The sequence below is a fragment of the Lynx rufus genome, unplaced genomic scaffold (genome assembly GCF_022079265.1).
Source record: "Lynx rufus isolate CCGP_SWC_20201006 ecotype Redwood Valley unplaced genomic scaffold, mLynRuf1.p SCAF_9, whole genome shotgun sequence".
NCBI lineage: Eukaryota > Metazoa > Chordata > Mammalia > Carnivora > Felidae > Lynx > Lynx rufus.
Genome location: NW_025814897.1, coordinates 63,746,045 through 63,882,141, shown reverse-complemented (window position 1 = coordinate 63,882,141; position 136,097 = coordinate 63,746,045). Strand labels below are relative to the sequence as shown.

The 136,097-nt window shown below is 38.2% G+C and overlaps 1 protein-coding gene and 1 pseudogene across 3 annotated transcripts; both read left to right on the top strand.

Moving 5' to 3' along the window:
* Window positions 1-18,242: 18,242 nt before the first annotated feature.
* LOC124504674 (proline-rich protein 3-like) lies at window positions 18,243-18,983 on the top strand (annotated as a pseudogene).
* A 32,281-nt stretch (window positions 18,984-51,264) lies between these two features.
* Window positions 51,265-110,862, top strand: LOC124506393 (interferon-induced very large GTPase 1-like). 3 transcript variants are annotated; one of them, XM_047072445.1, is made up of 2 exons: window positions 51,265-51,300; window positions 102,692-110,862. In XM_047072445.1, the coding sequence occupies exon 2, from the start codon at window positions 102,694-102,696 to the stop codon at window positions 109,996-109,998; it is 7,305 nt and encodes a 2,434-aa protein (XP_046928401.1). In that variant the 5' UTR covers window positions 51,265-51,300; window positions 102,692-102,693; the 3' UTR covers window positions 109,999-110,862. The 3 variants fall into 3 exon arrangements, with proteins under 3 accessions (XP_046928401.1, XP_046928402.1, XP_046928400.1); XM_047072446.1 differs by lacking the exon at window positions 51,265-51,300 and adding an exon at window positions 101,099-101,382; XM_047072444.1 differs by lacking the exon at window positions 51,265-51,300 and adding an exon at window positions 101,468-101,669.
* The last annotated feature ends 25,235 nt before the right edge of the window (window positions 110,863-136,097 follow it).

Here is a 136,097-nt window from a genome sequence, read left to right as displayed (position 1 = left end):
CAAGGAATGGATAATTCTTAATATTTAAATTATACCAGGGGATAAAAAATAGGATGTTGAAAGTTTCAAGAAACAAAAACCCTTCTCAACCTTTTTGAAAATAAATCTATTGCTCTTATAACTGATGAGAGCTGGATATAGAATAGGATTTATCCAAAGGTTTAACATGACAGGAAGACTGAGTTTTCATTTCTTTTTTTTTTTTATTTTAAATTCTATCATTCTAGGTGTCACCATTTTCTTAAGAAAATCTCCCTTTATGATCTTAACATAATTACGAAAAGCTCCCAGTGTTACCCCTTGTTCAAATATAAAAGGAGAGATAGAACATATTTGACCAAGATTTCTGCCAAAAGTTCTGAGAGTCAGCCTGATTGGAACATATCATTTTAGCAGTGGATGTGAGAGAGAAATTAACTCAGTCTAGGTCAAGTGCTGGAAAAACTAGTATGGAGTTATGTGTATAACTACCATGGCTGATCACATGGCTATGCTCATGATGTGAAAATTCATTGAACTATATACACCTGTAATTTCTGTGTTTCTCTGCAGATATGTTATGCTTTAATATAAAAGTTTACTTTAAAATAGAACATTTGGCAGGTATAATTAGCTGTCTCAGAAAAGAGCACTCTTGTAAGATAATTGATCCACAATAAATTGTCTAAATGAATAAACTATGGTTTATTTACGGTTTCATATCATAGCATATTATTTCTTAAAATTTTCTGGATTCAAAATCTCGAAATTATAGAAAGAGGAAGAGGAAGAAGAAGAAGGAGGAGGAGGAGGAGGAGGAGGAGAAACAGAAGCAGAAGAAGAAGTAGCAGCAGCAGCAGCAGCTGGAGGAGGAGGAGGAGGAGAGGGAGGGGGAGGGGAGGAGAAGGAAAAGGAGAAGCAGGAGGGGGAGGATAGAAAGGGAGTGGAGACGGAGGGGAGGAGAAAAAAGAAAAGAAGGTCATCATGAAAATTATAAAATGTTACCAACACAACTCAACACAGTGGGTTTTTTCTAACCTTTCCCATAACTAAGTAGCCTCAGAAAGTAGACTCAGAAAAGAATTCCCAGATACATGAGGCAAAGTGGTTATGTCAACAGCTAATCTAACAAGGGTTTTCCTAACTTTACAATAAGAGTGAGTTCTTTGTTTCCTCCACTCCACATACTGGACTTAGTTAATTCTATATTTTACTGCTACTCTCAACACCTCACTTCTGATACCAAATTGTTATTATTAAAATGTGTGGTTTGTAAGTAAAAGGAAACGCAAATGCTTATCCCCAAAAAGTGTTTATACAGAGTGCTTATAAAAACAATGAGAATTTATAGATTTTAATTACCGAAAATCCATAGCAGTATTGGCCACGGGTGAGGTTCTATCCAGACACTCAACATATTTCTTTATAGCTTTTCACATAGTTCTCACCATTGTCACCCTTATCCTAACAGTTATTAGGGATCCATGATTTCTTGCCCACATCGAAAAATAAAAATAAAGTTTCTTTGCAATAGGCATTCCCACCAAAGGTACTGGGATAAAGTCTGATGTGGCATAGAATCATATTCCCTACAAAAATATGGATCCACAAAACATCAGCAAATTTTGAGCAAAGGAAAAATGTTATTGAAAACGCAATTATCAAATATCTAATTCAGCTGTATATTTGTCTATTTTATTTTATTGACAAATTCTAATGCAAAAATCTGATAAAGAGAACACACAGAGTGATAGAAATTTACCCTTCAATTATAGATGCAAAAATTGCAAATAAAATAATAGCAAATGATAAATGGAAGTATATTAATGAGGAATATATAATACCTTTGTAGAGTTTTACCAAGCAATATAAGTATTTTTGAACATTAAGGAATAAGAAGCACATGATAACATCAACTGAGAAATATAAAAATACAAATACAGATTTCCAATTCTAGTAATTGTTTGATACCTGTTATAGACCAACCTTTCCACCAAAAGCAGTTTAAATCCATAAGACCTCAAGAGACAAAGATCTTGGAGAAAGAAGATGAACAATATCGTGGGCCTCACAGGCAGAATTATTTTTTCTCCTGTCTGTGGATTGTAAAGAAGCAGCTGAGAATCTGATAAACTCAATATAAAGTAGGGTCTGAGAAGCTGAAAAGTTGAGAAAATTTTTTCTACAGTTTTAAAATAGTGGGGGTGAGGGAGATACAAATAGGGGCTTAAGACTTACCACATGTGATACTAATAAATACTCCCAGTCTTTACTTGGGCTACTTGAAGAGCTATAACTTTAGAATGGGGAGTGAAATGGAAATATATAAATCATCTCCTTTAATCAATTCAATCTCTAACTTGCATAAGACAATCTTCCCTTTCCCTAAATCCCTGATGAAAGCAAATTAAGTTGTCTTTTAGAGAAGGTAACATATTCAGGACCTCAAATTAGCTTTACAATATTCCCTGCACAATGTCACAGACTCAGCAAAATAAAATTATAAGGCATACCATAACAAAAGAACCAGAACTACTTCTTAAAATAAAGGAAGAAGATAGAGGGAGAGGAGAAAGTAAGGAAGAGAGGAGGAGAGTGAGGGACAAGGAGAGAAAGAGAGAGACCACACAATAAATAAAATGAGCCAAGATGGGAAATCCAAATAGTTGTGTTATCAGATATAATCTTCCAAATACTGTCAGTTAAAAAATATTTATATTAGGGCACCTGGGTGGCTCAATCGGTTAAGCGTCTGACTTTGGCTCAGGTCATGATCTCAGAGTTTGTGGGTTCAGGCTCCCATTGGACTCTCTGCTATCAGCGCAGAGCTGGCTTTGGAGCCTCTGTCTCCCTCTCTTTCTGCCCTTCCACCTTTTGCACTCTCCCTCTCAGAATAAATAAACATATAAAAATATATTTATATTAGATGACAGACTAGATAATTTAATCAGAGGATTAAAACATTAGGAAAAAATAAAGAATTTTTAGGTATAAAAAATAAAATTATTAAAATAACACAAAAGATGGTTTAACAGCATATTAGACATAGACAAAGACAGGTCCATTGAACAAGAAGACAGATAAGAAGAAAATATCAGGGAGTGCTTGGGTGGCTAAGTGTCCAACTTCGGCTCAGGTCTTGATCTCACAGTTTGTGGGTTTAAGCCCTGTATGGGGCTGTGTGCTGACAGCTCAGAGCCTGGAGCCTGCTTCAGATTCTGTGTCCCTTACTCTCTGCCCCTTCCCCACTCACACCCTGTCTCTCTCTCTCTGTATCTCTCTCTCTCTCAAAAATACATAACCATTAAAACAAATTTTTTTTAAAGAAGAAAATATCTGGATTGAAGGACAAAAAGACAAAAAAAAAGAAATAAAAATGAGACAAGTGAAATATATGAAAAATAGGCTAACAAGTATAACTGAAGTCTCAGAGAAAAGAGAAAATAGGTTGAAAAATATTTAAAGAGGTAAATGTTGAGAATTTTTCAAAACTGATAAAAAATATCAAGCTTTTTTAATAAATATATATACATATATATTTAATAAATGTGACAGTGTGAAAATAAATGATGTCTGTGTAAATTTAAATCTCATAGTGTATCTTACAATGGCAATAAATAAAAAAATAATAAACTACAAAAATCATGTGCTTATTTTAACTAAAACACAGAGAATGCCTGAGTTTTAAATTACTCAAATTAGGGAGAAAAAAATCCCACCAAATCCAAGAAAACTACCTCTTATACTCCTGATGTAAATCTTTTCAGAATGCTGTAACAGTCCAATGAAAACTGGGTGGAAAAAAAAGAAAAGAAATGCTAATAGAAAGCTCAAGACTGATCTATAATCATCGCCTAAAAGAGAAAGTCCTTCTTTACTAAGGAAACACTAAAAACAGAACAAAACAAGCAAGCAAACAAACAAACAAACAAAAAACTTCCTGAAAGATCAGAGAACTGACCATAGGGAAGAGTTTAAGAATGTGTGTGATTGAAAGTAGCAGCCTTGGGGGCGCCTGGGTGGCACAGTCGGTTAAGCCTCCGACTTCAGCCAGGTCACGATCTCGCGGTCTGTGAGTTCGAGCCCCGCGTCAGGCTCTGGGCTGATGGCTCAGAGCCTGGAGCCTGCTTCCGATTCTGTGTCTCCCTCTCTCTCTGCCCCTCCCCCGTTCATGCTCTGTCTCTCTCTGTCCCAAAAATAAATAAACGTTGAAAAAAAAAATTAAAAAAAAAAAAAAAAGAAAGTAGCAGTTTTGGAAAGGCATAATTTCTAGGAGAGAAGCAACCTTAGGGATTAGGGAGTGAAAGAATAAAGAAGCAAAAGGAGAAAAATCAGGATCTCTGTAAGAAAAAAGAGAACTAAAAATCAAATGGCATACAATCTCTCTCCACTTCACCCAAACAAAAACAGAACGATCCACTACAGAAATTTTACTTAATTACCCTTGTGTATTTTTGAATAGGGAAACCATCCCAAATCCATAAATAAAGACTGAATTTATAGAAAATAATTATTTTTATACATATAATTTATTGTCAAATTGGCTTACATACAGCACTCAGTGCTCATCCCAACAGAAAATAATTATAAATATTGTTGAAAAATATTAATGAACAGAATCAATACCACCTTAAGAAAATAATACATCATTAAAGAGTGGGTTATATTTCAGGAATGTAAGGTTACTTCTATATCAAGAAGCTCATTAAGGTAAGCCATATTAATGGATATGAGAACACAATAAATAATTATGTTGGCATTTCAATTCAGTTAAGAAAAGAAAGATATTAAATACATAGCTATATTTATTTTACTGTTTTTATAAAAATAAAATTATATCACTACATCATAATATAAAACAAAATATATTACAGATGGAGTAATAATCTATATGTCAAAGCCATAATATAAAAATTTAAGAGAAAATACAAAGAATTCTGTTTTGGTCTTGGAATAAGAAAAAACTAATCATGACACCAAATCCACTAGCCATAATGAAAATAGGCATCTGACTACATAGTCATTGCTCTATTTATCCAACACATAATCAAGGGCCATATTCTAGAATCAAATTCCTCAAGAAGTCCACATTACTTTAATTTTTTAAGTTTTTATTTAAATTCCACTTAGTTAACATACAGTGTAATATTAGTTTCAGGGGTACAACTTAGTGATTCAACACTTCCATACAATACCAGGTGCTCATAACAAGTGTATTCCATAATCCCATCACCTATTTTAACCATCCTCCCACCCACCTTCCCTCTGGTAATCATCAGTTTGTTCTTTATAGTTAAGAGTCTACTTCTTGGTTTGCCTCTCTCTCTCTTTTTTTCCCTACGCTCATTTGTTTTGCTTCTTAAATTCCACATGAGTGAAATCATATGGTATTTGTCTTTCTCTGACTTATTTCCCTAGGCATAATACTCTCTAGCTCCAACCATATCACTGCAAATGGCAAAATTTCATTCTTTTTATGGTTGAGTACACACACACACACACACACACACACACACACACACATACACACCCCACATCTTCTTTATCCATTCATCACTCTATGGACACTTGGGCTGTTTCCATACTTTGGCTATTGTAGGCAATGCTGCTACAAACATAGAGGTACATGTATCACTTTGATTTAGTATTTTTGTATTCTTTGGATAAATACCTAATAATGCAATTGCTAGGTCATAGGGTCGTTCTATTTTTAACTTTTTGAGTAACCTCATACGTGTTCCAGAGCGGTTGCACCAGTTTGCATTCCCACCAACAGTGCATGAGTGTCCCTGTTTCTCCACATCCTTGCCAACACCTATTTTCTGCATTATTGATTTTAGCCATTCTGATAGGTGTGAGGTCATATCTGATTGGAATTATGATATGTATTTCCCTGATGATCAATCATGTTGAGCATTTTTTCATGTGTCTGTTGGTCATCTGCATGTCTCCTTTGAAAAAAATGGTTATTCATGACTTCTGCCCATTTTTAAACTGGATTATTCATTTTTGAGATGCTGAGTTTGATAAGATCTTTATATATTTTGGATGCCAACCCTTTATCAGATATGCCATTTCCATATGTTGCCTTTTACTCTTGTTGATTGTTTCCTTCACTGTACTGAAGCTTTTTATTTTAATGAAGTCCTAAGAGTTCAGTTTTGCTTTTGTTTCCTTTGTCTCAGGAGACATATCTAGTAAGAAGTTGCTACAGCCAATGTCAAAGAGGTTACTGTTTGTGTTCTCCTCTAGGGTTTTCATAACTTCTGTTCTCAATTTAGGTCTTTAACTAATTTTGAATTTGCTTTTTGTGGATGGTATAAGAAAGTGGTTCAGTTTCATTCTTTTGTATGTTGCTGTCCAGTTTTCCCAATACCATTTGTCGAAGAGACTTTCTTTTTTTTCCATTGGATATTCTTTCCTTCTTTGTTTAAGATTAATTGACCATATAGTTGTGGGAGAAAGCCACATTAGTTTTAAAGAATTAATAGCAAAAGCAGGAAGCTTCTTTTTTTGTTCTTCAGAAATATCAATACAAGTTGATGTTCTTTTAGTTGTGTTTGATTTTGTTTTCCCTCTATTTATTATCCCTTCAAATATGTCATAATATCCTCTATGTTAAAATGCATACAGGAGGAGGAGTTAAGATGTCAGAGAAGTAGGGGTACCCTGGGCTATCCTACTCCCTCAAACACAGCTATATTGAGGTCAGATCACTTGGAACACCCAGGAAATTGATCTGTGGATTGTCATAATGATCTCCATGGTTGGAGGCAGACAACATGGTAGGTGTGAGGGGTGTAGAAGTGAATTGGGGGAGAGGAAAAATGGTGGTGCTGTGGAGGGGAAGGGAACCCTTTCTGTGGAGAGACAAAAAAAGAGAGGAAGAGAGAGGGGTTGAGACAGTGCAGCATCAGGTTCACATAAGAGGAAAGCTTCTCTGGACCATGGACTGGGGAGCAAGAGGTACTAAATGTTGCAGGGTTTTTGTTTTTGTTGTTTTTTTATTTTTTGTTTGTTTTTTGTTTTTATAAACAGTGTTTAGAGCTCAAACTCTGAGATATTGGAAGTTCACAGTGACTTTCTCTGGAGCAGAGTTGTTGCTGTGCCCTCCTGGGGAGGAGGGAGCTGGCCCCAGAATACATAGCGTCAACCAGAGATCTCCAAGGTGAATTGGGAGAGAACATCCCCCCCAGAGTACTTTTGGAAGAGGGTATATGGCCTCCCCAAGGCCAAAAGACCCTGCAGGTGCCAGCAAAAGGCCTTTCATCAATAGCGGACAGAGGACCAGAGGACCCAGAGGAAATAAAACTTTTGCTGCTTTTAGTGGTGCTACACCATAGATTCTGCACATGTGTAAGTGTGGGACTGTTTTTCAGAGACAAAGGACGTCAGACACAGCATAGAGGGGCTCTACTCTGAGGAAGGGGATGGATATGTGTGGTGCTGTATACTTTAAGACTTTGAGTTTTGGATTCCAGCCACATGCCAAAGAAAAAATGCAGGGGAGTTGTGGTACACAGCAAGCTAACTGCCCTTACTATACTGTAAGGGCTGCCTGAACAGCAGGGGATGTGAGATCCCCTGTCTGTGGATGAAAGATTGGGGTGGCACCATTTTCCCCCAACACCGACATGGTTGGTCTTCAGAAAGCAGCACACCAACCCCCAGTGGAGGTAGGAACCACTTACATCAAACCTAACCTCCCTGTGCCTGGCAACTGCTTATTTACGGGGGCAAGACTGACTCTGAGCCAATACAGCAGGCCTCTCCTCCAGAAGACAGGCACAGACAGCACCCAGAAAGCACCAAGTGTACTGAAAATCAAGTGCTTCAAAACAACACTTGCAGTTCTGGTGGAAATAGGGCCAGGCTTACTTTTTTTTTCTTTCTTTCTTCTTTTTTTCTTCTGGAATCAGGTTCATAGTTTCCAATTTTTTTTTTCATTTCCTTCTCTCTCTCTCTCTCTCTCTCTCTCTCTCGACAAGCTTTTTTATTTTTTGTTTTTTCTTCCTTTTTTCTTTTTTTTCCCTTTTTTTTTTTTTGCCTTTAGAATCAGCATTATTGTTTTTTGATTCTCTGGGGGTTTTTTTATTCCCTTTCCTTTTCTCTTTTTTTTTGGGGGGGGGGAGAATCAGGTTTTTAATTTTTTTTCCATTTAACTAGGCTTATTTTAACAAACAAATCAAAGCACACCTAGTTAAAGTTCCAAACACTCCCCACTGCAAGCAAGGAGGAGCTCTGCGAGGCCTGACCGGGGGAAAGAGCAGTCAAAATGCAATAGCAGCGTGCATACAGCATACACCAGAAACATTTCCTGAAGAGCCAGGCCCTGGACAGTGTATGACCTCTTTTTAATATAGCATTACTCTTAGGTGCAGTAATATAACAAGATTTTAAAACACCCAAAAGACAGAAACTTAGCCAAAATGACAAGTCAGGGGAATTCTCCCCAAAAGAAAGGTCAAGAAGAAATCACAGCCAGGGACTTGTTCAGAACAGATATAACCAATACATCTGAACAAGAAGATAGAACCACAGTCATAAGACTACTAGCTGGGCTTCAAAAAGCATAGAAGAAACCAGAGAAACCACTGCTGTAGAGATCAAAGACCTATCAACTAGTCAGGCTGAAATAAAAACTTCTGTAACTGAGAAGCAAAACTAACTGAAGACAGTCACAGCAAGGACTAAGAAGCAGAGAAGAGAATAGGTGATATGAAAGAAAAAATTATGGAAAATAATGAAGCTGAAAAGAAGAGGGAAAGGAAGCTATTAGATCATGAGGGGAAACTTAGAGAACTTAGAGAGTCCATAAACTGAAACAATATCCATATCACAGGAGTCCCAGAAGTAGAAGAGCAGGGGAAAAAGGCAGGAGGTTTATTTGAACAAATTATAGCTGGGAACTTTCCTAATCTGGGGAAGGAAAGAGGCATCAAAATCCAAGAAGAACAGAGAACTCCCATTAAATTCAACAAAAGCTGATCATCACCAAAGCATATCAGAGTCAAATTCACAAAATACACAGACAAGGAAAGAATCCTGAAAGCAATAAGGGAAAAAAGTCCTTAACTTACAAGGAAAGATAGATCAGTTCACAGCAGATTTTTCCACAGAAACTTGGCAGGCCAGAAAGGAGTGGCAGGAAATATTCAGTGTGCTTGAATGGGAAAAATATTCAGCCAATAATTCTTTATCTAGCAAGGCTATCAATTAGAATAGGAGAGATAAAGAGTTTCCCAGACAAACAGAAATTAAAGGAGTTCGTGACCACTAAACCAACACTGCAAGAAATTTTAAGGGGGAGTCTTTGAGTGGAGAAAAAAAATAGTAAAAGACCAAAGCAACAAAGACTATAAAGGACCAGAAAACATCACCAGGAACACCAGTTCTATACAGGACACGATGGCACCAAATACATATCTTTCAATAATCACTCTTTAAATGATTAAAAGCTCCAATCAAAAGACATAAGGTATCAGAATAGATTTAAAACAAAAAAAAACCAAGATCCATCTACATGCTGCTTACAAAAGACTTACTTTAGACCTAAAAACATCTGCAGATTGAAAGTGACAGGATGGAGAACCATCTGTCATGCTAATGGAGGTTAAAAGAAAGTCAGAGTAGCCATGCTTATATCAGACAAACTATATTTTAAAAAAGAGACTGTAACAAAAGATGAAGAAGGCATTATATCATAATTAAGGGGTCTATCCACCAAGGAGATCTAACAATGGTAAACATTTATGCCCCCAACTTGGAGAACCCAAATATATAAATCAATTAATAACAAACATAAAGAAATTCACTGATAAAAGATTTCAATAATAGTAGGGGACTTTAATATCCCACTGACAACAATGAATTGATCATCTAAGCAGAAAATCAACAGGAAACAATAGCTTTGAATGACACACTGGACTGGATGGACTTAACAGATATATTCAGATTAGTACCCCCTAAAACAGCACAATACACATTCTTCTCAAGTGCACATGAAACATTCTACAGAACAGTTCATATACTTGGTCACAAATCAGAAGACTGAAGAACATACTACTAAAGAATGAATAGGTTAACCAGAGAATTAAAGAAGAAATTTAAAAATACATGGAAGTCAATGAAAATGAAAACATGACAGTCCACACCCTGTGGGATGCAGCAAAGGCAGTTCTAAGAGGAAAGTATATTGCAATTCAGGCCCACCTCAAGAAGCAAGAAAGGTCCCAAATACACAAACTAACCTTACACCTAAAGGAGCTAGCAAAGGAACAAGAAATAAAGCCTAAATCCAGAACAAGAATGGAGATATAAATATTAGAGCAGAAATAAACGATATAGAAACAAAAAGAAAAACCAGTAAAACAGATCAGTGAAACTACGACCTGGTTCTTTGAAGAATTAAAAAATTGATAAACCTCTAGCCAAACATATCAACAACAAAAAAGAGAGAGAAAGGATCCAAATAGATAAAATCATGAATGAAAAAGGAGAGATCACAACCAACACCACAGAAATACAAACAATTATGAAAATACTATGAAAAATTACAAGCCAACAAATTGGGCAATCTAGAAGAAATAGAAAATTTCCTAGAAACCCATGAGCTACTAAAACTGAAAGAAATAGAAAATTTGAACAGTCCCATAACCAGCAAAGAAACTGGATGAGTAATCAAAAATCCTCCAACAAACAAGAGTCCTGGGCCAGATAGTTTCTCAAGGGAATTCTACCAGATATTTAAAGAACACTTAATACCTATTCTTCTCACACTGCTCCAAAAAATAAAATGGAAAGAAAGCTTCCAAACTTATTCTATGAAGCCAGCATTACCTTGATTCCAAAAACCAGACCAAGACCCCACTAAAAAGGAGAATTACAGGACGATATCCCTGATGAACCTGGATGTAAAGATTCTCAACAAGATACTAGCAAATCGAATTCAAGAGTATATTCAAAGAATTATTCACCATGATCAAGTGGGATTTATTCCTGGCCTGCAAGGGTAGGTCAATATCTGCAAATCAATGAACATGATACACCGCATAAATAAAAGAAAGGATAAGAAGCATATGATCATTTCAATAGATGCAGAAAAAGCTTTTAACAAAATACAACATCCTTTCTTGATAAAAGTCCTGAAGAAAATAGAGATAGAAGGAACATATCTCAATATCATAAATGCCATATACAAAAGACCCACAGCTAATATTACCCTCAGTGGGGAAAAACTGAGAGTTTTCCCCCTGAGATCAGGAACACGACAGGGATGTCCACTCTCACCACTGCTGTTCAACATATTATTGCAAGTCCTAGCCTCAGCAATGAGACAACAAAAAGAAATAAAAGGCATCCAAACTGTCAAGGAAGAGGTCAAACTTTTACTCTTCTCAGATGACATGATACTCTAACATGGAAAACCTGGAAGGCTCCACCAAAAAAACTGCTAGAATTGATACACAAATTCAGCAAAGTTGCAGGATATAAAACCAACATACAGAAATTTGTTGCATTTCTATACACCAATAATAAAACAACAGAAGGAGATATCGAAGATCAATCCCATTTACAATTGCACCACAAACGATAAGATACCTAGGAATAAACCTAATGAAAAAGGTAAGAGATCTGTACACTGAAAACTACAGAAAGCTTATGAAACAGCTGAAGAAGACACAAAGAAATGGAAAAACTTTCCATATTCATGGATTAGAAGAACAAATATTGTTAAAATGTCTACACTACCCAAAGCAATCTACACATTCAATGCAATCTGTATCAAAATAACACCAGCATTTTTCACAGAGCAAGAACAAACAATGCTAAAATTTTTAAGGAACTAGAAAAGACCCCGAATAGTCAAAGCAATGTTGAAAAGAAAACCAGAGCTGGAGGCATCACAATTCCAGACTCCAAGCAGTTACACAAAGCCATAATCATCAAGATAGTATGGTAGTGGCACAAAAACAGACACATAGACCCATGGAACAGAATAGGGAACCCGGAAATGGACCCACAAATGTATGGCCAACTCACTTTCAACAAAGCAGGAAAGAATATCCAATGGAATAAAGACAGTCTCTTCAGCAAATAGTGCTGGGAAAACTGGTCAGCAATATGCAGAAGAATACAACTGGACCACTTTCTTACACCATACACAAAAATAAATTCAAAATGGATGAAAGAACTAAATGTGAGGCAGGAAACCTTCAAAATCCTAGGGGAGAAAACAGGCAGCAACCTCTTTGACTTTGGCCACAGCAACTTCTTACTAGACATGTCTCCAGAGGCAAGGGAAACAAAAGCAAAAACAAACTATTGGGACCTCGTCAAGACACAAACTTCTGTACAGTGAAGGAAACAATCAACAAATAAAAGGCAACCAAGAGAATGGGAGAAAATATTTGCAAATGACATATCAGATGAATGGCTAGTATCCAAAATCTATAAAGAATTTATCAAACTCAAAGCCCAAAAAACAAATAATCCAGTGAAGAAATGGGCAGAAAACATGAATAGACACTTTTCCAAAGAAGACATCCAGATGGCCAATAGACCCATGAAAAGATGCTCAACATTACTCATCGTCAGGGAAATACAAATCAAAACTACAATGAGATACCACCTCACACCTGTCAGAATGGCTGAAATGAACAACTCAGCAAATGACAGATGTTGGTGAGGATATGGAGAAGGGGAACACTTTTGCACTGTTGGTGGGAATGCAAACTGGTGCAGCCACTCTGGAAAACAGTATGGAGTTCCTCAAAAAGTTAAAAATAGAACTACCCTTCAACCCAGTAACTGCACTACTAGGTATTTATAAAGGATACAAAAATGCTATTTCGAAGGGGCACATGCACCCCAATGTTTATAATAGTGCTATCAACAATAGCCAAAGTATGGAAAGACCCCAAATATCCATTGACTGATGAACGATAAATAAGATGTGGTATACATACATACAATGAAATTTTATTGGTGATCAAAAAGAATGAAATTTTTCCATTTGCAACAATGTGGATGAAACTAGAGTGTATTAGGCTAAGTGAAATAAGTCAGAAAAAGACAAATATCGTATGATTTCACTCACAGGAAACTTAAGAAACAAAACAGATGAACACAGTGGAAGGGAAGGAAAAATAAGATAAAAACAGAGGGAGGTAAACCATAACAGACTCTTAATACAAAAGAAAAACTGAGGGTTGCTGGAGGGGAGGTGGGTGGGGAGATGGACTAGATGGGCTACAAGCATTAAGGAGGGCACTTGTTGGGACGAGCACTGGGTGTTGTATGTAAGAGATGAATCACTGGGTTCTACTCCTGAAACCAATACTACACTGTATGTTAACTAACTTGAATTTAAACAATAATAAGGATTAGATAATACTTTAATGATGTTGGGATATTGGCTAGCAATTTTGTTTAATGATGGATGTATTCCTCATACATTTATTGAAATACACTATATATGGATCAAAAAAAATCCAAACATGCACACACACACACACACACACACACAAACACACAGCCTTTCTTTGGTCCTGTTACCTTTTCTAACCACTGCCTAATTTTTTTTTTAATTTTGTTCCCAAACTTTCCACTCACTCTGTTTTCTTTCATTGCCAAATAGATTCATGACTGAAATTTTTCATCCATTTTCCCCTTTTTACCACTTTACCATTTTTCTTTTTTTTTAAGTTTTTAACGTTTATTTATTATTTAGAGAGAGAAAGAGAGCACGAGCGTGGGAGGGGCAGAGAGTGGGGAGACAGAATCTGAAGCAGGCTCCAGGCTCTGAGCTATCAGCACAGAGCCTGATGCAGGGCTCAAACTCACAAACCATGAGATCATGACCTGAGCTGAAGTCGAATGCTTAACTGACTGAGCCACCCAGGCACCCCCAACTGTATCCTCATTAGTTAGTTAGTTGGTTAGTTAGTTTGTTCATTAGTTAGACATTTTGGCAATTTGACACTACTCTTTATCACAACTCTTCTCCATTTGATTCTTTTAAGTCTAATTTCCTGAACCTAAAGTCAGTTAATATTTGATTTTGTCTCACCTATATGCCAGTCACTAGGTTAAACTACAGAATAATCACAACAAATGCAAAAGTTTCTTATTACAGCCAGTGTTTCCACAAACCTTGGCACCCTTCTTTACTATTTCCTTGTGTCTTTCCAATACCCCTTCCATAGCTGGGGGAACAGAATTCTTTCCTAGTCCCCACCCTAACCCAACCGGTTCCATCTCATCACTCTCAGGATTCTGTCTTTCTGACCATACCACAGAGAAATTAAAAGCCTCAACATAAATAAATTAAACCACTCACCTCTCTGACCACACATACCTACAAACCTGTAGCAATCCATCCTTTCCTCACAGGTAAAGGTTGTCTTTTAAAAAAAATTGCCTTAGTTACAATAAGGGTATTCCCTGTGCTCAAAACTTCACATACTTCTTCTCAGGTTATTTCTCTAACAATTATAACCTCTTTTCTCCCTTTATCTTCCCTATTTCCTATGCTATTGGTTTTCCTTCTAATAAAAGAATAAATATATTTATCATCTTACCCTTCACTCTAAGCTTCTCCACGTAGGGTGTTTTTCACCTCTTTAATGAATCTGTTCTGCACAATTCAAAGACACCTTTCAATGGCCAAACATACTGATTTTGCTTTTTGTTATCTTGCTTGGTCTCTCAGTCATAACTAAAACTATGGATACTCTTGAAGATGTATTCTCCCTTGCTTTCTCTTATTCCTTTTTTTCTCTAATGACATCCTTTCCTTTATCATCTTTTTCCTTCTGCTCATCATTTAATATTGACATTTCCCTCATTTCTTCACTTTCTGAGTCTATGCTCTCTGAATGACCTCATTTCTTCTGACTTTGGCTATCATTTAATTGTTAATGACTTCTAAATCTCCATAAGCAACTGAGGCTTTTTTTTTTCAGAGTTCTGATTTACACATCAAACATCTCACAGGACCTCACTGACAATTTCTTTACATATATAATAGAAATAATGATAATGATGATGATAGTATAAGTTTTGAGAACAGACAACTTGGTTTCATTCTGAGTTCTATGAATTAATATATAGATCATCTTGAGTAAGTAATTTCAGTTACACAAACCTTAGTTTCCACATTTATAAAATGAGGATATTAGTATCTAATTTCTCCATTTGCTGTAAGAATTAAATGTAATAACTTATATAAACACAGTTATTATTTGCTATATGACAAGTATTAATTATCTGTAATAATAACAAATATATATTACTTAATGCACAAATATGAACCAGTCACTCTACACACATTTTCTCATTTAACTTTCAATTTAGGACAACAAAAATTGAAACTATTATACTCCTCTGTCTTTTCCATAATTTATTTTCTACATAAATTCTCCCTTTCTTTTTTATATTGACACAAATACTGAGACAGTCTCTCCGGCTGAAAAGGGGAGACATTTCTCTCCCTTCCTTTCCTTTCTACCTACTAGACAGGTGAAATAGTCACTAGATTGTATCTCAGATCTCAAATTTCTCTCCTCCTCTCTATTCCCAGTTATCATCATCCTATTTTCTGACCCCATACTTTCTGTTATACTTCTATGATCTCTCTGCCTCCTGTATTGCTCTTTCAAAAAATAGAATAGAAGAGGGGCGCCTGCGTGGCTCCATTGGTTAAGTGCCCAACTCTTGATTTTGTCTCAGGTCATGATCTCACAGTTCATTAGTTTGGATTCTGTGCTGGCAGTGCAGAGGCTGTTTGGGATTCTCTCTCTCTTCCTCTTTCTCAGCCCCTCCCCTGCTCATGCTCTCTCTCTCATTCTCTCTCATTCTCTCTCTCTCTCTCTCTCTCTCTCTCTCTATCTTTCCCTCTCAAGATAAATTTTTAAAAAGAGAATAGAATAATCTTTAGAAAGTGACAGTCGTATCATTTTCAATTCCCCCATTAAATCAATTCAGTGATTCTCCGTTGCTTATCGACTGAAGTCCAAATGCCTGATCAAATCCTACAGCATCTCTACCTGACTGCGGCTGTCTGAAAGGCCATCCTTCCATCCTTCCTTCCTTCCTAACTGCTAATTCATGCCCCTGCTATACCCAAAGGTACAGGAATCTGTGTCTTTGCCTGTGCCATTTCCTCTATCGAAGTTCACTTCTGCCTTATCAACTAGATGAACTCCTAGTCATCCTTCAGTATTCTCCTCTGACACTTCTTCACCCAATCTTTCGAGAAGTCTACTAAGCTGAGCTGTTATTTTCCATCTCTCTGTTTCTCTAGGTTTTATACCTACCACTATTAACACATATTTTCTGTCATACAATATATATTTACTTTCAAGTCGCTGTTTTTTTTCTAGTTTATGAATTCTAAAGACAAAGATTCTCAGTGACTTTATCCCCATCTCTTGACACAGATAACATTTCCAATAAATATCTATTTAAGAAATCAATAAGTGTATATCCCATGCACATATTACCACACATTTTATACATATTTTTACTTATATTCCCAAACACAAACACTTATACAACCAGGAACAATAAAGCATGAAAGTAGGAAAAATAAGGCATGTTCACCTAGGCTTGGAGTAGGTAAAGTTGCACAAATAATGGGTTTTTTTCTTCCTACCTTGAACTCAAGAAGAAAATTACAAATTGGCCACTTTACCTTCTGCATGAGATCAGGGTAAAGTATGTACACTGTGACAGAGATGATAGAGCAAACTATTGGGTCTTTTGGTAACAAAAGTCCTCAAAAGCTGTCATATTCATCTCAGTTTCTAGATCCAGGGATTTTCAAAATCAAAATACCAGGTTTCCATGTAGGCTTCTGCCTGTGGCAATGGGAACAGTACAAGGGGATGGAAGCGAGTCAGCAAAGGGCAGAGAAGTATCGGCCAGGGTCCAGTTGTTACAAAATGAGGTCAATGTGGAAAGCTATTACCCTAGAGATTTTAGTGTAAAAGTCCTATTTTTTTCCTACTGTACAGAATCTGATCCCTGCAGGTACCTTGGAACAGAATCTCTGTACCAAGTTCTTGCAAAGAGAGTTAAAGATAAGTGCCCCCACACATCAAAAAAGGAAAGTTGGTGTTGAGGAGGAAAGGCCAATTCTTCACAAATCTTGCAGAAGCTCCTAAAGAGATGTAGTCCCCTGGACAATTCCCTACTGTTACCTGCTGGGCTGGGCTAAGCACAGAGCAGTGGAGTCGCTGGTGAGGGGCCAAGGGCTGAGTATAGGATGGTGAAATCTGCAGTCTGAAGATCCAAATCCCACTTGGCAGTTCTTCCCAGATTTTTATTCCTAGACACTCAGAACATTTCTCTATCCTAAACTGTTGCCAACCACTTGTCAAAGACAAAAACCTAAATTCTCTAAGGGCCTGAACAGTGGTTTTCCTAAGAGGAAGTTATTAAAAATGAAGTCCTGAGAGCTGAGATAAACAGTATATTCCCATGAGTCTGGCTTCATAAAATTCTCTGAAGCTCTTTGTATTATGCTTGTAGACACAGATTACAATCTCTGGGTCTCCCTTGATTTTAAACTCTACTAAAAAGGGACAAAATTTTAAAGAGCGATATGGAATCCAATGTATATTTGTTATTCAACAGAGCAATTCTATTTCTAGGTTCCTAAGAGAAATTAAATATTTTGTTCACAAAAAATTACAATTGTTCTTATCAGCTTTATTCAAACTATCCAAAAACTCGAAAAAAACCCCAAATGTGTGTCAATAGATGAATACACAAATAAACTAGTGTATCCTTATGGTGCATCCATTTAACAGAATACTACTCAGATTTTTAAAAATATTTATTAATTTTTGGGATAGCACCAGTAGGGGAGCGACAGAGAGAGGGGGACAGAAGATCCAACGCAGGTTCTGCACAGAGAGGCTCACAGAAGCAAGCCCGATGTGGGGCTTGAACTCACAAATGACAAGATCATGACCTGAGCCAAAGTCAGACACTCAACCGACTGAGCCACCCAGGTGACCCAACTCAGTATTTTTTTTAATGAACTGCTGAAAAATGTAACATCATAATTGAATCCAAAAAACCCTGTGCTGAACAAAAGAACTAATCACAAAAAGGTTCATACCGTATGATTCCATTTTTATGAAATTCGAGAGTCAGTAGCTACTTGGGGACCAGTGTATAAGAACTGACAGCAACCCAGCATGCCCCTTCCTCACTGCCCTCCAAATCCTGCCGCGGCCATTGCTGCAACCACGATGCCGGAACGAAAGAAGCAGAGTCAGTAGCAGCTGCCGCCACCACAGCAGCCCCCGCAGCCAGAGCAGGAAGAGACTAGAGTCGAGGAGGGTGGGAGCGCCATAGGACCACCCAGGCTTCTGGGTGCCCCCCCATGGCCAAATGGAAAGCCGGGTGACCCAAGTCAGTCCCAAACTGGAATCCTCCCACATGTCCACCATCAGTAGAATAGATAAATAAGTTGTTGGGTGTGCGTGCAATGGGAGACTACACTGCAAGAAAATGAATGAACTCCTGCTATAGGCAACCTGGATTAAATCTCACAAACACGATGTTGAGTGAAAGGAGCCAGACAGGAAAGAATGCAGATTCTCTTCACAGAAGTCCTCCAGGATCAAGGGGACCAATGATTTCACCACTAGTGAGTCTCAAACCTCCTCCCTGGGGCAGAGGCCCAATTCGGGGGGCCTAGGCCCCAGATGTGGCCCATATGGTCGTGGTTGGTGGGGGGCCAATACTGAACCTCCTTTTCCTGGACCACGCCGTGGGGGTCCTTCCAGGGGAGGCTTTCACAAAGTGCAGAGAAAAATCCTCAAAAGCTCATAAGTTGGTCTCTATCTGCCCACCCAAGGATGGCCCCCAAGTTATGGAAGACAAATCCAACCACCCTGTCTGCCGACACTTTGCAAAAAAAGGGCCACTGTCGATATGAGGACCTCTGTGCCTTCGACCACGCAGGCATCAATGGACCTCCTCTGTGAGACTATGCCTTCCCATCGGGGCTGGAAGGAGCCATCTGGGACCTAGCAGTCATATATTTCCCTGTGGCCCTGTGATGGCTACTGTGAGGCTGTTCCACCCACCACCCTCAATCAGTGACACCCACCCCCATCCATCACCTCCCCATTTGGGGTCCAGAGTTGTGTTTCCTCACTGGTGCCCAGTGTGTGGTCTTTCTTCTGATCCAGCCTCTAGAGACTCGCCTTCAAGACCCCATCTTTGCTCCCTTCAACTGCCTTCTGGATCCTCTTCCCCCTCACCAACTGACTGAACAGGAAACCTCTTTGGTGCTGTTTCTTGTGCATCTGTTCACCCAGTCCCCAGTACTGCCCTTGATTCCTGAGAGCCCTAGGGCAGTTTCCTAGCATTCCCTTCTAGCTGCTTAAGTCCTTTTTAAAATGTAACAACCCTTACCTCCAAAGTTGCCCGTTGTCCTGTGAAACTCACCAGGTTGACCTGGGGTCAAGTATGGATGACTGGTTCAGAGTTACTCCCTGAAAGGACGCTCTCCCTGCTTTTGGATTTTGTAATTTCTGCATCAGTAGCATGATCTCCACCACTCTGGTCTGTGATCACTGTGCTTTGTGAAACTGCCCATCCCCTTGTATGCAGCCTCTCTCAATGTCCGTGGCCTCTTTGTGACGTCCCGACACTACAGTAAGTTTTTCTGCCAAAACAAATGAGACTTGGTGCCCTCTAGACTTTGCATACCTCCCAACATGGGAGAATTGTGAACCTTTCTGCAAGACTGCCTCCCTGGTCTCCCCATCCTGGCGTTGGTTTTTCTGGGTTTGACACAAGTCCATGAGATGTCCTCTAAAGCTTCTGACAAGTAACCTTATCTCCTCTCCAGCCCACGTTAGTTACACTATGTCATTGTGAGGCCACCAGCCCTTTCATCTAAATTCTGTGAATCTCCACCCGGCCTACCTTTGGGTGGAACCTGGGCAGTAGGGTTGCCTTCATCTAACCTTCTTCCCTGCATCCCTGGCACTGGTTGCTTTCTATAAAAATAGCAGTGAACAGGCTCAGTTTTGAACTGGCCCTGAGGAAATGGGTCAGGAGTTGTGTGGGCAAGAGGGAAGGATGAGAGCCGTTGGAAAACTGAGAATTATTTTTTTCTTTTAAACATTTTTTATATTAGTAATAAATGCAGTGGAAACAATAACAAAAAAAAAAAAAAGAACTGACAGCAAAAGGCCATAAGGAAATTTTCTGATGAAAAATTTAAGAAGATGTATTATATATCTGATATATTATATTATAATAGATGTCTTATATTATATTGAAGTTATAAATCCATTAACTGTAAACTTGTACAGACACTGTGGAAAACAGCATAAAGTTTCCCCCCAAAATTACAAATAGAAATACCTTATGATCCAATAATTCCAGTACTGGGTATTGACCCAAAGAAATTAAAACACTAATTTGAAAAGATATATGCTCTCTTATGCTTATTTCAGAATTATTTATAATAATCAAGATAAGGAAGCAACCTAAGTGTCTATTAATAGACAAGTGGATAATGAAGATGTGGTATATATATACAATGGAATATTACTCAGCCTTTAAAAAGGATGAGATCATGCCATTTGTGACAACATGTATGGACCTAGAGACTATTATGCTAAGTGAAATAAGCCAGTCAAAGAAAGGAAAATACCATATCATGTCACTCATATGTGGAATCTTTCAAAAACCAAAAAAATAAAACCCACAAAAAAACAAAGGATTTATTCAAACAGAAAGCAAAATCAGACCTATAAATACAAACAACAAACTTATGGTTACAAAGGGGAAGGGATGGGAGGATGGGCAAAATGGGTGAAAGGGAGTGGAAGATACAGGCTTCCAGTTATAGAATAAATAAGTCATAGGAATAAAAGGCAGAGCATAGGGAATATATAGTCACTGATATTGTAATAGTGCTGTATGGTGACCAATGGCAACTACACTTGTGGGGAGCATAGCATAGTATATAGAAAAGTTGAATCACTATGTTGTACACCTGAAACTAATGTAACATTGTGTGTCAACTGTACTCATTTAAAAAAAAATTTAAGTTGTACATCTTTAAAACTTATTTTTATAAAATCTCATCTGCATGCCAATTTAAAAATAGGGAGAGTTCAGGAATACGTTATGGAAATAGCAACTCATATGAAATCCATTCAGTGAATGATTCATAACAAAGTTATTGAAGCAAACGTGTTGAAGCCAGAGGATACAGATTTCCATGGTATGTCATAAATGTGAACAGTTTTAGAAACGGAAGCCATTAGCATACTGTAGAACCTTTACAAGTATTTAGAATGTAATGGTAAGCAACCTTAAAAATATTTGCACAACACAAAAAGTAATTGGTAACTTAGTTACAAAGTATGAAAAACAAAAATCCAAATTTGATGACTTTTGCTTTGTTGATAAGTGGATACCACTAAAACGGCATAAGAGATATTTACACAAAATAAATAATTGTGATATCTCCTCTCAAGGAAAAGATGATATTGGTTTTTGCCATTTTCCTTCTTACACTGAAACATTCTATACCCTTCTATGCTCTGATAGTCTAAGAGGTGATCACTAAAGAATCTATAACTGGGTTCTTTTGCTGGCTAGCTTCTGGTTGGACATAGACAGTGAGAAAGAAGTGCCAGCAGGGAACAAGAGAGCAGGAGTAAAACAGAGGTAGAGTATTTCTTCCCTGCTTACTCTCTGGTATGGGCCCTGTTTTCTGATAGTATTGATGTCCCAACCCTTGCGGGAGGATCCTCCACCACGCTGCTTCTCTCCCTAGAATACAGTACTACATTATTTCCTCCATTCCCCCTTCAAGCTTAGGGTAGTAATGGTATGTTTGTGGTATCTTTGGGTATCTCAATATCCCTTGGTAGTTTCTTTAATTCTGTCCTGACCTCTATATTAATCATTTCATTAACACTTCTAGAAGCATCTAAGTTTCCTGCCAGGTTGAAAATGTTACAAGAACGTTTTAATACTAAGAAAAAATGAAAGTAATCATCTAACTAAAGTCACAGTAAAAAAATCATTTTTGAAACTGGATGCTTAAACATGCTTCTGTTTGCGTGATCTCGTGGCTAAAAATCACACAAAGTATGATCTTTAATCAAAATGGAATTAAACTAGAAATCCATATCAGAGAGATATCTGAAAAAAACTCAAATATTTGAAAAGTAAACAACATAATTCTAAATGACCCACATTTCCACAGGGAAATACAAGGTACTGAAGTGAAATAAAAATAAAAACACAATACACAAAATTTTGTGGGATGCTACGAAGGCAGTATTTACGTATAAATTTATAGCACCAAATGCCTATACCAGAAAAGAGGTAAAATCTCCAATCAGTAATCTCAGCTCCCAACTTAAAAAAAACACAGAAAAAGAACAAATTAAACCCAAATAAGAGTAAGAAAAGAAATAATGAAGATCAATTATAAACATCCGTCCAGAAAGATCAAAGAAAAGAAAGAAAGAAAGAACACTTATGGAAAACATGCTAGTAAGTTCAACAACTAAGATGATATGAGCAAATTCATTAAAAGACCCAAACTACCACAACTTTGTAAAGAAGAAAAGATAGCTTAAATAGCCATACACTGCTGCTTTTGAAGATGGAAGAAAAGACTAAGAGCCAAAGAATGTAGGTGACCTCTGGAAGCTGGAAAAGGCAAGGAAACGTATTGTCCTCTGGAGTCTCCAGAAGGAACAAATCCTACTAACACATTGATTTTAGGTCAGCAAAACTGATTTTGGACTTACGCCTGCAGAACTGTAACAGAATACGTTTGTGTTGTTTTAAACCATCAAGTTTGCAGTAATTTGTTACAGCAGCCATAGGAAACTAAAAGATGTGGACATTCTAACATTCATTGTAACTATGGTACTATTTTATTTGCTCCATTATCCTTAGTACACATAACAGTGTTTGGCATGTGGAGGAATTTCAGTAATAATTTATTAAACGAATGGATAAATAAATGAATTTGATTAATAATTGTTAAAATGCTGGAGATATAGCAATGAAGAAACAGAGCAAAGGGACTGGATTCTAATAGGTTTAGTCAGCCTAAACTCATCAGGAAATAAGCAACATGAGGCAGAGAGGACATCTCTGGACAGGCTTAGAGACTGGGTAGGATCCATGGCTCAGCCACTAACACATTGTGTGAAACAGGCTGATCACAGCCTACTCCGAGTCCTAGGCTTAGAAAATGGAGGGGTGGGCTAGAAAATCCCTAAGGTAATTTCCCATGAAAGTGGGAATTTTCTAAATGTTGTGTAAAAACTCATCTGCCTACTAACTAACTGGAGCCTGGGCACATTTTTGGCCTTCACTGTCACTGGAACTGGGCAAAACTGGCTACCATTCCCACTATGCTCCACTATGTCTTCTACTTGTATCTTTATCCTCAAACACATATGCAAATCAGGTCTGTGCCCATGTCCTCCACCACACACTTGAGGATTGGGATTTTGTCTTCTTAGTCTTTGAATAACAACATACAGTGCCTGGCATATACCAGATGCTTTAAGAGAGCTTTTGATACACGTTGAATGAATGAACTGAATGAGTGAATCAACGAGTGGATGACAATATTTTCTGTTTCCTCTGGACTGCTATGCCACACTATAAAATAATTTCATTGAAGCTTAATCACATTTTTCCATGGTTGTGTCTGCCATTCTTCATAAATCTCTTAAGGGAATTTCTCTTTTATTCATCATAATCTGCCACAACACCGTAAGATAAGTTCAATAAATGCTTATTTAAAAAATAAAAGTGAATATCCCTCCTTGGCAGAGCCCACCCAGGCTTCCTTGGTGCCTGGGAAGCTAGGATGGTGGTAGGACATATGGGAGTCAGAGAAGAATCTATTTGTCACCAGTATGAAAGCACTGTATTTCAATATTTAATAGCTGATAAGGACATCCCACAGCTTAATAGCTGCATATCATCTCCATATTACTAGGGCACTGGGACCACTAATCCTCTCTTAACATATTTTCCCTGAGTTACTGCATTTTTTTAATGGTTTTGACTGTGATCTATATGCTGATGATACCTTAATCTAAATTTTCAACCCCAGATAGGTTTCTGGAACTCAGGACTTGTGTAACCAGCTTAGTAGGTACTTCCACCCGGATGTTAATGTGGTAGTTAATGGCACTGGTTTTAGAACCAGGCTGTCATAGAACCTTGAACAAGTCACATCTCTGATTCATGTGTAAAAGATGGTACTTATATTACCTCCTAGTGTTGTTATAAGTCTTAAATTAAAAAACACATAAAGTACTTAGAAGAGTGTCTGGAAAATACAAAGCACCATACAATGGTGTTAACCATTATATTAATCTCAAACTCAGTGTATCAAAACTGAATCAGTCATCTTCCTCTAGCCTCAGAGCTGCCCTGTACCTTGTAGTCTCCCATCTCACTAAATTACCCATTTAGGTACACACCTAGGAATCACCTTCAAGACCTATACTTCCATTTCCACACACAATTAAAAAAGAAAAAAAAAGTCTTGCAATTTTAAACCCTTAAATTGATCTTATTCTATACCTTTTTCCTCCTGATAGAGCTCTACCCCTAACCCTCATCATGTTCTACTTATATCAAAACATTATTCTCCTCTCTCCTCTTTCTTCCCCTTTCTTCCTCTCTGTTTCTCTCCTCCTGTTTCCCTCACTCTGTGTATCCCTCCCTTCCTCTACCTCTGTCTCACAATCTTTTTTAATCTCTGTAGTAGGCTAAATAATGACTCTCCCCCAAAGATACCCATCACCAAATGCCTGGAATCTACAAACTTTACCTAATATTGCAAAAGAGACTTTATAGATGTGATTAAGTAGAGGATCTTGGGGTGGAAAGATTAGCCTGAATTATCCAAGAAGGCCCTAAAAGTAATCACAGAATAGGGAAGCAGATGGAAATTTTACTACAAAGGAGGAGAGAGCAATGTGATCACAGAAATAAGTACTGGAATGATGAAGCCACAAGCCAAGGAATGCAACAGAAGCTAGAAGAGTAAGGAATGGATTAGCCCTGGAGCTGGTTCAACCCTGCTAACACCATGATTTTGGCTCCATAAAACTAAGTTTAAACTTCTGACTTCCAGAACTGTAAGGTAATATGTTTCTGCTCCTTTAAACTACTTATTTTATGCTCATTTTTCATAGCAGCAATGGGAAACTAATACAATCTCCATCAAAACTTTCTCCGTCCTCATAAAATACCTTGGAATTACCAATATCTAAAACAAACACATAAACAAAACTTTATTATGTGTACCATTCTTGTGATAGTCCCTTTCCTCTGCTTATATTAAGAGCAAGAAATATTGATCTTTAACTCCACCTCCTCATCTCAAATTTTATTTCTACTCAGTTTTACTTGGCTTTCCCCCCACCCATGGAAATGGCTTTTATCAAGTTCATCTATGACTTTCATCTTAGAATACATAATGATCAACTCTCTACCCTTATCCTCTTGACCTCTCAGAAGCATTTAATATGGTTGAACACACTTTTGCCATTCTTCCTTCTCCAGGTTTTAAGGATCCCAAATGTGTCCCAGTCCCCACCTCCTCCTCTCTGGATGCCTCTTCTTAGTGTCCTTTACCTCTCTTGTAAATGTTAGAATGTTGCCCACCTCCTGCCTCCTTCTTTCTCCTCTATCTACACTTTCTTTCTAGCCAAGCTTACCACTACCATTCCTTGGTATGGATGGCATCCCTTAAAAGGCATGGCCTACTTTAGTCTGCTTTCCATCTCCACTTATCTGCCTATTTGGTATCACAAATTAAATATGACCCCCAATCTGCTCATGGGGGTCATAAACTTTGACCATATCAGAGAATAACACCATCATCAACCTATTTGCTCAGGTCAAAATTCTAGAAATCATCTGTATTAATTTTCAATCTCTGCATAACAAATTATCAAAAACTGTAACAACTTAAATAGTTGTAAGACTGTGGATGTAAGGGGCGCCTGGGTGGCGCAGTCGGTTAAGCGTCCGACTTCAGCCAGGTCACGATCTCGCGGTCCGGGAGTTTGAGCCCCGCGTCAGGCTCTGGGCTGATGGCTCAGAGCCTGGAGCCTGCTTCCGATTCTGTGTCTCCCTCTCTCTCTGCCCCTCCCCCGTTCATGCTCTGTCTCTCTCTGTCCCAAAAATAAATAAACGTTGAAAAAAAAAATTAAAAAAAAATAAATAAATAAAAATAAAAAAAAAAGACTGTGGATGTAAGACTGAAGTCCCCAATTTCTTGCTGGCTATCAGTCCAGAATCACTCTCAGCTCCCAGGCACATGGCCCACACAGGCAGTTCACCACATGCTCTCTTCAGATCATCAGGAGCACACTTGTTGCTGTTTCTTGTGTCTTTTAAAAGCTGGTCTGGGGGCGCCTGGGTGGCGCAGTCGGTTAAGCGTCCGACTTCAGCCAGGTCACAATCTCACGCTCTGTGAGTTCGAGCCCCGCGTCAGGCTCTGGGCTGATGGCTCGGAGCCTGGAGCCTGTTTCCGATTCTGTGTCTCCCTCTCTCTCTGCCCCTCCCCCGTTCATGCTCTGTCTCTCTCTGTCCCAAAAATAAATAAAAAACGTTGAAAAAAAAAATTAAAAAAAAAAAAATAAAAGCTGGTCTGATTAAGTCGAGCCCATGCAGTATAACCATCCTTTTGCCATTTAAAGTAACATAATCACAAAGTGATATCCCATCATACCCATAGGTACTGCCCACAGTCTCTTAACTATTACGACTGCCTTCTTCCTTGTAACCCCCCTATTCTATATATGCAACCAGGAGACAAAGTAATCTTCCTAAAGCTCAACCAGATAATGTCATTCCCATGCTTAAAATGTTAAAATGATCCAAACGCTTTCCATGACATGGAATAAAAGCCAAAATTCTTATCATGACCGAAAAGGCAGAAAATGAATCAAACTTTCAGACTTTTATCTTCTTCCCTCGCCTGTTTTTCAATTTTGCTCCAGTCACAGTGGGCTTTTCCTGTCCCCTATAACACCAAACTAGCTTCTGTTTGAGTCCTTTGAATTTGCTCTTCCTCATTCTTGGAAGGTTCTTCTCCAAGTTCTTCACATATCAGCTTTCTTATCTTCCTTCAGGTTTAAATTTAATTATTACATCTCCAGAGTATTCTTTCCCAAAAGTCCCTATCTTCCAACCCCAGGAATATTTTACATTACCTTATTCCATCATCTTCACAGCAGAAATAATCATACTAATATTTTTATGGTTTGTCTCTTGTTTTTCTCACACACTCCAACATCTACCCTGCCCTGCTATGAAAGTTCTCTGTGGAAAGGAATCTCTGTCTCTTGTCCAGGATTGAATAACTAGCAATGGATCATTGCATGGTGCATGATGAGCGCTAATCAGTCAATGTGCTTTTGGGCACTAAAAATTAAAAAGTGATAAGTGAATTTTAGATGAGATTTTTCAGAAATGTTGGAAAAAATAAGCAAAAGTTAAAGTTCTTTTGACAATGATTACGTTTAAAAAAGTATTCTGATATGTACTGAGATGTACACAATGATGAATAATATATTATCTGTTGATAATATTGTTAAGATTGTAGATTTGGAATTGCAAAGACTTGTGCTTGAATTCTTACACTCACACACTAAATTACCTTGGAAATCTTACTCTGTCTCACTCTTGATTTTCTTACCTATGATATGAACATAATACCTATTTCTTTGTTTAAAATAAATGAGATAAATTGTGCAAAGTACCTGCCATGGTACCCAGGATGCAAATGATGCCCAATACCTATCAGTTGTACATTTAAATAACAGTTTTTTTCAATCTAACAGAGGTAAATGGTTGAAGTAAGCAGATAACTGTAATAACAAGACCACATAGAAGTATCATAAGAATTGTGAGAGTTAAAAGTAGATAGCACAACATCTTTGGAGAAAAATCAAAACAGATGGGGAAGATGACATTCTATAGTAACTTCAACAATAGGCAGGGTTTTGATGAAGAGAGACAAGACAGATTACAGAAGACAGGAGTATTTTGGTGATAAAATAGAGTGTAGTGATAATGGCATTAGCCTCAAATGCTTGCTTGGAATAGGATTTTATCAGGCCAAGAGTAAGTGGGTAGGCATTCTAAATAGAACAGAAAAGCCAAGGCAAAAATGTGTGAAAGCAGGTTACGTTTGGGAAACAAAGTAATCTCGTGTATATGGGCAGCAGAAAATGAGGAGAGTGAGGAAATAAAAGCTAATGTGTTTCTGCCATCTTGTGGTCATGATCAGCCTTGAATTCCCTCAAACCTCCCACACTAGGGCATACCTGTTTAATTCAAGGGCTGTTTGAAACGAAAAAATAAATATTACTGACAACAAATTATAAGATTTCCTATCACTTTAGTAATAAAAGAAAGGTATGGAAACACAGAGGACAGAAGGCTTTGCTTAGTCTACATTGGTAGAACCATCAGGTAATGCTTGTAAGTTAAGGAAGATGAAGCCTGAGCCAAATTTAGAAGAATAAAAACTGTCAAGCAAAGAGAAAAAACTCAGGCAGGGGGAAGAGCTTAGATACTGAAGAAGTAAAGTTCACTATATGGTTAGAGCACAAGTTGTATGTGGGGAATGACAGGAAATTTAAGTTAGATAGAAAGCCAGGTCCATGTTACATAGGTCTTGTTGACCCTCATAAGAATATTTGTCTATCCTGGGTGGGACTTTTTAAAAGACACGTAGCTGTGCTGAACAATTTCCCTTTATCTCTTCAGGACCCCTGTCACCTCTCTACACTTTGCAGTGTATACCATGAAGCTAATTTCAGTGCTTTGAATCAACCAGGCTTCCTTGCCTTCTGACGACACTTTGAGTTTGGCCAAGGAGAGGCTCCTGCAGGTGACTGAGAAGTAGAGGGGGTTGGAGCAGATCAGAGTTTTTGTCCCTATGGTTCTCACTTTGGCAGACTCAGGTTGGCAGTGGCCTTTTCCTACAAAGATACATATTTTAGAATTTCTTTCCTGCTGTTGCTAGCCCCTGGTATTTCACTATCTCTTAAACCCCTTTATAAGTAAACCCTTCATTAAATTTTTTTAATTACCTCCTTTGAATGTGCCATATTTTTGCAACTAGCTCAAATACATTTCATTTCCCAACTGTAAACTATTTTTTTGAAGTTAAGCCACTCTGTGGGAAGCACTATTGGCAACTCTTCTGAACACTTTTTGAAATGGATTTTGCACATGGGAGATCAAGTTGCTATATCCCTTGCATTAGATGCTGGTTGAATAGAATGCACATTTGTTCTTACTCATAACCTTAAGTTAGCTGAAGATTTTACACAAGTACGGATAAAAGAGAAATTCTGAATCTATTAATTTGGTTAAAGACGGGGGTACATAACATGTACTCTGAAAAAAGAATAGTTAATGGAATAATCCTAAGCCTAAAACTATGATAATACTAAAGTTTTTCCTAATTCTATTAATTTCTGCAATTAATGATTTGTGATATAAAGGCATTCCAGAGACTGGTGGTAAGACGGAGGAGTAGGGTGACCCTAAGCTTGCTTCTTCCCTCCAACACTGCTAAATAAGTATCAAATCTTTCTGAACACCCAAGAGATCCATCAGAAGCCTTAGAGAACAAGGCTGCACATCTGCAAACTAGAAAAAGGACCGGTGGAAGGTGGTAACTTTGTAGGATGAGTGGGAGAAAAGAGCCTTGGGCGGTCCCCAGGGGAGGGAGCATTGAATGTGGTGGTAATAGTGAGAAAAGAGAGAGAAAAGGCACGGAATGAAAAACAAAAAACAAAAACAGAGTGAAAATATGTACAGAGGACTACGCAAGAAAACTATTCCCCAAAACCTTTTGTGGGGTTACAAAGAGAGGGTTATAATACTGCCAGTTTTCTAGAAATAGTGGAGCAGATTCTGAAGTTTCAGAGGTCTGCAACATTGCCAGGTTCATGCTTAGGAAGGTGAGCGGTGTTCCTATGGGACAGCAGAGCTGAGTCCCAGTAGCAGGCAGCCTGAGGATCCCCAGGGTCACAAGGAGAGAAGTGGTTCCCCTGCTTGGAGTGGATTGGTAGAGGTAATAAGACCTGTCCAAGGGCAAAGGACCCTGGGAGAGCCATCAAACTCTCCCACTCACCAAGACAGGAACAAAGATACTGGTGGAGGTCTGCAAACCCTGATGCAGACTGTGTTACAGTGATTTACCATACACTCTGATCCGCTGGCTGGCACCGGCCACAGTGCAGGGAGACCCTCCCCCAGAAGATCAATGCAAGTAAGGCCAGGGGTGGGATGGTCTCTGAAGTGTGGAGTTTTGAAACACAGAGGCACCTGACTTAAAACACGAGTGCTGTGCTATTTGGCAGGTGGACAGCTTGGACACAGACAGGGTAAAGGCAGAGATCAAAAGGAAATCAGGGACACAGGTAAGGTCACTCTTTGCAGGTCTGTGAGGGCCTGCTGCTGTGGAGCTGAGAGAACACTGTGAAGCCATTGTCTTCCCACACCCACCAGCCTGATCCAACTCAGTTAACTAAACAGTGCCACCAAGTGGAAAATGGATCTGCTACACCAAGCCCCACCCCCCTGCACCTTGCAGGCACATCTTCACTAGGGAAATTGCACCTGCGAGTCACAGCAGCAGGCCCCTTTCCCAGAAGAATAGCACAAACCCCTAGCATACACCAGGTCTGTTGATCATAGAATGCTCTCACCTTCAGCTCTAGGGGGAAAGGGATGTGGTGTACTTTAAGGGGTTTTGGGGGGGGATTTGTTTGTTTCTTATTTTTGTTTTTTCTTTTGTCTTTGCTTTTGTTTGTTTTGTTTGTTTGATAAAGACCAATTTTTTATTTTTATTTTATTTTTTAAATTTATTTTAGTTTATGTATATTTTTTAATTTTCCAATTTTTCTTTCTTCTTTTATCTTTTCTCTCTTTCTACCTTTTTTCTATCAAGCTTCTAGTACCAAGAAGACCAAATCACACCCATGATCGGGCTTCCTTTATTTTATTTTACTTACAAAAGTTCTTCTTTGATTTTTAAAAATCTTTATTTTGTTTTATTTTGCTTTTTTTCCTTCTCTCCAAAATACAAGACAGAGGAATTCGCCCCAAAAGAAAGAACAGGAATAAATGATGGCCAGAGATTTAATCAATGCAAATATAAGTAAGACGTCTGAACTGGAATTTAAAACAACAGTTATAAGGATATTATCTGGGCTTGAAAAAAGTACATGAGAGAATCCCTTACTACAGAGATAAAAGAACTAGAATCTAGTCAGGCCGAAATAAAAAATGCTATAACTGAGATGCAATCGCAAACGGAAGCCATAAAAATGAGGAAGGACAAGTACAGGAGGGAATCAGTGACACAGAAGATAAAATTGTGGCAAATAATGAAACCAAAAAGAAGCGAGAAAAAAGGTCATGGACCATGAAGGCAGATTTAGAAAACTCAGCAACTTATTAAAACAGAATAACATTTGTATCATAGGAGTCCCAGAAGGTGAAGAGACAGTGAAAAGGGCAGAGGATTTATTCAAACAAATTATAGCTGAAAATTTCCCTAATCTGAGGAAGAACACAGATATCAAAAGCCAAAAAGCACAGAGAACTCCCATTAAATTCAATAAAAGCTGATCATCGTGTTATATCATAGTCAAATTCACAAAATACACAGACAAGGAAAGAATCTTGAAAGCAGCAAGTGAAAAAAAAAAGTCCTTAACCTACAAGGGAAGACAAATCAGTGTGCAGGAGATTTTTCCACAGAAACCTGGCAGGCCAGAAAGGAAGAAATATTCAGTGTGCTGAATGGGAAAAATGCAGATAATTATTTATCCAGCAAGGCTATCATTCAGAATAGGAGAGATAAAGAGTTTCCCAAACAAAAACTAAAGGAGGTCATGACCACTAAACCAACCTTGCAAGAAATTTTAAGGGAGACTCTTTGAGTGGAGAAAAAAATAAATAAAAGACCAAAGCAACAAAGACTACAAAGGGCCAGAAAACATCACCAGAAACACCTATACATGTTTCTCTATATGTGACACAATGGCACTAAATACCTATCTTTCAATAATCACTCTGAAAGTAAACGGATTAAAAGTTCCAATCAAAAGACCTAACGTGTCAGGATGGATTAAAAAAAAAAAAAAAAAAAGATCCATCTACATGCTGCCTACAAGAGATTGATTTTAGACCTAAAGACCCCTGCAGATTGAAAGTAATAAAGAACCATCTATCATGCTAATGGACATCAAAAGAAAGCCAGAGTTCCCATACGTATAACAGACAAATTAGATTTTAAAAGAAAAACTGTAACAAAAGATGAAGAAGGGCATTATACCATAATTAAGGGGTCTATCCACCAAGGAGACCTAACATTTGTAAACATCTATGCTCCCAACTTGGAAGAACCCATATAAATCAATTATTAACAAACAAAGAAACACATTGATAAAAGAATATACTAATACTATGGAACTTTAACACCCCACTTAGTAATGAACGAATCATCTAAGCAGAAAAAACAAGGAAACAATCGCTTTGAATGACACACTGGACTGGATGGACTTAACAGATATGGTCAGAATATTACCCCTAAAACAGCAGAATACACATTCTTTTCGAGTGCACATGGAACATTCTCCAGAACAGATCACATACTGGGTCACAAGTCAGCCCTCAACAAGTACAAAAAAATCAAGATCATACCATGTATATTTACAGATTACAACCCTATGAAACTTGAAGTCAACCACAAGAAAAAATTTGAAAAGCACTCAAATACATGGTTAAATACATCCTACTAAAGAATGAATGAGTTAACCAGAAAATTGAAGAAGAAATTTAAAAATACATGGAAGTCAATGAAAATGAAAACATGAGAGTCCAAACCCTTTGGGATGCAGCAAAAGGCAGTCCTAAGAGGAAAGTTCATTGCAACTCAGGCCCTTCTCAAGAAGCAAGGGTCCCAAGTACACAACCTACATTTACACCTACACGCAATTCCTTTACATCTAAAGGAGCTAGAAAAGGAACAACAAATAAAGTCTAAAGCCAGCAGAAAAAGGGAAATAATAAACTTTGAGCAGAAATAAATTATATAGAAACAACAATAACAAAAGTCCAGCAGAACACATCAATGAAACTAAGAGCTGCTTCTTTGAAAGAATTAACAAAATTGATAAACCCCTAGCCGGATATATCAAAAAGAAAAGAGAAAGGACCCAAATAGATAAAATCACGAGTGAAATGAGAGAGATCACAATGAACAACACAGAAATACAAGCAATTATGAGAATACAATGAAAAATCATACACCAACAAATTGGGCAATTTGTAAGAAATGGGCAAATTCTGAGAAACTCATGAACTACCAAAACTGAAACAGAAAGAAACAGAAAACAGGAAGAACAGTCCCATAACCCACAAAGAAACTGAATGAGTAATCAAAAATCCCACAACAGATAAGAATCCTAGGCCTTCCCAGGGGAATTCTACCACACATTCTTCTCAAACTGTTCTAAAAAATAGAACTGGAAACAAAGCTTCCAAACTCATTCTATGAAGCCAGGATTACTTTGATTCCAGAAACAGATAAAGACCCCACTAAAAAGGAGAACTACAGGCCAATATCCCTTATGAAACTGGATGCAAAAATTCTCAACAAGATACTAGCAAATAGAATTCAAGAGTACATTAAAAGAATCATTCACCATGATCAAGTGGGATTTAATCCTGACCTGCAAGTTTGGTTCAATATCTGCAAATCAATCAACATGATACACCACATTAATAAAATAAAGGATAAGAACCATATGACCCTTCAATAGATGCAGAAAGAGCATCTGACAAAATACAGCATCCTTTCTTGATAAAAACCCTTAAGAAAGTAGAGATAGAAGGAACATATCTCAACATCATAAAGGACGTATACAGAAGACCCACAGCTAATATCATCCTCAATGGGGAAAAACTGAGAGCTTTCCCTCTAAGGTCAGGAATATGACAGGGATGCCCACTCTCACCACTGTTGTTCAACATATTACCAGAAGCCCGGCCTTAGCAATGAGACAACAAAAAGAAATAAAAGGCATCCAAATCAGCAAGGAAGAAGTCAAACTTTCCCTCTTGGCAGATGACATGATACTCTATGTAGAAAAACCAAAAGACTCCACCAAAAAATTCCTGAAGTAATACATGAATTCAACAAAGTCACAGGATATAAAATCAACGTACAGAAATTGGCATTTCTATACACCAATAATGAAGCAGCAGAAAAAGAAATCATGTAATTGATCCCATTTGCAATTGCACCAAAAGCAATAAGATACCTAAGAATAAAGCTAACTAAAGAGGTAAAAGATGTATACTCTGAAAACTATAAAACACTTATGAAAGAAATTAAAGAGGATACAAAGAAAGGGAAAAACATTCCGTGCTCATGGATTGGAAGAACAAACATTATTAAAATATCTACACTACTCTGGGGCGCCTGGGTGGCGCAGTCGGTTAAGCGTCCGACTTCAGCCAGGTCATGATCTCGCGGTCCGTGAGTTCGAGCCCTGCGTCGGGCTCTGGGCTGATGGCTCAGAGCCTGGAGCCTGTTTCTGATTCTGTGTCTCCCTCTCTCTCTGCCCCTCCCCCATTCATGCTCTGTCTCTCTCTGTCCCAAAAATAAATAAACGTTGAAAAAAAAATTTTTAAATATCTACACTACTCAAAGCAATCTACACATTTAATGCAATCTCTATCAAAATACCATTGGCATTTTTCACAGAGCTGGAACAATCCTAAAATTTGTATGGAACCACAAAAGACCCTGAATAGCCAAAGCAATCCTGAAAAAGAAAAACAAAACTGGAGGCATCACGATTTCAGATTTCAAGCTATATTACAAAGCTGTAGTCATCAAGACAGTATGGCACTAGCAGAAAAAACAGACACATAGGTCAATGAGCAGATTAGAAACCTCAGAAATGGATCCACTACTATTTAGTCAACTAATCTTCAACAAAGCAGGAAAGTATATCCAATGGAAAAAACTCTTCAACAAATGATGTTGAGAAAACTGGACAGTAACATGCAGAAGAATGAAACTGGACACCATACACAAGTATTAATTCAAAATGGATAAAGACCTACACAGGATGCAGGAAACCATCAAAATCCTAGAGGAGAACACAGGCAGCGACCTCTTTGACCTCAGCCATAACAACTTCTTACTACATGTTGCCAAGGCAAGGGAAACAAAAGCAAACATGAAGGATTGGGACATCAAGATAAACAGCTCCTTGTTTCAAAGGGACACATGCACCCCAATGTTTACAGAAGCACTGACCACAATAGCCAAAGTACGGAAAGAGCCCAAATGTCCATCAATGGATGAATGGATAAAGAAGATGTGGTATATATATATACAATGGAGTATTACTCGGCAATCAAAAAGAATGAAATCTTGCCATTTGCAACTATGTGGATGGAACTAGAGGGTATTATGCTAAGCAAAATTAGTCAGGGAAAGACAAATATCATACGACTTCACTCATATGAGGACTTTAAGACACAGAACAGATGAACACAAGGGAAGGGAAGCAAAAATAATATAAAAACAGGGAGGGGGACAAAACATAAGAGACTCTTAAATATGGAGACCAAACAGAGGGTTACTGGAGGGTTTGTGGGAGGGGGGATGGGCTAAATGGGTAAGGGGCATTAAGGAATCTACTCCTGAAATCATTGTTGCACTCTATGCTAACTAATTTGGATGGAAATTAAAAAAATAAAATTAAAATTAAAAAAAATATGAACAGCTTCTACAGAGTGAAGCAAACAATAAACAAAACTAAAAGGTAGCCTGCAAGTGGGAGATGTTTGCAAATGACATATCTGATAAAGGGCTAGTATCCAAAATCTATAAAGAACTTACAAAGTTAATACCCAAAAGGAAATAACCCAGTTAAGAAATAGGCAGAAGACATGAATAGACATTTTTCCAAAGAAGACATCCAGATGGCTAACAGACTCATGAAAAGATGCTCAACATCCTTATCATCAGGGAAATATAAATCAAAACTACAATGAGATACCACCTCACACATATCAGAATGGCTAAAATGAGCAACACAAGAAACAAAGGTGTTGGCAAGGATACAGAGAAAGACGAGCCTTCACCATCCTGGTGAGGATGAAGAGTGGTGCAGACACTGGGAAACAGTATCGAGGTTCATCAAAAAACTGACAATAGAACTATCCTGTAATTCAGTGATTACACATTAGGTATTTACCCAAGGAATATAAAAATACAGATTCAAAGGGGTATGCCCCCAGTGTTTACAGCAGCATTGTCAACAATAGCCAAACTATGGAAAAAGCCCAAATGTCCATCAACTGATGAATGGATAAAGAAGAAATGGTGTATTTATACCACAGAATGTTACTCACAGAAAGAAAGAAATCTTGTCATTTAAAACAACGTAAATGGAGCTAGAATGTATTATGCGAAGTCAACGAAGTCAATCAAAGACAAACACTACATGATTTCACTAATATGTGGAATTTAAGACACAAAACAGATGAACATATGGAAAGGGGATACCACAAGAGACTCTTAATGATAAAGAACAAACAGTGTTGATGGAGAGACGTGGGTGGGAGATGGGATAGATACGTGATGGATATTAAGGAGGGCACTTCTTGCGATGAGTCCCGGCTGTTGTATGTAAGTGATGAACCTCTGAATTCTACTCCTGAAACCAATATTGCACTGTATGTTGACTAAATAACATTTAAATAAAATTTAAAAATTTTTAAAGTCACTCTAACTGCTTATGCTCTTTTAAGTAACTTTATTGTTGGATGACGAGATAACCTGAAGGAAATTATTGTGGATCTCCTTTCTCAGATTTCCCAAATGGGGCTGAATGATGGTGAAAGTGGAAGTGTTGACCAGGTGCCAACAAGATACATGGTGCCTTTGGCAAAGGGCTATGACTTCCATCCAGTAGCAACCACTGGAATTCTGGACTAGAAAACTACCCATGTGTTTAAGGTATTTCCCCACTTGAAAGGCCTGTTGGCCTATTATTAGGTTTTAAAAGAAACCTCTTAAATTATGAAAGAACATAAAATATCTTGAGATCTGAAATACCCATTTTGTCCTAGGTTATAACATATCATCATTCTAAGAGGGAAGGAAATGCATGAAGGAGTTCTGTCATTAAACAGTAATACTACATTCAAGAACATATAACAGTGGGGACCACTGGGAATACCAATTGCACACATAAACAGGTGGCTTTCATGACGTTGGTCCCCACATTATATCCCCTGAGGACTTCCTAACCCCCCCAAAATAGATCACAGTCGATAATGTTTTCAGACAACATCAACAAGAAGTATAGTTTACATACAGCAACTCAATGTTGGAGGGCCAAACATTCAACTTCTAAAGTAGCTGCACTCAAGTTTGTTGATGATTGTATTATAACTTAGGAGGAAAGAGGAAAATACACTTAATGGGCAGAATTAATAATAATTTCCCCATGGCATCAGAGGAACTAATAATAATGATGGGGTATGGATTTTTATCAATGCTTGGGCTTAGCCAAGAACTGGCAGTGTAGTCCAGAAAATGGGCTTCAAGTGACTGAAGGATAAAAGCAGCACTATATCATAGAAAATTGTATGCATTTTGAGGGCAAAATCAAAGTTGGGTATCTCAATGTTCACTAAAAACTCTCTTCCCTGATATTATGTACCCTCTGATATTATATTTATGAGAAGGGCACATTGTCTCTGTGGTATTTTTACCAACAACTCATAACCACAATATAAACATCAAAGGAATCCAAATTGAGGGAAATTATATAAAATACTTGGCCATTATTCTTTGAAACTGTTAATTAAGGCCATGATAAATAAAGGCCAGACTGAGAAACTATCACAGACCCAAAGAAAATAGGATGTGACAACTAGATGGAGTGTTATCGTGGAACAGAAAAAGATAATAGTGGAAAAACTGGTGAAATTCAAATCAACTCTGGAGTTCAATTAATAGTAATGTACTAATGTCAATCTCTTAGTTTGATAAATGTTTCATAGTTATGGAAGATGTTAACATTAGGGAAAAGTGGCTAGAAGGTAGGCAGAAACTAAACACACACACACACTTGATACCATGGATACAACTAGAGAACACTCACATCCGCATACATAACCCAGAAAACGATCTGAACACTAGAGGAAATAACTGCACATCTAAAGGTAGAGAAGCCACATCAAAGAAGGTAGTAAGGGTAAAGATGTGGCCTGGGAGCAAATGGATCATGGTCATCCACAGTGGAGAGGGAACTGGTGGCACAGAGAAGGGCAGGAAACAGACTTTTACACCAGGGAGCCCATAAAAAAATCCCCATAATATTTGCCTTTGAAAGCAAATTTCATGAGTTCTTAAAACCAGTGGGACTTAAAACTTGGAGTTTTTATCAATTGGTGGGCTTGGCTCTAGGAGAGCCAGGAGGGCATTAGCAGAGTCCCTCCCCTTAAAGGGACAGAATGGAAAACAGACTGTGCAGATACAGCATAAAACCAACAGTTTGGTTTGTTTGCTTTCTAAAATATAATTTATTGTCAGATTGGCTAATATACAGTGTGTACAGTGTGCTCTTGGGCTTGGGGGTAGAAGAACCAGCAGTTTGAAAACACCAGGGGCAGATGGGAAGAAGAGTAATTTGCTCATTTCAGAGTATGGCCCAGAGACACAAGGATCACAGGGAGACCCTTCCAGGAACAAAGGACTGGCAGGCACCATTTCCCTCCCAACCCCCAGCATAAACAACAGCCACAGCTGACACTCATCGCCTAACTTCCTTACACCAACGCACCCTCCCCACCCCAGAACGCTGTTGTGCTTTGGGTGGTTCTGCCTTTCTTACACATACTCACCTTAATCCCAGCACTGTGGGCCCTGTCCCCGCAAGAAGATTGGCACAAACCCTACCAACACCACATCTCCCGACCCACATGTTGGGTGGGTCAGTTCCAGTGGTGGCAGGGGAAGGTCCCATTTCCCAAGCAGACCACCACACACCTTGTTAAAACATGCCCCACCCCTCCCTGGTGGGGGCCAAACACTACCCAAAAGAGGCAAACAGAGCCTCTGCAGACAATCAGAGTAAGGAAAAAGAGGCCAAGACTCAACAGTAGTACTCTTCCTAGAGTGCCAGCCTTCCTAGAGTGCCAGGGGAACAAGAGACCCTGCAGTTCAGGGCACTACAAGACCTCTTCTTCATAATGCTACTATCATTAAGAACAAGAGAAGTAGGGGTGCCTGGGTGGCTCAGTCAGTTAAGCGTCCGCCTTCAGCTCAGGACATGATCTCACAGTCCATGGGTTCAAGCCCCACTTCAGGCTCTGTGCTGACAGCCCCTCCCCTGTTCATGCTCTCTCTCTGTCTCAAAAATAAATAAAAACGTTAAAAAAAATAATAACAAGAGAAGTAACTGACTTTCCTAACACACAGAAACAGACACAGAGAGTTACAAAAATAAGGAGACACAAAATATGTCGCAAATGAAAGAACACAACCACACCAAAACAAGACACCTAAGTGAAATGGATATACATTAATATGTCTGAGAGAGAATTACAAGTAATGATCATTAAAGACACTCATCGGACTTGAGAAATGGGTGGAGGACATCAGTGAGACCCTTAGCCTTTTATTCAGCGAGATAAAAAAAAAAGTGGTGGCAGGGGAAGATTATGAACATAATAAATGAAATTAAAAATACCTTTGATGGAATTAATAGCAGAAAATATGAAGAAAGGGAATGAATTAATGACTTGGAAGACAGAGTAATGGAAAGTAACCAGGCTGAACAAAGGCGATGAAAGAAAAGTAAGCAAATTCAGAATAGTCTTAAGGAACTCAGTGACTCCATCAAGTATAATAACATTCGGATTATAGGGATATCAGAAGAGGGAGAAAAGGGGGCCGAAAATTTGTTTAAGGAAATAATAGCTGAAAACTTCCTGAATCTGTGGAAGGAAACAAATATTCAGATGTAGGAGGCAGAGATCCCCCTCCCAAATTCAACCCAAGGAGGTCCACACCAAGACACATAGTAATTAAAATGTCAGAAAGTAGTGGTAAAAAAAGTTTAAAGCAGCAAGAGAAAAGAAAGGAAATCCCATCAGACTATCAGTGGATTTTCCAGCAGAAACTTGATGACCAGAAGGGAGTGGCATGATATATTCAAAGTGCTGAATGGAAAAAATCTGCAGTCAAGAATACTTTATCCAACAAGGCTATCATACAGAATAGAAAGACAGATAAAGATTTTCTCAGACAAACAAAATCTAAAAGAGTTCTTGACCACAAAACCAAAAAATGCTACATGAAATAAGGCAGTCAGAGAAAGACAAATACCATATGATCTCACTCATATGTAGAATTTAAGCAACAAAACAAACAGAGAGAGAGAGAGAGAGAGAGAGAGAGAGAGAAATCAAGAAACAGATCTTAACTGTAAGGAAAAAACTGATGGTTACCAGAGGAAGGGTAATTGGGAAGATGGCTGAAATAAGTTATAAAGATTAAAGAGTACACTTATCATGATAAAAATAAATAAAATAAACACTAAAATTATATTCTTCATTATTGTAGTTTTACAGTGAGTCTTGAATTCAAATAATTAAATTTCTCTAATTTTATTTTCCTTTTTCAAATCATTTTGCCTATTCTAAGTCCTTTGCATTTCCATACAAATTTTAAAATCTGCTTGTCAATTTCTTAAAAAAAAAAAAAAAACTTTTAGGATTTCTCCCATTAACGAAAAGTACACTTGACGGGAAGACAGTGGAGTAGGAGGATCCTAAACTCAACTCCTCCCACAGATGAAACTAGATAATACCCACATCAGTGTGAATGAGCCAAAACACAATCCAAACACTGGTAGGCCAGACTTGCCACATTTAAATGTACAGAATAATCCACATTGAAGAGGGGAGAAAGGGCAAAGACACAGTACAGAGCTAAATCAGACTGTCCACAAGCTGGAGGGACACCACAGCCACGGAGAAGGGAAAAAAACCAAACCCTCACTCCAAGCACTCGGGCACAGGCAAACTGGATGAGGAGGATGAACCCACATAACATCTAGCTTTGAAAACCAGAGACGCATAATTTTATAAATTCCTACAATGAGTTGGACTTAACACCTGAAACTCGTTTCTCTCTCTTTTTTCCCCCAAATTTTTATTTAAATTCCACCTAGTTAACAAACAGTGCAATATTAGTTTCAAGTGTAAAAATTAGTGATTCATCACTTACATGCAACACGCAGTGCTTTTCTAAAGTGCACTTAATACTCATAACTGGTTTAACCCATCCTCCCACCCAACTCCCCTCCAGTAACCATCTGTTTGTTCTCTATAGTTAAGACTCTGTTTCCTGGTTTGCTTCCCTTTTTTTCCATGTTCATCTCTTTTGTTTCTTAAAGTCAACATATCATTGAAATCATAGGGTTTTTGTCTTTCTCTGACCTAGTTTCCTTAGCATAATACTCTCTAGCTCCATCCACATTGTTTCAAATGGCAAGATTTCACTCTTTTTCAAGGCTGAGTAATATTCCATGATATATATTCAATTTTGGATGTTGAGTTTATGTATATACACACACTCCATCTTCATTACCCACTCATTAGTCAATGGACATTTGGGCTCTTTCCATATTTGGCTACAGTTGATAATGTAGCTATAAACATCAGGGTGTGTGTATCCCTTTGAATCAGTATTTTTTTTTATCCTTTGGGTAAATTACCTAGTAGTGCAATTGCTAGAATGTAGGGTAATTCTATTTTTAATATTTTGAGGAACCTCAACACTGTTCTCCAGAGTGGCTGCACCAGTTTGCATTCCCACCAACATTACAAAAATGTTCCCCTTTCACCACATCCTCACCAACACCTGTTGTTTCTTGTGTTGTTGATTTTAGCCACTGTGACAGACATGAGGTGATATTGTAATTTGGATTTGTAATTCCCTGATGATGAGTGATGTTGAGCACCTTTCCATGTGTCTGTTGGTTATCTGTGTGCCTTCTTTGGAAAAATGTCAATTCATGTCTTCTGCCCATTTCTTAAGTGGATTATTCAATATTGGGTGTGAATTTGATAAACTCTATAGATTTTGGATATTAATATTTTATCAGATACGTCATTTGTAAATATCTTCTTCCATTCTGTAGACTGAGTGTTTTCTTCACTATGCAGAAGAGGCTTTTTATTTTATGTAGTCTTCCAACAGTTTATTTGATATTTTGTTCCCTTTGTCTCAGGAGAAACATCTAGAAAGAACTTGCTACTGATGATGTCAAAAAGATTACTGCCTATGTTCTCTTCTAGAACTTTTATTGTTTCAGGTCTCACATTTAGGTCTTCAATCAATTTGAAATTGATTTTTGCGTATGGTGTAAGAAAGCGGTCTAGTTCTTTCTTTTGCATGTTGCTGTCCAGTTTTCCCAATACCATTTGTTGAAGAGACTATCCTTTTCCCATTGCATATTCTTTCCTGCTTAATGAAAGATTAGTTGACCATATACTTGTGTGTTCATTTCTGGGGTTTCTATTCCGTTCTATTGATTTATGTGTCTATTTTGTGCCAGTACCACACTATTTTGATTACTACAGATTTGTAATATAACTTAAAGTCTATAATTGTGATGCTCCCAGCTTTGCTTTTATTTTTCAAGGTTTCTTTGGCTATTTTCAGTACCATACCAATTTTAGGATTGTTTGTTCTACCTCTGTGAAGAATGCCTGTGGTATTTTGATAAGGGTTGCATTAAATGTGTAGATTGCTTTGGGTAGTATAGACATTTTAACAACATTTGTTCTTTCAGTACATGAGCATAAAATATCTTTCCATTTCTTTGTGTACACTTCAATTTCTTTCATCAGTATTTTATAGTTTTCAGAGTACAGGCCTTTCACCTCTTTGGTTAGGTTTATTCCTAACTATCTTACGGATTTTAGTGCCACTGTAAAATGGGATTGATTCCTTGATTTCTCTTTCTGCTTCATCATTATTGGTGTATAGAAATGCAACAGATTTATGTACACTGACTTTGTATCCTGTGACTTTACTAAATCCGTGTATCAGTTCTAGCAATTTTTTGGTGGAGTCTCTGGGGTTTTCTACATAGAGTGTCATGTCATCGCAAATAGTGAAAGTGTGACTTCTACCTTGCTTGTTTGGATGTCTTTTACTTCTTTATGTTTCTTTATTGCTGTGATTAGAATGTCTAGTACTATGTTGAATAAAAGTGGTAAGAGTGGACACCCTGTCTTGTTCCTGATGGTAGAGGAAAATTCTCAGTTTTTGTCAATTAAGGATGATATTCGCTGTGGGTTTTTCACATATGGCCTTTATTATGTTGAGGTATGCTTCCCCTAAACCTACTGTATTGAGGGTTTTTATCATGAATGGATGTTCCACTTTGTCAAATGCTTTTTTAGCATCTACTGAAATGATTACATGGTTCTTATCCTTTCTCTTATTAATTCTTTTATTGATTGATTTGAGAATATTAAACCACCCTGGTAACCCAGGAATAAATCCCAGTTGATCATGGTGAATGGTTTTTTTAAACATATTTTTGGATTTGGTTTGCTAGTATTTTATTGAGAATGTTTGCATCTATGTTCATCAGGAGTATTAACCTGTAGTTCTCTCTTTTAGTGAGGTCTTTATCTGGTTTTGGTATCAGGGTAATGCTGGCCTCATAGAATGAATCTGGAAATTTTCCCTCATTTTCTGTTTTTTGGAATAGTTTCGGAAGAATAGGTATTACCTCTTTCTTAAGCATTTGGTAGAATTCCCCTGTAAAGCCATCTGGTTCTGGAGTCTTGTTTGTTGGGAGATATTTGGTTTGGTTACTGTTTCAGTTTCTGTCCTATTATCAGTCTGCTCAAATCTTCTTCTTCCTGTTTCAGTTTTGGTAGTTTATCTGTTCCTAGGAATTTATCCATGTCTTCTAGTTTTTCATAATATGCTCTTATAACTATTTGTATTTCTGTGGTGTTGATTGTTATTTCTCCTCTCTCATTTGTGATTTGTTTATTTGAGTCCTTTCTCCTTTCTTTTTGATAAGACTGGCTAGACATTTGTCAATTTTATTAATTTTTTTTAATTTTCTCAAAGAACCATCTCCTGGTTTCATTAATTTGTTTTATTGTTTGTTTAGTTTCTGTATCATTTATTTCTCTCTAATCTTTATTATTTCTTTCCTTCTGCTGGAAAGAATTCCTTCTTTTCTTTTTCTAGCTCCATTAAGTGTAAGGTTATGCTGTTTATTTGGGATTTTACTTGCGTCTTGACATAGGAATGTATTGTTATGTACTTCCTTCTTAGACCACTTTTGCTGCTTCCCAAAAGTTTTGGGCTGTTGTGTTTTCATTTTCATTTCTCTCCATGTAATTTTTCATATCTTATTCAATTTCCTGGTTGACCCGTTCATTGTTTAGTAGCATGTTGTTTCACCCCCATGTATGTCTGATCTTTCCAGATTTTTTCTTATAGTTGACTTCTAGCTTCATAGTGCTGTAGTCAGAAAACATGCATGGTATGACTTTAAAGTTTTGTATTTGTTGAGGCCTGTTTTATGACCCAATATGTGATCTATTCTGGAGAATGTCCTATTCTCACTTGAAAAAATTGTGTATTCTGCTGATTTGGGATGGAATGTTCTGAATATATCTGTTAAGTCCATCTGGTCCAGTGTGGCATTCAAAGCCATTACTTCCTTATTGATTTTCTGTTTAGATGATATGTCCATTGATATAAGTGAGATGTTAAAGTCCCTTACTATTATGGCATTATTATGGATTAGTTCCTTTATGTTTATTATTATTTTATATATTTGGGTGCTTCCATGCTGGAGGCATAAATACAATTGTTATAATAAATATAATATAATAATATAATATTAGTATAATATAATATATAATACAATTATTATATCTTCTTCTTGGATTGTCCCCTTAATTATAATATAGTGCCTTTCTCTGTCTCTTATAATGGGCTTTGTTTTAAAGTTTAGTTTGTCCAGTATAAGTATTGCTGCTCCAGCTTACTTTCGACACCCATTTGCAAGTTAAATGGTTCTGCATCCCCCTCACCTTCAGTCTGCAGGTGACTTTAGCTATAAATGAGTTTCTTCTAGATAGCATATAGATGGTTCTTGCTTTTTTTATCCATTGTGACACCCTATGTCTTTTTATTGGAGCATTTAGTCCAATTACATTCAGAGTAATTATTGATATATATATATATATTTATTTCCATTTTATTACTTCTTTGGTGGTGGTGTCTGGAGATTTTCTCTGAACCTTACGGTCTTTCATGTTTTGCTGATTTTCTTTAGTGATATATTTGGATTTCTTTCTCTATTCTTTGTAAGTTTATTTTTGGTTTTTACCACATAGTTACCATTAGGTCTATATAAAATCTCCTCTGCAAATTAACAGTCTATATTAAGTTGATGGTCACTGAAGTTTGAGTCCATTCTTTTTCCTCTCCCTCTCCATGGCCCCACATTTTAGGTACACATTCTATTTTATACCTCTCTTTTTGTGTGAGTTCCTTGACTCATTTTTACAGAAAGATTCATTTTTACTGCTTTTGTGTTTCCTGCCTTTACATTGTCCCTTTTGGTCTCTCTTTTTGACTCAAAGAGTATCCTCTAATATTTCTTACAGAGCCGATTTGTGGTCACAACTCCTTTAGTTTTTGTTTCATTCTGAATGATAGCGTTCCTGGATGCAATATTCTCGCTGCAGAATTTTCTTATTCAGCACTTTGAATATACCATACCACTGCCTTCTGGCTTGCCACATTTCTGTTGAGAAATCTCCAGCTAGCTTTATTGGCCTTCCCTTCTAAGTCAATGACTTCTTTTGTGTTGCTGCCTTTAAGATACATTTTTGTACTCTTTTTTGAAAATTTAATTATAATATGCCTTGGTGTTGCTCTGCATTTGTTGATTTTGATGGGAGTCTCTGTGCCTCCTGGATCTGGATGTCTGTTTCCTTCCCCAGATTAGGGAAGTTTTCAGCTATTATTTTTTCAAATAAATTTTCTGCCCTTTTTCCTCTCTCTTCTTCTGCTGTATAACACTAATGTTATTACATTTCATGCAGTCACTGAGTTCCATAGGTCTATTCTCACTCTGCATAATTCTTCTTTCTCTCTTTTTTTCACCTTCCTTGCTTTCTATTGCTTTGTGTTCTAGGTCATTAATTCATTTCTCTGTTTCTGCTGTTGATTGCATCAAACACGCTTCCAATCTTGTTTATTGCACTCTTCATTTCTGATTATTTCTTTTTCAATTCTTTATCTCTGTGGTAAGGGTCTCACTGATGTCTTCCATTCTTTTTTCAGGTCCAGTGAGTATCCTTATGATCATTGCTTTAAATTCTCCATCAGGTATGTTACTTATATCTGTTTAGCTTAGATCTCTGGCCATGGCCTTATCTTTTTCTTTCATTTGGAATAGATTCCTGTGTCTTCTCATATGCCTAAGTATCTGGCTGCTTCTGTTATTAGAAAAGCCAGTTGTGTCTTTTGCTCCTGAAAGTAATGGCCTTATGAAGAAGAGATCATGGAATGCCTAGGGCCTGGCAGTTCAGGGACTGTCTTCAGTGTGTGCTCCATGCACTGTGCTTTTCTTTTCTGGCTGTTCTATCCTTCAGGCCAGTCCTCTGCAGAGGTTCTCCTATCCTGCTGTTGGCAGTGTTTCATCCCTAGTCTGAAAGTGGTGAATTTTAACTAGGCGTGCTGCTTATAAAATGAGACCTGTCACCACCTCTTCTAGAACTGGGGCCCTGCAGAACTCTCTGGTCAGGAAATGGACTGTGGGCAGGGGCCTGTGCTGGTCTTCTGGGGAGGCACCCACATACACACACACACTGGGACTGAGGCAAGCATGACTAGGTAGTGGGTTTCTACCGGAGTACACGGGGGTGGGACTCGGTGTATGCAAGTTAGGCAGCCATTGTCCTCCTACTGTGTGCTCCTTCCTGCAGGTGGCTCTGTGTTTATGCTGAGGGGAAGGAGAGGAGAATGGTGCAGGCCAGCTCCTTTTTTTCCCAGAGAAGTGTCTCCATAAACACTGCCTCTCAGGGACAAGCTCCAAGAAAAGAAAATATTCTCCTCACTGTGTGTCCAGGTGCTATTCATCACACTGTTTCCATGCTATCCACTGACGGGTTGTTTGCCTGCCTTCTCTCTAGAAGCAGGGCAGTACCCTCCAGGCTCTATCACAGCCAAACCCTCTGACCCTTAAAACTCCAGGCTTTAAGTCCCGCTGGTTTCAAGAACTCAGGAAATTCGGCATCTGCTTTCCAAGTCAATGGCTATGGGGAAATGTTCCTCTTGTGCCTTCCACCCCACCCCGCACCCCGCCCCCCCCACACACACACACAACATGTTCTCCTCTCTCTCTCACCCTCAGCTGCACCTAAGGCTCCCTCACCTCCAAGCTGCCAATATTTATTTCTGCCCTAAACCTCATCTCTACACTTCCTACCTTGTTTGATAGGATCTCTTCTCTCCCTTCAGTTCTGGAGTTTGTTCCATCAGTCTTCATGTTATTTCTGGGGTATTTAGGATGATTTGACAGTCATCTAGTTTATATTCATGGGACAAGGTGAACCTAGGGTCCTCCTACTCCTCCCCCATCTTCCCAATCAATGAACATTTTATATGTCTTCATTTATTCTTCAATTTCTTTGGAATTTTTTTATAATAGAAGAGAGAGTTCATAAATACACTAACACTTACATAATCAGTTTTTTTTTAAGTTACCCACTGAATTAACATGGAAAAGATGTTTTCAAGAAATCATGCCAGAACAACTAGATATTTGTATAGTGGGGGCAATGAACCTTCATCCTTGTTTCCCACCATTAACAAATGTTAACAGAAAATGGATCACAGAAGTCAATATAAGAGCTAAAACAATTAATTTTGGGGAAGGAAACAAGAAAGAAAATCTTCATAACATTGGGTTAGGCTAGGCAAGACTTCCTGAAACAGGACACACAAAACACAATACAAGAAAAATTGATAAAAGAACATTCATTGAGGTTAAAATAGTTTTACCCTCTGAAAGACATAGTTAACAAAAGAAAATATCAGAGGCACATGGGTAGCTCAGTCAGTTAAGTATCCAACTCTTGATATCAGTTCAGGCCGTGATCTCACAGTGGTGAGATCAAGCCCCACATCAGGTTGTGTGCTGAGCGTAGAGTCAACTTAGGATTCTCTCTCTCCCTCTCCCTGCCCTCCCCCACTCTTGCTTTCTCTCTCTCTCTCTCAAAATAAATATATAAACATTTAAAAAAATATCAAGCCACAGAATGGGAGAAAACTTTGCAAGACATATTGGACAAAAGACTTGTATCCAGAATATACAAAGAACATTTAAGAGTCAAAAAGAAAAAAAAAAAAACGACAAAACTGGGAGAATATTTGAACAGACATTTCACAAAAGAAGATATACAAATGATCAGTAAGTACATAAAAATGTTCACAAGAATTCATTACTAGTGAAATGCAAATTAAAACCATAATGAGATAGCACTGCACACCCACTCAAATGACTAACAATACTAGTGTTGACAAAAATATGGCCAACTGGAATTCACAAACACTGCCGGTAAGAATGCAAATGTAAAATTATACAGTCACTTTAGAAAATGTAGTTAACCAGGGGCACCTGGGTGGCTCACTCATTAAGGATCTGACTTTGGCTGGGGTCTTGATCTCACAGTTTGTGAGTTCGAGCCCCACTTCGGGCTCTGTGGTGACACCTAGGAGAATGAAGCCTGCTTCAGATTCTGTGTCTCCCTCTATCTCTGTCCCTCCACTGTTTTTGCTCTGTCTCTCTCTCTCTCAAATATAAATAAACATTAAAAAATTTTTTTAAAAAAAGAAAATGTAGCTAACTGGAACCAAGTTTGTTTTCCAATTCTCCATCCCTGAAAGACTCCAGACTCATTTTTATAGCGCAACTATATACTCAAAAACAAATGCCTATCTCATAAAATAGTTTGGAGAAGGGAGAAAAGAGAGAGCAATCAATTTCCTTTATAAGGGTATTTCATCGAGCCACCAAGTTGGACAAGGACCCTGCAAGGAAAGAAAAGTATAACCCAGACTTATTCATGAAGATGCAAAAATTCTTTATGATAATGTTTGCAAATCACATCCAACTATGCCTAAAATGGAACGGACACAGCTCTTGTTCACAAGCAGCTCACAATCCAGGAGGGAGCAAAAATACAATGAGTTAAGTGACACTGAAGATATGAAATGTGACAGTTGGTCAACTGGTCAAATAGAGAATGCAACTGGTTGTTCATCCAAGAACTCTTTACAGGGAGGTAGCCTTTCAACTAGCCTTGGAAGAACAAGTTAGACAAAGTTAGAAGCTCTTTTCTCAGTGTAAGACTTGGGGTGACATTCCTCATCTCTTGTGATTAGCATCTTTTAACTTCATTATTTACTTGCATATCTGTTTCCTACCCCTGCCCCATAAAACACGGTTTGTATGGGCAATGGTCAATTTAGTCACACATATTTCTGTGATATTAGCATAAGGCCTCACACTTAGTAGATGTTCAGTATTTACTGAAGTCTTAGGAAAAAGAATTATTAATCTTGTTATTCCCGATCTGTGTATGGAAGAGTCTTTTGAAGAGAAAGCAGGAAGGAAGAAGCCAGAAGACCTTGGAGCAAGGAAGATTAGAATACATCAGTTATCTCCCCATTGTAGTCCTGAAAAAACAGAGACAAACAAGATGCTGAGATGGAATGAATGTCCAGACAGTGGTAAGAGAAATACAGAGGGAATTACTTTAAGGGAAGCGAAAGTTTGTTTCCACAAGCCTGACCTCCATTCATGCCTCTAAAGAGAACATGGCTAAAGTATTCCTTTGTCCTTTCTCTTTCTTCTAGATGACTAGATTGAGAGGCTGGAGGAAAGACATAGTGGGGGGATATAGAAGAAATGTCCTGAGGAAAGACAATCTTGTCACTGAACTCTAAGACTTAAGTGATTCCCATTTCTTAACTCCACCCCAAACTCATCACCATCCAATCTCCCAATAAGTTTCACAGAAAAAATCCAAAGGTAGTTACTTCAGGCAGAGGTTAACCATAGCCCATCTTGCCCATGGGACTATATATAAACCAAACATAAAAGGAAAAATCCTAGGACCTATAATGCAAATGCAAGTGAGGTGATGTTGATTTATTTATGGTACAGATGTCAGGAAAATATCATAGATTATAGTGTAGCAAATTGTTCAGATATCTGAACCTGGATTGTGTGGCTTGCTGAGCAGCAGAATTACTGTTTTTCCTCTATCAGGAAGTTGTTTCAGGGAGTGGATGTCAAGGGTTGCTGAGTGCCATAGATAAACTTTACACAGTTTCTTGGGTACAATTTATACCTGGTGAATTCCTCACCTGACCACCAATCATCCTTACCACATTGAACACATTTCCTATAAGAAACCTAAGGGGAATGTCAAGCAGCCTAATTAACTCAAATATATCTCTTATTTCTGCAATTCTCTTAGTCATCCTTTGAATGATTTATAAATCCCATGAGTAACCTGTTGGGATGAGCACTGGGTGTTGTATGGAAACCAAGTTGACAATAAATTATATTTCATATAAAAAATAAATAAATAAATAAATAAATAAATAAATAAATAAATCCTGTGAGTAAAGCTGACTGTGGGCTTCATTTTTGCCAGTCCTCATAGATGTACTCCTTAAGACATGATTTCTAAAGTTTCAGATATGAAAGCCTGTGCTCTTTCTACTATGCTGCACTAACTCTAGGCTGGAAATGAAAAAGGATATTGGAATAAAGCACTATAATGTGGAGTACAACTCCTTTTTTGGGTGGTTGATATTTGACTGCTAACAACTTTTTAAACTCCTCTTTCACTCTTCCCCTTGCATCCACATCTGGGTAACCTAATGAGAAAGCCCTGATGTTCCTATATTTAGCATCAGCACAGATTCAAACAACACACACCCTTCCCAAAGTACAGGAAGTTTTACCCAGCCCCACCCCTCACCACAATAGAAACTCAGGCCACTTCCTTTCCTTGCTCTTCAGACATTTCAGACGTCCTCGAAAGGTCTTCCCTATTCTCCACAGAGACCTCAATTATGTAAGTAATGAACCTTTTCATTCAATGTGTGTGTGTGTGTGTGTGTGTGTGTGTGTGTGTGTGTGAGAGAGAGAGAGAGAGAGAGGGAGGGAGAAGGAGAGGGAGGGAGGGAAGGAGAGAGGGAGAAACATGTTATCAGTCATAACATCCAAACCAAATTTTGGAGGGGAAGTTCATCTGTGTGTGCTGATAGCCATACCAAGCATCCTAGGAAAATCTATTTATTCTAGCCTCTAGGACTCATAGAAGCATCCTTACCTCTTTCCAAACTTCCTTCTTTGTCATTTGGGGGGAAAAGATCACAGAATCTTAATTCTGCCGATTTATTCCACAAACATTCACAGACTTCACATTACAGGAGAGTAGTTAACAGCACAGGTGGGGGTCTAGGATTTCCTAAGCTGAATCCTGGCTATGTGGTCAGGACAAGTCATTTAACTTCTCTGTGTCTGATCTTTTCTTCCATTTCCAAAATAACACTATCTAGGAGTGGTGTTCAAAATGGTAAATGGAAAGGCAGAAGCACTGAACATTCTGGGTGGAGTCTGGCTCTCTATAGCACCCAGAATTAGCCTTTTAGCTGCTGTTGGATTGTGGGGAAGGGTATGTAGTCTGGATGACCAGGACATCAAAGACACCTTTGAAGCAGCAGCTGTTTACCACTCCGTATGGAAGTATTTCAACATTTTCATAACCAGCGAGCTGAATGTGCACCAGTTTAGTTGATGATAATAACAACAATAACAGCAGAGCAGCACTTACTTCAAAGGATTGTTGTAGAAATTACAATTAAGAAAATTAATGCCAACGCTTAATATCCCACAGTTAGCAAGGGATTAAAAATATATGAACTATTATTACTATATTACTGGGCTCTCCTCTAGGTATAACACAGCCCACACAGACAGAAATAAACCTCTGTAAGGGAGAATATGATTTAAAAAAAATCTGATTTAGCTAGTTTTGTCAATGATTGAGAACAAAGTCATATTTCTCATAATCAAGTAAAGACTGCCATAACCAGCTATTCTTACTTAATAACAGATCAAATATCCATGAAAGTTTTCATAGACATCCAAATTCTTTGACATTCTTCACATCAAGAAGTAGGGTCTCTGTCCTTTCCTCCTGAAACTGAGCAGGCTTTGTGATTACCTCAACCACAGAGCACTGCAGAAGTGACACTATACAGTCCATTGCTAGGTCATAAAAATGCCATGTATTTTCCACCTTGTTTGCTAGGAACACTATCTTATGGGGTCTTTAACCACCATATAAGAAGCCCAACTACAATGAAGTTACCACCTAGGAGACAACTGAAGAGATTACACAGAGAAAGGGGGCAAAAAAAAAAAGAACAAAGTCTATATTACACAACTATTTATAAAAATTAATAATATATACTCATGTAAAAAAAGGACTATACATTTTACCAGTATACTTACATGGCCACACACATTACCATACATATCAAACCTATTAAAGTGGGTGTCTATGAAGGAAATGAGAATAAAAGTGGAGATGGAAATAAAAGGGAATAAACAAATAAGAGGATGTGGTAAAACTGAAATCTCCATTACATGGCTGGTAAAAATGTAAAACAGTGCAATGGCTGTGAAAAACTGAAGCTCTTCAAAAAGTTAAACACAGAATTACCATATGACTCAGCCTTTCCACTTCTAGATTTCAATTCCAAGAGACGTTCACACAAAAACTTGTAAACAAATTGATCATGGCAGCATTATTCATAATAGCCAAAAAGCAAAAATAACCCAAATGTCCATCACCTGATGAATGGATAAACAAATGTGATAGGCCCATACAACAGAATGTCATTCAGCCATAAAACAGAATGAAGTACTGATGCATGCTACAACATGGATGAACCCTGGAAAAAACATGCTAAATGAAAGAAGGTAGACACAAAAAGCCATATACTGTATGATTCTACTTATATGAAATGTTCAGAATGGGCAAATTCATAGAGATAGAAAGTACATTAGTGATCTCTACAATAGTGAGGAGGGGAAATGAGGAGGTACTGTTGAATGGGGATGAAGTTTCTTTGGGGTGATAAAAATGTTCTGGATTTAGATAGATGATTGACAGATAGATGGGTAGATAGGCAACAGAAAGAAAGAAAGAAAGAAAGAAAGAAAGAAAGAAAGAAAGAAAAAGGAAAGAAAGAAAGAAGGAAAGAAAAGGAAGAAAGGAAGGAAGGAAGAAAGAAAAAATTGTCTCCTATTCATTGGATTGTCTCTTCACTCTTCTGGTAGTGTCCTTTGATGTACAACATTGTGAACATAGTAAAAACCTTTGAATTATACACTTTAAAATGGATAAAAAATGGTGAATGTTATGTTATGTGAATTTATCTCAATATATTTATTAGGATTTATCAGTACATATACTAAAACTGTAATGATACAGAGATTAGCGTGGCCTCTGGGCAAATTCATGAAGTGTCTTACATTTTTCTGTTTCTGGTCAAGAGCCATATTCACTAGTTGGCCCAATATTGTAAAATCATCTGAGTCCTCCTCTCCAACTGGAAATATGAGTCATCCACAGCTTCTGCCCTGGTTGCATACATTTATCTAATCTCAAGCAACAAAATCATTGTTTAACTAAAAAAAAAAATTCAACACAGATTCATAATAAAGTTAGCACACTGACAATACAATGAAAGTTGTTTAATCGGGAACATCTCCCACAAATATATAGGAAACATCATATTTAATGGTGAAATGTTAAAAATATTCTCTTTAATGTCAAGAACATTAAAATATACCCTGTATCAAAGTTCTTGTTCCACATTTAATTACAGCTCCACTGATCACAGTCAGATAACAATTACAACACTAAGGATTAAAAGATAAGAAATAAAATGTCTAGGGGCACCTGGGTGGCTCAGTCAGTTAAGCGTCTGATTCTGGCTCAGGTCATGATCTCACAGTTCGTGGGTTTGAGCCCCATGTCAGGCTCTGTGCTGATAGCTCAGAGCCTAGAACCTGCTTCAGATTCTGTGTTTCCCTCTCTCTCTGCCCCTCCCCCACTCATTCATTTTCTCTCTCTCAAAAATAAATAAACATTAAAAAAATAAAGTTTTTAAAAGAAATAAAATGTCTATTATTTGCGGATAGTATGACTACCTGCCTAAAGAATTCCATAACATCTATAACCACATTGTTATGATTAACAGAAGGGTCAACAAGTTTGTTAGGAGAAATTCCTGATGAAAAAGTATAAACCTAGCCTAAGAAATTGGTGTTAACAGAATGACATGGAAGACACTTGTCACAAATACTCCATAATTAAATTCACAGGGTTTTCAGAGAATCCATACATCATTTTGAAGATTCCAGCCAGTCTGCTCAAGGTCAGACTAGATTTACCTCTTTGTCTAGATTTACCTCTTTGCTGGCTAAAAGTTAATTTGCTTATCAATGAAAAAAAGAGCAAGACTTAAGTGATCCCAGACTTTTACAAATCTGTTTTTGCAGTTTGTTCACTGACAACAGTCTACTCGTTGTATCTATCCCATGAGTACATTTGCATGTGAATATATAACTAAATGTCACCTATATTATTCTTTCATGTCTGTATGGAAGCTAAATTTACAAAATTGTATGCCTGCAAGAAACCATACAGAATGTAATTTTTATTTTTATTTTTATATGAAATATATTGTCAAATTGGTTTCCATACAACACCCAGTGCTCATCCCAACAGGTGCCCTCCTCAATGCCCATCACCCACTTTCCCCTCCCCCCTAAGCCCCCCCCCCATCACCTTCAGTTTGTTGTCAGTATTTAAGAGTCGCTTATGGTTTGCCTCCTTCCCTGTCTATAACTTTTTCCCCCTTCCCCTCCCCCCTGGTCTTCTGTTGAGTTTCTCATGATCCACATATGAGTGAAAACATATGGTATCTGTCTTTCTCTGCCTGACTTATCTCACTTAGCATAACACTCTCCAGTTCCATCTACGTTGCTACAAATGGCCAGATTTCAAGAATGTAGTTTTTTAAAAAAGAGAAGCAAACCAAGAAACAGACTCTTAACTATAGAGAACAAACTGATATTACTGGAGGGGAGGTGGGTGGGGTGGATGAGTTAAATAGGGGGTGGGGTTAAGGAGGGCACTTGTGGTGGTGGGCACTGGGTGTTTTCTGTAAATAATGAATCACTAAATTCTACACCTGAAACTAATATTACACTGTATGTTAACTAATTGGAATTTACATAAAAATTTGCAGAAAAAAAATAAATATATATGTAAAAGCATTAAAAAAAGAATGTAATTTTAAAACCATGTAATTAACACTAACAATAGAATAATAAAGAATCTAAGAGTAAATCTACTGAAAGTGTATAAGAACTTTACGAAAGAAAGTTATGGAACTTTATTGAGGCACATAAAGAAATACCTAAATAATAGAGAAACAAACCATATTTGTAAAGACAAGTCTCAATAATGATGGCATTTCCCCCCCCCAAAAAAAATTCTCAAACTCAATGTAATTATAGACAAAAGCTTAACAAGGTTAAAAGTTTACCTTAAAATAATATGAGAATCTATTTAAAAGTCAAAAGTAACCAACACTACTAGAAGAAAAAAAATAAAGGGGAGGTACTTGCCGAACCAGATAACAAAGTATTTTACAAGTCAATACCATTTAGAATAATCTCTAATAATGACAGAGGATAAACAAATATGGCAAAGGCAGAGAATAAGAGCCTAGAAAACAAAAACCTTCCATACACAAGCTCTGTTTATTAGAGAGACAGTGATACAAATCAGAAGAGGAACATTATTAGATTAATGAGGGTAGGAAAATCATCTATCTGTATGGAAAATATTCAAGATTCCTACTCACATAGATTAATGATTTCTTTTTTTTTTTTAACGTTTATTTACTTTTGAGACAGAGAGAGACAGAGCATGAACGGGGGAGGGTCAGAGAGAGAGAGGGAGACACAGAATCTGAAACAGGCTCCAGGCTCTGAGCTGTCAGCACAGAGCCTGATGCGGGGCTCCAACTCATGAACCGTGAGATCATGACCTGAGCCAAAGTCGGACGCTTAAGCGCTGAGCCACCCACGCGCCCCCAATGATTTCTGATAATAAGGCAATTCCACTCATATGTGTACATCTTTTAGAAAAATTTCAAACATCTTCAAATAGGAACTTGCACAAAACTTGACCAGTCTTTATGTTGCAGTATGCTCCCCCTAAACATACTTTATTGAGGGTTTTTATCATGAATAGATGTTGTACTTTGTCATATCTTTTTTCAGCATCTACTGAAATGATATGTTAAAAATATCATCTATTGAAAGGATCATTCTTATCCTTTCTTCTATTAATGTCATGTATCACATTGATTGATTTGTGAATATTAAACCACCCTTGCAACCCAGGAATAAATCCCCCTTGTCCATGGTGACTTTTTGAATGTATTGTTGGATTTGGTTTGCTAGTTTTTATTGAGAAGTTTTGCATCTACATTCATCAGAAATACTGGCCCGTAGTTCTCTTTTTAGTGGAATTCCTATCTGGTTTCCTATCAGGGTAATCCTGGCCTCATAAAATGAATTTGTAAGTTTCCCTCCCTTTTCTATTTTTTGGAATAGTTTGAGAAGAATAGGTACTAATTCTTTAAACATTTGGTAGAATTCCCCTGTGAAGCCATCTGGTCCTGGACTTTTGTTTGTTGGGAGATATTTGATTACTGATTCAATTTCTTTGCTGACTACCGGTCTGTTCAAGTTTTCTGCTTCTTCCTGTTTCAGTTTGGGTAATTTATATGTTTCTAGGGATTTATCCATTTCTTCTAGGTTGTCCAATTTGTTGGCATATGATTTTTCATAATATTCTCTTATAATTGTTTGTATTTCTGTGGTGTTAGCTGTTATGTCTCCACTCTCATTTGCAATGTTGTTTATTCTGGTCCTTTCTCTTCTATAAATTTTGATAAGTCTGGCTAAAGATTTATCCATTTTATTAATGTTTTCAAAGAACCACCTCCTGGTTTCATTGATCTGCTCTACTGGGTTTTTTAGTCTCTGTATCATTTATTTCTGCTCTAATGATTCTTATTTCCTTCCTTTTGCTGGCATTAGGCTTCATTGGTTGGTCTTTTTCTAACTTCTTTAAGTGTAAGGTTAGATTGTTTATTGGAGGTTTTTCTTGTAGACCTACACTGCTATATACTTCCCTCTTAGGACTACTTTTATAGTATCTCAAAGGGTTTGGAGCAAGTGTTTTCATTTTCACTTGTTTCCATGTAGTATTTTTTAAATTCTTCTTTGATTTCCTGCTTTATCCATTCATTGTTTAGTAGCATGTTGTTTAGCCTCCACGTATTTCTGGGATTCCCAGATTCTTTCTTGTGGTTGACTTCTACCTACATAGTGCTATAAAAAGGTGCATGGTATGACTTCAATCTTCTTGTGTCTGCTGATACCTGTTGTGTGACCTAATATGTCATCTATTCTGCAGAATATCCATGTGCACTTGAAAAGAATGTGTTTTCAGGATGTCTTAGGATGGAGTGTTCTGAATATATCTGTTAGGTCCATCTGGCCCACTTTGTCATTAAAAGCCATTATTTCCTTGTTTATTTTCTGTTTAGATGATCTGTCCATGGATGTAAGTTAGGCGTTAAAATCTACTATCATTGCATTGTTATCAATTAATTCCTTTATGTTTGTAATTATTTTATGTATTTAGATGCTCTCATGTTGTGTGCATAAATATTTACAACTGTCTAACTTCTTGTTGGACTGTCCTCTTACTTATAACATGGTGCCCTTTTTTGTCTCTTATCACAATCTTTAAAGTCTAGTTTGTCTGATACAAGTATTGCTATTCCACCTTTCATTTGACATCCATTTGCATCATAAATGTTTCTCCATCCCCTCACTTTCAATCTGCAGGTGTCTTTAGGTCTAAAATGAGTCTCTGTTAGGTAGGATATAGATGAGTCTTGAGGTTTTTTTTTTAATCCATTATGATACCCTATGTCTTTGATTGAAATATTTAGTCCATTTACATTCAGAGTAATTATTGATAGATATGTATTTATTGTCATTTTATTACATGTTTTGTGGTTGTTTCTAGAGATTTTCTCTGATCCTTTCTGTCTTTCTCTCTTCTATATTTGCTGATTTTCTTTGGTGATATATTTGGATTTATTTCCCTTATTCTTTGCAAGTTTATTTTTGGGTTTTGATATATGGTTACCATTAGGTTTGTTTATAAACTGTTCTCCAATTACCTGTATCGGATTAGTCTATAGTAAATTGATGGTTGTTCCAGTTTGAACCCATTCTTTTCTCCTTTCCATCCTCCATGCCCACATTTTAGGTATATGTTATTATATTTTATATCCTTTTTATGTATGTGAGTTCCTTGACTGATTTTTAAAGAAATATTCTTTTTTATTGCTATTGTGTTTCCTGCCTTTACACTGTCACTTTTGGTCTCTCTTTTACACTCAAAGATTCTTCTTTAATATTTATTGCAGGGCTGGTTTAGTGCTAATGAGCTTTAGTTTTTGTTTGTCTGTAAAACTCTTTATCTCTCCTTCTTCTGAATGACAGCCTTACTGGAAGAGTATTCTTAGGTATAGATTTTTCCCACTCAGCACTCTGAATATATCATGCCACTCCCTTCTGGCTTGCCATGGTTTCTGCTGAGATATCTCCAGTCAGCCTTATGGGTTTTCTGCTGTAAATTAATGACTTCTTTGGCCTTGTTGCTTTTAAGGTTTTTCTTCGGCACTTTTTTTTTTTCAAACTTAATTACAATATATCTTAGTGTGGGCCTGCTTTTGTTGATTTTGATGGGAGTTCACCGTGCCTCCTAGATCTGGATATCTATTTCCTTCTCCAAATTAGGGAAATTTTCAGCTATTATTTTTTCAAATAAACTTTGTGTCTCCTTTACTCTCTCTTTTTTTGTGGGACTCCTATAATACAAATGTTATCATGTTTGATAGAGTCACTGAGTTCCCTAAGTCTATTCTTGTTTTGCACAATTCCTCCTTCTCTCTTTTGTTCAGCTTCATTTTTCTCCATTGCTTTGTCTTCTAGGTCATCAATTCAATCTCTGCTTATTCCAGTCTGCTATTCATTGCATCTAGCATGTTTCTAATCCATCAATGCACTCTTCATATCTTATTGATTCTTTTTTAACTCTTATCTCTGTGGTAAGGTTTCACTGATGTCTTCCATTCTTTTCTCAAGTCCAGTGAGACTACTGCTTCAAATTCTCCATCAGATATGTTACTTACATTTGTTTCACTTAGATCTCTGGCTGTGACCTTATCTTGGTCTTTCATTTGTGATAAAACCCTTTGCTGTTTTTGTGTTTTATCTAAGCTAGTTATTTCTCCTGCTCCTGAAAGTAATGGCTTTATGAAGAAGAGGTCATGCAGTACCCAGGACCCGGTGCTTTAGGGAGTGTCTCCAGTGTGTGCTGCATGCTCTGTGCTGCTGTGTTTCTCTGCTCTATCCTTCAGGCCAGTCCTCTGCAGAGGCTCTCCTTGTCTGCTGTGGGCAATGTTTCACCTCTGGTCTGAACGTGGTGAGTTTTAACTAGGTGTCTGGTCTGCTTATGAAATGAGACCTGCCACCACCTCTTCTGCAACCGAAGCCCTGCAAAACTCTGGTTGAGAGATGTAGTGTGCACAGGGGTTTGTGCTGCTCTTCTAGTGGGAGGGCTCATCATGCTGCGATTGAGGCAACATGAATGAGAAGGGCAGTTCTACTGGAGCACAGAGGATGGGGCTTGGTGTATAGAGTTAGGCAGCCAGTGTCCATGCTCTGTGTACTGCTTCCTGTAGGTGGCTCTGTATTTATGCTGATGGACAGGGGAGGGACATGATGCCAGGTAGCTTCTTTTTTCTTAGAGAAATGTCTCCATGAAAGCTGTCTTTCAGGAAAATACTTCAAGTAGAGTAAATAATCTCCCCACTGTGTGCTCCAGGTGCTGTTCACCTCGCTCCTTCCACTCTATCTGTCCCTGGGTTGTTTGCCTGCCTTCTCTCCAGAAGCAGCATAATGCCCTTCACACTCTACCCCAGCCAAGCCCCCTGACTTTTAAAACTCCAGGCTTTAAGCCTTACTTGTTGCAAGAACTCACAAAATCCAGCCCGTCTCACTTTCCAAGCCAATGGCCATGGGGAAATATTCTCCTTGTGCATTCCCCACTGCGTGATCCTCTCTCTCTCTCTCTCTCTCCCCCACCCCCACCTTCTCTGTGACCATGTCTCCCTCCACTCTGCAACAGCCAGGGCCCATTTCTCCCCTAAACCACATCTCCATACTTCCTACCTTCTTCAGTGTGGTCTTTTCTCTTCCTTTCATTGTGGAGTTTATTCTGTCAGTCTTCGTGTCAATTTCTGGAGTATTTAGGATAAGCTGATAGTTATCTAGTTGTGTTCATGGGGCAAGGCAAGCCTAGAGTCCTTCTATTCTGCCATCTTGTTTCCCCTAGCTGGTACTTTCTTATACTTTTTATCTCCTTGTTGAAGTTCTCACTGTGTTCATCCATTTTTCTCCTCAGTCTGATGAGCATATGTATGACTGTTACTTTTAACTTTTTACCAGGTAAATTATGTATCTGTCTCATTAAAGTTTTTTCCAGAGGTTTTATCTTATTCCTTCATTTGGAACTTATTCATCTATTTCTTCATTTTTCTTGATTCTCTATGTTGGTTTCTATATAGTAGATGAATCCACTATCTCTCCCAGTTTTGAAGGAATGGCCTCAGGTTAGAGGTGAGCCTTGTTGTTCAACCCTTCTTCAGGCCTTGTTGTCTCTCAAACCTTTGTGCTTGTCCAAGTAATCTATTATATTTTTAATAGTTTCCAGTAGTTGAAGACGTGCCAAGACCTGTCACTGTTCCTAAAGGGATGATCTAATCACCTAAATTCAGGATTTTTAGAAGCCAAACCTTCATACAGCAGATTTTAAAAGAATGCAAATATATACAGTTCTGTAGAATCACAAATATAAGCCCCACTTGCCAGATAATCTAGTGGTGTCCCCAGGGTGCCAGTCTGAAAAATTGGGGCTCCAGGTGAGTATGTAACATTTTTTCTTGGAAATACCAGCAAGCTGGAGCAAGGCAGAGGGAGAGCCCCAATATGGCATCCACAACCTATATTCCTTGAGAGAAGCTCCACAGTTCACTAAATGTGTGCCAAACCTGAAGCCTGCCCCTCAGGCCAAACTTAAGGACAAGTAAGAAGCCTCCTTCACAGAAATATTGGGGAGTGGGTGGAGTACGCCTCAGGCTGCTATCTGAATACAGTCCCGGGGTGGTAGCCTATCAAGAATCACCTTTCTGATTGCCACAGTCCCATGGAACTCCTGGCCACTAGAGCAAGGTAATCAAGGGGCCCTGTGGAGCATGGCAGGAGAGCACAACAATCGCTCCCGACCTCCATGTTTTTTGGAAAGGATTACAGCCAGCTCTTAGGTGCATGCTTAATTAGAAGTCTGATCCTCAGGCTACAGCCATGATGATTAGCTAATAGGCCTTCTTCACAGAAAGACTGAGCTCCTAGGTCTGTGGCCTCTTGCTGTGCCCTAGGGGTAACAGGGGTCTAAAAACTCTTTTCCTTTGATTATAGTCCTTTGGGACCAACAAGCATAAGCTCCACTGGCTTCCAGAGCCAGGTGATGTAAAGCTGTCCTCTGGCAACAGCCACAAAAATCAGGGTGCTGGCTAGGGGTATGAGCTCCCTTCTGGGTGACATTGACTACTACAATCCCATGAGACCAGGGCCTGAAGCTCCCCTTGACTCCAGACACAGGTAGTCAAGAGGCATCCCCTGAGAAAAATTGCCACAAAGATTGGGGGACCAGAAATATATAAAATCCCCCTTTCAGGAGATACTGGTGCTCTGTAACACAGTAAAGGGAGAGTGTAAAGATGGTGCCCACCAGTCTCCATCCCCTGAAGGTGTTCCAGCAGGTTCCCAACTATGTGTGTTAAATTAGATGCCCACCCCTTAAGCCAATGTTTTAATATGAGCAGGTGAGTCTCCTTTACTTTAAGCCTGGGCATGGTCAGCTACTTCTGAGCTGGGCCCTAGGGCAGGTAACAGAGTGTGTGGGCCTTTTAATAGTTGTGTCCCAGATCACTACAATTTTGTGGGTCTCAGCTCACAAGTCTAATTGGTTTTCAAAGTTAGATATATTTGGGGGTTCATTTCTCAAGGGCAGGTCTAAAAGTTGAGGTTCTGATGGGTTCAACCACTTCACTCTTTAAGGGAAGCTCTGGTTTTGAGGTTTTTCTTTTCCCATTTCTGGTTTGTCACAACAGGGGTACAGTTTATGGCAAAACTGTGTCCCAGCCTTTCCTCCCCACTTCAGTGTGGTTTTCCTCTTGTTTGCCCATTGTGCAGTCATCACTCAGCCAACCTTGGTTTTTTTAAGAGGAAATTATTCCATATGTAGCTATAAAACTCAGTGTGTCCATGGAAGGAGGTAAGTTCAGGCTCTTCCCATGCTGTCATCTTGAACTGGAGATGAGTGTATAAGCTCTTTTCTGGGAGATACCAGTGAGCTGGAACAAGGCAGAGGGAGAGTGCCAAGATGGTGTCCACAGCCTACAATCAACAAAAGCAGCTCCATAGTCCACTACATATATGCCAAACCTAAAGGGTGACCCTCAGCCTTGCTCAAGACAAACAGACTGGTATCCTTCACAGAAAGACTGAGAGTTGACATGAGGTTGAGAAATGAAACCCAGTCCTTTCTCAGTATTGGGGGTTGACCTACGTAACAGGAGCCAGCTGTATGGTGGAATGAATTTGCTTGTAAATCTGATTTTGAGGTCATGGGATTTCTTCACCCTCTTCACTAGTTTATACAACATTTACTGAGATCTCACCATATACAGAAAATGTGCTCATACCATGAAAGAATCTGAAGTGGATCAAAAACACTCTGTCATCCATCTATATACTCATAGCATAGCAATAGAGAAGACATGAGCACTGAAACAAGACTCAGCAGAAGAGTGCAAAAAAAAATCCGCTAAGAACTGTAACATGGTAGCACTCATATAGAAATTCTCAGAGATTCAAATTAAACACAAGGGAACACTGCACCTAGAGACATTTCCCTTGATGCCCCTTGTTCTCATAGAGTTGATCTTAAAACCAATTATGTGCTGGGGAGAAAATAACTCCTATTTGAATGTTTCTTCAGGCCAAGAAACTTATAATATAACCTATATCATTCTATTGTCATTAATGTAGTGTGAGCTAGTACTACCAGAACAACTTCTTTCCATTACTCAGCTCCTTCTCACTGCTTAGGTCACCCTCCTCTCCCCAAGACTTAAGTAAATGTAGTTAGTTACTGTTGGTTCTTGGATCCAAATTTGTCTGTAACTGATATCAAAACTCTTGCTTGTTAGAAAACAAAACACTTTCCATGGGATTTACATATGAGGGAAAACTGTCAGCAATAACGTTACTAAAAAGTTCTAATATAAAAGATAGAGAACAGTGAAATTCTCTCCTTCTCACCATAAACACACAATATGCGTTTAACAGTTTAAGCTCGCTTTAGTGTTGAATCATCCAAATGAGCCAACATAATGTTGGGAATGTTGTTAATTTTCAACTGAACAACTGTAGAAAAACAACTTTAGCAAAAAAAAAAAAAAAGTATTTTACAGGAGATAAAAACTAAATCTAACATAAAGGTCTTTCACAGAAAATAAAAGTAACAAGTTTTATTACAACCGGGAGCCTGCTTCTCTTTGTCCTTGAGTGACTTGTGAACTGGAACAGTAAAGCAGTTAAAGCACTTTTCCTGAGGAAGAAACTCTAATGTGCCCATGTCTTTTCTCCCTAATTCTTCACCTATCCTGTTTCTGCTATGTTTATTATCACGCGTTCACCACCCCCCACCATTGGTACACACACACACACACACACACACACACACACACACACATCAACTTTAGTCTTCTATTTACAGTAATTTTAAATTCTTTTAATGTTTATTTATTTTTGAGAGAGACAGAGTGTGAGTGGGAGAGGGGCAAAGAGAAAGGGAGACAAAAATCTGAAGCAGACTCCAGGTTCCCAGCTGTCATCAAAGATCCTGACACAGGGCTCAAACTCACAAACCGCAAGATCATGACCCTAGCCAAAGTCGGATACTTAACGAACTGACCCACCCAGGCGCCCCTATTTGCAGTAATTTTTAAACCCAAGATCTCACACACACACACACACCAGGCATCACAATATAAACAAATAAATAAACAGGATTCTTTTTAATCAGCTGGATTTTTTATTTTATAAACTTGATATGTTACATTTTCTAAATTTAAGGTGTTCAGTGTATTCATTTATATATTGCAATATGATTGCCATTCAATATTATGTATAAACACATTTATATATTATTATCTATATTCATTATACTATGCGTTAGATCTCTATGGCTTATTTGTCAGTCATTACAAGTTTGTAGTCTTAAATAGCATCAGTTTTTATTCAGCCATGCCAGCTATCAGCAGATAGCCATTTCACTGTTTTTTTGGTAGGTTTGACTTTTTTTGATTGAACATATAAGTGATATCATACAATACTAGTCTTTCTCTGACTTATCTCACTTAGCATAATGTGCTCAAGGTCCATTCATGTTGTTGCAAATGGCAGGATAACCTCCTTTCTTGTGACTTAATAATATTCCATTACAAATATACACCGCAGTCCGACTTTGGCTCAGGTCATGATCTCACGGTCCGTGAGTTCGAGCCCCGCATCGGGCTCTGGGCTGACAGCTCAGAGCCTGGAGCCTGTTTCAGATTCTGTGTCTCCCTCTCTCTCTGCCCTTCCCCTGTTCATGCTCTGTCTCTCTCTGTCTCAAAAATAAATAAACGTTAAAAACAAATTTTTAAAAACAAATATACACCACAGCTTTTGTACCTATCATTCATTGATGGACATTTGGGTTGTTTGCATATCTTAACCAGTGGGAATAATGCTGCAATAAACATGAGTGTGCCTATATCTCATCAAAATCTTGTTTTCACTTCCTTTGGGTACATACCCAAAAGTGGAATTGCTGGATCGTATAGGTCTATTTTCAATTTTTTGAAAAACCTCTATATTGTTTTCCACAATAGTAAGACTAATTCCCAGCAGTAGTGTATAGGGATTCCTTTTTTTTTTTTTTTTTCAACGTTTATTTATTTTTTTTTGGGACAGAGAGAGACAGAGCATGAATGGGGGAGGGGCAGAGAGAGAGGGAGACACAGAATCGGAAACAGGCTCCAGGCTCTGAGCCATCAGCCCAGAGCCTGACGCGGGGCTTGAACTCACGGACCGCGAGACCGTGACCTGGCTGAAGTCGGACGCTTAACCGACTGCATCACCCAGGCGCCCCTAGGGATTCCCTTTTAACCCTATCCTTGCTAGCAATTATCATGCCTTCTTGAAGATAGCCATTCCAATAAATGGGAAGTGATATTTCACTATGGCTTTTATTTGCATCTCCTTCATGATCAGTGATGCTGAACACCTTTTCATGTGCCCATTAGCCATTTTGATGTTCTCTTTGAAAAAATATCTATTTAGTTCTTCTGCCCATTTTTTATCTGGATTGTGTGTTCTTTTGTTGTGTTAGTTCTTTACACATTTTGGATATTAATCCCTTATCCAAGATATGGTTTGCAAAATTTCTCTCATTCTGCATGCTGCAATTTCATTTTGTTAATTGCTTCTTTCATTGCATAGAATTTTTGCTATTGTTGGTGCTTTTGGCCTCATTCCCAAAAAAAAAACATTCCCAAGACCAATTTCAATGAGTTTCTTCTCTATACTTTCTTCTAGGGGGTTTAAAGTATCAGAGCTTATGTTTAAGTATTCAATCCATTTCAAGTTAATTTTTGTCAGTGGTGTGAGATAGGAGACCAAGTCCATCATTCTACATGCGTTTCTCGTTTTCTCAGCAGCATTTGTTGAAGAAACTATCCTTCTCACCATTGAATGTTCTTGGCTCCATTACCAAATATTATTTGAGTATATAGGCCATGATATAATTCTGGGATTTCTATTCTGTTCCTTTGGTCTATTTATTTTTACACTAGAGCTACACTGTTTTTTATTGCTATGACTTTGTAGTATAGTTAAAATCACGAAGTGTGATACCTCCAGATTTGTTCTTTTTTTCCTCAGGATTTCTTGAGCTACTCAGGGTCTTTTGTGGTTCCACCACAAATTTTAGGATTATTTCCTCTTATTCGGTAAAGAATATCTTTAGCATTTTGATAAGGATTACATTAAATCTGTAGATAGCTTTGAATAGATTGGCCATCTTAACAATATTTATTCTTAGGATTCATGAGGATGAGATGTCTTTCCACTTGTTTTATGTCTCTTTTAATTTCTTTCAGCCAAGCCTTCTAGTTTCCATTATACAGATCTTTCACATCCTTAGTTTAATTTATGCCTAAGTATTGTATTGTTTTTGAAGTTGTGATTGGGATAATTTTCTTTCTTTCTTTTTTTTTTTAAGTTTTTATTTAAACTCCAGTTAGTTAACATACAAGTGTAGAATTTAGTGATTCATCACTTACATACAACACCCAGTGCTCATTACAACTGCCCTCAAAACCCATCCCCCACCTACCTCCCTCCAGTAACCCTCAGTTTGTTCTCTACAAATAGTTAAGAATCGGTTTTCTGTTTTGCCTCCTTTTCCCCTATGTTTACTTGTTATGTTCCTTAAATTCCACGTATGAGTAAAATCATATGGTATTAGCTTTAATTGACTTACTTATTTTGCTTAGCATAATATTCCCTAGCTCTACCCATGTCGTTGCAAATGGCAAGATCTCATTCTTTTTTATGGCTAATTGGCTAATATTGTGTGTGTGTGTGTGTGTGTGTGTGTGTGTGTGTGAGTGTGTGTGTGTACTCACCACATCTTCCTTATTCATCCATCAGTCAATGGACATTTGAACTGTTTCCATAATTTGGCTAGTGTTGACAATGCTGCTATAAACATCGAGGTGCATGTATCTGTTCAAATCAGTATTTTTGTATCCTGTGGGTAAATATCTAGTAGTGCAATTGCTAGATCATAGGGTAGTTCTATTTTTAACTTTTTGAGGAATCTCCATGCTGTTTTCCAGAGTGGCTGCACCAGTTTGGGTTCCCACCAACAGTGTAAGAGGGTTCTCTTTTCTCCCCATCTTCACCAACACCTGTTGTATCCCATGCTGTTAATTTTAGCCATTGTGACAGGTGTGAGGTGATATCTTACTGTAGTTTTGATCTGCATTTCCCTGATAATGAATGATGTTGGGCATCTTCTCACGTGTCTGTTGGCCATCTGTTTGTCTTCTTTGGAAAAATGTCTATTCGTGTCTTCTGCCCATTTTTTAAACTGGATTATTTGGTTTATGGGTGTTGAGTTTTATAACTTCTTTATATATTTTGGATACCAACCCTTTATCAGATATGTCATTTGCAAATATCTTACCCCAGTCCATAGGTTGCCTTTTAGTGTTGTTGCTTGTTTCCTTCATTGTGAAGAAGCTCTTTATCTAGATGAAGTTCCAATAGTTCATTTTTGCTTTTCTTTCCTTGACCTCAGGAGACATATCCAGAAAGAAGCTGCTATGGCCGATGTCAAAGAGATTGCTGCCTGTGTTCTCCTCTAGGAATTTGATGGCTTTCTGTCTCACATTTAGGTATTTAATCCATTTTGAATTTATTTTTATGTATTGTGTAACAAGTGGTCCAGTTTCATTCTTTTGCATGTTGTTTTCTAGTTTTCCCAACACCATTTGTTGAAGATTTTCCTCTTGTATATTTATTCCTCCTTTGTTAAAGATAATTTTCGGTTTATATCTGGGTTTACTATTCTCTTGCATTGATGTATGTGTCTTTTTTGTGCCAGCACCATACTGTCTTGATCACTGTAGCTTTGTAATATCAGTTGAAGTCCAGAATTGTGATGCTACCAGCTTTGCTTTTCTCTTTCAAGACTGCTTTGACTGTTTGGGGTTTTTTGTTGCTTCATACAAATTTTAGGATAGTTTGTTCTACCTCTGTGAAAAATGCTTGTGGTATATTGGTAGGGATTGCATTAAATGTGTAGATTGTTTTGGGTAGTACAGACAATTTACCAGTATTTGTTCTTCCAATCCATGAGCTTGGAATGTTTTTCCATTTCTTTCTGTCTTCTTCAATTTCTTTTTTGTTTGATGTTTGCTGTTGTTGTTTGTTGTTGTTTTTTAAGTAGGCTCCATGCTCAGCATGGAGTCCAAAGTGGGGCTTGAACTCACGACCCTGAGATCAAGACCTGAGCTAAGATCAAGAGCCACATACTTAACTAACTGAGCCACCCAGGAGCCCCCTCTTCAATTTCTTTCATCAGTGTTTTACAATTTTCAGAGTATAAACCTTTTACCACTTTGGTTAGGTTTATTTGTAGGTATCTTACAGGTTTTGGTGCAATTGTAACTGGAAATGATTCCTTGATTTCTCTTCCTGCTGCTTCATTATTGGTGTATAGAAATGCAACCGATTTCTGTACATTGATTTTGTATCCAACTTTACTGAATTTGTGTGGGTATTTTTTGGTGGAGTCTTAAGGGTTTTCTATATAGAGTATCATATCATCTATAAATACTGAAAGTTTTACTTTTTCCTTGTCAATTTAGATACAATATTATTACTTCTTGTTGTCTAATTGCTGAGGCTGGGACCTCTAGTACTATGTTTAACAACAGTGGTGAGAGCGGACAACCCTGTCTTATTCATAACCATAAGGAAAAGTTCCACTTTTTCCTCATTGAGGATAAAAATAGCTGTGGTTTTTTCATAAGGCCTTTATTATGTTGAGGTATGTTCCCTCCACCACTACTTTGTTGAAGGTTTTTTATCATGCATGGATGGTGTACTGTGTGAAATGCTTTTTCTGCATCTATTGAGAGGATCATGTGGTTCTTATTAATGTACTGTATCACGTTAATTGATTTGTAAATATTAAACAACCTTGCACCCCAGGAATAAATCCCACTTGATCATGGTGAATAATTCTTTTAATATACTATTGAATTTGATTTGCTAGTACTTGTTGACAATTTTTGCATCCATGTTCATCAGGGATATTGGCCTGTAATTCTCTTTTATACTGGAGTCCTTGTCAACATAATCCTGGCTTCCTAGAATGAGTTTGATAGTTTTCCTCCCATTCTCTTTTTTGGAACAGTTTAAGAAGAAGAGATATTAACTCTTCTTTAATGTTTGGGACAATTTCCCTGTGAAGCCATCTGGTCCTGGAATTCTGTTCCTTGGGAGATTTTTAATTACTGATTTAATTTCTTTGGTGGTTATCAGTCTGTTCAAGTCTTCTATTTCTTCCTGTTTCAGTTTTAGTAGTTAATATGTGTCTGGAAATTAATCCATTCCTTCCAGATTGTCCAATATGAGAGCATATGATTTTTAAAACATTCTCTTATAATTGTTTATATTTCTGTGGTATTGTTTGTTATTTCTCCTCTCTCATTTGTGATTTTATTTATGTGGTTCCTTTCTCTTTTCTTTTGGATAAGTCTAATAGAGGTTCATCAATTTTATTATTTCTTTTTTTCTTGTATTTATTTTTGAGAGAGAGAGAGAGAGAGTGCGCGAGTGAGCGCAAGCAGGGAAGGGACAGAGAGAGGGAGACACAATCTGAAGCAGGCTCCAGGCTCTGAGCTATCAGCACAGAGCCTGATGCAGGGCTCGAACACACAAACCATGAGATCATGACCTGAGCTGAAGTTGAATGCTTAACTGACTGAGCCACCAGGGACCCCCAACTGTATCCTCATTGGTTGGTTAGTTAGTTCGTTCATTAGTTAGAGTTTTTGGCAAGTTGACACTCCTCTTTATCACAACTCTTCTTCATTTGATTCTTTTAAGTCTAATTTCCTGAACCTAAAGTCAGTTAATATTTGATTTTTGTCTCACTTATATGCCAGTTACTAGGTTAAACTACAGAATAATCACAACAAATACAAAAGTTTCTTATTACAGCCAGTGTTTCCACCAACCTTGGCACCCTTCTTTACTATTTTCTTGTGTCTTTCCAATACCCCTTCCATAGCTGGGGGAACAGAATTCTTTCCTAGTCCCCACCCTAACCCAACCAGTTCCATCTCATCACTCTCAGGATTCTGTCTTTCTGACCATACCACGGAGAAATTAAAAGCCTCAACGTAAATAAATTAAACCACTCACCTCTCTGACCGCACATACCTACAAACCTGTAGCAATCTATCCTTTCCTCACAGGGAAGAGTTGTCTTTAAAAAAAAATTGCCTTAGCTACAATAAGGGTATTCCCTGTGCTCAAAACTTCACATACTTCTTCTCTGGTTATTTCTCTAACAATTGCAACCTCTTTTCTCCCTTTATCTTCCCTATCTCCTATGCTATTGGTTTTCCTTCTAATAAAAGAATACATATATTTATCATCTTACCCTTCACTCTAAGCTTCTCCATGTAGTGTGCTTTTCATCTCTCCAATGAATCTGTTCTGCACAATTCAAAGACACCTTTCAACGGCCAAACATACTGATTTTTCTTTTGGTTATCTTGCTTGATCTCTCAGTCATAATTAAAACTATGGATACTCTTGAAGATGCATTCTCCCTTGCTTTCTCTTATTCCTTTTTTTCTCTAGTGACATCCTTTCCTTTATCATCTTTTTCCTTCTGCTCATCATTTAATATTGACATTTCCTTCATTTCTTCACTTTCTGAGTCTACACTCTCTGAATTACCTCATTTCTTCTGACTTCGGCTATCATTTAATTGTTGATGACTTCTAAATCTCCATAAGCAACTGAGGCTTTTTTTTCCAGAGTTCTGATTTACACATCAAACATCTTACAGGATCTTACTGACAATTTCCTTACATATATATTAGAAATGATGATGATGATGATGATGATAGTATAAGTTTTGAGAACAGACAACTTGGTTTGAATATGAGTTCTATGAATTAACATATAGATCATCTTGAGTAAGTAATTTCAGTTACACAAACCTCAGTTTCCACATCTATAAAATGAGGATATTAGTATCTAATTTCTCCATTTGCTGTAAGAATTAAATGTAATAACTTATATAAACACAGTTATTATTTGGTATATGACAAGTATTAATTATCTGTAATAATAACAAATATATATTACTTAATGCACAAATATGAACCAGTCACTCTACACACATCTTCTCATTTAACTTTCAATTTAGGACAACAAAAATTGAAACTATTTTACTCCTCTGTTTTTTCCATAATTTATTTTCTACATAAATACTCCCTTTCTTTCTTATATGGACACAAATACTAAGACAGTCTCTCAGGCTGAAAAGGGGAGACATTTCTCTCCCTTCCTTTCCTTTCTACCTACTAGACAGGTGAAATAGTCACTAGGTTATATCTCAGATCTCAAATTTCTCCCCTCCTCTCTATTCCCAGTTATCATCAACCTATTTTCTGACCCTATACTTTCTATCTGTTATACTTCTATGATCTCTCTGCCTCCTGTATTGCTCTTTCAAAAAAAAAACAGAATAGAAGAGGGGCGCCTGGGTGGCTCTGTTGGTTAAGTGCCCAACTCTTCATTTTGGCTCAGGTCATGATCTCACAGTTCATTAGTTTGGGTTCTGTGCTGGCAGTGCACAGGCTGTTTGGGATTCTCTCTCTCTTCCTCTTTCTCTGCCCCTCCCCTGCTCATGTTCTCTCTCTCATTCTCTCTCCCTCTCTCTCTCAGTCTCTCTCTCCCTCTCAAGATAAATTTTTAATAATAGAATAGAATAATCTTTAGAAAGTGACAATCGTACCATTTTCAATTCCCCCATTAAATCAATTCAGTGATTCTCCGTTGCTTATAGACTGAAGTCCAAATGCCTGATCAAATCCTACAGCATCTCTACCTGACTGCGGCTGTCTGAAAGGCCATCCTTCCCCATTTCCTAACTGCTAATTCATGTCCCTGCTATACCCAAAGGTACAGGAATCTGTGTCTTTGCCTGTGCCATTTCCTCTATCGAAGTTCACTTCTGCCTTATCATCTAGATAAACTCCTAGTCATCCTTCAGTATTCTCCTCTGACACTTCTTCACCCAATCTTTCGAGAAGTCTACTAAGCTGAGCTGTTATTTTCCATCTCTCTGTTTCTCTAGGTTTTATACCTACCACTATTAACACATATTTTCTGTCATATAATGTATATTTACTTTCAAGTTGCTGTTTTTTTCTAGTTTATGAATTCTTAAGACAAAGATTCTCAGTGACTTTATCCCCATCTCTTGACACAGATAACTTTTTCAATAAAAATCTATGTATCAAATCAATAAGTGTATATCCCATGCACATATTACCACACATTTTATACATATTTTTATTTATATTCCCAAACACAAACACTTATACAACCAGGAACCATAAAGCATGAAAGTAGGAAAAATAAGGCATGTTCACCTGGGCTTAGAGTAGGTAAGGTTGCACAAATAATGGGTTTTTTTCTTCCTACCTTGAACTCAAGAAGAAAATTACAAATTGGCCACTTTACCTTCTGCATGAGATCAGGGTAAAGTATGTACACTGTGACAGAGATGATAGAGCAAAGTATTGGGTCTTTTGGTAACAAAAGTCCTCAAAAGCTGTCATATTCATCTCAGTTTCTAGATCCAGAGATTTTCAAATCAAAATACCAGGTTTCCATGTCGGCTTCTGCCTGTAGCAATGGGAAAAGTACAAGGGGATGGAAGCAGAGTCAGCAAAGGGCAGAGAAGTATCGGCCAGGGTCCAGTTGTTACAAAATGAGGTCAATGTGGAAGGTTATTACCCTAGAGATTTTAGTGTAAAAGCCCTATTTTTTTCTACTGTACAGAATCTGATCCCTGCAGGTACCTCTTTATACCTCAAATCAGTCATTTCTAACAGGCTTACCTTGCTTGCAATGGGCAGTGTTTGGACCTTAGCCAGAGTGTGGTGAGTTTTAACTAGGCATGCTCTGGTTAGATTATTAAATGAGATCTGATGCCACTTCCACTATAACTGAAGCCTTGCAGAACGGGGTGCAGGTGGGGGTTTCTGCTGACTCTGCAGAAGGGGCCCATTGCACCGGTGTTAGGCACACTTGCCCAAGAAAGGCAGAACCAGCAGGGTGCAGGGCGGTGGGACATGTTGTAAGCAAGTTAGGCAGTCAGTGGTGGCTGTGCTGTTATTGAAGTTTATTTATGCTGGAGGTGGGGAGGGACATGGTGCCAGCCAGCTCCTTTGTCCCCAAAGAGAGGTCTCTGTGCTATCTTCTCTCAAAGAACTTCCGGAAGAGTGAATAATTTCCCCTCATGTGTCCCCTAATGTTCCTCAAATCATGTTTCATGCTGTCTGTTTCCAGGTTTCTTGACTGCCTGGATCAGCACAGTGTACTTTGGGCTCTATCCTAAGCCAAGCCTTCTGACTTTTAAAACTCTAAACTTTAGGAATGTGCTGTGGTGGGGGCCTGCCTTGGTCTTCTGGGGGAGTGTCTCTCTGTGCTGGGACATAGGCAGTTTTGACCAAGAACAACAGATGCACCTGAGTGCAAAGGTGTAGGATTTGGAGCAAAACCATCTAAGGAGCCAGTGTCTGGGTTAACCACCCTCAGCAGGCATCTCTGCTCCTATGCTGAAGGTAGGGAAGGGAAATGGTGCTCACTGGCTCTGTTTTCCTTAAAGAGGCATCCCTGCAAATGCCACCTCTCACAGATGCGCTCCAAGAAGATCCAACAGTCTCTCCTGGTGTGCCTTAGGTGATCCTCAGATTGCATCATTTACCCCCGAGGTTGCTTGCCTGCCTTCTCTCCAGCAGTAGGGCAATGCCCTCAGGTCTCTCTTCCAGTCACGCATGCCAACCTCTAAAGCTCCAGTCTTTGAGCCCCACTGGTTGCAAAAGTACAAAAATCAGCTCCTCTCGTTTTCCCAGCCAATGGCTTTGGGGAAGTTTTCTCGGGCATACCTCTGTGCACCCCACTCTCTCTGGTCTCTCTCTGCAATCAGGGCTCTTTCCCCTCTGCAGTACCCACAATCCATTTCTCCCCCAAGTCACATCTCTGCACTTCCTACCTTCCTCAGTGTTGCCTCTTCTCTCCCTCTAGTTATGGAGTTTGTTCTGTCAATCCTCAGGTTGATTTCTTGGATATTCAGAATGATTTGATAGTTATCTAGCTGTGTTCAAGGGACAAGACAAGCCAAGGATCCTCCTACTACACTGCCATCTTAACTCCCCTGAAACTATTTCTTTTTCTAATGCTTAATCATTAGTGCAAAGGAATACCACTGATTTCTGTAAACTGATTTTGTAACCTGCCACTTTACTAAAATCAGTCATTAGTTCCAATACCTTTTTGACTGACTCATTGGGATTTCTACATACAAGATCATATTACTAGCAAACAGCAACTATGTCACTTCCTCCTTCCTGATTTGGATGCCTTTTATTTCTTGTTTTGCCCAACCGCTGTAGCTAGGACTTCCAGTACTATATTGAATAGGAGTACTGAGAGTAGGCAATCTTGTCTCCAGAGCTGAAAAAAACATTGCAATTTTTTTCCATTGATTATGTTAGCAGTGGATTTGTTGTATATGGCTTTTATTATGTTGAGGTATGTTACTTCGATACCCAATCTGTTAAGGACTTTTACTATGAAAAGATATTGTATTTTATCAAATGCTTTTTTGCATCTATTGAGATGTGAGTCACATAAATGTGAGATTTTTACTTTTCATTTTATTGATGTGATTCATGTGATTAGTTATTGATGTGATTAATGATTTACATATGTTGGGCCATCCTCACATCCCAGGGATAAGTCCCACTTGTTCATCGTGTATAATCCTTTTAATGTGTTAAGTTTGGTTCGCTAATATTTTATTGAGAATTTTTTTCATCTATATCAGAAATACTGGTCTATAGTTTTCTTGTGATATGCTCATCTGGTTTTGATATCAAGGTAATGTTGGTTTTGTAGAATAAGTTAAGAAGTGTTCCGTCTTCCTCAATATTGTGAAAGAGTTTGAGAATTGGTGTTAATTCTAGAAATGTTCAGAATGCTCTAGGGAAACTGGTCCAGGAGTTTTAGTGTGGGGAGGGTTTTTTTTTATTACTATCTCAATCTCTTGACTGGTATGGATGGGTCTTTTCAAATTTTCCATTTCTGGGGTGCCTGGGTGGCTCAGTCAGTTAGGTGTCTGACCTTGGATCAGGTCAGGATCTCAGGGTTCATGGGTTCGAACCCCACATCAGGCTCTGTGCTGACAGCTCAGAGCCTGGAGCTTGCTTCAGATTCTGTGTCTCCCTCTCTCTCTGCCCCTCCCCAACTCATGTTCTGTTTCTCTTTTTCAGAGATGAATAAACAGTAAATTTTTTTTTAATTTTCTATTTCTTCCTGATTCAGTCTTGGTAGGTTGTGTGTTTCTAGAAATGTATTCATTTTTTCTAGGTTATGTAATTGGTTGGTATGTAATTTTCACAGTAGTCTAATTATTCTCTATATTTCTATAGTGTCAATTGTAATGTCTCTTCTTTCATTTCTAACTTTATTTATTTGGGTCTTCTTTTGTTCTTAGTCTAGTTGAAGGTTTGCCAATTTTATCTTTTTGAAGAACCAGTTTTTAGTTTCATTCATCTTTTCTATTATTTTCTTGTATCTATTTCATGTACTTCCACTGATTTTTATTATTTCCTTCCTTCTGCTAAATTTGGGCTTAATTTGCTTCTGTTTTTCTAGTTCCTTGAGGTGTAATGTTAGGTGTTTATTTGAGATCTTTATAATAATGTCTTAATATATTCATTTATTACTGTAAACTTGCCTTTCAGAACGACTTTTGTTGCATTCCACTGATTTTTTTTAAGCAAAACAACCAACAAAAAGAAAAGTGAAACAGTTTTTCATAAATTGAGGCCCCTGACGCAGAGGGAGACAGAGTCTGGGCTGGAGGTAGTCACCATCCTACAAGGCTCAAGGAAGGAACCTACTCTACCTTCTCTCTAGTCTCCCTGGAGCAAATTGAAGATGAAAAGTTTACTTTAAGGAGACAGATAGATGAAAAAAAAAGGAAGAAAATGGGGTAAACAGAGAGATACAACAGACTCAGAAACTAAAATACGTATCTACAGAAATTACTGAAAATAGTCATAGCGAACAGAGACACAGGCAGATTAAGACATATTAAGAACACTGGGGAGCCCAGGTGGCTCAGTCGTTTGGGTGTCTGACTTTGGTGCAAGTCACCATCTCCCAATTTATGGGTTCAAGCCCCATGTCAGGCTCTGCACTGAGCTTGGGATTTTCTCTCTCTCTCTCTCTCTCCCCCTCCTTTGCTCTCTCTCTCTCTCTCTCTCTCTCTCTCTCTCTCTCTCTCTCAAAATAAATAAATAAATAAATTTTAAAAAAAGACATACTAAGAACACAAATATGAATCTGGCATTGTCACTGTTCTGATAAGCAGCTACAGAGGCAGAATATTATCTACACAAACAAGTAACTTAGATTAAAAAAAATACTTTGTTTGAAAGTATTATTGCCATAAGGAGAAGGAGACCTGCAATAAGCAAAACAATCTAACCACAGAGGTGCAAGCATCTTAAAGGTCAGGCAGAAAGGAATTTTCTTCTATGGGGAAATGTCAACAAGGCTAGAAAGAACAGGCTATAGAGGGAGTGGAATAATCCAGTAATGTTTTTCCCTGATTAAGTAGTTGTGTGCTGAGTCAAGTTAAGAGTTGATCAAAGTTCAGAGCCCTGGAGAAAGCAGAGAAGCTTAACTAATGTTTAGTTAAATTACAAACACTTTACTTAGATTGATCAGTGTGGACAAACAGCTCAGCTAATGTTTTATGAGACAAAATGGGAATTTAAAGGGTCCATGTCTGTCCTCATTATTAGTAAGTTAAAAAGGGAGACCTCCATCCATGAGTGTTAACTAAGTGATAAGGAGAAAAGCGGTTCTTTGCAGTAAGCCTTTACCAGAACATATTTCCAGAAGGACTCAGAAAAATTTAATATTGTTATAATGATTCATGTAAGCATCAGATGCTATTGTAAACTCAACCTAGGTATTAACTCAACCTAGAAGTATGAAGGAAGTCTTCACAAATAAGGAGAACCTTGAACTGGGTCAGGAGTATAGAGTCCTGGGCAGAGAAGATGGGGAAGGGTTCATGTAAATAATGATGTAGGGGAGGAAAAATTTTCTCTTGTCTCCTTCCAGTTTTAGATTTGTTGGCTGGTCTAATAATTAAACTGGCACAAGACAGATTAACAGAGGAAAACCAAATTTAATTATGTATATACAGGAGTCCCACAAAGACATGAAGACTCAAAGCAATCAGGAAATTAAAGCTATTGAGCTAATGAGAAGGAATTAGGGGCCTAGGGTTTCAAAGGGAAGGAAGACAACTCACAGGAATATGACAATAAATGTTTGGTAAACAAATGTTTGCCATGCAATGCAGATAAGTCTTTCTGATATAAAAAGTTATTTCTGATAATAGCTCTCTTTCTGGGACAAATCCCCTATTTAAATTCTCTAAGCAATTAAGAAACAGGTAAAAAGCTTTTTCTGGAATCTACTGGTTCTTAATTGCCTTCAGCTCAAAACAATCCATATGCCAAAGTGGCACATTTTGGGGTGGCATATTCTACTCCCCTTCAGTCCTGCCTTTGAAACTTCCCCAAGAAGTCTCACAGTCCAGAAATTGAGTTGGTAGGTTGCTCCATTTCCCTGAACCAGTCTCTTAGTTCTGACAATGGATCACTTTCATTAAACCCATTTCAGGAGACAGTAGGCTCCCAAAATTAGGCTTATATTGCATAAGCAATCCAATATTTAATGAGGCTTTTCTGTGGAAACAAAACAGAAACAATGGTTGATTGGAATCAACTATAATTCCAGTTTCTGAGGTGTGAAGGCAGCCAGTGAAGAACATTTCTAGATGTCAGGCTCAAAACATCTTCAAACGGAGTGAGGGCAGGCTGTGGCAGTCTGCCAGGTTTTCCTGGTTTACAATTTGAATGTCTCTGATGGTCTTTCTGAATGGCCCACACAGCAACCAGAATGGAATTACCTACACATGAGTGGTTGGGGGTGATTTCTTAGAAGTTTATATCAAGTTGTCCAACTTAACCTTGCAGAGCCTCTAGAAAAGGGTAGTTTCTCAATGATTCCAAGGCAGGAAGGTGAGAGAAAATTGGAAATGTTAGTTTAGACAGCTGTAGCCAAATATTGAAGGAAACTAGAAGAATTCAGAGTCCAGTCCAGTTTATAGGTAGAAAACAGAACCTCAAAGACAACTAATAGAACTAGAATCTGATACCCACCAGGGTGCACTATGGTTTTTGTTAAAACATAATTTCTCTCTCTCCAGGCACCCCTGTTTCTATCAGAAATAACCAAAGTAAAACTAATTTGTTTGCACAATAAGTCTAGTCTCATTAAGTTAACCTGATTACTTACGTAAATGCAGCAAGAATAGTAATTAACCATATAGGCTCTTCAGTCTGCATTGCTAGAATTTTTCATAAAGAATCTTAGACTAGACTTTTAAAAACCTCTCAAGGCTAGGAAGCCAAGCCAAGTGCTAGTCATTAGACTTTACCTGCAATACCTATAGATTTGGGTGAATTCCTCTCTTGTCAAACTATCTTAAATAACCTGAGGTTCCTGGGACTGCCAAGAAGTGACTTTCCTTATTCACCTGCTAAAGCTTCTGGGAACCATGTAAGCAAGGTACTAGGCCAATGTTTATTGGTTCCATAAAGTCAACCTTAGTTCCTTAAAGCTGTGTGGTCATATCTGAGTCTATTACATATCTGAGTATTACATCTCTCCCAAAGATGACATTCCAATCAAAGCCTTGGTAATATAACTAATGTTTCCAATTGTGTGCTGTTATGAGAACAGATTCTTTTTTTTTAAGTTTTAGATTTTAATTCCAGTATAGTTTACACACAGTGTTATATTAGCTTCAAGTGTACGATATAGTGATTCAACAATTCTATATATTACTCAGTTCTCATCATGTTAAGTGTATTCTTTAATCCCCATCACCTCTTTTACTCATCTTCCTACCCACTTCCCCTCTGATAAATATCAGTTTGAAGGACAATAGATTCTTATTAAATTTATGCATAACTATATTGTCATGAAATAAGAATACTTAAGAGTATACTTAACACCATATTGAAAGCTTCTAAATTCTGAAGGTATCAGAAAGAGAGAAAAAGATAAATGTTTCACCTTTGTTTACAAAGGTATATTTTACCAAACTGCTGGTAGCTTGGGAGAAAAGAGAAAAGGGTGCCCTTAAATCTGGGAAAACAAAACACAAAGAACCAATGTTTCCAACCAAAAAAAAAAAAATCATATAAAATTATAACTATCCGCATCAGTTCTTCAGTTCCATGTAATTATTTCTTATTGATCTTGATCTTTTGTTAGCAGTTTCATAAGTCATTAGTTTCTGTATTAGAGCTCTACAAATTCACACCCAATTTACTGGTATGATCGGAAAGGTTTCAGAGACCTGTACTTGTTAGAGTCGTTTCCATTAGTCTCCTTGAAGATGAACCACTTTTACAGGAACATGTTGCAAAGCATCAGAATAAAACAATAAGTGTCTGTAAATGACAAAAGACTAAGAATGGCTATGGTTAGGGATGCCTGGGTGGCTCAGTCAGATGAGTGTCCAACAGTTCATGGGTTCAAGCCCTGCAGTGCAGAGCCTGCTTCGGATTCTCTCTCTCTCCCTCTCTCTCCACCCCTCCTGCGCTCTCTCTCTCTCTCTCTCTCAAAATAAATAAATAAACTTAAAAAGAAAAAAAATAATGGCTATGGTTAAAGATCTGATGAGAGTTCATTATAATGCAATTGAAAAGGAAACCTGGTTATTTCTGTGGTATACACCTTAAGATGATAACTGGGAAAGGAAGACAGAAAAGATAGCCAACTAGGAGAATCCTGAGTTCACCTCCTCCTAAAGACACAACAAGGCAACAACTATAGTATTGCAACTCACTCTGAAAATGATCTGAAGACTGGCGAACAGATCTTCCATAGCTAGGCATAGAGAGAAGGCCCCTTTGGCCTTCTTTGGGATAGAGATGCAATCAGGAACCAAACTCTGAGTGGGACTACTTGCAAACAGGAGCAATATCATAAGCATGGAGGAGCAAGGTGATAAAATCCCATACCGGGCACCCCAGCCCTGGAGACCCCCACTTGGAAGGTGTGTCCCCATAACAACTGACTTTGAAAAATAGTGGGGATCAACTCCAGGAGGGCCAGAGGGTGAAAGAAAATTGAAGAGGAGGCTCCTGGGTTGCCCAGTCAAACATCTGACCCTTGATTTCAGCTCAGGTTTGTTTTTTTTTTTTTTTTAGTGTTTATTTATTTTTGAAGAAAAGAGAGACAGAGCATGAGTGGGGGGAGGGGTAGAGAGAGAGGGAGATACAGAATCTAAAATGGGCTCCAGGGTCGGAGCGGTCAGCGCAGAGCCCGATGTGGGGCTCGAACTCACAAGCCGCAAGATCATGACCTGAGCTGAAGTTGGTCACTCAACCAACTGAGCTACCCAGGCACCCCAATCTCAGCTCAGGTCTTGATCTCAGGGTCATGAGTTCAAGCCCTGTATTGGGCTCCATGCTGGATGTGAAGCCTACTTTAAAAAAAATTACTTTAAATATAAATGGACTAAATGCTCCCATTAAAATATATAGGGTAGCAAATGGATAAAAAAATAAGATGCATCTAATGTTGCTTAAAGACTCATTTCAGACCTAAAGATACATACAGGGATGGATGGAAAAAGGCATTCCATGCAAATGGAAGTAAAAAAAAGCTGGGGTGGCAATAGTCAGATTACATACACATTAAAACAAAGACCATAGCAAGAGACAAAAAAAGGTAACTACATATGATAAAGGGATCAATCCAACAAAGGGATACAACAATTATAAATATCTATACACCCAACATAGGATTACCTAAATATATAAAGCAAATGTTAACAATCATAAAGAGAGAAATTTACAATAACACAGTAATAGTAGGGGCCTTTAACAACCACTTACATTAAAGGGGATAGATCATCCAGATATAAAATCAGTAAAAAAAAAAAAAAATAGTGGCTTTGAACAACACCTTAGACCAGATGGACTTAACAGATACATAAAGAACATTCCACCCAAAAACAGCAGAATGCACATTCTTTTCAAGTGCACATGGAATGTTCTCCAAAATAGATCACATGATATGTCACAAGACAAGTCTCAATAAATTTAAAATTAAAATCATATCAAACATCTGTTCTCAACACAGTGGTTTGAAACTAAAAATCAATTACAAGGAAAAAGCTAGAAAAAACATAAAGTGGAGGCTAAATAACCTGTTACTACACAATCAATGGATTAATGAAGAAATCAAAGAGAAAATTTATAAAATTGTTGGAGACAAATGAAAATGAAAACACTATCATTCAAAATCTTTGGGATACAGCAAAAGGAGTTCTAAGAGGAAAGTTTATAGCAATAAAGGCCCACTTCAAGAAATGAAGAAAAACTCAATCTATCCATTCACATAGAGGAACTAAAAAAGAATGACAAACAAAGCCTAAATTTAGTAGAAGGAAGGAAATAACAAAGGTTAGAGAGGAAATAAATGAGAATTTTTTTAAAAAATTAGAAAAGATCAAAAGCTGATTTTTCAAAAGAGTTAATTTTTTGAAAAGATAAACCAAGAGCTGATTCTTTGAAAGATAAACAAAATGTATAAACCTTTAGCCAGACTAATCAAGAAATAAAGAGAACTCAAATAAACAGTATCAGAAATAAAAAAGGAGACGTTACAACGAATACCATATAAATACAAAAAATTGTAAGAGATTACCATGAAAAAGTATATAACAACAAATTGGATAATCTAGAAAAAATAAATTCAGGGAAACATACATCTTCCAAGACTGAACCAGGAAGAAACAGAAAATATGAACAGACCCATTACCAGTAGCAAATTTGAACTGATAATAAACAAATAAAACAAACAAACAAACAAATGTCAGCACAAACTAAAGTCAGGATCAGATCGTTTCACAGGTGAATTCTACCAAACATGTAAAGAGTTAATACAAAAAAAAAAAAAAAAAGAAGAGTTAATACATAACTTTCTCAAAACTATTCTAAAATAGAAGAGAAAGGAATGCTACAAAATTCATTCTATGAGGCCACCATGACCTTGATACCAAGAGAAACAAAAGCATTATGGAAGGAAGGAAGGAAGGAAGGAAAAAAGAAAAAGAAAGAGAGAAAGAAAGAAAGAAAGAAAGAAAGAAAGAAAGAAAGAGAGAGAGAGAAAATTACAGACCATTATCCCTGATGAACATGGATGCAAAAATCCTCAACAAAATATTAGCAAACCGGGGCGCCTAGGTGGCTCAGTCAGTTAAGTGTCTGACTTCAGCTTAGGTCACGATCTCACAGCTCATGGGTTCAAGCCCCACGTTGGGCTCTGTGCTGACAGCTTAGAGCCTGGAGCCTGCTTTGGATTCTGTGTCTCCCTCTCTCTCTACTCTTTCCCCATTCAAGTTTTGTCTGTCTGTCCATCTCTCTCTCAAAAACAAATAAACATTAAAAAATTTTTTTAAATATTATCAAACCAAATTCAACAATACATTAAAAAAATAGTTCACCACAATCAAGTGGGATTTATTCCAGAAATGCAAGCATGGTTCAATATACACAAATCAATCAGTGTGATACTCCACATTAACAAAATGAAAATAAAAATCATATGATCCTCTCAATAGATGCAGAAAAAGCACTTGGTAAAATTCAGCATCTATTCATGAGAAAAATTCTGAACAAAGTGGGTATAGAGAGAACATATCTCAAAAACACAATAAAGGCCATATATAAGAAAACACAGCTTAACATCATACTCAATGATGAAAAGCTGGAAGTTCTTTCTCCTTAGATCAGGAACAAGACAAGGATGTCCACTCTCACCACGTTTATTCATTATAGTACTGGAAGTCCTAGCCGTAGCAATCAGAAGAAAAAATGAAAGGCATCCAAATTAGTAAGGAAAAAGTAATACTGTCACTATTTGCAGATGACATGATACTATATGTAGAAAATCCTAAAGGCTCCGCCAAAAAACTATTAGAACTAATAAATGAATTCAATGAAGTTGTAGAAAACAAAATCAACATAGAGAAATCTGCTGTAATACAACTAACGAAAGAGCAGAGTGGGAAATTAAGAAACAATCCCATTTACAATTGTATCAAAAAGAATAAAATACAGTACTTAGAAATAAATTATCCAAAGAGGTAAAATACCTACTCTGAAAAATATAAGACATTGATTAAAGAAATCGAAGACAACACAAATGGAAATACATACCATGCTCACAGATTGAAAGAATTAATATTGTTAAAATGTTCATACCACCCAAAGCAACCTACAGATTCAATGACATCTCTTTCAAAATACCACAAGTATCTTTCACAGAACTAGAACCAAAAAAAAATCCTAAAATTTGTATGGAACCACAAACAGACCCCAAGTAATCAAAACAATATTAAGGAAAAAAAAAAAAACAAAGCTAAAAGTATCACACTCCCAGATGTAAAAAATTGAGATATAATTGACATATAACATTATATTCGTATCAGTTGCATATGATTCAATATATGTATGTATTAAAACATGATCACAACCATAAGTCTAGTTTACATTGCATCACCATATATAGTTATAATTTTTTTCTTGCAATGAAAACTTTTAAGGTATACTCTCTTAACAACTTTCAAATATATAATACAGCATTATCAACTATAATCACCATATTTATACATACTTTGCATACCCAGGACTCATTCATTTTATAACTGGAAGATTGTACCTCTTGGCCCCCTTCACCTTTTTGTCCATCCCCCACCCCACCCCCACCTTTGGCAACCACCAATCTATTCTTTGTATCTATGAGTTCAGTTCTTTGTTTTTTAATTTCCACATATAAGTGAGATCATAAATACCTGTCTTTCTCTATCTTAATTCATTTAACCTAATGCCCTCAGGGTCCATCCATGTTGCTGCATATGGCAGGATTTCCTTCTTTTTTATAGCTGAATAATATTCTATTATGTATATACCAGACATTCTTTATCCATCCATCCATCACTGGATACTTGGTCATTTCCATATTTTGGCTACTATATTGCTGCAATGAACATAATGGCATAGATCTTTTGGAGTTAGTATTTTCCCTTGGATAAACACACAGAAGTGGGATTGCTGGATCATTAAATTTTATAGAACCTGGAATAGGATGGACACTGCAAAAAGAGCCTAAAGCAACTCATAATGAGCAGTAGGGACACAATTCCTGAAACACATATTCTCCAACCACATGATTGAATGTAGCCTCAAGTTACTTTCCCTCCTATTACCTGCTTATTTCTGTCTTAGCACTTAAAAAAATCTGAAGTTATTTGCCTGTTCAAGCATTTACAAATTTATGGTCTGCTTCCTTCACCTAGAATGTAAACTCCACAAAGGAGTCTTATTCATCAGTCAACCCACAGCACCAGAACATTTCCAGGCATACTGAAAAACCTCAATAAATATTTGTGGAATAGACGCTGGGATTTTAAACATATCTTTGCTAAGCCTCTGATCCATGGTACTTATATGATCTAGTTCACTTAAAGGCACATTATCATAATGGGTAGGAGAGGAGAGATAGTCAACAAAGAGAAGGTCCCTAGACAGGACTGAGCAGGATGAATATACTGGAGATACACCCTAGACTGGGTAATTGGAATGTATCAATACGGCTTAAAAAGAATTTTTCCATAAAATTGTGAGGGCAGAAGTGAGACTAAATAATAAGTGCATGGGATGCACTCATCAGTTTATGTCATCAACAAATGTTTATTGAGCCAGAAGTGCTAAGTTTCAAGTTTCCTTCCTATTTTTCTTTAAGAAATCTATCGTTAAAAAGAAAATGAGGAAGCTAAAAGCTTGTGGAGGAGACAGGATCCAATTTTCATTTAAATGGAATGGGAAGAATGGTTTTCTTGTCCAAAGCAAAGCAACCATGAATGTAAGGTACTCAAGATATGTTACACTCCATGGCCAAAATGAACAAATCAGGAGACTATAGATGCTGGAGAGGATGTGGAGAAACGGGAACCCTCTTGCACTGTTGGTGGGAATGCAAATTGGTGCAGCCGCTCTGGAAAGCAGTGTGGAGGTTCCTCAGAAAATTAAAAATAGACCTACCCTATGACCCAGCAATAGCACTGCTAGGAATTTATCCAAGGGATACAGGAGTACTGATGCATAGGGGCACTTGTACCCCAATGTTCATAGCAGCACTCTCAACAATAGCCAAATTATGGAAAGAGCCTAAATGTCCATCAACTCATGAATGGATAAAGAAATTGTGGTTTATATACACAATGGAATACTATGTGGCAATGAGAAAAAATGAAATATGGCCTTTTGTAGCAACGTGGATGGAACTGGAGAGTGTAATGCTAAGTGAAATAAGCCATACAGAGAAAGACAGATACCATATGGTTTCACTCTTATGTGGATCCTGAGAAACTTAACAGGAACCCATGGGGGAGGGTAGGGAAAAAAAAAAAAGAGGTTAGAGTGGGAGAGAGCCAAAGCATAAGAGACTGTTAAAAACTGAGAACAAACTGAGGGTTGATGGGGGGTGGGAGGGAGGGGAGGGTGGGTGATGGGTATTGAGGAGGGCACCTTTTGGGATGAGCACTGGGTGTTGTATGGAAACCAATTTGTCAATAAATTTCATATATATAAAAAAAAACAAACAAAAAAAAATAAATGAAATCTTAAAGCAAAAAAAAAATTTTTAACTTAATAAAGGTAATATTAACACATATAACATTAATATGCAAAATAAATAAATAAAAAACTTTAAAAAAAAAAAAAAAGATATGTTACACTCCAGATATAAAAATCAAGACCGAAGCAGAGATAAGTATGAGCAGGATTTAGAGGACAGAAATTTTTTATGTCAACTTTATTGAGAAATAATTTGTGCACAATAAAATGCATCCTTCCATATTTTGATGAATTTTACCAACTTGAAACCACTGAAACCTTGAAACCATTCCTACAATCAATGCACAAAACATTTTCATCCTCCTAAAAGATTCTCAGTGCTCCTTTGCAGTCCATCCCTCCCTCTGTCCCACCTCTAGGAAACTACTGATTTTAGTTACTATAAATTATTTAGATATATATATATATTATATTTTTTATATTTATATTTATATTTATGTATAATACATTATGTATTATATATATATGGAATAATACATTATGTATTATTTGGTTGATGGCTTCATTTGCCCAGCCTAATTTTTTTTTTTACTTTTCCAAGTTTATTTATTTATTTATGCTTAAGGTTTTTTTTTTTTTTTCTGAGAGAGAGGGAGAAAGAGAGAAAGAGAGACAGAGCACACAAGCAGGGCAAGGACAGAGAGAGAGAGAGAGAGAGAGAGAGAGAATCCCAAGCAGGCTCCATAATACCAGTATAGAGCCCGATGTGGGGCTTGAACCCACCAACCATAAGATCATGACCTGAGCCAAAATCAAGAGTCAGACATGTAACAGACTGAGCAACCCAGGCACCCCCCCACCAGCATAATTTTTAAACTCAATCATGTTGTTGCAAGTGTAAGTAATTATTCAATTGTATTGTTGAGTAGCATTTCATTGCATATCATATTGTGTTTCTCTATTTACCTACTGACTGACATTTTAGGGTATTTCCAGTTTGGGGCTATTACGAAAAAAGCTGCTATGAACTCTATACAAAAATCTTTGTATGAACATAGGTTTTTACTTCTCTTAAATGCATACCTATGAAATTTCATTGTTGTGTGGCAGGTGCATATGTAACCTCTTATGAAATTTCCAAACAATTTTCTAAAATAGCTACCACCAACAGTAATGAGAATTCTAGTTGCTCTATATTCTCCTTGACACTTGATATTGTCAGTCTTTTTAATTTTAACCATTCTAATGAGGAGTACTATCTTATTGCGGTTTTAGTTTGCCTTTCCTTGATGACTAATGTTGACCAATTTTTCATTTACTTATTGAACATTAAATGTATTATTTTGTTAACTGTTCAAGCTTTTTGCCCATCTTAATTACATTCTCTTACATACTGTTGAGCTAAAAGAGTCTTCATATAATCTGGATACCAGTCCATTGTCATACATATACATTGCAAACATTTTCTTCCATTCTTTGGTTTGCCTTTTTTCTATCTTTAAATTGAGGTATAATTGACATGACATTACAGCCTTTTAATTTTCTTTTAATCTTTAATTTTTCTTGATCCTTTTAATGTGTTCTGAAATTCAGTTTGCTAATATCTTGTTGAGAATTTTTGCATCTGTATTCATCAAAGATATTGGTCTATAGTATTCTTGTAGTGCCTTTATCTGGCTTTGGTATCAGAATAATGCTGACCTCATAAAATCAGTTTGAGAGTATTCCTTCCTTTTCACTTTTTTTGGAAGAGTCTGAAAAGGTGTTAATTCTTCTTTAAATGTATGGTAGAATTTACCAGTCAAGACATTTGGTCCTGGGGTGTACTGTGTCTAGAGTTTGGTTATCAATACAATCTCTGTACTCATTATCTGTGTGTTCAGAATTTTCTATTTCTCATTTATTTAGTCTTGGTGGTTGGTATGTTTCTAGAATACATTCATTTCTTCTCAGGTATCCAATTCATTGGCATATACGTGTTCATCATAATCTCTTATAGTTCTTTGCATTGCTGTGGTGTTAGGTTTAATGACTCCTTTTTTATTTCTGATTTTATTTTCTTGAGTCTTTCTTTCTTAGTTTAACTAAAGGCTTGTCGATTTTGTCTTTTTCATAAAACCAGCTGTTCATTTGATTGATTCTTCTACTATTTTTCTGCTATTTCATTTATTTCCACTCTGATCTTGTTATTTCCCTGCTTCTACTAATTTGGGGCTTTGTTTATTCTTTTTCTAGTCCTTGAGGGGTAAAGGCAAGGTTTTTATTTGAGATTTTCATATTTCCTTAATATACCTATTTATAGCTATAAACCTCCCTCTCATAACTACTTTTGAAGCATTCCATAGGTTATGGTATGTTGTGTTCCTCTTCGATTCATTTTGAGATATTTCTCTATTTCCCTTTCAATTTTTCTTTGACTCATCAGTTGTTCAGGAGTGGGTTGGTTGATTTCCATATATGGAAATTTCCAACTCTCCTCTTATTGATTTCTAGTTCCATACCGTTGTGGTCAGAAAAGATACTGGATATAATTTTAATCTTAAATTTCCCAAGACTTGTTTTGTGTGCTATCATATGATGTATCCTGTTCCATGTGCTCTTGAAAGGAATATGTTCTGCTGCTGTTGCATAGAATGTTCTGTAAATGTTTGTTTGGCCCATTTGGTCTAATGTGTATTTCAAACCCACTGTTTCCTGGTGGATTTTCTGTCTGGATAATCTACCCACTGCTGAAAGTGGGGTACTGATGTCCCATTATTATTGCATTATCGTCTATTTCTGCCTTCAGATATGTTAGTATTGGCTTAATATATTTAGGTGCTCTGAGGTTGAGTGCTTATCTTTTTATGACTGTTATATATTCTTGATGAACAGACACTTTTATCATTATATATTGACCTTCTTTGTCTCTTGTTACCATTTTTTGTTTAAAGTCTATTTTGCCTGGTATTAGTAAAGCTACCCCCATGTTCTTTTGGTTTCCACTTGCATGGAGTATCTTTTTCCATCTCTTCACTTTGAACCTATGTGTCTCCTTAAAGCTGAAGTGAATCTCTTGTAGGCATCATATAGTTAGGTCTTGTTTTTTTAATCCACCTAGCCATTCTGTGCCTTTTGATTGGTGAGTTCAATGCATTTACATTAGGAATGTTACTGATATGTAAGGATCTATTACTGCCATCTTATTAATTGCTTTCTGTTTGCCTTATATTTCTATTGTTTCTTTTTCCTTCAGTTTCTGAGTACTTTGTAAATTTTTTGTTTTCTGTGGTGATATACTCTGTTTCCCCTTTAATCTTTTGTGAATCTACTCTATGTTTCTGATTTGTGGTTATCATGAGGCTTATACATCTCATATATATCTCATATATATCTCATATATATCTCATATACATCTCTTATACATCTCTTTTATGTTGGTTGCAATTTAGTTTTCATTGCCTACAAAGGGTCCCCCCTTTTGCTTCCTCCTTTTACATTTCTAATATCATAATTTACCTCTATTTCTATTATATATTATAATAGCTATAGTTATTTTTAATATTCTTTTAACTCTTATAGCATTCAGTGGTAAACACATTATGTTAGAGAATTAGAGTTTTCTAAATATTTATCTTTACCAGTATGTTGCATTTTTTATAAGTTTTCATGCCACTAATTAGCATTTTGTTTCAGCTTGAGGAACTCCTTTCAGTATTTCTTGCAAGGCAGGGCTAGTGGTGATGAAATCCCTCATTGCTGTTTGCCTGGGGAAGCCTTTATTTCTCCTTCATATAGAAAGGATAACTGCAAGATAGAGTATTCTTTTTTATTTTTTTAATATTTTTAATATTTATTTATTTCTTGGAAGACCACAAGTGGGGGAGAGACAGAAAGAGGGAGACAGAAGATCTGAAGCAGGCTCTGTGCTGACAGGCTGACAGCAGTGAGCCTGATATGGGCATTGATCTCATGAACCACGAGATCATGGCCTGAGCCAAAGTTGGACACTCAACTTTGAGCCACTAGGTGCCCCAAGCATTCTTTTTTATTAAATTTATTTATTTAAATTAAATTTAGTTAACATACAGTGTAGTATTGGTTTCAGAAGTAGAACCCAATGATTCCTCTCTTACATAGAACACCTAGAGCACATCCCAACTAGTGCCCTGCTTAATGCCCATCACCCACTTAGCCCATTCCCCCCACCCATCTCCCTTCCAGCAACCCTCAGTTTGTTCTCTGCATTTAAGACTCTCTTATGGTTTGCCTCCCTCTGTGTTTTTATCTTATATTTCCTTCCCTTCCCCTATGTTCATCCATTTTCTTTCTTAAATTCTACATATGAGGGAAATCATACAATATTTGTCTTTCTCTGACTTATTTTGATCAACATAATACACTCTAATTCCATGCATGACGTCGCAGATGACAAGAATTCATTCTTTTTGATCGTCAAGGAAAATTCCATTGTGTGTGTGTATATATGTATATATATATATATGTACACACACACACACACACACACACACATATATGTATATATATCTCATATCTTCTTTACCCATTCGTCAGTTGATGGATATTTGGACGCTTTCCATAATTTGCTATAATTGATAGCACTGCTATAAACATTGGGGTGCATGTGTCCCTTCAAATCAGCATGTTTGTATCCTTTTGATAAATACGTAGCAGTGCAATCACTTGGTTGTAAGGTAGTTCCACTTTTAATTTTTTGAGGAAGCTCCATAATGTTTTCCAGAGTGGCTGCACCAGTTTGCATTCCCACCAATAGTGCAAAAGTGTTCCCTTTTCTCCACATCCTCGCCAACATCTGTTGTTTCCTGAGTTGCTAATCTAGCCATTCTGGCAGGTGTGAGGTGGTATCTCATGGTAGTCTTAATTTGTATTTCCCTGATGATGAGTGATGTTGAGCATCTTTTCATGCGTCTGTTAGCCATTTGGATGTCTTCTTTGGCAAAGTGTCTATTCATTTCTTCTGCCCATTTCTCCACTAGATCATTTGTTTTTTGGGTGTTCAGTTTGACAAGTTCTTTATACATTTGAATACTAACCCTTTATCCGATATGTCATTTGCAAGTATTTTCTCCCATTCCATTGGTTGCCTTTTAGTTTTGTTGATTGTTTCCTTCGTTATACAGAAGTCTGTGTCTTGATGAGGTTCCGATAGTTCATTTTTTCTTTTCTTTCTCTTGCCTCCAGAGACATGTCTAGTAAGAAGTTGCTGCAGCTGAGGTCAAAGAGGTTGCTGCCTGTTTTCTCCTCTAAGATTTTGGTGGTTTCCTATCTCATATTTAGGTCTTTCATCCATTTTGAGTTTATTTTTGTGCATGGTATAAGAAAGTGATCCTGTTTCACTCTTCTGCATGGTGCTGTCCAGTTTTCCCAGCACCATTTGCTGAAGAGACTTTTCCATTGGCTATTCTTTCCCGCTCTGTTGAAGATTAGTTGGCCATACATTTGTGGGTCCATTTCTGGGTTCTCTATTTTGCTCCACTGCTCTATGTGTCTATTTTTGGGCCAATACCATACTGCCACTCTTGATGATTACAGCTTGAAGTCTGGAACTGTAATGCCTCCAGCTTTGGTTTTCTTTTTTGACATTACTTTGGCTAATGAGGGTCTTTTCTGGTTCCATACAAAGTTCAGAATTGTTTGTTCTAGTCCTGTGAAGAATGCTGGTGTTGTTCTGATAGGGATTGCATTGAATGTGTACATTGCTTTGGGTAATATATACATTTTAACAATATTTGTTCTTCTACTACTGCAAGAGCATGGAATGTTTTTCCACTTCTTTGTGTCTTCTTCAAGTTCTTTCATATGCTTTCTATAGTTTTCAGTGTACAGATCTCTTACCTCTCTGATTACGTTTATTCCTAGGTATTTAATGGGTTTTGGTGCAACTGTAAATGGGATTGAATCCTTAACTTCTCTTTCTGCTGCTTCATTATTGGCATATAAAAATGTAACCAATTTCTGTATTTTGATTTTATGTTCTGCCACTAGCTGAATTCATGTATCAGCTCCAGCAGTTTTTTGATGGAGTCTTTTGGGTTTTCCACACAGAGTATGTCATTTGAGAAGAGTGAAACTTTGACTTCTTCCTTGCCAATTTGGATGCCTTTTATTTCTTTTTGTTGTCTCACTCCTGAGGCTAGGACTTCTAGTACTATGTTAAACAACAGTGGTGAGAGTGGATATTCCTGACCTTAGGAGGAAAGCTCAGTTTTTCCCCATTGAAGATATTAGCTGTGGGTCTTTTGTATATGGCCTTTATGATCTTGAGGTATGATCCTTCTATCCCGAATTTCTTGAGGGTTTTTACCAAGAAAGGATGCTGTATTTTTGTCAAATGCTTTTTCTACATCTATTGAAAGGATCATGTGGTTCTTATCCTCTCTTTTATTCATGTGTATCATGTTGATTTGATTTGCAAATACTGAACCAGCCCTGCATCCCAGTGTAAATCCCACTTAATCATGGTGAAGAACTCTTTTAATGCACTGTTGAATTCAATTTGCTAGTATCTTGATGAGGATTTTTGCATCCAGGTTCATCAGGATTTGGCCTGTAATTCTCTTTTTTAGTGGGGTCTTTGTCTGGTTTTGGAATGAAGGTAAGGCTGGCTTCACAGAATGAGTTTGGAAGCTTTCCTTCCATTTCTTTTTTTTGGCAAACTTTGAGAAGAATAGGTATTAAACTGTTCTTTAAATGTCTGGTAGGATTTCCCTGGGAAGCCATCTAGTCCATAATTCTTGTTTCGGGGGCCAGTTAGAGTATTCTTGATTAACATTTTTTTTCTTCCAACACTTCACATCGGTCATTCCAGTCTCTCCTGGCCGGTAGGGTTTCTTCTGAGAAATGCACTAATGGCCTAATGGGGGTTCCTTTGTAGACTACCATCATTTTTTCACTGGATTTTAGGAGTTTCTCTTTATCTTGATTTTTGACAGTTTCGTTATAATGTGTCTTGGAGGTCTTGTTGCACTGAGATAATAGAGTGATCTCTTGGCTTCATAAACTTGGATGTCCAATTCTCTCCTCAGGTGTGGGAAGTTCTTGGCTATTATTCATTTAAATAAACTTTCTGCAACTTTCCCTCTTCTTCTGGAATCCTTATTATTCTGATTTTTCTTTTTACAAAATCCTATGCATCATGCAGATTTCACTCTTTTCTCAATCTTTTTTCTTTAATCTCCACTAATCGGGTTATTTAATTTTCTTGTCCTTTAACTCACTTATTCTGTCTTTTATTTGTTCTACTATTGTGTACATTCTCTCTATTGCATTTTCCATTTCATTCATTAAGTTCTTCAGCTCTACTCTCTAGTCTGCTGAGGGTGTATCACCAGACCATCTCATCCACCAGGGAAGTAAAGCATGAGCACACGTATTAGGACCTGAAAGATGGTGAACTATGTCTAGGAAGGGTGAAGCCAAAGGAAAGTTGGTGGAGGTCTGTAATGGTCCTGATGTGCAAATTGGTCATCTGACCTGTGTATAGGGGCAAAAGACTAATCGAACCATTTAGTAGCTGGTTCCCTCCAAAGTTTCCCTCAGGATAGTTGGCATGCTCACACACAAACCTACAAGTTTTATCTAGTAAAGTGAATGACTAGGGTCTTCAACCACAACAATTTCAACCTATTCTCAAACTTCAAATGGCTAAGAAGCCTGCCTTGCTAGCATGGAGCCAGGAGTGGAATGCAAGTGCCTAGTGGGCTACTTTTGGTAAGCAGTAGTAGTGCTACAAGATGAATCAAATGCTAGGTTAAGGTACCCAATGACAAACCTCATTAGACCCCAGAAAAGATATTGGTTGATATAAACAGGATAATGTCAATGGAAGTTGGAACCCACTAAGAAGTATGTAAACACCCACTTGCTGAACGACCTAGCCCTGAAAATGCTGGGAGTGATGGGCCCATACACAGCCATGGCTGACATTTGGTGATGCATGCAAGAAGGATGGAAGCAAGTGGGGGGCAGGGAACATGGGTTCCCACCCGGGGCCACCACAGCCACTATGCCACAATGAGTAGGAAGGCCACTGTGGTGAGACTTGAAGCCTTGGGTATGGGCCCAGGTGGAGCTGCCACTGGTGCAGATCTTGGTGATAGTAGCAAATATTCAAATGAGAACTTTGAGGGCTGGGGGCACCTGCATGACTCATTGGTTGAGCTCCCAGCTCTTGATCTCAGCTCAGGTCATGACTTCATGGTTCGTGGGATCAAGCCCCATGTTGGGCTCTGAGCTGACAGTATGGAGCCTGCTTGTAATTCTCTCTCTCTCTGCCCCTCCCCTGCTCTCATGTATGCACACGCAAGCATGCTCTCTCCCTCTCTTTCAAAATAAATAAATTTTTTAAAAACTTAAAAAAAAAACTTTGAAGGCTGAAGTGGAGAAAGGTTCCATGTGAACAGCAATTGAACATGGGTCAGTTGGTCCTGAGAGATGGGCAAGCGCCATTGTGAAAGAACAGGCAATTGCCTCCATTGTCTTCGGCCAATCAAAAGGGAGTCGATTCATATTTTAAAAAAAAATCACCTAGAAGGGGATGGTGGCACAGTAGGAGGACCTTAGGTTTGTCTCATCCCAGGAATACAACTAGGTAACTATCAAATTATTCTAAATACCCAAGAAACCAATCTGCAGGTTGACAGAACAAACTCCATATCTAAAGGGGGAGAAGAAGCCACATCAAAGAAGGTAGGGAGTGTGGAGACGTAGTTCAGGGGAGAAAAGGATCACAGGTGCTGTGGAGAGTAGGGAGCCATGGTTGTGGAGAAGGGTGAGAGAGGTCAGAACACACAAGGGAACACAAAAAGACAAGATTTCCACAAAGCCATAGGGTGAGAAAATGACAGGGGCTGCTTTGTATACGTTCTTGCAACCAGTGAGTCTTAAAGCCTGAAGTTTTAAAGGTCAGCAGGCTGGACTGGGATAGAACCCTGAGGGCACTGCCCTGCTCCTGAAGAAAGGTCAGGCAAACAACCTAGGGGAAATGGCCTGGAAACAGTGACCTGAAGAATGCTTGGGGCACACACGGAGGGAGATTATTTTCTCTCCTTGGGGCACATCCCTAAAGGCAACATTCATGAAGAAGCCTCTACAGGGACAAAGGAGATGGCTGGCACCATTTCCCTCCTCCACCCCTCAACATAAGCACAGAGCCACCTGCTGGCAGCACAGCACAGACACTGGGGCCTAACTTTCTTACACCAAGCCCCAAACACCTGTGCTCTGGCATGACTGACTTTCTTGGTCAAGCTTGCCTCAGTCCCAGTGCAGCAGGCCCCTCCCCAAGAAGACTAGTACAAACCCCTGTCCATGCCACTCCCTAAAGCCTGAAATTTTAAAAGTTATCAGGCTGGGCTAGAGCTCAGAGGGCACTGTCCTGATCCTGGAGAGAAGGCAGGTAAACAACATAGGGGCACACAGTGTGGAAACAGTGATTTGAAAAATGCACACGGGGAATTATTCCTTATTCTCAGAGTGCTTCCCTAAGAGGCAGCATTCATGGAGAAGCCTCTAAGGGGACAAAGAAACTGGCTGGAACCATTTCCCTTCCCCACCCCTCAGCATAAACAAAAAGCTACCCTGGGTAGCAGCCCAGCACTGACACTAGCTGCCTAACTTGCTTACATCTCGTCCCACACAACTGTGGTCTGGCGGGACTGCCCTTCTCAATCAAGCTTGACTCAGTCCCAGCACAGTGGGTCCCTAACCCAGAAGACCAGCAGAAACCCCTACCAACACATCTCCTAACCACAGAGTTCTGCAGGGTCTCAGTTCTAGTGGAAGTAGTATCAGGTCTCATTTAACAAGCAGACCAGACCCCACCTAGTTAAAACTTGCCACATTCTGACCAAGGAGCAAACATTTTCCTAATCGGGGTAAGGAAACAGACATCCACATCCAGGAGACACAGAGAACTCCTTAAAATCAACAAAACTGGCCAACATCAAGACATATTGTAATTAAATTTGAAAAATAGAGGGGTGCCTGGGTGGCTCAGTCAATTGGGCGTCCGACTTTGGCTCAGGTCATGATCTCTCAGTCTGTGAGTTCGAGCCCCGCATCAGGCTCTGGACTGACGGCTCAGAGCCTGGAGCCTGTTTCGGATTCTGTGTCTCCCTCTCTCTCTGACCCTCCCCTGCTCATGCTCTGTCTCTCTCTGTCTCAAAAACAAATAAATGTTACAAAAATAAAAAAGAAAAAATAAATAAATTTGAAAAATAGAGTGATAAAGAAAAAGTCCTAAGTGCAGCAAGACAAAAGAAGTCCTTAATTTACAAGGGGAAATCCATAAGGCTAGCTGCAGATTTCTCAACAGAAACTTAACAAGCCAAAAGGTAGTGGTATGATATATTCAAAGTGCTGAATGGTAAAAATCTTCAGCCAAGAATACACTATCCAGCAACACTATCATCAAAACAGAAGAAGAGATAGTTTCCCAGACCAACAAACACTAAAGGAGTTCATGGCCACTAAACCAGCCCGGCAAGAAATATTAAAGAGGACTCTTTAGTGCAAAGGAGAGACCAAAACTGACAAAGACAGGAAAGGAACAGAGAAAATACCCAGACACAATTACAAAGCAAGTAATAAAACTGCACTAAATGCATATCTATCAATAACTACTCTAAATGAAAATGGACTAAACTCTCTAATCAAAAGATATAGGATGTCAAAACGGAAATGAATAAATAAATAAATAATAAAGAAAGAAAGAAAGAAAGAAGACTTATATATATGCTGCCTACAAGAGACTCATTTTAGACCTAAAGACACCTGCAGCTTATAAGTAAAGGGATGAAGAAACATTCATAACGCAAATGGATGTCAAAAAAAAAAAAAAGCCAGAGTAGCAATACTTACTTATATAAGGAAAACTAGATTTAAAACAAAGACTATAACAAGAGATGAAGAAAGGCACTTTATTATGACTAAGAAAACAATTCGACAAGAAGGTATAACAATTGTATGTTTATGCCCCCAACATGAAGCACACAAATACATCAAAAAATTAATAATACACATAAAGAAACTCATTGACAATAATACAACATTAGGGGACTTTAACACCCACTTACATCAATGGATATATCATCTAAGCAGAAAAACACTAAGGAAACAATGGCTTTGAATGACACACTTGACCAGAAGGACTTAACAGATATATTCAGAACATTCTATCTTCAAACAGCAGAATACACATTCTTTTCAAGTACACACAGGACATTCTCCAGAATACATCACATACTAGGTCACAAATCAGGCCTCAGCACATACAAAAAGACTGAAATCATACCATACCGAAACCAGATAAAGACTCCACTAAGAAAGACACCAGGCCAATATCCTTGATGAACATGGATGCGAACATTCTCAATAAAATACTAGCAAACCAAATCCAACAGTACATTAAACGAATCATTCACCATGATCAACTGGGACTTATTCCTGGATTGCAAGAGTAGTTCAACATTCACAAATCATGTGATACACCATGTTAATTCAAAAAATGACAAGAACCATATGGTCCTTCCAAAAGATGCAGAAAAAGCATTTGACAAAATGCAACATCCATTCATGATAAAAACTGTCAACAAAGTAGGGTTAGAAGAAGCATACCTCAACATAGTAAAGTCCATACATGAAAAACCCACAGCTAATATCATCCTTAATTGGGAAAAACTGAGAGCTTTTTCCTACCATCAGGAACAAGACAGGGATATCAACTGTCACCACTTTCATTCAACACAGTCCTGGAAGTCCCAGCCTCAGCAATCAGAAAATAAAATCAAAAACATCAAAACTGGCAAGGAAGAAGTAAAACTTTCACTGTTTGCAGATGGCATGATACTCTATACAGAAAACCTGAAAGACCCCACCAAAAAGTTACTAGAATTGATACATGAATTCAATAAACTTGCAGACTACAAAATCAATGTAAAGAAATCTGTTGCATTTCTATACACCAATAATGAGGCAGCAGAAAGAGAAATTAAGGAATCAACCCTATTTACAACTGCACCATAAACCATAAGATACCTAGGAATAAACCTAACTAAAGAGGTAGAAGATCTGTACTTTGAAAACTGTAAGACACACTGATGAAAGAAACTGAAGAGGTCACAAAGATATGGAAAACCGTTCCATGTTCATACGGATTGAAAGAACAAATACTGTTAAAATGTCTGTGTTACCCAAAGCAATGTACACATTTAATGCAATCCCTATCAAAATACTACTAGCATTTTTCAAAGAGCTAGAACAAACAATCCTACAATTTGTATGGAACCATGAAAGACTCTGAATGGCCAGAGCAACCTTGAAAAAGAAAAGCAAGGCTGGAGGCATCACAATTTCAGACCTCAAGTCATATTACAAAATGCAGTTTTCAAGACTGGTACCAAAATAGACACATAGACCAATAGAACAGAATAGAACACTCAGAAATAAACCCACACTCTATAGTCAATTAATCTTCGACAAAGCAGGAAAGAATATCCAATGGGAAAAGGACAGTCTCTTCAACAAGTGGTGTTGGGAAAACTGGACAGCAACTTGCAAAAGAATGAAATTGGACCACTTTCTTACACCATACACAAAAATAAATTCAAAATGGATGAAACACCCTGATGTGACACATGAAACCATTCAAATCCTAAAGGAGAACACAGGCAGTAATCTCTTTGACATTGGCCATAGCAACTTCCTACTAGATATGTCTCCTTAGGCAAGGGAAACAAAAGCAAAAATAAATATTGAGACTTCACTAAGATAAAAAGCTTCTGCACAGCAAAGGAAATAAATCTAAAAGACAACCTTCAGAATGGGGGAAGATATGTTTGCAAATGATTTATCTGATAAAGGGTTAGTATCCAAAATATATGAAGAACCTATAAAACTCAACACTCAACAAATGAATAATCAAATTTAGGGTCGCATGGCTGTATCAGTCGGTAGAGCCTGTGATGCTTGATCTCGGGATTGTGAGCTTGAGCTCCATGTTGGGTGCAGATCACTCTAAAAAATAAAACAATATTTTAAAAATGAATAATCAAATTTAAAAACGGGCAGAAGACATGAAGACATTTTTCCAAAGAAGACACACAGACAGCCAACAGACACATGAAAAGATGCTCAACATAACTCATCATCAGGGAAATACAAATCAAAACCACAATGAGATACCACCACCTCATACCTGTCAGAATGGCTAAAATCAAAAACACAAGAAATAACAAGTATTGACGAGGATGTGGAGAAAGGGGAACCCTCTTGTACTATCCGTAGAAATGCGAATGGTACAGCCACTCTGGAGAACAGTACGGAGTTTCCTCAAAAAGGTAAAAATAGAACTATCCTATGATCTAGCAATTGCACTAGGTATTTACACAAAAGATACAAAACGCTAATTCAAAGGGATAAAAGCACCCCTATGTGTATCGCAGCATTATCTACAACAGCTAAATTATGGAAGGAGCTCAAATGTCCATTGACTGACAAATGGATAAAGAAAATGTGGTATATATATACAACGGAATATTACTCAACCATAAAAACGAATGAAATCTTGCCAATTGCAAGGATGGTGATGTAACTAGAGAGTATAATGCTAAGTAAAATAAGTCAGAGAAAGACAAATACCATATGATTTCATTCATATGTGGAATTTAAGAAACAAAACAAAGGAGCATAGAGCAAAAAGGAGAGAGGCAAACAAAGAAACAGATTCTTAATTATAGAGAACAAACTGATGGCCATCAGAGGAGATGGGTGTGGGGATGGGTTAAATAGTTGATGGGGATTAAGTAGTCACTTGTTGGGACGAGCACCAGGTGATGTATGTAAGTGCTGAATCACTAAATTGTACATCTGAAACTAATATTACACTGTATATTAACTGAAATTTAAATAAAAATTTAAAAAATAAAATTGAGGGGAAAATAAATAAAAATAATATTGAATGTTTATTACTCATCTGTTTCTTAATCTTATAAATTACAGCTTATAACTTTATTAATTTCAGTAATTTGTAGATTCTTTTGGCTTTTCTATATAAACAATTATATCATTTTTCAAATAAACACAATATTTTATTTAAAAAATTATAATAAAATAAGATAAAAATTGTTCAGTTCCAGAATTTCTGCTTGTTTCTTTTTTATGATCTAGTATCTTTGGTAAGTGTCATTTTATTTACATATCTCCCCCTGATTTCCTTAAATAGTCTTTCTGAGTTTTTGTAGCTCACTGATTTTCTTCAAAACAGGTATTTCAAATTCTTTATGAGGAAGGTCACAAAATTCCATGCCTCTGAACTAGGTTATTGAGAATTATTATCTTTTGTTGATGACACGTTAATGACATTTTTCATGTCCTTGTAGTTTTGCTGCTTTGCATCCGAAGTTGGAAGACACTTCCTTAAATCTTTACTAGTTCCCTTCAGTCAGAGTATTCTGTGTATTGGTACTATTGTATCTGGGGTTTTCTCTATCTTTGTATGGATACAACTGCTCCATTATTCTTGCTCTCTCTTGTGGCAGAATTCTTAACCATTTAGGTCTTGTCCGGTTGTCACAATTCAGCAGATTGGCTACTGGAAACTTCTCTTTTGTTTTCCAGAAGGTGGTGCTATGGCTCAACTGTATGGTTTCTCTCTTCCTCACAAATCCTGATCTGTTTTGCTAACAGCACTCTAACAGACTAGCTCTCACCACTGAACTCAGGAGCATGCACAGAAAGTCAGCCACAATGGGAGGTGGGGTGTATTTGTCAACTTAGCACTTGGTCATTGAGGGTGCCCGTGCACCTGGTGGGGAGATCCTTGGGTGAGGTTCTCCCAAGAGGCTCATGGGGGGGGACTTCCTGCTGAAATCTTGAGTGTAATCAACAGGGACCATGTCCCTTTAAAGTCCTTTGATATTCTTCTTTCCCAATCTCTTCTCCCTTCTCCCAGTCCTGACTTGATACTCTGGGATGAATACCCAAAAATGGATTTCTCCAGCCATGTCCCACACAATTGGGAGTAGATGGGCAATCTACTATCCTTTAGCCCCACTGGAGAGGTCACTGCCAATGGACAGTTCCAGTCCACCAATGTCAGCAAATTTGTGCAGGAATCTCCCATCAAGAGGGCTGGATTTCTGCAAATTCTTTCATCTGTGAGTATCTGCCCAGGACAGCACACTCCAGGTTTTTTTCTGAATGTGGCCAGGGGGCTGGGGGAGACTTGCTGGTTTTGCTGTTTCCATGGCCCATACTGAGGTCTTCTGCCTATTACCAGATTCACAGGAGGATGAGACTACTCCCATGTCCCTTGGCCTATGGTGCTGTATCTCACAACTCCCACTGAGGCACTTTTGTTCACAGATGGATGTCTAATAAGTTGTTTTAAAAGGGAGCCAAAAAAGAGGAACATCTTATACCACCATGATGCTGATATCTGCAAGTGAGTTAAAGGACAGGACAGTAAATAAATATCATAAAATGGCCTAAGAAGAAGTGACAGAAAGACAGGAAAGAAACCACTCAACACAGGTTTGACAGAAACTTAAGAGAGGAAATATAATTGATGGTGCCACTCTTGTTTTTTGTTTGCTATTGAATAATTTGTTTTAATTTTTTTCTTTTTGTTTTCAAGTTTTTATTTAAATTCAAGTTAGTTAAGATACAGTGTAATATTAGTTTCAGGTATAGAATTTAGTGATTCATCACTTACATACAACAACCACTGCTCATCACAGCAAGTGGTCTCCTTAATCTCCATCACCCATTTAACCCTTCCCTCTACCCACCTCCCCTCCAGTAATTCTGTTTGTTCTCTGTAGTTAAGAGTCTGTTTCATGGTTTGCCTGTCTTTTTTTTCCCTACATCCATCTGTTTTGTTTCTTAAATTCCTATATGAATGAAATCATATGGTATTTGTCCTTCTCTAACTTATTTCGCTTAGCATAATACTCTAACTCCAACCACATCATTGCAAATGGCAAGATTCCATCTTTTTTCTTTTTCTTTTCTTTTTTTTCTTTTTCTTTTTTTCTTTTCTTTTTTTTTTTTTTTTTTGTGGCCATTCTTGGTTTTAAAACAAACATCAGGCTATCAAACTCATGCATATTTCCAAACTCCAACCCTCAGCTTAATGCTTTCCATGCAATCAATTCTGTGTAATAGGAAATGCCAAAAGCCAGGCTTCAAGGTGCAACTCACCCTGGTAACTAAAAGGCAATCCATGTTGAGAACACCCACAAGGATGTCTTGCCAAAGGAAGAAGAAGAAGAAGAAGAAGAAGAAGAAGAAGAAGAAGAAGAAGAAGAAGAAGAAGAAGTTGTTTTAACAAAATATATTCATTGGAACAATGAAAGGAGGAAATGAGAAAGCCTTGGAGACTTGCATCTTTAGTACATTCACCCTTTGGCTATGTGACTTCTAAGGTCATAACTCAGGCTAACTGAGTGTCTTTTCTTCCCACAGCCATGGCCACAGCAAGGTCCACCCCTGATGAGCCCCAGCTCAGAGGCAAAAGAACACATGATCTCCAGGAGATGTTGACAGAAGCAGGACTGGCACTCGAGTACTGGTTGCCCAAGTTGCAGGAACACCTGGGTGTGACTTGTGCCCAGGCCTTACAACACCTGGAAGAAAAAGACCTCCAGAAGCTGAAATCTCAAGCACGACATTCCTGGGAGAAAAAAGCCCTGGAGATGCTTCTTAACATGTCACACTCAAATAGTCTTTCAGAGTTACAGGAGCCTCGGCTGGAGATGATAAAGAAAATGCAGAAGCATGCAGAGCAGACACTGCAAGAGCTAAGAGACTTGCTGTCAGAAGGGAGGCAGCAAGAGGAAGAAGCAGTGAGGAAAAAACAGGCAGAGCTGAGGCAGGCAATCAGGATTCCTGAAGAATACTGGCCACCTCCCCAAAAGTCCCTACAAGAAGTCATGGAAAACATTCAGAAACAACTCAACCTCATGGAGGGGACATTGTCTCACAGGCAGAACCTCCCAGATGGAGATCTGGTGAGATGGGCATCTGGAGGGTTGGCTCTGCAGGGAATTTACAAAACTAGCCATGAAAGGGGTTTGATAGAGAAGAGAGAGGAGCTACTCAGTGTCCCAAAGAACTTCTCACTCTTTGGCCCTGAGCAGGGCACACGGATGGAAACAAGAGAATTTACATCTTCTCAAGCAGAATCCACATTCACCCAGACGATAGAGAAGCTGGGCTTCAGTGCAACTGCCTCAGCCAAAGGTGAAGGTTGGGGATTTAGCCTGAAAGCTAGTGTACATCACAGCATACATTCAGAATCTAAGAAAACCCAACAATCACATTCTGAGAACTCTTATTTTTGCTCAACCAGGTTCAGCTACATCCCGCTGGCTTCCTGCCACTTTCCCACTGATCAGCTCCAGTTATCCAAGGCTGCTCTCCAGGAATTAAAATGCATTGAAGACCTTCTGGGTCAGTCTGCAGACTCAGACAGACTCCTTTTGCTAAAGTCCAGGACTAAAGCCTTCTTCCACAGGTTTGGCTCTCATGCTAACCAGGGCCCTCTGCACTTGGGAGGAATCTACTGGTGGAAAGCCATTTCAGAGGGTTTCCAAAGTGAACAGCTGGCAGAAGTGAAACAGCAGTCAGCCAAGGCCCTGGATAGTTACATAAGGGGCAGCTACAGTGGCTTTGGAATTCAAGTTGCTACAGACGTGGCTGTGACAGACTCTCATTCAAAAGAAGACTCTCGGAGCACAAGCTCCCAAAATCTCCAAACCAAAATCCAATTATCTACAGCCCAGACAGGCGGCCCACCAGAAGCAAATGACCTTTTCCAGTGGAAAGCTGGCCTAGTTGCCAGTAATCGAACCTGGTGTGTCATTGACCGGGGAATTCAACTGGTGCCCGTCTGGGACATCATCCTCTCCAGCCACAGAAGTGATTTTCAACATCCTCTTCAGGTAGCTATGTGCCTGAAAGACAGCTACACTGCTCTGACTGGCCTCACTACCCAGATCCAGAGTGGAGAAGAATTCCTGAGCGTTATGAAGAAGGCCAGGGTTTTCCTAGAGGATGTGAAATCCTGGGAGGTATCTGACCCTGAAGAGCAGCTTAAAAAACTGATAAGTTTCATGCAAATGTTGAGTCAAAAACTAAAAAGTTATGACACTTGGATTAACATATGCCTGACAGATAGGGATCTGCAGAATTTTCTGGTAAACACTGTCAACTTTTGCAAAAGGTATTCCATTTATGAAACCAAATTTATTAAATCTCAGTTGCGCAGCCTTTTGTATCCTCACATCTATAGCGTGACAAACTTTCCTCAGGCTCATTCCATCATGCAGTGGATCTTCAGGTCAGAGTCAGAGCAGGAGTATATCAAAATCTCCCAATTTTCTGAATTAATTAAAATCTTTGAAAAAAACAAAAATGACTTCATGGAAGTGAAGATTAAGTCCGAGTCCCCAGAAATAGTGGAGGAAGCACAAAGAAAGGCCACGTATGAGGTCAGCCTGTCTCTTCGCTGCTTCTTGAATTACCTCCAAGAGACAGAGCAGCCAGACATACAGCTCTTGCTACTTTCCATTGCAACTGGCGCAGGTTACCACATGGTAAACAAGACTTTTCAGTATCTCCTGGGGTGTGATGAGTTAGACTTTCTAGTGCATGAAATGCAAACTGCCCAAGATAAATACCAGGGGCTCAAAAATATCTGCAGCCACAGGGCTCAGGCATTCCTGGTGCTCACAGGTCTGACAGCCACTGTTGGAGTTACAGCTGTTTCTCCAAAGGAGAAAACACAACGTTTGACATTTATAAGACACTACATGGGACAATCACTGTCTAAAGAAGTTGTAGATGTCCTCACCAAACCTGGAGCAGATCATGATTGGGTAAACCTAGAGAAAGACTTGAGTCTGCTCATTGATGGGAATTATGAAGCCACCACCCCTTCATTGCAAATGGATGAAGTGAGAAAACATTTGCAAAGTATCTTCCATGAAAAGGAACTGCCTCATGAACCACATGATAATGAAAACAACAAATGGGAGGCCACAGAAAATGGAGCTTTCTTAGAATTGCTCCAGCGTCTAGGCCTAGAACACTACTACCCAAAGAGGATGAGCAGAGCTCATTTCCATCTGATCTACAAGACTTCTGTGTACAACACCCAGCCCAGCTCTGAACGGGAGCTTCCCTTCTACTTCCTACAGAAGCTACTCATGTTGGATTATGGGCTGAGATATCTGGTCTTCAAAGATGATGGAAACACAGAGAATCAAGTCTATCTAAGTGCCTCAAAACAGAAAAATGAGGTTTTTGATCCATATGATGATTTTTTTGAAGACAATGATAGTCCCACTAATCCTTCAGATACTAATTCCAGACCCCATATTCACCCTATGGATATTCAGATGGCAATTCTTCACTGTGCTGATGATTTTGCTAGACAATATATTCTGGCCAAACTTTCCATTTGCCAGTTTGCCCTCCCTCTTCTTATACCTAATCCTTGCAATTCTCAAATTGAATTCTCTCTTTGGTCTCTCAGTCAAATTAGGAGAAGCTGGCAGCAAGCAAGGAAATCAACAAAAGACGCAAAGAACAATTACAAGAATCAGCAAATGTGTCGTGTCTCTACCCCCATTGTGTCCTTTGTTAGGGTTGGAAATGGCTTCTCTGCTTCCAAATCTCAGATTATGAACTGTATTCTCAGTAAACGTAAACATGACATCTTTTTTCATCGCCATTGCAGAGGGAGTAGCAAAGACTGTCTCTTGATGGGGGGTGTAGTGGAAATCTGCTGGTTCTGTCCTGGGGGTGAAGATGAGGACAGATTTGACAACTGTCTGACCTTCACCAATCTGCATGGAGATGCCAAGGAACATGAGAAGCAACTCACCTTCCTGCAGGAGATCTCTTCTCTCATTGTAGTCCTCATGGCAACTTCTGATGGCAATCAAGAAAACCGAAAAATTATCCGTGGCCTGTGTGAGCTATCCAAACCTTTGATCTGTCTGCTTGATGACAAAGAAAAAACCACAGCCAATAATTCTGGCCAAAAAGTGAGAATTGGAATCAGGAACAGAAATGAGGCAGAATTAGCAGAGGAGCTCAAAACTACAATCAGACATTTGCTAGAGCTCTCTGACACTACTTTTAGCTTAGAGGACTGTGCCCAGATTGCTCGTAAGCAAGGATTCCTTATTGATGAAGACCAGAGAGACTGCAAGGAAGCCAAAGAAAAGGTAGAGGTTCTCATGGCCCTATTAGGAGAAATGCAGATATCTCAGATGAAGGAAAACTTACTGCCCCTTCAGGGACACCTGTGGCATCTTTGGTGTAAAAAGGACAAAGAACTCTATCATCTGAGAGAAAAGGGAAACCGGAGCATTGAACAACACAAGAGTGAGATTGAGGCAGAAAAACGAATAATACGGCAGCAACAATTGACCAGAGCCTTTCCTCTCAATAAGCTAATGCAATCTGTCCTTGAAATTATCCAAAACCACTCAGAAACTCATACCAAACTCTACTTCTTACAATGGCTGAGTGTGTCTTTGGACAACCTGACTGCAGGACACTTGGAAAAACTGAATGAAAAGAAAAAGGCTTTGTGGTCACTGGTACAAACAGAAAAGAAAAAAGCACCAAAGAACACCTCCCTGAAACACTGGCAAAACGAGATAGAAGCTATTTCTACAGAGATTACTGACTGCACCTTGGGAATTGAACAACTTCTCAGAGAAATAGGCCAGATCTATGAAGTTCTGGAAGAAACTTTCTCCACAAAAGATAACCTTTTTCTCTCCCTTCCCCAGATTGCTGCAGATCTAATGATATCTGGTCTTCCCATTGAGCTGATGGATGGGGATGCTTCATATGTGCCTCTAAAGTGGGTAGCAGCTATTTTTGACAAGGTCTCTGAGAAACTTGGAGACAAACGACTGTTTGTTCTCTCTATCCTTGGCCTGCAGAGCTCAGGGAAGTCCACCCTGCTGAATGCCCTTTTTGGGCTGCAGTTCACTGTCAGTGCTGGGAGGTGTACCCGGGGTGCCTACATGCAGCTCCTGAAGGTGGAGGAGACATTCACAGAGGAACTGGGCTTTGACTTTGTGCTTGTTGTGGACACAGAAGGACTTCGGGCCCCAGAACTCAGCAGCAAATCCCAGAATCGTGACAATGAGTTGGCAACCTTTGTTATTGGACTTGGAAACTTGACTCTGATTAACATTTTTGGGGAAAATCCATCAGAAATGCAAGATATTCTACAAATAGTTGTCCAAGCCTTTCTGAGGATGAAACAAGTAAAAATCTCTCCTAGCTGCCTTTTTGTCCATCAGAATGTGGAGGAAGTTACAGCTAAAGACCAAACTATGGAAGGACGAAGGCGGCTAGAGCAGAGATTAGATGAAATGGCAGCAAACGCAGCTGAACAAGAACAGTATTCAGATGTAACCCGATTTAGTGATGTCATTAAGTTTGATGTCAATACTCATGTCTACTACTTTGCTCACCTCTGGGATGGCAATCCTCCAATGGCCCCTCCCAATCCTTGCTACAGCCACAATGTCCAGGAACTGAAAAGTAGAATTCTTCTCACAGCCAAACAGGAATCTAGGGGAAGCATCATGAAGATATCAGATGTAAAATTCCGAGTCCAAGATTTGTGGGGAGCCCTGGTGAATGAGAACTTTATTTTCAGTTTCAGGAACACACGAGAAGTCATGGCCATGAGCAAACTGGAAACAATGTATAACTACTGGACCTGGGAGCTGAGGAGTCATGTGCTGGGTTTGCAGAACCAGCTAATCAACCAGATTCAGAATGGGAAAATCCAGACATTCAGAAAAAGCACATTTAAGGCGCCAGTCACAGAAAAATATGAAGCCATCAAGCAAGAACTTGAAAAATATTTTAATGAAGATCCAGATAGTGAAATACTGGTTCCGTGGAAAGAAAATTTTGAAAATAAGCTAATAATCCTTACAGAGGCACTTATTTTAGAAAGCCAAAAAAAAGCTGATGAACTTATTAGTTTTAAGAAAAGTCAAGAAAAACTGGAAAACAAAAAGTCAGGTTATGAAAAGGAATTATTAGAAAAAAGCCGAACGTTGGCTTTAACTGTCAAAGGCACAGAATTGAGTGAGGAAGAGCTACATGAGAAGTTCAATCAACTTTGGGAAAAATGGGTCTATGCTGTGTCCTCAACTCTCCCTCTAGTCACAGAGCCTAACATTGATGTGGATTCTGAAAACATCCTTTTGGAGTATTTCAAAAAGGAGAGAAATATTGTAGACACACTGAAGGAAAATCCTGGAGAAAAGTTTCAAATCAAATATGACAAACATGTCAAAATGAACACGAAATATTACATAATTACAAGGACATTAGAGGGCTATGATAAAATGTCCATAGATAAGACTACTGACCACATTATTTCAAGATATGCTGAAACTATTAAGAATATTTGGACACAACAGTGTGATTACAATCCAAATTATTTCCATGAAATCCTGAGAATAATAGATGAGGAAGTGAAATCTGCAAACACTGAGGGAAGATACACATTTACAAGTAAATATGAAATTGATTTATCTTTGTGTTTATTCCAAAAAGCATCAGAGACTTTTAAGAAGATGCACAGGGCATTCAAGAGAGCAAATGATCCTGTAAACCATCTGGAAAGTAAGAAAGAGGATTTCTTCATGAGTTTTAAGATATCTTCTCAAGAAGCAACTTCAGTCAAAACATTTGTTGATTTTCTGTGGCACAAACTCACTCCTGCTGTCTCTACCACCATATGGGAACAAATGGTCCTCAAAATTGCTGGGGACATGAGAGCTACCTGCCCAGCATTCAACGGAAACAAGTCTAACCTGGAGAAACACATTCTCATCTCTCTGGCAGAAGAAGAAAATTTTGATAATTACTGGGATTACCTTCATAATTCAGAATCATTTTTTAGGAATTACATTCAAAACCATATTAAAACATATTGTTCAGACAAAGGAAGTGAAAAAATAAAGACTTTTTTAAAAACAACTTTAGATGATATCAAGAATGCCATCCTCTCAGCTATTCATAAATCTACAGTAATAGCCAAAGATAAAAGCAGCACTGTGTCTGGGTGGTTGGATTTGTTCTGTGATCACCTGGGGAGTAATGTGATCTTTCCAAGAAAAGACTTGATAAGCATTGAACACCAAGAGATAAAAGATATTGAGTTTCTCAAAGAAGTTATGAGTGAAGCTTTGGATCCCACAATGAAGAGAGTAGAAGAGAACTATGTGAACATGTCTGAACAAGAAATGATTCTGGCAGTTCAGAAAATGCTCTCTGAACATCTCTCTGGCTGCTGGAAACAGTGTCCCTGCTGTGGAGCAATTTGTACAAACACAATCCCTACACATGAAGGAAACCACAGTGTTCTCTTCCACCGTCCTCAGGCTGTTAGTGGAAGGTATTTTGGCAACACAGAGAACTTTATCATTGCTTGCTGTTCTAATTTTGTAGTAAACAGTCCTCTATTTGTTTTGACACATAGCTGGAAAAACCCATATAAGAACTATCTACAGGCAGTAGAGGAGTATGCCAAGTGGAGCTTCACCTACCCAGCATCACCAGACTCACCTACCCAGCCATACTGGAAATGGTTTGTCTCTCACTTCAGATTAAAGCTAGAAGAAAAATATCAGAAAAAATTTATAAATAAAGGTAAAATCCCTGATTCATGGGCCAAAATAAAAAAGCAGGATGTGCTCGATGACTTGAAAAAACGGTAAAACTCAATGAACCCCAATACTCAGACAATCCTAAAATACCTCCTCCTCACAGGAAGAATCCTCATTATTTCCTTTTTTCAAATGAAAAATCTAAAAATCAATCAATTAACTTTAAGTCTTTGGAAAAGACTTCATTTTTCATTGCCTCAATTCCTTCTGGCTCAAAAACATATTTCTAAAATATATGAACATATGATAAAATCAAATAAAATCCATTTAAAATATCTACTGTACATTTTAAACTATTATTCAGAATGTTTTTGTTTTGAAATATATAATGTTGTATAAAGTCTCAGAGAAAGTCATTTTCATAGGAGGAAAACAAAATCATTGCAGACTACTACAAATTTACAAATTTCTATAGAATAAATATATGGATATTTCATACAATATTGACTGGAAGCTACCAAAAGCCTTTTTTTCTTTAATCCTGTGAAACTGTGAGAAAAAGTTACTAATCCTCAAATGGAGAAACATTCACGGAAAATTCATGATCCCCAAGCATAGCAACATTTAGGCATATTCTGTTCTGGAGAGGAATAAAACAGAGACTTTACCAGAACAAAGTCTGCATCAATTCAAGAAATGTTATCAAGCAAATATAGAAAACAGAAATCAAATAACTGTTCTTCTCATTTAATCCTCACCCTCTTCTTCCCTGGCATCTTGCCTATATACGTTAGAAAAAGGGGGGGGGTCACAAGAGCTTAGGTATTCAAAGCTTGGTGCTGTATACAAGTCTAAGATAAATTGGCTTTTGGAACATAATTTATGACCAGCTAACATAATTTATGACCAGCTAAAAAGGGCCATTTTAATCGAAGCTGTGGATAAGGTCAAATCTGATTAAGCCATTGATGATTTTTTTTAAAAAAACTATTTCTTTAAGAATAAAGTATCAACTATTCCTTTAAGAATAAAATATCAAGGGGCGCCTGGGTGGCGCAGTCGGTTAAGCGTCCGACTTCAGCCAGGTCACGATCTCGCGGTCCGTGAGTTCGAGCCCCGCGTCAGGCTCTGGGCTGATGGCTCAGAGCCTGGAGCCTGTTTCCGATTCTGTGTCTCCCTCTCTCTCTGCCCCTCCCCCATTCATGCTCTGTCTCTCTCTGTCCCAAAAATAAATAAACATTGAAAAAAAAAAATTTAAAAAAAAAAAAGAATAAAATATCAAAAACTATACAGTTTTTTAGGTTCTAATATTTTAATAAGCAATTCTTTTTATACATTCAAGTATAAGGAAATACTTATCTCCACATTAGGTGATAAGTAACTTTTCATACTGTTTAAGTCATAGGGTCATGATCAGAATAAAAATGACAATCACTATGAAGCTAATCAAGGACGTGAGAGGGGAAAGAAATAGCCATTCTACAAACCTACACCTTCTAAAACAATGACTTACACTAGGTTCTCAAAGCTGATGATCTAAAGGAATCCTGATACAAAGAAGAAAATATATGTCAGACATAAGGGCATCCATTGGTTTCTATTCAACACACTATCAACCCCTCCATAGCCAGTGAAAACAAACAGCACAGGGAACCAGAGTCAAAGGACTGGAATCTTTAAAGTTAGGAGATAGGAGTAATGACTCTGCTGTTTTATTACTCGAAAAGTTTTCCAGAATACTATCAGTTTCAGGTAAAATGACCCATGTCTCCAAAAGAAATCCTGGAACAGAAAAATTATAAAAGATAAAGGAAACAGGTATTCTTGAACAGCACAATTTTCCTTTTGTTCTCTGGAAAATAATCGCATTAATAGTTGGAAGGACCTACCAATATGATTAAGTTGAAATGGTGATGGAAACAGAATCCCTGCATGGTTCCTGTCTCTCAAATCACTGCATCCTCAAAAATTGCAATGTTCAGGGGCGCCTGGGTGGCGCAGTCGGTTAAACGTCCAACTTCAGCCAGGTCACGATCTCGCGGTCCGTGAGTTCGAGCCCCGAGTCAGGCTCTGGGCTGATGGCTCAGAGCCTGGAGCCTGTTTCCGATTCTGTGTCTCCCTCTCTCTCTGCCCCTCCCCCGTTCATGCTCTGTCTCTCTCTGTCCCCAAAATACATAAACGTTGAAAAAAAAAATTAAAAAAAAAAATTGCAATGTTCAGTTAACATTTGCTAAATGCCTTTTGTATTTATTTAATGAATCCAAAATCACCTTTAAGAAGTATTACATATCATATATTAACTTTGATTTTCAACCCAAAATTGTGTATAAATAAAGAAGATCTTTGACAAATTCCTCAGGCATTTAAGCAGTATGATTATTCAATGAGATTCAGACACTATGCTCAAGAGATCCCAAATAAACTGGCAAGAAGTAAATTGGGATAGAGAAAAGATGACTGTATACGAATGGAGTTTTCTATGATAGTAATGGAGAGTGTAAAGCTGCCATGAAGGTGGAGTCAAGATTAAAGAGATTATAGTCAGAGATTCTTCCTTGGGAGATTATTAGAGTACAATAACTTATTGAGAGCAAGGCCCTCATGATGGGATTAGTGCCCTTAGAAGAAGAGACACCAGACAGACCTCTCTCTCCCCATGCCATGAACCAAGGAAAGGCTATATAAGCCCACAGTGAGAAGGCAGCCATCTGCAAGCCAGGAAGATTGCGTACCACAAATCTAACCAGGTAGCACGCTGATCTCAGATGTTCCAGAACTGAGAAATAAATTTCTGTTTTCTAAGATACACAGTCTATGATTATTTTGTTTCAGCAGCCCAAACCAAGACAGTGTGTGTCTAAAAATTCACCCCCTAAAGTTCTGGCAGACTCCTCCCTTGGACTATAAGAAAAGACACATGAATCATACAATTTTTATTTTTTTTCCCCTTGCCTCAAAATTGTAATTCCCTTGAATCATTCTAACCCTTTAGTAAGGTGTGGGAGTGTTGTGGTAAATGAGTGAACAAGGAAGGGAAGGAAAGTGTGTGTATCACCATTGATATTATCATGATAATTACTAATACTGCTATCTTTGTAGCAGTGGTACCTGTGAGGCCTTGGGCATGTAATTTAACTTCTCTGTGCTCAAGTGCCCTATCTGTAAAATAGTACATTTCTCATGCAGTTGTTGAGAGAAATAAATGAATTGCTGTATATAAAGCATTTAGGACAATGGCATATACATAGTAAGTACCCTATAAGAAATAATTGTTATACTCCCTGTCTCAGGTTCCTTCTTCCTTTGCTTTTGCGTAACATTTTATTAGAATCATATTGATAGGTTAAGATAGCCTCATGTGACTAAGGTTCAATGGCAGGAATATTTAACAAGGACTCCTTGGGAAATCATAATAGGAACATAGTAAGTTCTCAATAAATGCGATTATCACTTATAGCTCAAAATGCATCTCAAGATATCAATGTCCTTTGATACTTTATGAGTAGTTACAATGATTTCAAATACTAATCAACCAATCAAAAACTTAGAGGAGTCACTGCCAAAATTGTTTAGAAATGTGAAAATAATATGTCTTAAATTCCTCAGAAGCAGGCCTAAGACATAGACTGACATAAAAGTGACTAATTACAAAACTTATCCCAGTAAAAATGAGTAAGGGGAAGCAATGAGGGAAAGGCAATTTAAGGTGAGGGAATAAATAAGTAGGTTTAAGTCAAGTTTTAAGAGTTAGGGAGTGTCAGCTTGCAGTTGTAGTTAGGAACACAAAATCAGAAGTTAGATTGCTTTTACATAGGGCCTCCACAATTTCCTGGCTGTGTGATCTTGAATGAGTTCCTCAACCTGTCTCTGCTGTATTTTCTTCACCTGTAAAAGGGTGCCAGCTCACAGAGGTGCGAGGATTACTTGGGACAACGTACATGCCTGGCACAGAGTACCCGTTCTAATGACGTTTGGTGGCAGTAGTAGTAGCATTAGCAGCAGCAGCAGCAACAGCAGCATAAGTCACATTAATAGAATTACAGTAATTATTAACATTATTGTTATCTTTGCTATTCTACTAAAATGTAGTTATGCCTGTAACTTGTTCTGAACTCTAAGTTCTGAAAAAAGAGGGTCCATGTCTTGCTCATTTCCATATGCTCAGTATCTTGAATGGTACTTACCACAAGTGTAGGTGATAAATAATGACTCTTAAATATAATAGACAAGTTTTCTACCTATTGGAGGTGAAGGTGATGACAGGTGGAAGGAAAAGAAAGAAACTGAAGATGGTTCTAATATTTCACACAGTGATAATGCAGCTAAATTAACTAAATAAAGGTCACCAATGGCCTCTGCTTTGTTAAATCCACTTTTTTTTTTACTTTCAATAATCTTACTTGATCTACCAACATCATTTTATCACTCTCACCTCCCTGAAACACTTTCTCCACTAGGATTTGAGAATACTGCACCCTTGCTTTTCCTCCTCCAGTCACTCTGCTTTACTGGTTCTTCCTCTACTATTAGAATTCTCAATGCTAGCATACTCTGAGGGCTCAATCTTTGGTCTTCCTTCTATATCTAGACTCTCTCCCTCTTAATGTGTCACCTGTCCCCAAGGCATTAAAGAGCACCCATTCATTGACCACTCCTAATACATATGTCTCACCAATACCTCTTTCCAAATGTCAAACACTTGCCTATTCAACACCTGCACTTGGAAGTCTTAAAGACATCGCAAGTGTAACACGCTCAAAACTGGATTTTAAATCTCCCCTCACCTGAAACCTGCTCTACCCACAGCCTTCCTCATCTCATTTAAAGGGAAATTCATTGTGTCAATCCCCCAGGCCAAAAAATACTCTGAATCATCCATAATTCATCTCACCCCTCTCATTCATTGGTAAATCCTGTGGGATCTACTTTCAAAATATATCAAGATCTAACCATTTATCACCACTCCAATGCAAGCACTGAGGCTCAACGGCCTGCTAACAGATTGCCATATCTATAGCCTATTCTCCAGAAGGCAGTCAGAAAGCTTTCTTAAGAATTTGTGCTAGATCATTTCAATCTTTTGCTCAAAACCCTGAAATAGCTCCATTTCTCATTCAGTGTGAAAGCCAAAGTCACAAGAGTCATCAAGGCCTCTGGTTACTGTTCTGATCTACTCTCCTACTTCTATCCTCTTTGGTCACTCACTCCAACCATACTACTTGCTATTCTAAAACATTCATTGTTCGGACCTTAGCTATAGGTCTCACCTCTCTCTACCTGAAGGAATATTCTTCCCCCAGATATCCAATGTGAAAACTCCCTTATGCTCCCAAATACTTCTAAGTCTTTGCTCATACTTCATCTTATGAATGAGACCTTTCCTAGACCACCCTAATTAATAAAACAGTCTGCACCCCTACCTTACCTCTGGCATCCAGGTCCTTATGTATGACTTTTTTGTTTTTAAACTTACCATCTTCTGGACTCTATCATATACTCATTTGATATTTCATTTTATTGTCTAGAATATAAGGTCCATAAGAGCAAGAGATCTCTTTTGTTAACTGTGACACCCTTGGCACCTACCACAATGTATACTTAGTTCAATAAAGGTACACAATAAATATTGCTGAATGGATAAATAAATGAATCAATCTGTTTTCAAATGAACAGAGTTGGGGTGCCTGGGTGGCTCAATCAGTTAAGCGTCTGACTCTTCATTTCGGTTCAGGTCATGATTTTATGGTTTGTGAGTTTGAGCCCCACGTCGGCCTCTGCACTCACAGGGTGGAGCCTGTTTGGGATTCTTGCTCTCCTTCTCTCTCTACCTCTCTTTCTCTCTCTCCCTCTCTCTCTCTCTCAAAATTATAAATAAAACAAAAAAAATGAACAGATTTGTTTTTTCATGTGATTTCAAATTACTCTCTCAGGCTCTTTGCTTTCAACCTAAAGAACTTCCTTTAGTATTTCTTTAAGATGTGTCTTCTAGCAACAGATTCTCTCATGTTTGTTTACCTGGAAATGTAGTTTGCCTTCATTTATTTAAAGACAGTTTTTCTGGAATAAGATTCTTGATTAATACCTTTGTTTTCTTCTAGCACTTTGAACATACCATCCCACTGCCTCCTGGCCTCCTGGTTCTGGTGAGAAGTTGACTATTAATCTTATTAGGGTTCCCTTATACAAGATAAGTCCATTTCCTCTTGCTGCCTTCACAATTTTCTCCTCCTTTTTAGTTTTCAGCATTTGGACATGCAAATTAATATTTATAAATAAATTTGAAAAGTTTTTAGCCATACTTCTTCAAATATTTTTTTGCACACCTCTCTTTCTCTCTCTCTCTCTCTCTCTCTCTCTCTCTCTCTCCTTTCCTTCTGGTACTTACATTATGTATGTGTTGGCATGCTTAATGTGTCCCACATTTTCCTGAGTTTCAGTTCACATTTCTTCATTCTTTTATTCTCTGTTCTCAGATTATACATACTTGCATAATCTCTATCAGTCTACCTTTAAGTTTGCTAGTTCTTTCTTCTGCTGGTTCATATCTACTGTTGAGCTCCTCTAGTGAATTTTTCATTTCAGCTATATTTGTCCCCTACCTTATCCACAGGGGATACATTCCAAGCCCTCCAGTGGATGCCTGACAACACAAATAGTCCAAATTCTATATATACTATGTTTTCTCAGATACATACACACCTATGATAGTTTAATTTATAAATTAGGCACAGTAAGAAATTACCAATAACTAATAATAAAATAGAACAATTATAATATGTTGTAGTAAAAGTTATGTGAATGTGGTCTCTCTCTCAATATCTTATTATACTGCACTTACCTCTTTCTTCTTGTGATAACGTGAGATGATAAAATGCCAACGTGATGAGATGTAGTAAGGTGAATGACATAGACATTGTAATGCAGCACTAGGCTACTACTGACCTTCTTTTGATGTATCAGAAAGAGGATCATCTGCTGCCAGACACAGTTGACCATGGGTAACTGAAACCACAGAAAGCAAAAGCATGGATGGAGGGGAGGAGGTGGATTGTTCTACTGTACTTTTTAAACTCTAGAATTTCCATGGGTTTTTATAATTTCTTTTTATTGATATTCTTTATTTGATGTGACATTGTCATCATATTTACTTCTCTAATCCTGCTTTTATTTAGTTCTTTGAACATTTTATAATGGCTACTTTGAAGTCTTCTACTCTAATTCTAATATCTGATTGCTCTCATAGGCAGTTTCTGTTGTCTGCTTTTTTTTTTCTGTTGTATGAGTCATACTTTCCTATTTCTTTTAACATCTTGTAATTTTTTGTTGCCAAGTAGACATTTTAGGTAATATATTATAGCAAGGTGGATATTGGTCCCCTTTATGGGTCTTGTTATTATTTGTGTGCTTAGTGACTGGCTGGACTGTTTTAATGAAGTGGATTCTCTATTCTCCTCCCCCCATTCTGCCTCTTTTGCAGTCTTATGCCTCTGATGTTCTTCCTCAGAGAATGCAGCCAGTGATAAACACAATCACCCTGGGGTGACTGGTTTTAGCAGGATTCTATTTGTCTCTTTCTCTGATCTGTTCAGTTTACCACCACCTTCAATATGACACCCAGCTGGACTCCACTAATTCCTCTCTGATGGTTCCATTCTTTTCCACAGTGCCCTGGGGCATAAGAGGTTTCACAGTCTGCTCCAATAAACTGTGAGCAGGGTTAGTTTTTAAGGCCAATCTTTGAGGGTTTTCTCCTGACCCCAGGGTGAGTCTTCCTGTCTCTTTCCCTAATTCTCTTTGGCAAACTACCTGGCCTATAGTTTAGCATGTTACTGTCATAGAGTTATTAGCCTCCCCTTAACTCTTACCACAAAAATCTCCATTGTTTTCAGAAGCACCCTTAGGTCTTAACTTCCCCTCACACTCTTTTAAATAAAGTCAATTCTTTAGGGGAGAGCTTCAGGGCTCTCTGTTCTTATGAACTGCCTATTCACCTAAAAATCTCTGAGCTACTCAATAGGCACTGAGTAAGGGCAGAAGTCTTCAGCCTTCTTGGCTTGCCCTTCCCAGCATAGAACACATTCCCTACAAGTGAGCTGAGGTCCCAATATATTCAGCCTGCCATCCCTGTGGTAGAACCTCCACACCTATGGGTGGGGCTAGGTGGAAGAAGGGAGCCCCAATTTCTCAGCAGCACTCTCTTACAAATTAGCCTCTACAACTCGAAGTTGGAGGGGATGAAAAATGCTGGCCACCTGCCCCTCCCAGTAAAATATCCTACACCTCTTCACTGGGAGCTAAGGGAAGAGGGAACCCCATCTTCTCATCCACATCTGCTTACAGTGGAAGGAAGAGTGGGTCATGGATCATGCCACAGACTCTTTTGCTGTTCTTGCCAACTTTTAATAGAGTTTCCTGAATAAAATTTCCTTCATTTGCTGTATGGCCTTAAGACAATTCACAGAATATTTCATTGGTTGATTTTTTAAATAAATTTCACCAGCTATACTATTTCACTGAGAAATAGATCCATGAAGTTCCTCATACTGCCATTTTAGAAGCAGACCTCTTCAAACACAGGCAGCAACCTCTTTCACCTCACACGCAGCAACTTCTTACTAGACACATTGCCAGAGGCAAGGGAAACAAAGCAAACATGAACTATTGGGACTTCATCAAGATAAAGTTTCAGCACAGTGAAGGAAACAATCTACAAAATTAAAAAGCAACCTACAGAATGGGAGAAGATATTTGCAATGACATATCTGATAAAGGGTTAGTCTCCAAAATCTATAAAGAACTTATCAAACTCAACACTCAAAAAAACACAAAATACCCCGTTAAGAAATGGGCAGAAGACATCAATAGACATTTTTCAAAAAAAAAAAAAAATCATACAGGTGGCTAGCAGGCACATGAAAAGATGCCCAACATCACTCATCATCAGGGAAATACAAATGAAAATCATGATGAGACACCACCTCACACCTGTCAGAATGACTAAAATTAAGAACACAGAAAACAACAGGTGTTGGTTAGGATGCGGAGAAGTGGGAACCCTCTTAACACTGTTGGTGGGAATGCAAACTGGTGCAGCCTCTCTGGAAAACAGTATGGAGGTCCCTCAATAAGTTAAAAATAGAACTACCCTACAATCCAGCAGTCACACTACTACGTATGCAAAAGGACAGGATACAAAACTACAGATTCGAAGGGGTACATGCACCCCAATGTTTACAGCAGCATTATCAACAATAGCCAAACTATGGAAAGAGCCCAAATATCCATTGACTGATGAATGGATAAAGAAAATATGGTATATTGGGGCATCTGGGTGGCTCAGTCGGTTAAGCATCAGACTTTTGATTTCAGTTTAGGTCATGATCCCACTGTCATGAGATCAAGCCCTGTGTTGGGCCTCTGCACTGAACAGGGAGCCTGCTTGATGTTCTTTCTCTCCCTGTCTCTCTCTCTCTCTGCCCCTCCCCACACTTGCAAATTCTTTCTCAAAATAAAAGAAAAGGTGAAAAAATGTGGAATATATATACAGTGAAATATTATTCAGTCATCAAAAACAATGAAATCTTGCCATTTGCATGATGTGGTTGGAGCTAGAGTATATTATGCTAAGCGAAATACGTCAATCAGAGAAAGACAAATACCTTATGATTTCACTCATATGTGGAATTTAAGAAACAAAACAGATGAAAATATGGGAAGTGGAGGGAAAGGAGAGAAGGAAACAACCCATAAGAGACTCTTAACAATAGAGAACAAACTGAGGGTTGATGGAGGGAGGTAAGTGGGGATGGGCTAAATGGGTGATGGGTACTAAGGAGAGCACCCGTTATGATGAGCACTGAGTATTATACGTAATGTTGAATCACTAAAATCTACTCCTGAAGGACAGGGCTCCTGGGTGACTCAGTCAGTTAAGCGACCAACTCTTGATTTCAGCTCAGGTTATGATCTCACAGTCTGTGAGTTGGAGCCCCATATCAGGCTCTGTGCTGGCAGTGGGGAGCCTGCTTGGGATTCTCTCCTTCTCTCTCTCTCTCTCTCTCTCTGCCTCTTCCCCACTCATGCACTCTCTCTCTCTCTCTCTCAAAATAAATAAATAAACTTAAAAAAAAATCTGTTCCTGAAACCAATATTACATTATATGCTAACTAGAATTTAAATAAAAATTTGAAAAAGAAAAAAAAAGTAGAACTCCTCTAAAATGGAACAGATTTGTAGAATCTTTAAGGAACAGAGTTAAGAATGCCATTTAGGAGTACCTGAGTAGCTCAGTCGGTTAAGCATCCAACTTTGGCTCAGGTCATGGGCTTGTGAGTTCGAACCCCCCTTCACCCGGGTCAGGTTCTGTGCTGACAGCTGAGCCTGAATCCTGCTTCAGATTCTGTGTCTTCCTCTCTTTCTGCTTGTATCCTCTCTCTCTCTTTCTCTCTCTCTTTCTCTCTCAAAAATAAATAAATGTTAAAAAAAAAAGAATGCCATTTTTTTAAATATTTATTTTTGAGAGAGAGAGAGAACACATGCCCACACAAGTGGGGGAGGGGCAGAGAAAGAGGGAGAGAGAAACTCCTAAGCGGGCTCTTCACCCAGCACAGAGCCCATGCCGGGCTCCATCTCACCACTTCAAAATCATGACCACGAGATCACAATCTGAGCCAATATCAAGAGTTGGACACTTAACTCACTGAGCCACCTAGGCACCCCTAAAGAATGCCATTTAGAATATGCTGAGTTTGATCCCAACCTGTTAAAGAATTTATGAGTTTTCTATTGATTAACCTGCCTGGTCACCTCCCTGAGCTTCCTCCTTTATTCTCATAAGCTCTCTAGTAATTAATTTTGCTTTCATTTCTGCTCCCATTATCTTCCATTTGTATTTCCTCTCACCCAATGCCTGACTGCAAAAACAGAAACAAAACAAAACACATATATACCTGCTTCTTATCCAATGTTGCATCCTACTGCTGCCATAGAGATGCACCACTTAGTTCTCCTTCAAAAGAACCTGCTAAAGGACAGCTTCAAGGTGCTACCCTTTTGGATCCACTATGGTGCTCATACCAAAGTCATAAATGGTGTTCAGATGTGGGCTACCCCCAGCCAATGACTGAGCATGATGGGATTATTAGAGCTGGACTGTTCCCACCCACTGCAAAGCTCCTCCAGCAAGCGATCTTTGCTCAGGACCTGAGAGTTTGCCAGAAGTGTGCTGTAATCTGAAACTTTTCCTACCTTATCCTTCTTCCCCCTCTCCTTTACTGATGTTAGACTAGCATTATGATCCCACGGTGCTCACTGATAGACACTTGCTCCCACCACTTTATCCTTCATATGCATGTCTCTCATTAAATCTCTGATATGTCTAATCTTATTTTAGTGTATGTTTCTTGAATAGCTCAAAGTTACAGAGATGGTACTGAAATGGTCCCAGAAATGGGAAATAAAATAGAGTTTAGAAATTGGCTCACTCACCACCCAGCTGACAAGAAGGACCCAACTTGAGTAGAATGTAAAGCACAGTCCCTCACATAAGATGGCAACCAAATTGCTAAATAATTTACCAGTGGCAATTTCATAACATTGTTATCAGTGTGATGATTCAGATATTTGAAAAATATGGAGAGAACACTCCCTATAGGAAAGTGAGGTTGACTGGTTATTAGAAAGTTGTACTGCCACCCTGCAGAGAAATAATGAGAAATTAGGGGTAGTTAACAAATAATTAAAGCCTGTGTATAAGAGTCTAAGGGACTCTTATGCAGCTTACAAAGAAGCCATTGTCCCCTGCAGTGGAAGAATGAGCACATTTAAGACACAGACTCAGGACTTAACAGTTAGAGTCACAGATATCCAGAGATGTTCAGCCAGGGCAAGTCTGTTTTGCTAAGGTCAGGGCCCTGACTGGGAAAGTCGAGAACCTGGAACCTGGAACCTGGAACACGGGATGGGCTATCTCAGTGGATACCTGCAAGGATTACTGAGATTACATCCCAAGAGAGCTACAAGAATTAGTTAGTATGTATTAGCACCATATGATCCTCTCAATAGATGCAGAGAAAGCATTTGACAAAATACAGCATCCTTTCCTGATAAAAACCCTCAAGAAAGTAGGGATAGAAGGATCGTACCTCGAGATCATATAAGCCATATATGTAAGACCCAACCCTAACATCATCCTCAGTGGGGAAAAACAGAGAACTTTCCCCCTAAGGTCAGGAACAAGACAGGGAGGTCCACTCTTGCCACTGTTATTCAACATAGTATTGGAAGTCTTAACCTCAGCAATCAGACACACAAAGAAATAAAAGGCATCCACATCAGCCAGGAGGAAGTCAAACTTTCATTCTTCTCAGATGACATGATACTCTATATGGAAAACCCAAAAGATTCCACCAGAAAACTGCTAGAACTGATTCATGAATTCAGCACAGTTGCAGGATATAAAATCAATGCACAGAAATCGGTTGCATTCCCACACACCAACAATGAAGCAACAGAAAGAGAAATCAAGGAATCAGTCCCATTTACAATTACACCAAAAACCATTAAATACCTAGGAATAAATCTAACCAAAGAGGTGAAAAATCTAGACACTGAAAACTATATAGAAAGCTTATGAAAGAAATTGAAGAAGACACAAAAACATGGAAAAATATTCCACTCTCCTGGATTGGAAGAACAAATACTGCCCAAAGCAATCAATACTACCCAAAGCAATCTACATATTCAACGCAATACCTATCAAAATAACACCAGTATTCTTCACGGAGCTAGAACAAACAATCCTAAAATTTGTATGGAACCAGAAAAGACCCCAAAAAGCCAAAGCAATCTTGAAAAAGAAAACCAAAGCAGGAGGCATCATAACCCCAGACTTCAAGCTGCATTACAAAGCTGTAATTATCAAGACAGTATGGTATTGGCACAAAAACATTCACATAGACCAACGGAATTGAACAGAAACCCCAGAACTAGACCCACAAACGTATGGCCAACTCATCTTTGACAAAGCAGGAAAGAACATCCAATGGAAAAAAGACAGCCTCTTTAACAAATGGTGCTGGGAGAACTGGGCAGCAACATGCAGAAGGTTGAAACTAGACGACTTTCTCACACCATTCACAAAAATAAACTCAAAATGGATAAAGGACCTGAATGTGAGACAGGAAACCATCAAAACCCTAGAGGAGAAAGCAGGAAAAGACCTCTCTGACCTCAGCCGTAGCAATCTCTTACTTGACACATCCCCAAAGGCAAGGGGATTAAAAGCAAAAATGAACTACTGGGACCTTATGAAGATAAAAAGCTTCTGCACAGCAAAGGAAACAACCAACAAAACTAAAAGGCAACCAACGGAATGGGAAAAGATATTTACAAATGACATATCGGACAAAGGGCTAGTATCCAAAATCTATAAAGAGCTCACCAAACTCCAACCCAAAAAACAAATAATCCAGTGAAGAAGTGGGCAGAAAACATGAATAGACACTTCTCTAAAGAAGACGTCCGGATGGCCAACAGGCACATGAAAAGATGCTCAACGTCGCTCCTCATCAGGGAAATACAAATCAAAACCACACTCAGATATCACCTCACACAGGTCAGAGTGACCAAAATGAACGAATCAGGAGACTATAGATGCTGGAGAGGATGTGGAGAAACGGGAACCCTCTTGAACTGTTGGTGGGAATGCAAACTGGTGCAGCCACTCTGGAAAACAGTGTGGAGGTTCCTCAAAAAATTAAAAATAACCTACCCTATGACCCAGCAGTAGCACTGCTAGGAATTTATCCAAGGGATACAGAAGTACTGACGCAGAAGGGCACTTGTACCCCAATGTTTATAGCAGCACTCTCAACAATAGCCAGATTATGGAAAGAGCCTAAATGTCCATCAACAGATGAATGGATAAAGAAATTGTGGTTTATAAAAACAATGGAGTACTATGTGGCAATGAGAAGGAATGAAATATGGCCCTTTGTAGCAACATGGATGGAACTGGAGAGTGTGATGCTAAGTGAAATAAGCCATACAGATAAAGACAGATACCATATGGTTTCACTCTTATGTGGATCCTGAGAAACTTAACAGAAACCCATGGGGGAGGGGAAGGGAAAAAAAAAAAGAGGTTAGATTGGGAGAGAGCCAAAGCATAAGAGACTCTTAAAAACTGAGAACAAACTGAGGGTTGATGGGGGGTGGGAGGGAGGGGCGGGTGGGTGATGGGTATTGAGGAGGGCACCTTTTGGGATGAGCACTGGGTGTTGTATGGAAACCAATTTGACAATAAACTTCAGATATTGAAAAAAAAAGAAATTGTGGTTTATATACACAATGGAGTACTACGTGGCAATGAGAAAGAATGAAATATGGCCCTTTGTAGCAACGTGGGTGGAACAGGAAAGTGTTATGCTAAGTGAAATAAGCCATACAGAGAAAGACAGATACCATAAGTTTTCACTCTTATGTGGATCCTGAGAAACTTAACAGAAACCCATGGGGGAGAGGAAGGAAAAAAAAGAGGTTAGAGTGGGAGAGATTCAAAGCATAAGAGACTCTTAAAAACAGAACAAACTAAGGGTTGATGGGGGGTGGGAGGGAGGGGAGGGTGGGTGATGGGTATTGAGGAGGGCACCTTTTGGGATGAGCACTGGGTGTTGTATAGAAACCAATTTGACAATAAATTTCATATACTGAAAAAAAATAAAATAAAATGTGAAAAAAAAGAGAATTTACTGATTATAAGAATATAAAAAAAAACTATGGTACTGGCACAAAAACAGACACTCAGATCAATGGAACAGAATAGAGAACCCAGAAATAGACCCACAAACATATGGCCAACTAATCTTTGACAAAGCAGGAAAGAATATCCATTGGAATAAAGACAGTCTCTTCGGGGCGCCTGGCTGGCACAGTCGGTTAAGCATCTGACTTCAGCCAGGTCACGATCTCGCGGTCGGGAGTTCGAGCCCCGCGTCGGGCTCTGGGCTGAGGGCTCGGAGCCTGGAGCCTGTTTCCGATTCTGTGTCTCCCTCTCTCTCTGCCCCTCGCCCATTCAGGCTCTGTCTCTCTCTGTCCCAAAAATAAATAAACGTTGAAAAAAAATTAAAAAAAAAAAAAAGTCTCTTCATCAAGTGGTGCCGGGAAAACTGGACAGTGACATGCAGAAAAATGAACCTGGACCACTTTCTTACACCATACACAAAAATAAACTCAAAATGGATGAAAGACCTAAATGTAAGACAGGATGCTATCAAAATCCTCAAGGAGAAAACAGGCAAAAACCTCTTTGATCTTGGCCGCAGCAACTTCTTACTCAATACGTCTCTGGAGGCAAGGGAAACAAAAGCAAAACTGAACTATTGGGACCTCATTAAAATAAAAAGTTTCTGCATAGTGAAGGAAACAATCAGCAAAACTAAAAGGCAACCAATGGAATGGGAAAAGATATTTGCAAACGACATATCAGATAAAGGGTTAGTATTCAAAATCTGTAAAGAACTTATCAAACTCAACACCCAAAAAACAAATAATTCAGGGAAGAAATGGGCAAAAGACAGAAACAGACACTGTTTCTGGAATTGCCCATTATAAGTTGGGTTATTTTGGACCCACCAAAGCATAGAGTCAGAAATGCCCAGCAGCAATCCATTATAATATAGAAATAGTATATCCAAGATCAAGTTTGAGTAGAACAGAGGGCATGAGTAAGTATGACCAGGTAGCCCAGAATGCCAAGTCATCCACCCTGGTTGAACCAGGACCCCACCCTCAGTTCACATCTATGGCTTTATGAGGATCACAAACAAACAGCTAAAGGAAATGAGAAAAGCTCAAAAGTCCCTAAGAGACAGCCACATCTGGGAGTCGGAATGCTCATGGGTAGAAATTAACTAAAGAGCTACAGAAAAGCTGCATCAGTCCCAGGGATAAGAGCTGTGATATTTGATTCTAGGATAAAGCTACAAGAAAAATTTATTTCATTGGGGAGAGAGAGACAGAGTTATATGAAAAACTCCAGAGGCAGCATCAAGGACAGAAACAGAAACAGATTAATGGTCTCAATGTCCAGCCTTCACAATGGCCATTGAGTTCACACCCAGAGAATCTAAGCACCTGGCTAGGCAGTAGAGCAGCCACCTGAGTATACTTGCCTTCTCATAATTAGCCTATGTGTTTGCTATCAGAAGAATCATAATTTTCATATTCTGTGGGGAAATTCATTCCATTTACCAACACAGGTCAGTCCAACTAAAAAATCACAAAAACAATGGGAAAAAAAAAAACAGAAAGAGAGAAACTAAGCTGGACACAGAACTATCCCCAAGAAAACAGTTAATGCTGGAACAGAAAAAAAAAATTTTTTAACAAGCAAAATTAATGTACTATTCCCAGAAAAATGTGACAGACTATCCAAACACAAGATGCTTCCATAAAGAGTCATCTTTGACAGCCTCCTCTCATTATTCATATCTAATCTATAACTGTGATCTGTCAACTTTACCTCATAAATATCTTTCAAATCTACTCACACCTGTCTACCACCAACATTCTGATACAAACTGCCACCATCTCTCTTAGTCCCCTACCAGTTGGTCTTTCCTCATTCGTTGTTGCCCATCCAATCCAGTTTCCAAATTTTAGTCAAACAGTGGTTTTTAAAATTTAAATAGGATCATATCATATATTACCACCCTCCCTTGAAATCTTTTTTATGATTTCCCAAGCCTCTATGAAGAAAGGCCAAAATTGTTAACGAAGTAGACAAACCCCTCCCCAGAATGGATCCTGTTTATCTTTCCGGCCTCATCTTCCACCACTCTCCCACTTAAACATTATTATGGAGCCCCAATGGCCTTTTTAAAAATTTATTTACTTGAGTGCCCCATGTCTCCTCACTTACCACGGGGCCTTTGTGTACATTTCTTTGGTCTATAATGTTTTTCTCCACACTTCTTCCTTTTCTAGTTTTTTGACAGTTCAGCTGGAGTCACTTTTCCAAGGAAGGCTGCTCTGACCTCCCAGCATTAAGTCAGCATCCTCACCCATTTGGATACTCTACTAACCCTCTGTAGCTTTCTCACATGTTCTCTAACTACCATGGAATTGAATTAGAAGTCAGTAACAGAAAGAAATTTAGGGGGTGGGGGGGGAGCCTGAATGACATAAGAAAACCAGGAAAAGATGATGGAGAATGGTGGTGATGATGATATGAGGCTTGTGTCTTGTAAGCCAAAATGAAGAGACTGTTTCAAGTAGTAGTGGCTTGTCAACCCTGTCAAATCCTACTGAGAGGTCAAATAAGGTAACACTGAACATTTTCCATGGACTTGGCAAAATAGAAGATTTTACTGACCTTGGTAATTGTTGTCTCATCGGAGCTGTGGGAGAATAGGTCAGATTAAATCGGGCAGAGAAGTGAGTGAAAGGTAAGTAAATTCTCTACGTTTGCTGTGACAGCAAAAGTAGACAATTCTTCCGATAAATTTGTTGTGAAGGGAAAGAAACAGAGTAGAGTACAGGGGTATATGGGATATAACAGATTAATTGTATGATTTTAAATTTCCCTTATCTTTACTTATTTTTGCCTGTTGGATCTGTTTCTGTAAGATATGTTTAACTGCCATTATGAATGTTCGTTATTTTTCCCTCCCTGTATATTTAAAATAACTTTTTCACTGTATTACTATTAGTTCTTCTTGCTGGATTTTATCTTTTATTAATTGAATTTGCCCCTGATAGTCTATGGCTTTTATCAGTTGCCTTTATTGTCAGCACTGATAAGCTTGGCCTTATTTTGACAATCTTATTTTAGGGGTTTTTTTGTGTGTGTATTATTTCTGACTGTTTCTTTTTCCTTTTCTGGCCTACTGGATCAGTCAAACTTTATCTTTTTTTCCTTATGATATGCATTTTCCACCTTTATTCTACCATATGAATTTTTTTAAGTATAACAAATATACCTGGTTTATTGAATGAGTTGGGATCAGTAGGTACAAGCAAAAAGCAATTTTATTTTTCTCATGACTGCCTCATTTAGTCTGTGCAGTGGACTCAGTTCTCATCAACCATGGAGGAAATATCAAGTGAATCACCTAGTTTTCTCAGTGAATCTTAGTCTTTAAAAAGTTTAATATAGTCTAATACAATCTTATTCAATTGAAAACTTATCTCTTTCACCAACTCCACACCTGCCTCATGGCAACAGGAAAAGAAACTGAGGTTACCTTCTTAACTATTTTCCCGACTTGTTCCTTTAATCTTCCTTCATTTCTGTGCTCTCACTACTCTACAGTTGAAAATGGGAAGATATATAAATGACTAATAAGCATACAAAAAGATGCTCAACATCATTAGTCATCTGAGAAATGCAAATCAAAAGCACAGTGAGATACCGCCTCACACCCACTAGAACAGCTATAATCGAAAAGACAAAAAAAAAAAAAAGAGAGAGAGAGAGAGACAATGACAAGTGTTGGTGAGGTTGTGGAGAAATTGGAACCCCTATGGGAATGTGAAAAGTTAACAGCTACTTTGGAAAAGTTTGTCCGTTTCTTAAACTGTTAAATAAACAGCTACAATATTACCCAGGAATTTCACTCCTACACATACACCCAAGAGAAAGGAAACATATGCCCACACAAAAAATTATGCACAGCAGCTTCTTCATAACAGCCAAAAAGTAGAAACAACTCAAATGTTCATCAACTGATGAATGGTAAACAAAATATGGTAGATTCATACAATGGAATATTACTCAGCAATAAAAAGGAATGAAGTTCTGATATGTACTATAACATAGATGAACCCCCAAAACATTATACTAACTGAAAGAAGCCAGACATAAAGACCAAATACTGCATGAAACTATTTATGTGAAATATTCAGAATAGGTAAATCTATAGAGACAGGAAGTATATATACTGGTGGTTTCTAAGGCTGAGAAGTAGAGGTAGGGGGAGGGGAGGAATGAATACTAATGAGTTCAAGGTTTCTTTTGGAAGTGATGAAAACAATCTAAAAATAGATTATGGTGATAGTTACACAACTCCATAAATAAAATAAAAACTACTCAATTGTGCATTATAAATAAGTAAAGCTTATAGTATGTTATATCTCAATAAGGCTATTTACAGAAAAAGTAATTAACAACAGGCCATCAAAATGTCAGTATGCCCCCAAATATAGAAACTACAGAGGTTACATTATCTAAAATTAGGAACAAATACCCCCAAACCATTAACAACTTGGAAATTTTTAAATATCTCTCTACATAAAGTAGAAATCAAAACCAAAATCACAGACTATTTATAAATGATTGACAACTATACCGTTGTACAGTGTATTACAAATATATGGGTTATAGGAAAAGGAAAGCTCTGAGGAAATTTTGGTCCTATAGATACATAAAATCCTTAAAGTAATAATAAAAGTTAATAAAATTTTCAAGTAAAAAATGATTATAATATATTTATTATTAAAAAAACATAAAGTAAGTAGAATTAAAGGTGGATCACTGAAATGAACTAAACACAGAAAAAATCTTTTGAAAAGTCTGAACAAGACAAAAGGGAAATATATATAAATATCAGAAATAAAAAACAGAATAGAATACTACTATTATTAGTATATTATATATAGAATATACTATAATACTACGTTTCTTTCTGAAATATGTATTTCAAGAAAATATAAATGATGAAATATGGCTTTAAAATTGGTTTGGGGGGGCGCCTGGGTGGCTCAGTCGGTTAAGTGTCCGACTTCGGCTCAGGTCCTGATCTCACAGTTTGTGGGTTCGAGCCCCGCAATGGGCTCTGTGCTGAACACTTGCTCAGAGCCTGGAGCCCGCTTCAGATTCTGCGTCTCCTTCTCTCGCTGCCCCTCCTCTGTTTCTGCTCTGTCTCACTCTGTCTCTCAAAAATAAATGTTTAAAAAAAAAATATATATATATATATTTAAATTGGTTTAGGGATGGGGAGCCTGAGTGACTCAGTTGGTTAAGTGTCTGACTCTTGATTGCGGCTCAGGCCATGATGTCACAGTTTGTGAGATATTTTTTAAAAAATGAAAAGTAAAGAGGGATGGTGAGGGGAGGTATGGCAATGTATGGAATTCTCCCTTTTTTGGTAACTGTGCCCGGTTGTAAGTAGCCCATTTGTCAGTTAGGGATATTTTGAGGTGATTAGCCTGATGGCCTTGTCTGTATTCAGCCAGCTGTCACTGTGGGCCGTTTCCACATTCCATTGTTCAACCCTGTTTTCCTAAAAGCCACCTCTACACAGATGAAGCAAGAAAAGTAAAAAGAGGGACAAGAGGGAGGTAATGACAACACAGATGAATACCCTCTGGAAATAGGAGGGGGCATTTGAGGTGCCTTACAGGCTGCTCCCAGAAGTTTCCAATTATTTCTGATTATTAACTAGTGAGATATTGTGACATAATAATAATTATATATTCAGTGTTTGTCCAGGTTCCTGGCACAGTGCTCCTAAAAGTCTTGTAATTTCAGGAGTGATGGGGTAAGAGCAGTATCCTTTGTTATTCTTAATAAGTCCTTTTCAAACACAGCTGAGTTTATGCTAATGAGGTAACTCTGGATGGGTCTCTAGATAGCTTTAGAATAGGGGCTGGTTGCTAGAGAAACTAATCATGGAATTAAAGGGCTGAAACCTTCAGCCCACTGGCCCCTCTCCACCTCCAGGCAGAGAATGACTGGAGACAGAGTTAATCACCAATGGCCAATGATTTAATCAATTGTGCCTATGTCATGGACCCTCCATAAAAAAACACTTAAATGAAGGCATTCAAAGACCTTCTGGCGTGGTAAACAAATCCACAGGCTAGGAAGGGGATGTATCCCAAACTCCACAAAGATAGAAGCTCCTGTATTTGGGACTCTAACAAACCTCACCCTATATGCCTCTTCACTGGTTGCTCATTTGTATGCTTTCTAATATCCTTTATAAATTAACTGGTAAGTGAAACCCCTGAGTTCTGTGAGCCATTATAATAGCAAATTATCAAACCTGAAGATGGAGTTATCCAATTTGAAGCCAAGTTGGAGAAGTGTGTGGGTAACCAGGGACCTACGACTGGTGATTGGCAACTGAAATGGGAGGCAGTCTGATGGGACTGAGTCCTTCAACACTGGGGTCTGCACGAACTCAAGTACTTACTGTCAGAATAAAATTAAATTACAGGACATCTAGTTGGTATCCACAAAAACTAGAGAATATCTTGGTATGGAAAAATCCACACATTTGGGGTCAGAGTGTTTTGTGGGTAGAAGTAGATCTTAATAATAATAATGATCATTAGTAGTCCTTCTAATCAAAATAAAAGTATGAGTAAGTGTCCTCATGATGTATGATATAGGTAATGTGAATTAAAAGTGATTTCAGGGGCGCCTGGGTGGCGCAGTCTGTTAAGCGTCCGACTTCAGCCAGGTCACGATCTCGCGGTCCCTGAGTTGGAGCCCCGCGTCAGGCTCTGGGCTGATGGCTCAGAGCCTGGAGCCTGTTTCCCATTCTGTGTCTCCCTCTCTCTCTGCCCCTCCCCCGTTCATGCTCTGTCTCTCTCTGTCCCAAAAATAAATAAACGTTGAAAAAAAAAATTTTTTTTTTAAAAAAAGTGATTTCAGAGGTGCCTAGGTGGGTCAGTCAGTTAAGTATCCAACTTTGTTTCAGTTCAGGTCATGATTTCATGGTTGGAGAGTTCAAGACTTGCGTTGGGCTCTATACTGACAGCAAAGGGCCTGCTTGGGATTCTCTCTTTCCCAGTCTCTCTGCCCCTCCCCCATTCATTCTCTCTTGTCTCTCTCTCTCTCAAAATAAATAAACTGTTTTTAAAAAGTGATTTCAAGAGAATGAAATAAAAGTAAAACGGCCTATTCCAGTACCTGGCATTTATTCAGTCAACATTAATTAAGAAAAAGCAGCAGCATGGTAGTGGTTAAAAGCAGAGAATCTGGTATCAGGTTGTCTGGGATTGAATTCTGGCTCCTCCACTTACCAGGCTTGTGATACGAACAAGTTGTATCTCTGACTCTATATTTCCTCAACTATAAAATGGGGATTATAATAGTAAGTTGTTAGAAAAACTTGTCAGTGTTGTGACTGAAGAATGTGAAATGGTTTCCAGACTAACAAAGGCAGTTAGGGAGGGTCATAAAGCAGCCAGATAGTTACAGGTCGGGAATGACAAAGAATTCAGTGTCACAAGAACACCAACGGTGAGGAGCAGCAGGAAGAAAGATAAGGCTGCAGAGACAGGCAAGAGATCCCTAAGAGAAAAGGTTGAGATGCCAAGACTTGGGCCTCTGTGCAGGAGCTCATCCAGGGGCCTGAAGCTTATACAATTTAGAAGGCTCTCTTCAAGAAAAAGAAAACATGATTATAAATCCAAAAGGTAGGTACAAAAAGAATTTTTAAAAAATGAATACTTGTAGAAGAAAAGGAATGTGTAACAAATGACAAATGTTAAAAAGTGACAACTATAGGGACGCCTGGGTGGCTCAATCGGTTAAGCATCTGACTTCAGCTCAGGTCATGATCTTGCATTTCGTGAATGAGTTTGAGCCCCACAAAGGGCTGGCTGCTGTCAGTGTAGAGTCTGCTTTAGATCCTCTGTCCCCCTCTCTCTGCCCCTCCCCCACTTGTGCACACACTCTCTCTCAAAGATAATAACTACACATTTTTTTAAGTTGACAACTATAAACCACAAAATCCAAAACCAACATATTTGTATTAATTAACTGATTGATATACCTCTAAAACCTTTTCCTTCATTTTTGGCAGTATACTTTTCATATGTTGACAACTTTGTATTGTTCTCTGTAGTAAGGATAGAAAACTAGTTCAGTCTTTCTTCTAACATGTTATCTAAATTTTTTATTATGACAGTTGGAATGTGTAAAAGCATACAGCTTCGCACAGTTGTACAATTTGTAGTGTTTACATATGTGTGCCCTACGAACACAGAAATTCTAAAGAATTCTCTTTCACATGATTCCCACCAAAAAAGGAGGGGGGAGTTTAATGCATTTTAAATGGTAATGCTACTTAAATAAATCAAGTGTATTTAGGAATACAGAACTTGCATTTTGACTAAGTATCAATGAAAACCAAATCCTTGCTTACAAATCTTAAACACTGGAAGAATTCTCCAGAGATCAGCTTCTGGCTCCATATATTTCAATTCTTGTTTTTCTTTCTTTTTTTTTTTTAAGTTTTATTAATCAACTTACTTATTTTGAGAGAGAAAGAGAGAGAGTTAGTTTGCACACAAGGTGGGGAGGAGCAGAAAGGGAGAAAGAGAATCCTAAGCAGGCTCCACACACAGCGCACAGCCCGATGCAGGGCTCAATCTCACAACACTGAAATCATGACCTGAGCTAAAATCAAGAGTTGGACACTTAACCAGCTGAGCCACCCAGGCACCCCTCTCTTTCACTAATACATTTTTCTAGTGCTAGCACCATAACACAGGTTCACAAAGCATAGTACCCGGACTGCGGTCTTGTAATATGAACTTCCACTAAAACATACGAGGGCTTTTTCAAGAAATATCGGATTCCAAGTCTGGAGCATAAAATGTACAGAAGGGTCTAGAAATTATTTGCATACCAGATAGAAAAGAAGCTATCAAAAACAACTAAGGTCATGACAAAAGGACTCAGGAGCCAACTTGAAAGGCCTCTCGCTAATTAAAGATTAGACAATCTGAGCTTCAAAAGAATAAAAATTATAATTTATTGAAATCTATCAAATATGTTTAACATTGATCGCTTTCAGAAAATATCAAGGAACCAACAATTCATTGTTTTGAAAACATCACAATAAACTAATAATTAAATTACTAATTAATAAGTTAAAGAAAAAGAATCAACCATATATCCTTCCTTTCCCATTTGATCTCTACCCCTGGGCTACAAAGTAGTAGAGAAGGGGAAGTATTTCTCTATGAAAGGATTCTCACCTATAAATCAATGAAAATTAGAATTTTACCATTTTGCATCCTCCACTGAATTACTGCATCCAAGCTTTGAGCACCAACAGCCACTACCACAAAAAGAGTGACGACTATGTGCCTCCTAACTGAAAGAACATAAAACACCAAAAGGAGCAAACATAAGTCTAATCCAGTCTCTGGATCAAGCTGCCAATTTACACAAAATACAGAAGACTGAAGCAAATTGAACTGCACCAACAGTATGCAGCCAGAAAAATGCAGGGTGGAGGAATAGGTCGAGTATCATGCATTCGTAAGGAAACCTGTGAAGAAAAGAAAGGAAAAGAGGGGAAATCTTGTAGAATAATAGAAAATAGAAGAGATATCACATTGTTTTTTAATAGGTAGGATTAAACCATAGTGACTAGGGATAAACCCTTGGGAGATAAAACTGTAAATAAAAGCAAGTAAGCAATTAATATAAAATTAAATCAATTAATATAAAAGTCAGAAGAGTAATTACTACTGAGGGAAGGAAGATTAAGGATTAAAATTGAAAAGGGGCACTTAAGAGAAGCACAGAGAGAGGTAGTGAGTTCTATATTTTGACCTAGCAGTGGTTACAAATGTGTTTGCCTTATTGTCTCCTGTATTTGTATTTTATTTTCTCTAAATAAGATTTTTAAAAACACAGTAGAATTAAAGATATAAACCTCAAAAAGGGGATGAGTTTGGGAGGTGGGGAGGTCAAAGTGGCTAGGCAAGGACAGAATTAGAGCACTGCAGGTTCCTTGGCAATAGCTCCCTAATAGGGCCCAATGCCATTGTTATTGCTAATGCAATCTACGGGATTTGCATTTATTCAAAGTTGGAAAAGTTGTGAACCAGGGCACATTCTCTGGGAACAACCTGCCTAGTAGTTTAATTATCTTTAACGCCTTCCCTTTGAACCAGGAGAACAATACTATTCATCTTGTAATTTACATTGTGATTCCCATCAATTCTGCTGTGGTAAACACAGTAATGTGCCACCCAGATCTTCCTTCAAGGAAACACTTGCTGCCCAGCTGAGGGGAATAGAACAGAGTAAGCAGCTATTCTTCGGCCGTCAGATCCTTCAAATCTGCCTCAACCACAGAGAGCCCCTTCACCTGCACTCATAATCTTCTTGGGGCAGCCTACATGCAGTGACTAAGCGAGACAGAATATAAAAAAAAACATCTGACCAGTGTCGCCTGACAGAGGATGCTATGATGGGCTACATTAGTTCCAGAGCTCCCCACCCGGCTGATGATGGTTTGTGGGATTTTCCTCACAGTTTAACTTCTTCTGCCCCCTTTCTAGGTGTTCGTCCCTTATTAATAAACACGCTGCTTCAGCATTTGCTTCCGGAGAAACCAATCTGTAACATCCTTTAAGGCCTGGTGAGAAGACTGCTACATCTAAGTGGATTTGAACAACGAGGTTGTGGAAAATAAAGCAACCGTGCAGAAAAGAAATACGGGCTGCATAATATTCCTACAGAATGCCGCTGTCAGAAGAGAGCGGCATACTTTAAAGGGTGAGAGAATGCAGGCCTTCCAGCAGTGAACAGCAGGCAGGGAAGTAAACAGTGGCCCACAGCTCTGTTGAGAGCAGTGGAGAGGAGCATGAGATGTAGCTGCCAGGTGGGCAACTCATCAGTAAATGATAATTAGAAAACAAAAAACTGGAGGGTAAAAAAAGAGAGAGAGAGAAAGGTAAAATTGATGAGCAGAGCAAGAATAGATATTTTTTCTAAATGGTCTTGGAGGTGCAAGTGAAAAAGGCAGGATCAAATAAAGAAGCCTAGGCCTTGAAAATGGATTCTTGAGGAGGAAAGAGGTAGGGATAATAGTTAAATTGAGCCAAAACAAGGAGCCCTACCCTGGTTTCATGTGCTCTGGGCTAGAATTATTCCTGAAGAACAGACTCAGCATCCTGTGTACTGGGGAGGCACCTATGTGTCCAATTGCAGATCCCCACCATCACCCCAGCTCCCTTCTACCTGCCAAGTTAAATAAATCTGTAAAGATTACCCAATGCCTTTCTTGCTTTAGCACCTAGTTATTCAGGGTCTCTGGAGTCACAATGAAACTGGGAATCTTAATGTGGGGTTCATAAATAAACAATACCCACCTCATAAGAAACTACTGGTCTTAATAAAAACATCACAGACACTCTAAACCATGAATATTTCTTGCTTTTCTCTTGCCTCCCAT